The sequence below is a fragment of the Pinus tabuliformis genome, chromosome 3_1 (assembly GCF_031772625.1).
Source record: "Pinus tabuliformis cultivar Carrire ecotype Pingquan chromosome 3_1, CPIR1, whole genome shotgun sequence".
NCBI lineage: Eukaryota > Viridiplantae > Streptophyta > Pinopsida > Pinales > Pinaceae > Pinus > Pinus tabuliformis.
This window is the reverse complement of record NC_142301.1, coordinates 419116754-419260932: the sequence shown is the minus strand read 5'-3', so window position 1 is coordinate 419260932 and position 144179 is coordinate 419116754. Positions and strand designations below refer to the sequence as shown.

General features: G+C 36.8%; 1 protein-coding gene and 3 pseudogenes across 3 annotated transcripts; all 4 read left to right on the top strand.

The window, feature by feature from the left end:
- The first annotated feature begins 28591 nt into the window (after positions 1-28591).
- LOC149187529 (F-box/LRR-repeat protein 17 pseudogene) lies at positions 28592-29851 on the top strand (annotated as a pseudogene).
- Positions 29852-61848: 31997 nt separating this feature from the next.
- LOC149187526 (uncharacterized) lies at positions 61849-127965 on the top strand (annotated as a pseudogene). The gene is made up of 5 exons (XR_016255576.1): positions 61849-62055; positions 62694-62909; positions 120085-120574; positions 123249-124666; positions 127146-127965. The product of XR_016255576.1 is annotated as an uncharacterized LOC149187526 (transcript).
- On the top strand, positions 120919-122550 carry LOC149187528 (putative disease resistance protein At4g33300 pseudogene; annotated as a pseudogene). Its single transcript, XR_016256030.1, has 2 exons — positions 120919-122188; positions 122334-122550. The product of XR_016256030.1 is annotated as a putative disease resistance protein At4g33300 pseudogene (transcript).
- On the top strand, positions 127480-127857 carry LOC149187527 (uncharacterized). Its single transcript, XM_089409691.1, has one exon. It carries the CDS (start codon positions 127480-127482, stop codon positions 127855-127857), a length of 378 nt encoding a protein of 125 aa, XP_089265817.1.
- Positions 127966-144179: the final 16214 nt, after the last annotated feature.

Below are 144179 nucleotides of genomic sequence, written 5' to 3'. Positions count from 1 at the left end.
CTTAACATTGGCACATTGATTAAAGCCCAAATCCGCCTTTAAAAGCTGCATTTGAAGCCCTCCCACATGACCATATAAGGTGCTACTATGGGAGAAAACATGATGAAATGATGAAATGCCTCCTTTCGAAGTGTCAATTTTCCAAGAGTCATTAGGCATTCATTCAAGACCATTACTATATTCTTCTTCAAGAAAAGCTTCACTGATGTGCCACATTGTTTGGAGATTGCAATTATCTAGTTTTCTCATCCTTCATTGGGATTTGATAGTGCTTGAAAGTTTTTTCCTTATTCACCCTTTGGAATATTAGGTATAAGTATGTTTTTGAGCCATGTATTTGTTCATTTTTTGCACCATATGGGTTGATGAGGTACATCCCAAGTTGTTGGCCAAGGGTGCCTTGTTGATCAACGATGTTCAAGCTCTACATTATATATATTATTTTGACTTTACTCCAACTCTAGTAGCTCTATGGAAGATGAAATAAGTCCATTGTATATACCCCTCCACTTCTTGAGTCAATGTTTCTAAATATTAAATGTATTTTTCAAATATAAATATAGCCTGAAGGGATAAGTTAAATGGTTGAACCATATACCAAAAGAATGGTGTCAATGGCAAGGCCCTAGGTCATAAGTTCAAACCTGGTCAAATCCCTTGGGGCTACAATAGTTATTTTTGTTGGAAGTTGAGCCACTGTCCATCTAGATATTGTAAGGAATAGGGAGGGGTTCCACAAGGTTTTCCTTGGAAAAGAAATAAAAGGAAATGTGACATAATTAATGATATGAAACTAGTAGAAAATGAGAAATTAGCCACTATGTGACTAAAAACGTTAATCACCATAGCTTTTCCAAGTGAAATACTACCAAAGATGAGAAATATTAAGTGATCGAACTAAAAACTACTAACGTAAAGGACTAATTTAGTTGTAGGTTAAAATATGTGACTAGCTAATAAGTAATACAACTAAAAATGACTAACATGAATGACTAATTTAGTCTAAGAACAAAAATACAACTACCTAACAAGTAATACAATAATATGAATCATTTTTTTATGTTAGTCTTCTTAATTGTGTCAAGCAATCTAAACTTACAAGTGATAGGGGATTGAAAGGTTGTTAAAGATTGGTTGAAAGATTATCCTTCCTTAAACACTTCTTCATCCTCACATGGTGTATAGGTGAGCCAACTTTGCATTATTTATCTCTAATAATTTGTAATTTTAAAAATATCTTTTTAAATAAGAAATTTATTTTATCTATTTTTTAAAAATCTATTCATTGAATCTAATTTGATCTAGTTCCAATTTGAAATTAATTTTAAGAGAAATTTTATTTTTAATATTATAATATCAAATAAAAACAACTTTAATATCATATTAACCGACCTGGATCCATCTTAACCCTACATCTATCAAGCACCGAGAGGGATCTAATCTCTCGACGTGCAAACTTTTTTTTCTAGTGAAAAAATTGAGGAAATGTTTGCACCTATAGAGATTGGATCCCTCTCGACACTTGATAGTTATGGGGTTAATATGAATCTAGGTTGGTTATATAACACTATATAATATATATATTTGTATTTGTGTCTCTTTCTTATTCCCTCTCTCTATCTCACCACCCAAACATACACACACTCTCTCTCCCTCTCTTCCCCTTCTTTGTCTATCTCTCTGTTCCCCTTCTCTCCCTCTCTATCTACATCCGTCTCTCTATTCCCTCCCACTCTCCTCTCTCCCACACTCTCTCTCCATGACTCCCTTGTCACCCCCTCTCTCTCTCCACCTTTCTCCCTCTATGTTTTTCTTGTTCCATCCCTCTCCTGGCCCCTCCAATTCCATCTCTCTCTCGCCATCTCTATCTTCTTTCCTCTCTATCCCTTATCTCCCACCTCCCTCTATCTCTCCCCCCAAATCACTCTCCCTCTCTCTTATGTCCAACTCTATCACTATCTCCCCCCCTCCCTGTCCTTCTCCATCTCTCTCCCTTCCCCTTCTTTCCCTATCTCTATACTCTCCTCTTCTTTCTCTTCCCACCTCTCCTCTCTCCCTCAATCTCTCTCCATCTCTCTCTTCTCAATCATCTCTCTCTCCACCTCTATCTCTCTATGTATTTGTTCTTTCTTCCCTCTCTCTCTCTCTCTCTCTCTCTCTCTCTCTCTCTCTCTCTCTCTCTCTCTCTCTCTCTCTCTCTCTCCCCCCCCCACCACTCTCTCTTCCCCCTCTCTCTGACATCCAAATTTTTTGCTATCTCCCTCCCTCTCTCCACTCCCTCCCCAACTCTTTCTTAAATTTGGTCACATCTTATTTTTTTTAAGAAATTATCTAAATTAAAAAAACTTAATTGGTTGTAAAATATTAAACCTATATTTTGGATAAATCAAATAAAATAATGAAAATATTTAAAAATCATGCAGTATATTTAATCTATTATAATTAGTCAATTTGCTTGCTCTCATCCCTTGGATCCTTAGCTAAGATGGATCTATGTCAGTTCTTTATATATATATATATATATATATATATATATATATATATATATATATATATATATATATATATAGCACTGGCATAGATCCATATTAGCATAATTTTATTTAAACCTTAATTTAATTTCCGTGGGAATATTTTTAGTAGTCATGAGGATAGAGGGTTTAGATATATCTCAAATTGTAACATTTTCCCTTTTAAATTCAATAAAAAAATGTTTTAAAAATAAATTAAAAGAAAATATTTTTACTATGAAATAAGTTATAGTTTTTTGGCATGTCGTCCTGATATGTCACGGTATCGTAAGAAAACTAATTAATATCCATGGTAAATTGAGGGTGAATATCCATGTTTAACAATCTTGTCATATTGTTATAAAATATTTTGATTGTGAAATAATTTATGGTTTTTGGGCATGTGGTATTGATAATCCATGGTATTTCCAGATGGTATTGTAACAAAGACTATTTTTTACAAGTTAATAATATCTACCGTAATGTGGGGGTGAATATTCACGGTTAAGAATCTTGTCATATTGTTATAAAATATTTTGGTTGTGAAATAAGTTATGGTTTCTGTACTTGTCATATTGATAAGACATGGTATTCGCGCATGGTATTGTAACAAAGCCTCTTCACAAGTTAATAACAAAATCGAAATATAACAAATTCAATTTTATTATTTTTATTAATTTAACTTTTTATTATTAATTGGGGCCATATTTACATGTTTACACTCATTCCAATATCATTTTTAACTTCTTCTTATTCTTCTTTTTAATTTAACATCTTACCCAAAAATAACAAATTCCTATTAAAATTAAATCATTTAAGCCAATTGCAATTTATGTATTTTATTTTATATTATAAATATTTATTTTATTTTTTCCATTATGAATATTTCTTTTCTTTTTCATTTCTAGTTTAACGCTGATTACAACATGACATTGTAGCACTGCAATTTACTCAGCCTTGTTGATATATGCGTGGAAATTGTAGAAGAAGGAAGACCATCAACGTGATCTATGGATTTCTTTGGATTCAAACCCCAGATGGAGTTTGCATGGGAAACACCTTAGGAGAGCATCAACGATTAAATGGAGGGCGCGCAAGGTCATTGGGTGTGGAGATTTGGCCATTTGCACATGGGTATGAATTTGGACTCTGGAGAGTTCTTCCTTTTTACTAAAGATGATTTTTGTTCTTATGGGTAAATAGGTGAGGGTTTATATGATCAAAGCATAAATTTCATCTAGAGTTGAGGTTTTAATGATTATGATAGTGTAATATTTTGGCCATTTGCATATGGGTATGAATTTGGACTCTGGAGAGTTCTCCCTTTTTACTAAAGATGATTTTTGTTCTTATGGGTAAATAGGGTAAAAAATTTCAATGGTTTATATGATCAAAGCATAAATTTCATCTAGAGTTGAGGGTTTAATGACTATGATAATGTATATCTTGATTGCGGCCAACAATTCATCAAAAGGAAATGCACAAATAAGAATTTTTCATGTCCTTATTGTACAAAGGGTTTAATAATTAACAATGAAAAATTAAGCATTTTGCACGTCATTCTTAGACAAAGGGTTTAATGGTTATGATAATACAGATCTTAATTCCGGCCAACATTTCATCAAAAAACAATGGACAAGTATTTTGCATGTCCTTATTGTACAGATGAGTTAGCTCCTCTCTAACTTTTCTAGGGTCAGAATGCTTGAAATTTTATTTTTTCTTTTCACCTTTCTTTTTAATGGTTGATTGTTTGTGTAATGGACTCTACCATGCCCAAGTTCAAAGGGTTCAAGTGATGCAAGTAAATTTTCTGGTAGGATGAAAATAATAGACCTTCCTCAAACTTTGTTGCAAGAAATTAATTTTTTTGTAATCATGAACGTAAAATATTTTACATTTCATCCTTAGATTCTGATCTCAATTTTCTGGTAGGATGCAAATAGTAGACCTTCCTCAAACTTTGTTACACGAAATTAATTTTTTTTGTAATCATGAACATAAAATATTTTCTGTTTCAACCTTAGATTCTGATCTCAATGCCTATAGTTTTAAACCATGTTACTATATTTTAAGTAGAATATACTTAGATCCATTAAACCTTACAACTATCCAAAGATTTGGTTAATTTCAACTAAAAGGAAGGAACCTGAATGCCTTTTTCAATTTAGACTCAATGCTTACAAAGAATGATTAAAAATGGAAGAACCCAAATGGCCTAATAACTTTTTCCCACCCATCAATTTCCAATATGTTTGCTATTATTCTAAACCTAAACAGAGAGATTAAAAGAAGAAAAGGAGCTTGGATGAGGTGGACCCAGACCTACTTGATACTTTTCAAAAGATTTGCATGCCCTTGACTAGAAGAAGAGATTGACAAATGTTGTTGTAGATGTTGTTTCTAACAGTATTTTCATTTCTACCATGCATAGGTAGACTCTATAGGTAGTTGAGCTTATCTTTTGCTCGTTATAAGAGGTAATTTAGGAGTATATTGATCTAGTTAGGAAGTAGCTTGGCAGGGTTGTTCCTAATGCTGATATCTATTATGTTGCATTGTATTATTTCTTTTTAGTGATAACTCCTTCTATTAAATCCCAAATCACACTTTATCACCCATGGAAATATCCACTTATTTCAGGATGAATGAGATGGAGCTCAGGAAGTGTGAGAGGACTCTTATTGTTGTAGATGAGAGGATTTCTGTGACATATATTGAAGGATGCAATGCACCATTTTATGACACCAATCATCTTGTTAATTTTAGGAAACAATGGTATGTTCTATGCTTTAGAGAAATTTTACTTCAATTTCTTTATTAGCCCAGTATCAATATCCATATTAGCAATCACATCAACATGATAGTAAAATGCAGATAGAACATAAAGATAAATAGTAGAAGACAAGCCAAGACAAGAGGACACAAGATGTGGCACCAGCCAGGGACAAACACAATGTGGGGAAATGCTTGATCAATTCTTATTTTAGTCTTCAATAGTACAGCAAAGAGAGATAGTATAATTTACAGATATGATAATTTATAACAGCAGAAAAAGAGCCCTAACGAGAAAAGTCAACGTTGTTCGACATGGAAGATTTGACCCTCAGCAAATCAGTCAACTTCAGTAAACTTCAATCTCCAAACATCAAGATAAAATAGCCCTCAAAACAGTCAAATTCAGTCTAGTCAAAGTCTAGTCAAACAACCCAGTTGTGGTCAGCCCTAGCAGCAGTAAATGTTGTTCAATAGTCAACGTTTAGCCCTGATTTTTATGCCCAGAAATGTGGCCTTCCAAAATAGAGATAGCCCTCACAAAAACGTATTCAAAGGAGGTCAACGCATGCTGGTCAGCACTTGGTCAAACTATCTAGAAATTCAATTTCCTGAAATTTTGGTCAATTGAAATTTCAGACGTGTGGAGAGAGAGAGGGGCCTAGAAATCTGTACCCAATCAACGAGAAGAGAGAGATAAGTGTCAATATGAGTGTGTCCAAATGAGGCTAAGACACCTTCTATATATATGCAATGTTGAGGATGAATAGACGTGCTTGTTGGGCTTTTGAGCCTACATAAGTTTGTTGGTCGACCTTGACAATTTGACCATGATCAAAATAAATTCATAACTTCATTTGTACATGTTAGAATTGGGTGATATTTAGATCAATCCTACACCTCTAAGAGTGAGGAATCCAAAAAAATATCAGTTGTCATAAATAAAATGAACCATGTGTATTTTGGCCCTAGTTTCCAATTTTAACACTCCCTCTCAACTAGGGAGAACTCCATCTGCTAATCCATCTGCCAATCTGTAATATCTCTGCCATCAATGCACTGCTCTACTCTATTGAACTATGAAGAAGAAGAAGTGATTGATAATGTATCATACCATTCTCTACTAACCCGAAGTTAGTCCCAATCAAAGGAGAGTGTGTCATACAACTCTTACTGACTCGAAGTCAGTTCCAATCAAAAGAGAGTTCCTCATACCACTCTTACTAACCCGAAGTCAATTCCAATTGATCGTAGATCAATATCTGTCATCCTAGCATCGGGAGTATGGTAATACATGATGCATCCATCGATAGTACTATGGTCCCTATCCTCATTTCCCTACTCATTGGAAAGATGAGAGGTACTTCCCATGAGTCCCTAACTGCATGGGTAGGATGTCTCAGCAGGAGAAAGATGAACCACCCATCCTGCCTACATGTCGCTAAGGAGTATTGTAGGGGAAGGCTTAACCACTTACCCTGTACACATCAAACCACAATGGGAAGGCTGAACCACTCACCCTATGGTTGCTCATCACTCTAGGAAGTACCTTAAGCCCCCGGGAGCTCCCAGAGCTCAATGTCCATCTCATACAGGACCCTCATAAGAAGGTCTCTCCATGACTCCAAGTCATTCTTGGAATGGCAAAAACTTCACCTTCCCTAGGGGCTTTGTTAGAATACTAGAAACCTACTCATGAGTCCCAATGTGATGGAGCCTTATTGCTCCTTGTTGTACCATATCTCAAATAAAGTGGTACCTGATATCTATATTCTTGGAGCGACGATGAAACAAAAGATTCTCTTATAATCAGATGCCACTTTGGTTGTCACAAAGGATCATGGTGGTATCTAGCACATGTCCAAACATCTCACTCAAGAGCTTCCTCAACCAGGCAACTTCATAGGAGGCCATACTAACAGCAATGTATTCGGCCTCGACGGTGCTCAAGGCAACCAATTTATTCTTCCTGCTCATCCAAGATATCAAAGCAGACCCAAAGAAAAATAGCATCCAAAAGTGCTCTTACAATCCACCACACTTCTAGTCCAATCAACATCAGAATAACCATGCAACCTCACATCTCCAGTAGTGTATCTCAGTCCATGAGTGATTGTGCCCCAAAGATATCTCATAAGATTCTTGGCACCAATCAGATGTATATGATGAGGCTCAACCATATATTGGTTCAATTTTTTAACTGCAAAACATATGTCCGAATGAGAGTTCACCAAGAACACAGTGCTCCTATGAGTTGACGATACTCAAAAGCATTTCCCAATTCAGGTCTAGAAGCACTACCACATAACATCTTAAAGTTAAGTTCCATCGGAGTAGTCACAAGTTGCAGTGCACCATCCCAAATATTTCCAATATCTTCACAACATATTTTCTTTGAGAGAGGAAAATTTCACCTGCCTTTTGCCAAACCTCCAATCCTAGGAAATAGTGCATTGGTCCTAGGTCCTTCATCTCAAATTCAGAAGCCAACTCCCTCTTACATTTTTGAATGAGAGATTTTGCACCTGTCATAAATAGGTCATCCACATAAAGTACCAGAATGAGAAGTTTATCATTTTCAACCTTAAAGTAAAGGTTTAGATCAACTTCACTTCTATTCAATCCCAGCTTCATTAGATAGCTATCAATCCTCTCATGCCAAGCTGGAAGTGCTTGCTTCAATCCATAGAGAGGTTTCTTCAACTTGCATACATGAGATTCCCACTCATGAACCTCAAACCCCTTGGATTGTTACACACATACTTCCTCTTTGATTGAACCATGCAAGAAAGCAGTCTTGACATCCATCTGATGTAGGTTCCATCCTTGCGAGAGAGAAAGGGCTATGATCGATTGGATGGTGGTGTATCAGGAAACAAGTGCAAATATATCATCATAATCTACGCCTTCTTTTTAAGAGAAGCCTCGAGCAAGAAATCGACCCTTGAACTTTTCTGCACTTCCATCAACTCCATTCTTGATTTTGTAGAGCCACATAGAGGTGACAACCAATTTTTCCTAAGGCCTAGGGACCACATTCTAGACATCATTCTCCATAATTGACTCGTATTCTTCATTCATAGCATCCTTCCATACTTGATTATTCACGACTTCTTTGAATGATGAAGGCTCATTTTGAATGATAGTGCTCATGGCGATCAAATATCCTTGATACCTGTTTGGCTTCTTGCTTTCATGGAAAGTCCCCCTTGGTGCAATGTGTCTCTCAGAATCTTCGAGAGTCTCCCTAAGCCATGAGGGTCTCCTTTTGGAGGATGAGGGTTCATGAGGAGGAGGATCAATAGGATCCATAGGTTTATCAACATCATGCATTGTTTCGTCTTCTTTTACACCTTGATTTCCGGTGTTAGCTTCTTTGTCCTTCCTTAGGATAGGAAGGTTGTTGATCTTCCTGAGGGCCATATCTTCGTTGAAGGTGACATCATGACTTATCTCAAATTCCTTTTGACCAACCACATAAATTCTATATCCCTTAGGATTTTCACTATAGCCCACAAAGATTCCTTTCTTCCTAGATGGACCCAATTTTCTTATTTTCTCTTTCGGCACATGAAAATATATGGGACTTCCAAATATTCTAAAATGGGAGACATCGGGTTTCTTACTAGTGAACATTTCTTCGGGAACCTTGGAATCCAATGCATGATGAGGGCATCAGTTTTGAACATACACGGTGGTATTTGTAGCTTAACCCCTTAGGATCTTCGGAAGGCCTTGATCATTTTCCTCCTAATTAATTCCATTTCTACTATCCCAATGCTTTTAGAATTCCTTCTCCAAAGTGATCTCTTAACTATCTTGGAGGGAAATTGTTTACTTGATTAGAACCCATGGATTACAATTTGATTAGGAGAAAGGGATGAGAAAGCTTCATGTTCTTCAATATATTCTGCAAGTTAAAATCATATTGAACAATTGGCTTTTTGTTTAATTGATACGATAATCACTCAAGAATTTTCTAGGATTTTGAGAACTTTTTCAATGATTTTTTTTTTGGAAGTTATGTTCTCAATTAAAAAAATTAAATAAAAGGTGAAAGTGATGCAATGGAGGATTTTATCTTTTACTGCCTAAGAATGCCTTGCTAATGTGAAGGGCTAGGTATTTTATTGACTCAAGATTAGTCACATTTGACTTCCTAGCATTTCTTTTAATTTCATTTTTGTTGTGTTTATATTGTTATCCTTGAATTTGGTGATCTACTGTGTGTGTAATAGGAAGTATTAACTACTAAGCACTCTCAAAGGTGATATTAATGGATGACTAACTTTAACTGTCCCTACTTGACACTTAACGTGAAATGTTTCTTGGCTTGTCATATAATTCCTGCATTTTTGGCCCCCAATAATATATTTGAGGCTAATTTTTGGTTGTTACTTGTGGAGCTTCCCTTTGGCTCAAAAAACATCGAGGATAATTGTTCATTGCATTGGCAATAGACATCATCAAAGAGGAATTCACCAAAAGAAGTAGAGGACATGGGCGTAATTGGTACAATGAGCGAATAACCACTAGAGAAACACCGAGGCACCATAATTTCTTGTGTATTTAGATTCCCTTGAAATTAACTAGTCATAAAAAGTACCTTATTTTTTTCCAAATATTTTCATGTATACAGAAATACAAAAAACGCAATTTGAGACTAATTATTCAAACTAATAATTATCTAATAGTCATAATTTATAATTAAATAATATAATATGACTAATATTATAGGACTATAGGCCTAACTGTGAGGAGCATTGTGACAATATATGTACACTTCTCATTGTATTAAATAGTCATCTCTCAAAGTGTGATATCCATCCAACGAAATGTACTCACGGAGGCCATTGTGGGATTGAAATTTTTTCTTTAAGTGGACAAGTGGTGATATATTTTCTTATGCCATAGTGTTCTACTTCCCTAAGGTCTTGACACTACTCACATCTAGCACCTTCATTCAACCAAGTCAGGTACTTATCTTGGAAATTTGAATCATTTTTTTTCCACAATCTAATATGATGTTGGATTAATCTCATGATCCTAAAAACATAGGTCATAATAGCGAGGAAATTTTACTGTGGGCAAAAGAATATCCAAATTTAAGGAACATGACTCTTTGAGAACAAGAAATAAGGATATTTTTACACTGGTCTTCTTTTTTCCATTTGTTTTCACAAGTTACCTATTCGAATTCAAGCTTCTGTGATCCATATTTTGAATATTAGAAACCTTTTCGGAAGAAATAACATTGGAAGACTATTTCCTAATATTTTTAACATGTAACTTAGTTGGTATGATTGTGCCTAAGGTTTTGATGAAGGTTGAATACTAAGTTCCTAAGGTTTTATTTTCTATGGTGATGTTTTATTTGCTTTGTTTATACAGGTCATCTAGCCACATAATGGCCACTATCGAATGATGAGGTATATGTGGTATAAATCTTTTATAGTATACTTTATTTTATATTCAAGTATTCATCGTATTTCATGTCTTATATTTTGCATTGTATCTTGTTTCATTTTTCAAGAGAGGAACTCAATATTTATGGTAAGAAGCAACAATTGAAAAAAGAGGAGAACAATAACACTGGAGCGACAAATGCAAACTGAGAGAGAGAAGAGAATCTGTAGAGTGATGCCATTAGAGCATATATTTTGCATAAGACACACTCATAAAGACTGATGGTCAAGCCCTTAGAGTTGGTGAATTCATTTTCAATGCTTTAGCAACACAGTGATAATGCTTTTAAATGATGAAAAAATCTTTCATGTGTAAATTGTAGTCCAACCGATATTAAGTTGAAAACCAATATTGTAATACTTGATATTTTATATAATAAAATTTATATGGTTGAAATTATTTTTATTTGCACTTGATATTATTTAATATTGTAATTAACATATGTAATTTTGCGTTATCATATTAGATAAAAATGCACATTGTATGGCATTTTTTAAAAATTTAGTCACAAAATCATACTAATTAATTTACGTTGATTAATAATAAACACATAAAATCAATTTAAAACTACTATATTAGTAGTTTATATTAATTAATGATTAACACAAATAAGATGAATATACGACTAAATTAGCCGTTTATAATGATTATGAATGAAATTAAATGAAATGAATAAAAACTGCTAAAATAGTCATTTATATAATAAATATGAAAATACCAAAAAAAGATAAACAACTACTGCAAATGATAAAAATTTTATTAAAATGATGACTAAATTTTGCATATATATGACTATGAGTAGCTAATTTACAATATCTTATAACACGACTACAATTTATTCATATTTCTTTGGTCATTAATTGGTTTCAAATTACGACTAAAATTTTCATATATATGACTATTAGTAGCTAATTTACAGTATCTTATAACACGACCAACATTTTCGTCATTTTATTTGGTAATTAATTGGTTTTCTCGAGGATTCATATAGTAATATATTTCTTTTTACATTTGGTCATTAATTCCGACAATTAATGACTAAACCAATGAAAAATTAATGACTAAATATACTACTAGATGGTAAAATTGAGGAAACCAATTAATGACTAAGCTAAAAATGACTAAAAGTTGGTCGCGTTATAAGATACTGTAAATTAGCTACTATTGGTCATCGATTGAAAATTGATCATTTATATGCAAATTTAAGTTTTTTTTTTTAGTAACTAATTAGTCATTTTGTACTAGTGTGAACTATCAAACATTATCTCAAAAAGCTGGTGGCTAGAATCATATACAAGGAAAATTCATTTATCTCCATTAGGTAGTTAAACCATAGTGAACATTTTCCTTTCCTCATATGTAACACCTATGTTACACCTATGCAAGAATAGGTGACCAGAAGAAAGAAGCTACCCCCAAATTTGCAGGAAATAATGGGCTCGAAGCCGCAAGAAACATATATTAAAAAATTCCAAAGAATAGAGAAAATTTCAAGAAGACATCGGAAATTAAATTAACCTTACATTATACAATTACAAACAACGTAAACTTTAAAACATGAACTATAAAATCAAAACGAGAACTCTAGCCAAAAAACCCAAAAAAACATTAAAAACAACCTAAAAACGAAAAATGTTGATGATGGAACACTGAAATGTTGTAAAACCTTACAGTTTTGACAATTTTTCAATCACGACATTATGGAAAAAAATTATGACTAAAAAACTTTAAAAATGAACACCTTAATGAAAGAGTCATTATACCAAGAGTAGTTTCTTTTTCAAATGTTAAAAATATGACGACTTTAAAATTTGAGCCTAAGACAACTTAACACATTGCAAAAAAGGGTCTAAAAGTCAACCATCAAATTGACACAGTGTGCGTAAACTATATCCATTGTAATGAAATCTTAAATATCAACTATGAAATTGGCACATTGTGATGGCAGACTCGATCCTTTATTGCAAAAACTTTAAAAACAACAATCAAATTGACACAGAATGAGATCAGGTCGCTAATTGGGGATCGACATGGACCATGTAGGAAAAATAAAACAAAACAATATGATAAATAAATAAAAATGAAAACACAAAAGAAAACAAAAATTAAAACATTGAAAAAAATTAGAGAAAAAAATAGAAAGTTAAAAAAGTAATAATAAGTAAATAAAAATATATATCTTAAAACATGGAAAAAAGGAAAAAAATATGACAAAAAATAAGACATTGAGAAACATAAAAATAAAAACATCAAAAATGTCAAAAAATAATAATAGGCAACTAACAATATATATTAGAACAAAAGAAAATTAAAAAACATGGCCAAATCTCTCTCTCTCTCTCTCTCTCTCTCTCTCTCTCTCTCTCTCTATATATATATATATATATATATATAAGCATGCTCAAAAAAAAATTGAAAAAAAAAAACTATGAAAAAAATACAAAAAAATATTAAAAAAAAGAACCTACTTAAAAAAATTAGAAGATTAACAAAAAAAAATAAAAACAATTTTAAATAATTAAAAAACAAACAAACAAAAAAATAAAAAAACATTAAAATTCAAATATAAACATTAAAAAACAACATAAAAACATTGTATTAAAAAAAAAAAACATAATTAATTAAAAATTTGGATAACATTCAAATTAAAATCATACTTATAAAAACAAATTACTAACAAGACTTTATTAAAAGAAAAAAACTAAAAATCGGAGGCCCTCGGCAGGCTAATTCTGAGAATCGGCCAGGAAGGCCGAGGGAGGCTGGGTCGCTGGGCTGGTTGGTCATGGGCTTAGCAGGTCGATTCTGAGAACGATCTTCTAAGCCCAGGGTCTCCGATTTTTAAATTTTATTTATTTTTTCTAAAGTCTTTTTAATAATAAAAAAAATTAAGTATATTTTTAATTTTAATTTTTCAAAATTTTTTTATTAATTACGGTTTTTATTTAATTTGAATTTTTTTAATGTTTTTAGTCTTTTAATTTTTTTTAAATTATTTAAATTCGTCTCTTCTTCTCTTTTTTCTTTTTTTTAATCAAGTTTGTTTCTATTTTATTTTATTTTTTTAGTTTTCTAAAAAATTTGTATTTTTTTTATTTTTTGTTATAGTTCTTTTCTATTTTTGTTTTTTTTATTCAATTTTTTATCCTTTACAAGATAGTGTTTTTTTTTTTTTTTTTTTTTTAACATTTTTATGTTTTTTTTGTCTCTTTTTTATATATATTTTTATTTTTATGTAATCAACATTTAAAAAAAGAGAGATAAGACTTCTAGAAAATTTGTTAAGTAATCAACCTTTAAAAAACAATTGTGCATAATTACGACATAAAAAAATTTAAAGTGTCAAAAATTTCTTTAAAAAAAATGTTGATGCTTTTCAAAATCCGCATGAAAATTCCCAACATTTTAAAAAAATATCCACACTTCATACATTACAAAACTTAAAGTGTAAAAAATAAGGCCTCTAAAAAAAGGGGTTGATGTTGCATCAACATGTTTCAAAATCAGCATGAAAATCACTAACATTTAAAAAAATATATTTATATTTAATACATAAGAAAATTTGAAGTGTCAAAAATATGCTCCCAAAAAAAAATGTATTCTAAATCAGAGCTTTTCAAAATTGGATGATTTTTTTACTACCTCAAAAAAATAGGTAATTGTATCAATTCCCATTTCAAAGTTTACATTGTTTACATAGCACATACTACTAATTGTTGTTTTTTGGTAAAGATAGTTGGGTCATTGTTATGCAATCTTGTGTTTTTGTTGTGTCATCTATACGGTACCAAAGATTTGAATTTAAGTAATGAGCATAGAGTTGGCAGTGTTTACCTCGTATCAGAGTTCAAAAAGGAGCCTGATATGCGGCAATAAAAATATCTAACAAAACAATGGATCCTAAGAAGATTCAGAGGACAATGTGAAGATTGAATCATTAGAATTTGAATCTATCAACATAAAATTGTTAGTAGTTTGAGTTTCTTCCCGGTTCAGTCCAATGCAGCATATGGTTTACCTAGATATAATTAGACATGGTTGAAGAAAGTTTAACTATCTTTAAAAGATAATATGGGTGGATTGGCACAGCAGTGACACTCCAGTGGCACTCCAGTGTAAAAAATTCCTATAATTTTGTAATTTTTATTTTAATACAAGTTCTTTTAAAAAAGCATGGACATATATTGATTTGTGTGTAACATTAATCATCCCCCATATTGCATGCCCAAGTTTTGGGGATCCATATTGGGTACTCTATATCTATCTCCCCACATACACACCATATCCATGTACCCAAGATACCTTGATTATAGTTAATAGGTTATGAAACTCTGTACCTGAAGTCATGTCAATGAAAAGTTATGTTCACAAAACAAAGTCATAAGCAATCCTAAACTAAAAGAGTACAAAGTTTACTAATTACAAGACTATTCCCATCGATCGGTCCCTGTGAAGAAGTACTGATGAATTTAGGTAGAGACTAGAATCTGATCTTGGACATAAGGTGACAAACACTTCAGAGATTGTTTTACTGCCATTAAATCTATGCGTGAAATTACACTTTAGCAAGATAAGTGGAATGGAAGAAAAACATGCAAAAACAGTACAAAATCATTTACATTGCCCACAAACCAGCCATATGATATTACTTTCTGTTAACGAGAAAGGAAATACAAATGTGAGGCTCCCACTTCGTCAACATACTTTTACTCTTAGGGCCAAATCCTGTAGGGGATTTCTTTTTCTAACTGTAGAACTAGGAATTTGTGTAGTGGGACACAATGGGATGTTATCCCCTCCACCCGATTTCAAATCTCACATGGACATCTTTGGCCTATTGTGATAAGGCTCAAGGAGTAGACTCCCCCACCCTCGTGGAGTCTTGGCTCTTGCTAAGTCAAGAATTTATGGTATATCTAACTTACAGGCTGTTCGATATACTCTTGATGTTATAGTGGAAGCCACTGGATTTGATCCCTTCTATGGTCTTATCTATTTAGATCTTGATTCTTGACATGCATTGTTAAACATTGATAAAATCCACAACATTATAAATAATATCATTCCAGCTCAAGCATATCTCCAAGACTATCTGATACTACTAAAATATGGGTGCCTTTTTAGCTAAATCATAACTCCATGATTATTAGGCACCCACATTCTCCCTGTCACTTGGGCATTCCTCACCAGCAAATCTTGGGAGGTCTGCACCAGTCGCTTCTTATAATTATAGACTTTGACCCACCAATGGATTGTTTGAATTGACACCAAAGAGGATATCCTTAAATTTTAAATCACCTAGATGGCCCATTTAGTAGGACTCCAAATGTTTGAGACTGTTTCCCTCATTATGAGGTATGCTTGCACTATTTCAGCCATGTTTTATCATCAAGTCTGATTCTTTATAGAGACTAAAATCGTATTTTTGAAATCCTACAAGAAAGTATCTTAAACAAATTAATTATTCAAAAATATGATAAATATTAAATACTGGCATACAAACAATTTCATAACTGTCACTTGGACTTCTCTGATTTCATAATGTTTCTCCCTTCTCAAGACTTTGAAAGGTACAGTTTCAATATATCAAACTACACCAACCAAAATCTAGAATTTTTCACAAACCAAAAATGGCAAGATAACTCACTTGTTGATGTCCCTGGCCAACTATGAAATTAGGATAAATAGTCACCTAAAAACAAACTAGAAAAATATGATAATAAAGCTACAATGATGAGTTAAGTAGAGAAATGGTTCTTTATTTTTATGTTCTACCATATCTTTCTTCAAAAAATAATGAAAACAAGTTTGAGCGTACTAGCCATCAAAGCCTCTTCCAAACCCTTTGTCACAAGAAAAGTGTTCTAACTACAACACTCCTAAAGGAAGAGCATTGTGGCTAGAACACTATCCAAACCACACGAAAAAACAACACCTTGAAAAGCCATGAACTTTGCATAAGGAACAAGAATAACATGATTAACAATAATAATATCAATGGAAACTGTATTTTGTACGTTAAATAATGATAAGATATTCATAAAACTAGGCATACCGATAGGAATGGAACATTGACTAGATTCCACCTATACACAATAAATAGATGGGTTGTTTCAACATTGACGTAATTGTTAATTATTTTTAAGAACATTTCAGGATATTTCAAATGGTAGAAATTGGTGTGCACATTATCAAACTTGCATAGCCATTTCCCAGCACTAAGAAGAAATATTATTCTCTTGCAAGCCAAAATGCCAATGGTCTCTAGCCATTCCCACCACCCCATCCCATATATTCTTGGAAAGTTTATACCCAGTACTTATTCGACAAAAGAGTGGGTTTAGTTGTTATAACTCACCATCAAATGCAGAAAAATCCTATGGCAATGTCTTGACCTACAGTATATGGTCTTGCCATAAAAGGTAAAACCTAAAAGTGATTTGTGAAATTTAGAAAGAAAAATGATAAATGCATATAATCTGAAGAAACTTTCTGCCCGGACTTAAGAACCTTTGTTGGGATTATTTTCCATATATAAACTTAATATAACTCATGGAAACACTCAAGATGTTTCAAACAGTAGAAATTTTTGTGCACATTATCAAACTTGCATAGCCATTTCCCAACACTAAGTAGAAATATTTTGCTCTCGTAGGCCAAAATGCTAATGGTCTCTAACCATTCCCACCACCTCATCCCATATATTCGTGAAAATTTTATACCCAGTACTTATTCGATAGAAGAGTGGCTTTAACTATTATAACTCAACATCAAATGCAAAAAAATCCTATGGAACTGTCCTAACTTGCAGTATATGGCCTTGCCATAGAAGGTAAAATCTAAAAGTGATTTTTGAAATTTAGGAAGAAAAATGATAAATGCAGATAATCTGAAGAAACCTTCTTCCCATACTTGAGAGCCCCTGTTGGGATTATTTCCCATATATAAACTTCATAGAAATCATGGAAACACTCAACAAAGCCACAGGATATACCACCTCTTCTTTACACATGATCACTAAAGAGAGAGGAACACTACCACCCCAAGTAATGTGGCAATCTTCTTTGCCACCATTCCCAAATGCTGCTCTTTTAAGCGATCTACATTGTTGACAATTCACCATCCTCGCACCTCTTCCAAAGGGACCAGTGGTGGAAATGAGACCTTTTGGCGGTGAAAAATTTCAATTCTATTGACTCATTAAAGGAAACCACCTCAGATGTAACAAAGTGCATGGCTTATGCAACACTTTCAACCATCCATGAAATTCAGTAGAAAGCATAAAGTTTTGAAGCTACTATCACCATCTACGACAGATAAAATACTATATTTTTCCATTTGCATGTTTTAAAATGAGTCTAGTTTGGGAACAAAAATTAGGAAGGCTATGGCCTCATTAATGAAACACCTTTAGGTATAACAGAGTGCATGGCTTTAGGATTTAGCCATCAGAGACTAGAAATAGAGTAAAATTAAAAATATCTGTAGTAGATGAAGTATTCTTTATTTCACCATTCACATGTTTTCCAGAAATTTCATAACACGTTGGCATAGCAATGGGCTTTAGATTATAAATTTGAACGATCTATTAATGAATCAAAAGAAAAAGATCAACTCAAAAAGAAAATCTAATATTACTATCGGCAATGGCTAACCAGATAAATAGTTATCCCTTCCACTAGAACTACATTCTTTTTATGTAAATGATTCATAGACCCACTCGGCCACATGAAAACAAGATATGGGTAGGGGGCCTGCCCTCAATTTTGAGCACACGGAGGTGGAGTGAGCCCCCAGACAATACCCATGTGGGAATGGCATGACCTCTGTTTAGAGAAAATAGAGTCAAGCACACAAGTTCCACTACAAAATAAATCAAGAACATGTAAATTGCAAAGTAGGAAAATACATAAGCAGTGAAAACGTCCCAAGCCATAGTTCAAAACCTAACTTCCAACTGATAAGCATCAAGTTAACCCTTCCTCTTTACAATGGATTTCCCTGGAAATTTAAAGAGCTGAAAAATTAACAAGGAACCCACAAAACTTTATTAGACAATCAGCTACTGTTAATTACAATATGGTGGAAGGCATTCTCTTTTTAATTGAAAACCACCTAGTACAAATTTGCAACATGTTTTCTATAGTGTCTAATCTTATGAATAGAAGTTCCAACTATTTTCAAAATTCCAAACCAAAATAACCAAAGGAGAGATTAAAAAAAAAAGGTGTAACCATCAATCACATATCAATGCACCTCAAACAAGCATACAATATGATATACCCAAAGGAATTTGGCAAATATGTTCAACTGGGGAAGCGCCCACATCCAATATCATGTTACACAATTTTATCAGTTGTTTTTAAAAACCCTAGTGCACAATTTCCCTAGCCTATTACAGTATCTTGCCAGCCTGGGGGGTTCCAATCAGCTGTCATGGGAATTAGCTCACAGTGGAAAAAGTGAACGCCATAATGAAAAATGTGAACAGGAATTCTTGCAAAGTTTTGAAGACTATAATAGGAATATCACATAAGTAATAAATCAGATTGGAGCACTGGCACTCCAATTATCATCTGATTCCAACAAAAAGAAGAGTGATGGCAGTGCAGGAAATCATGAATACCTTAAAGAAGTGAAAGGAAAAGAAGATATCAGATCTAAAGATGTGGAAGAAAAATCTGGCGAGAAAGATTTGTGACAGGTTAGAGGCTTGTGGCTACACATGGCAACATAGCAGTGATGGAAACACTGTTTCAAAATTGTTAGAAGTACCATTAAAGGGAAATGTTGCAGAAAATGAAGTGGTTGAATCAGAGGCAGAGGTGTCCAATCTCCCTTTAGAACAATGTATGAGGATTTCTCCCCATGATCAAGATATAGGAGGCTTTTTATTTGTTGTTTTTCATAAGGTCTCTCATTTCTCTGTTGAACAACTTAAATCAAATGAAGCACAGAGGTAGCACATGAGACTTTTGACAACTATTGTTTTTAATCAGGGCAAGGGTAAAGATACATTTGGAATGGAAGCCTTCTAGATGGTAATGGAGGGTCATGCATGCCTCTCACATCAATATGCAGATCTGCAAGAGGAAACATGCTTAAGAATTACTTCTTTCGTGGTTGATGGCATTGTGGTAAATCCTGGTATTGTTTTACCTGATACTTCTGTGAATTCCCTTTACTTCAAGAAGTTTTACCTTACAATTCTAGTATATGCAGCAAAGCTAGATCAACACATTCCCAATATTGTTGATAATTGCTTCACAGGGGCAAGACTTCATGTTGAAAGATTGATTTTTACACAGTCTCCATCTATGTTATTTGAACTTCTCAAATATCCAGCTTGCTTTTCTTTATGGAAGGGCTGGCATGTTGATTCTAGTCAAAGAAAATGGTTTTTTCAGGAAACATGCATGAGTTTATCTCTAGAGATGGGAAGCTTAGATTATTTAGCTCAGAGAAAAAGCCCTGATTATTGGACAACAGGCTTCCATTGGTTACAGTACCACTTCTAGAGATATTGAGGGAATTTCTTTCACGCTTGATTGTGGTATTGTTGTTGAACATGAGCTTGTTGGGGCAAAGGATCACTCTATCCCTGGTGTATGATCTTGTTGGAGTTGTATCAGATGAAAAGTTTCTTGATCTATTGGATTTTCCTTGTTAGTTGACATAGCCCATACTATAAGAAAGGTTAGGGAGTTGATAGGTTCTGGCATTGAACCCATGGCTTTGATGTCACAATTGGTAACTCTGATTATGGGTATTCTAGCTGGTAGTTGTAAACCAGGAGATAATTTTCACACATCTGATCATGCTTATTGTTGTGAAGGTAAATCCTCTCTGCGGACAGAGACGATCCCTACTAGCCTAGACTGGGTCTAGCAACAATCAAACAATGCTATCACGCAAGTTCCTAATTGCAAATTAAAAGTGGATGATGAGAACCTACTTGGATTCCAACGCTAATGTTCGTAGAAGAGATGTCGCTCTCGTTCCTTTGCCTCGGCCGGTCACGATCCCCACGATCTCTGTGATTGGACACCTACACATGCAAATAATAACACGAATACAAGCATAAAATCCAATAGATGCAATTATATATCAGTCAGAAAAGATATAACTCAACATCAATCATAAGACAATGAAAGTGGAACCATAATGATAGTCATCTATTATTAATAAATAACAAAGAAGAATACAACCATTGTTCTGACGTCAAATCCTCCTTTGGCTGGGTAGTCAGCTACACAAGTCTTGCAAAGCTTGTTGGGATGAGGAACAAGCCTCTCTCTCTTTGGGTGACAAGAATCTCCTTACTTAGATTTGGCCTTATGGGTGCAAAGAAGGCTCTTGCAGCTTCAAACTCTCTATCACTATGCTGAAACTAGAACTATTGTAACTACTAACTAGCTTGCTCAAGGCATAGAGGCAAGCTTTTATAGATAGAGAGGAAAGAGATAGGATCAACCACATTATTCATGGGATTGGCTTTATCACTTGGAAACTTCCATGAAAGGTGGCAAACCACTTCCCTTCTATGGAGATTCGAAGCCAAACCATCCTAGCTCAACATAGATTCAGTTGGTGAATGGGTTGAAGAGAACCTTCAGGAGCTTGTTGGTTAAAAACTTTACTCAATTCGGTTGGCGCGAGTGCGACTCTGAGACAGAGTGCCAATAGCGTGCTCTCTTTAGAGGATTTCCCTCATTGGCGTGGGCAGTGAACTGTGTACCTGCGCTAATGCAAAAAGAGCTGTTTTTATGGGTATTTTGCAGGAGATGTCTTCAGGGCACATAAAGCTCATACTTAGAGGAATATGATGCAAGTGGTTTCAGGTCATGTCACTTCTCACAGGTCCCGGAATGAGTCCTCCAGTGTGCAGGAGAGGGGTAACAAGGACGGTGACAAACAGTGACAAATTGCTGTGTAACAGATGCCCCCTAAAGCATGAGGCCCGAGAGAGAGAGGGGTGAAATGCTTTACAAGAACATGCGTGACTGAAAACACGGCCGCTGGAGAACCCGCGTAAACAAGTACAACTGATATCTCAAGTACATGATATATGTGGTATGGGCGCAGCCATCCATAGCAGAGTACATAATAATCTAGATCCAAGGCGTGGACGCAACCATCCAGAGAGGATCGATAAATAGACTCAAGCATGGTCGCATCCATCCAGTGAATGAGTCATGTAATGATCATAATAATCCACAAATCGCAACCTGGATTCCAACAGACAAAATCCAGGGTCTTGCGCTCCATCTCAACCCGAACAGAGTACAAGTCCAAGCATGCAAATACAGGAGTTGAAGTTGAACATGCATGAACACCGTCTGATTACCAGTCAATGATGAAAATTGTTAACAGACGCGAGAGGTACCACCAATAATGACAATGGCCCTCAAGGTACTATAGGTACGATCTACGGTGTGCGAATAAGTGAGCTGGCGTCGAACACCGGTAGAACCATTGAGGCATGCAGGCTCCAAGGCACCAAAAGGGAGTCTCTAGATCAGCTTCCTGGATAATGAGCTGAAGTCGACAGGAAGTTACCTTGATCAAAGGTGGGCCATAGTGTTTCCCACATCAGTGACATGAGACAGAGGAAGGATGTTGTGGTGAATCAAAATTATGTGAGGTATCAAAGGAGGTTGTATTGCTGCAGAGGTCAACTTCTCTTGAACATATCGGCGGCACGATGGTGGACTTGGCAGTATTTGACATCAAATGAGCAGAGGTCATGGTGACAAGGCAATGAGCAGATGAGAGGTCAAATAGGATAACCCAAACCCACAGAGGCAAGTGTAAAACAGGATGAGATGTTCCCACCCAGACACGAACGCAGACTAGTGCCATGTTCAAGAGCGACATACTGCCGACACGACAACAATTATGGGTCCATTTTCCCCACCATTTCTGGCGAGTACCCCGATTATTTTTAACAAGCTTGACGGGGATAGCATATGCTTGTAAGGCGTCATTACGACAAAATCCGATGTCATTAAGTTTTAACGAGTCTGACAAAGGAAGAACTCGGCGTCTTTTCCTGTTTAGAGAGTCTCAAAAGACAGCAGAAAAGAAAACTCCAGGGGGGTCCTTTTTCATAAAGTTGTGTCTCCCGAGCCCGAAAAAGTATAAAACAATGCTCGAAAGAACCGCTCGACCATTACGATCGAGGAGTACTTTTCATTTATAGTGACATAAATCTGAAAAGGTAAAAAAGTGATCAATATCACGTCATTTTGTAACCATTAACGAACCTGAAACTACAAGGATCCGACGATCTCTTCGTTTTTACACGGTCAGAAAAGGGTTTAAAGACGACCGCCTCTTATTTATGTTTAACGAGTCAAGAGGGGTAACTCGGCAATCTTTTCATTTTTAGCGAGTCAGAAAAGAGCTGAAAGATGACTCCACAGTGACTTTTTCGTGTATTTACCGAGTCCGAAAAAGTATAAAATACAACTCATTTCACCATCGAAGTTGCAAAAAGGACCTGTCATAGCACCAAAAGCAAGCGTAAAATCCATTTTTGACCAAAAGTATATTAAAATATTCAAAAAACAGCTTTTTAAACCTAATTACAAGTCAAAAAGTCTATAAATATGGTGAAAATGTAAAAAATATAATTACTTTTACTTTTTACCTCTTGCATAGTAGTAGTGGTCCATTTGGGGAGCGAACTTCGAGCAGTGATTACCACTAATTCGTGCAACCATTTGAGATTCCGCCAGTTCCAGGTAAGAGGTGCTTCCCTTAGCTCCATTTTCATACTCTTTTTATGCATTTTGTTCCCTGATTGAGCCTCCGCAAGGGGGATTTTAAAATTTAGGGTTGCGCCCCATTGGCGCGGGTATCCGGCACGGGTCCGCGCCAATGGGGTGATTTTCCCAAAGGTGCCGCGCCATTGGCGCGACTGTTTTAGAAACAGTCGCCCCAACCGCGCGACCTAACGTTTTGCTTGAATTTTCTCATCATTTTTGAAATTTGTCCGGTTTGTAAGCTTACCAGTGTTCCAATAATGATTTATTCATCCTAGTGGGTGCAGGAAACAAGCAAAAATGGTGGTGGAATGGAAAGAACGGGAGCATGATGCCGTAGATGCCTTGGCCATAGCAGATGAGGGATGTATGAATGCTTTGAGAGACTGTGGTCTCAAGAAGTTCTTCCTCACCTCTTATCTGCGAGCTCAACTGGAGCTATTATAGTTCATAGTGGATTCTTGGGACGTTGATGACCAAGTATTTCGCTTACGGGATCAAACCTTAGAGCTGGATGTATCTGATGTGTACTTCATTACTGGGTTGTCACGGAGAGGGGCGAGCCACATTTTGACCGGAAGCAGGCCCTCCGGAGAGAAAATAGGTGAAGTGAAGGCCCGAGTGTGTCCAGAGGCACAATTTGGGAAAAATAGTGCCAAGGTGGATATCGCCACCATCCATGATTTGGTTCTTAAGGTGATATTGTTCACCATCATGCGTGCAGCTGGGGTACAGGCGCCCCATGAGGCGAGCAAGAATCATCTGTTACTAGCGATAGAATGCCTCAGCCCCACCATTTTTTACTGGGCTACAGCGATGACTACAAATATCAAAAGGAAGCTTACAAAGTGTAAGCGTGGGGGAGTGAAACAGTTCGGGTATGGCTCGATTGTGGTGTCGTTATTCTTGGAACGATTACCTCTCTTCCAATACCAGGGAGCTGTAGTGCCAGACCCATTACCACGAGAGCCTAGGATGGCTCGTTGGGCAACATTGATGCCCAAAGGAGGAGGGGGCCAGCAGATGTCTTGGCGGCCTGAGTTCTTCATATGGCTTCACCGTCAGCTGATCGTGGTAGAGGATTGGACATACGCGGGAACCAACTTCATGGGGGATCCAGACCTCCCACTGTCAGAGGGAGAGGAGTGGGAAGAGGATTTAGGTATGACCTCTTCTTTTTGATGTTTTTATGTATTTTCATCTTTTTTTTGTCAACACATGCATGTTTTGATAACAGTTGTATGCATATGTAGATGTGGGCCCAGAGCGACCAGCCGGCTTGTCTCCTATAGCGCGGAGGGGCCAACCTGCAGCTGATCCTCAGGCAAGGAGTGCCGTGGGGGAGGAGCTGGTGCAGAATCTCGAGGGACTTATCCAAGGGATTCCAGGCTATGCTAGATTGGTGGACGTGCCTTTTGTATACCAGAGGCACACAGTGGGGGTGTCGACCCGCATCCATCGTCTGTTGAGACGCTTGGTGTGCGCGGTGACATGTTATCATGAGCACCACCACGAATAGACTTCTAGGCTTATTTCATGCATATTGTTTGAGGGACATGTTGTCTGAGGATGTATCAGGATGAACATGTATTTATTTTTTGAACTATGGAATGCACGCGGTGCAAAACTTTGCGACACACATATATATACATATGCCTATGGTTTATTATTGTGCTTTTATGTGCTTGCTTGTATAATGTTTTGATTATAAATTACACAAATGTCTATCTAATACATGATTAGCCAATGCATCAGATAATGTGTTTAATAATCTTGGAATATGCTGATATGTGATAAAGTCAAAATTCCTTTATAACAATTTAACACGTAAGTACAACCTTAAAATGTGAAGGTCTCTGACGGAATATCGCCCATTGAGCTGATGGACGACAAGTTGAGATTCTAGGTTAACAAGCAATGTACGAATACCGAGATTAGTTGCCTCGGCTAATAATTCAATAACAACACTGTATTCAGCAACATTGTTTGTAGTACAGCCTAAACACACACCTTGAAGATCTATCAACTCACCGTGAGGATCATAGATCACCCACGCCGCAGAGGACAAATTACGAGTGCTACGGCAGGCACCATCAGCGAAACCAATGTAAGGTAAACTCGACATCTGCACAAGAAGCCAAAAGACACAATAAGGGGCAATCATGCTTTCACACCAAGCCGAAAACATGAAAACTCACACACACACACACACGCATGTACAAATCGAAGTGCATGAATCATGCATAGTACTTTTTCAAGTACATCCCATTGCGGGGCCTATCAAGAGGATTACCTTCGTAGTCAACTAGCTCATACACCCATTTTTGCAACACTCTCTTTACAATGTAAGGGCCTAGCCACATGGGCTCGAGTTTACCTGCCCCCAGCTTGTCATTTTCTTGGTCGTATAGCAGGACGAGATCTCCATCAACAAAGGAACGAGGCTGAATGGTATGGTCAAAATGAGTTTTGACTCTCTTTTTTTGAGCTTCGATGGCTAGAGAGGCTAAGTGACGGGTCTCGTCTAACCGTTCTAGATAAAGAAGCCGTTCCTCTACCGGAGTAGTGTTGGGAAGCAACTCGACGGCTATTTTCAACGAAGGAATTTCACATTCTATAGGAAGGGTAGCCTCCAGTCTGTAAACTAGTTGAAATGGAGTGAAACCGGTGGCATCCTTCATAGAGGTTCGGTAGGCCCACAAGGCGGGAAACAACATCAGATGCCAATTAGACTTATGCATGTCAACAGTACGTTGAAGCATCGTAACCAAAATCTTGTTAACGGCTTCAACTTGGCCATTAGACTGAGGATAGTACGGGGTTGAACTATTGTGCCGTAAGCCTAGTTGGGTTGTCAGCTCGGTCATCATGTGATTACGGAAATGCTTCCTGTGATCTGTGACGATGGCCTGTGGAACTCTGAACCGCGCAATAACATGATTGAACAAAAACTACACCGCTGTATGACCGTCTTCAGTTAATGTGGGCATCGCCTCAGCCCATTTTGTAAAGTAATCGACGGAAACGATAATAAACCCATGCCCCCCAGCCGAGCGAGGCTTACAGGTCATATAATCAATGCCCCATTTTTTCAAAAAGGGCCTACGGTCACTACAAGGTGCAGCGGGGCCGGTGGCGCACGCATCTTCCGTTGGTATATCTGGCATGGATGACATGAGCGGACGGCAAGAATGCAATCCTTAAAAATGGATGGCCAGAAATAACCAGCGCGAAGGATTTTTTGAGCTGTGGCATATCCGGACATGTGGCCACCACAGGCGCCAGAGTGGCAGTCATTCAGGACTCTCTCAGCTTCCTCGAGGGTAAGACATTGGTGGAGAACGGAGTCAACACCGAGATGGTACAGGGTGTCCCCTATGGTGACCTAGGCCCTTTTGGAAAATGGGGCATTGATTATACGACCTGTAAGCCTCGCTCGGCCGAGGTCATGGGTTTATTATCATTGCCGTCGATTACATTACAAAATGGGCCGAGGCGATGCCCACATTAACTGAAGACGGTCATACAGCGGTGAAGTTTTTGTTCAAACATGTTATTGCGTGGTTCGGAGTTCCACAGGCCATCATCACAGATCACGGAAAGCATTTCCGTAATCACATGATGACCGAGCTGACAACCCAACTAGGCTTACGGCACGATAGTTCAACCCCGTACTATCCTCAGTCTAACGGCCAAGTTGAAGTCGTTAACAAGATTTTGGTTACGATGCTTCAATGTACTGTTGACATGCATAAGTCTAATTGGCATCTAATGTTGTTTCCCGCCTTGTGGGCCTACCAAACCTCTGTGAAGGATGCCACCGGTTTCACTCCATTTCAACTAGTTTACGGACTGGAGGCTACCCTTCCTATAGAATGTGAAATTCCTTCGTTGAAAATAGCCGTCGAGTTGCTTCCCAACACTACTCCGGTAGAGGAACGGCTTCTTTATCTAGAATGGTTAGACGAGACCCGTCGCTTAGCCTCTCTAGCCATCGAAGCTCAAAAAAAGAGAGTCAAAACTCATTTTGACCATACCATTTAGCCTCGTTCCTTTGTTGAGGGAGATCTCGTCCTGCTATATGACCAAGCAAATGACAAGCTGGGGGCAGGCAAACTCGAGTCCATGTGGCTAGGCCCTTACATTGTAAAGAAAGTGTTGCAAAAAGGGGTGTATGAGCTAGTTGACTACGAAGGTAATCCTCTTGATAAGCCCCGCAATGGGTTGTACTTGAAAAAGTACTATGCATGATTCATGCACTTCGATTTGTACATGTGTGTGTGTGTGTGTGTGAGTTTTCATGTTTTCGGCTTGGTGTGAAAGCATGATTGCCCCTTATTGTGTCTTTTGGCTTCTTGTGCAGATGTCGGGTGTACCTTACATTGGTTTCGTTGATGGTGCCTGCCGCAGCACTCGTAATTTGTCCTCTGCAGCGTGGGTGATCTACGATCCTCACGGTGAGTTGATAGATCTTCAAGGTGTGTGTTTAGGCTGTACTACAAACAATGTTGCTGAATACAGCACTGTTATTGAATTATTAGCCGAGGCAATTAATCTCGTTATTTGTACATTTCTTGTTAACCTAGACTCTCAATTTGTCGTCCATCAGCTCAATGGGCAATATTTCGTCAGAGACCGTCACATTTTAAGGTTGTACTTACGTGTTAAATTGTTAGAAAGGAATTGTGAGATAGAGCGCCAATAGCGCGCTCTCTTTAGAGGATTTCCCTCATTGGCGTGGGCAGTGAATTGTGTACCCGCGCTAATGCAAAAAGAGCTGTTTTTATGGGTATTTTGCAGGAGATGTCTTCAGGGAACATAAAGCTCATACATAGAGGAATATGATGCAAGTGGTTTCAGGTCATGTCACTTCTCACAGGTCCCAGAATGAGTCCTCCAGTGTGCAAGTGAGGGGTAACAGGTACGGTGATAAACGGTGACAAATTGCTGTGTAACACTTATCATGGATAATTGGAGGAATTCCTCAGCATGCATTTGTTAGACAGAAGAGGAATGTGTGTTCTTACAAAAACATGTATGCTAAACATTTTGAAATGATTGGCAGAAACAAATATGTGTACCTTGTCGAAATCATATGCTCATTCATTCTGGTCTGTTGTTGAAGAGACTTGACTCTTGGTTTCCCATGAACAGAAAGGAAGTGTCTTTATCATTCTTCAAAAATGTCCAAAACATCTCACCCTAGATGTTAGGAGTGAAATTGATGATACCCTTCTAAGAACTATAGCCAATTTGACACCTTTCCTCACCTCTCTAGAAATCTAGATCAGCCAGGGTGGAATCAACAACATGACAGGGGATGGATTGAACTATTCAATTCAAACCTTCAAACTAGAAAATTGTAAAAGACATCAGAAATCTTAATATATGTTCTGCACATATGGGAACTTTTTGGCTAGTTGATTTATATTCATTGGATACCATGGCTATAGACTGTCCATCACTGACAGAGTTATCTCTTACTTTTTTGCATAAAGAAGATGATTCAACTGACCTCTATAATCTGATAGAGAACTTGGGCCAAGGCTGCCCAAGATTGTCCAAGTTACATGTTGCTTCTTCCTGTTTAAACCACTCTATAGTACTTGCACTTGCAAGTGCAAACTTTAGATTTTTACATATGTTGTCTCCTACATTTGGATTGGACATTACTGATGCATCTGTGGTTTCCCAAGCATCAAGTTTTAATTTTTTGCAGCTGCTAGACTTGAGTGGATCAAGCATCACTGATAGGGGACTTGGTATTATATGCAATACATTTTCAGGAACCCTCTCTAAGCTTCTTATAGCCCTCTCTCGTAACATATATGTTGTAGTTGCCATTCCTGCAACTTTAAGATTGTGGAATGACCATAGGTGATAAATGTTACACTCACGCCAATGAAGATATAAACCATGTTGAGGAACAAGAGAAATTTAGGGCCCAAGAATCTTTACAGAGGAAAAATCACCATTCTAAGGAACATACAGTAACTAATGAACTGGTCCTCAAGCATTTGAGACCGAAAAAACATACTCTTTGGGGTTTCTCTGGTATCCATGCCTTGTATCTGGACTGTCCAGAGCTTGTGGATCTAAATATAAAGGCCTGCAGCAACCTTAATCCTGAGAAAATGTTGTTGCAATTCCCTACCCTACAAGTGGTACATGCTGCATACTATGATGGTGTTAGTGAATTCAGTTCAAAGCAAGGTGGATTGTTCCTTCCAACGTGAGCTCCACCTCCTCTCAATTCTTTCATTCATATTCAACACAGAGTCAATATTAGCAATGAGGTGTGAGAAATTCAAAGTTAGAGGTTTTATACATTAAATGAGCTACCATAAACTTTGAATGGAATGAGGTGGAGCACTTGCAAGAATGAAAATATTTTTTTTTCTCTACAAATCTCACAGGGAAGAAGGCATCACAATACAAATGTTTTGTGAGTGAAACACTTTCTACCAGGAATCATCACATACAAGAATAAAAAACATGTATTTCACAAAGAAATACCAATATAATAGAATGTGCACCTCTGAAAGGAAGCATGAGAAGTTCCAATTCTGAGATTGAGAACCACGTCCAAGGAGTGATTGCTCAATTTCTCACTACAAGCAATCTCATTCGGCTAATCAAAAAATATGATCTATACTGCCTAATTTCTGCAACTATCAACTTCAAATCCATAAGAATGTGTTGGTGGTCATGCTAATGATTTTTCTTGATCTGATTCAGCGTTTTAGCTTTGCCATTAACGAATGAAACCTAGTTTAGGTTAAGAGTAACGATGTTCCATGAGGTCAGGTTACATCTATTTTAGAAATTTGGCATTACAATGACATGATGGAGCTTTCCATATCATTCTTCTTATATTATGCTCATAAACTCTTCTTTGTATCCCCTATATTTTCCTTTCAACCGACTAGAAAGGAAAATATAGGGAGAGAGCCCAAAGCAGGCCTTTTCCTTCCCTTAATTCGCAATAGACTTTATATATTTTTAATAATTTGTATTTAATTAATTTTAAAAAATGTATATTTTAATATATAACATATAAAAAATTCCTATTCCAATATAAAATTTTAATTTGTTAATATATTATATATTAAATATATTTTAAAATAATTTAATGATTAAGATAAGATATTATAATAATAATTTAACTTTATATTATTGTTAAAATTGATCATTTTATTTGGTCCTTTTTATTATAGTGATATTCTTACATTTATGTTTTGAAATTTTGATTTTTTTTAGGTTATATTTTTAGTGTTTTTAGTGTTTAAGTGATTGAGACAATACATCATATAATGGTAATTTAGGTTTAAATCTTTATATGAGATGTGATTTATATTTACCATCTTATTAGGTATATTAGTTTGAGGAGGAGAATCTTGACCTTATCATTTAAAGTTTTATGTGTATAGTGGATTGATTTGGTAGATGTTGATTGAGATTATAATATTAATATAGTGAATTTAAGATATTTATATTTTTTCATTATGTGTATATACAACTTAAGTGGGCTTAATGGTTAAGAGCATGTGTTTCCTCCTAAGAGGTCACAGGTTCAAATTCAGAGGGGGTGGAGTATGTATGCCTTCGTAGAATTTACAGTAAAATCACTACGGGGATGATCCCTTAGTTATTTATATTGTAAATCAACATAAGATTTTGGTGTTCTGATCCTAATAGGAAGTGATTGGGACACTCCAAAACTCTCTAAATAGCATGTTCCACAAACCATTAAACAAAACCATTAGACATGATTCTACGGGGATGATCCCTTAGTTATTTATATTGTAAATCAACATAGGATTTGGGTGTTCTGATCCTAATAGGAAGTGATTGGGACACTCCAAAACTCTCTAAATAGCCCATTCCACAAACCATTAAACAAAACCATTAGACATGATTATTTGACCAAGATAACAAGTTTCAAAGTTGAAAGGTGTCTATGGATGAATTACACACACACACACACATATATATCCTGCACATACACATGTCATTGAATTTGGGTAATCAAGATGAGTGAAGAGTATTGGGATTTGAATTTGTTCTACTATTTGGTATTTTGATTTTGTGATAAAGTTTCTATTTGTTGCTAAAGGTGAGTGAAATATTTGTGTGTGGTTATAATGTTTATATTTCTTTAGAATGTTCTCATTACTAAGGGAAATGTGTCCTCTACTAATTAACCAACACTTCTCCTTGTAGGTATTCTTCATATTGTATTTGACGCGTCTATAAGCCCACGTCTCCCATTTTGGATAATTTGTTAGCCTTTGAATTTAATTCCCTGTGAATGCAATCAAAGGATATAACCCTGAATATTCTAATCAACTCCATAACTCTAATAATCCACTAATCAATAAAGAAGTGTTTAAGGAAGTATAATCTTTCAATCAATCTATAACAACCTTTGAATCCACTATCACTTGTAAGTTTAAATTACTGACACAATTAAAATGACTAACATAAATGATTGATTCTTATTATTGTAGTATTTGTTAGGTAGTCATATTTTTGTTCTTAGACTAAATTAGTCATTCACGTTAGTAATTTTTAGTTGTATTACTTATTAACTATTCATATATTTTAATGTGGGGCTAAATTAGTCATTTATGTTAGTCGTTTTTAGTCAGCTCAGTTAAGATTCCTCATTTTTTGTAGTATTTCACCTAGAAAAGTTGCGGTTACTAACTTTTTTAGTCACCTAGTCACTAAGTTCATCATTTTCTACTAGTGTCCTAGCCTTCCATTTACAAGGAAATTTATCCATGGCTTGTGAATACAAGCTTTAATAAGATCTATAAAATAATTAGCAAAGCCAAAATTTTTTAGAAAAACAAAGAGGAAGGAGTGCCTTACTCTATCGAAAGTGTTTTCCATGTTGAGCTTGAGAATGAAGACTTTTTTTTCTCATGAGATACTTGAGTGAATTGCTTCTTGAACTATGAGAATGTTGTCCACGATCTATCTTTTCTGGATGAAGTCACCCTAGTTTTCAGAGATAAAATAAGGGAGATTATTCTTAATACGATTCACAAGAATTTTGATTAGGATTTTGTAAGAGGAGTTGCATGGGGATATGGGTTGAAATTTGTTGAAGTTGGAGGGTATGGTTCTTTGAGAATGAGAGAAAGAAATATTGAATTAGTGGTTCCCCCAATTTTGTGCTTCTATTGAGCTCAGTGGATCATCTTGAGACAGTATTTTTTTATTAATTCCCAGCAAGATCACTAGAAGGCAATGGTGAATCCATCCAAACCGAGCACTTTGTTAGGATGAAAACTCCATACTGTCTTCTCCAATTCTTCTTTAGCCACTTCCTTTATTAATGAATCTACATTTATTTCTTATGTTACCATTTTTGGAATTGGCCTAAGAATTTCCACAAAGGTGGTTGATTCAGGGTTTTCTATCAGAAGTCTATTAAAATGTAGGCATGCTTCCTCTTTAACCAGTCTAGACCCTTCTATGAGAAAATTCCCTTCTCCATAAATTGAATCTACTTGATTTTTGTTCCTTCTAGTGCTACTTGATAATGAAAAAAGGTAGTGTTCTTATCGCCTTCTTATATCCATAAACATCTCTATTATATTCTTCAATCCTCTTCTAATTTTTTGGTGATTTAGTATGGCTTCCAATATAATTCCTTTTCTTTTGCTTGGAGCTCTTCTATCTCATCTTCATTTTCCAATATTTTATGCACCTCTTCCAATTTCTTTTGTAATTTGATATTCTCCTAAGATGGCTCTCTATAGCTCATTTTTTCCAGAATTTTAAGGTTTCTTTAATGATCTTTAGCTTTTTATCCCAAACTTATCTAGGGGATCCATCTATTCTGGAGTGCTCGGTTTTCTTAATCAGTTGTTCGAATTTTGTATTGGTGGACCAAAGGGGGTTATATCAAAATGGAAGATTGAATGAATTGATGTTGTCATCGAGGATTAAGTTGACGGGTTTGTGATCAAATGTCACTTCTAAGAGGATTCTAGGAGATTTTGGTCCTACACCTGCAATGAGGCTCATGTGAATTAAAAATTGATCCAACCTTTCTTTTATATTGTTTGGTCCTTATATTCACCTATTGTTCCAGTTGTATTTTCTATTTTTTGCTTTTCTATCTAGAAGGTTGTGTTCAATGATGATTGCTTCTAGTTTGTCTCTACTCAGGTCTCATGAAAATGTTCAAGTCACCACCTAATATAAAATTATGATCGCCATCATTTTCTATCTTGGTTGCTAAATAATTCCAACATATCTCTTTGTCCCCATATTTCACAAGGGCATAGATGTTGTAAACTGAGAAGTTTTTCCTAATTACTTTGTTGTAAATATTAATATTTATCTAGTATTGTTCTTTGTGGACTCTTTGGATGTCTAGAATTGTTTAATCTCATATGGTGCATATTCATCCTGATGCCCCTCTTGTGTGTTGATTGTTGCCTCTCTAAAATCCTTGTCTCGAACTTGTTTGTTGATCCTTCTTCAAGTTTTCTTTTAAAAATATTATGGTGGAAATTATACTTATTTAGCTTTGGTTCTAGTCAGTATCCATGTGAAGGAAGGGAGAAAGGAGTTTAAGGAATCAAGGAGGGTTTTAAGGAGAGGGGAAGGGGATACAATGAGGTCTATATCACAATCAACAAGAGGATCAACTAAAGGGGAGGTGGAAATAAGGATGATCTTATTCAAATTAGCAAAACGAAGATGAGGCAGAGTTGATGAAGGAGCCTTTACATGTTCAAACCTGAGGTTGGATGTTGGAAGATCATCAAAGTCTAGATCATAGGGGAGGTTAGCTAAGGATCCAAAAGAATTAGGGTAAATAGGAAAATATTTTCTAGATTGAGGCAAAGGAATGGAAGTGCAGGAGGAGGGTACAGAGGAAGAGGGTCCAGAGTGAGAGCACTCAGGTTATTTAGTGGCTCTGTTGGGATTATTATTTTTTCACTTGACGGTTTCCCATAATTCATTTTGGGCATCTAGAGATTCATCTACTATTTTCTTTAGACATCTATTATCGAAATGGCCATATTCATGGCATTCCTTGCATTTGAAGGGAAGTTCTTCATAATCGAGATGTTGAATATGCGTCCAACTGTCTACTTTAATATTCACTTCTTTATGGATTCCTTTAGCTACATCAACTTCTATGCATATCATTATGCATGCATGCATATTCTCCTTTAGTTTTCTTTGATTATTATATTTTCCAATTGCATTCCCTATGTTTTTTACCAATTCATCTCCCCAGCAGTGGAGAATAAGATGTGGGATATGAAACTAGACAAAGATTGCTCTAGGGATATCAATCTTAGGGTCAAAGTATAGAGTCCATCTATTTAGATAGATTCCTCACGAGTCCATGAAATGTGGTCCATTTCTAAAGATTAGATCACGGTCTTCCTTGGATTTGAAATAGAAGATGTAGTATTCTCTTCCACAAAAGTGGGATGAGCTTTTCCCTTGGATTTTTGGAGACCAACTGCATTCAATCCATTTTTGGACCACTTTTGGACAAGGCCAGAGATCATTGAATTGTCCAACTAGTCCTCCCTCAGCAAGAGAGAGAATTTCTTTGCAAGGAATGGTTGGAGGAAGATCAATATCACGGATCAAATACACGTGCTTGAAAAATTTGGAAACTAATGGGAATTTTCATGGAGGCCCAAGAGAGGATATGAAAGTCATGAAGGCACGAGTTGCTGGATTTGGTAGAGGAGGAGGGGCTTTCCCCCACCTCCCTAAGGAGAGGTCTCTGGAGGGGCCATGGGGCCAATCAGAACCAGGATCAGGATCTAGATCCATGGAACAACAACTTCAACGGAGCACAATTGCAATCTTGGGAAAAGTTAGTGTTTATTTTTATTAATAAAATTACAATCAATTTTAAAATAAATTTAAATAAAATGGATTCATATCAATGATCATGATATTTTAAATATATAATTAATAAACATATAATTAGAAATAAAAATATTTTATCTATTAAAATATGAAATAAATACAAAATATAAAAATAATTATAAATTAAGATTCATTTAGCATACAAATTAAAATAATGATTCTTATTATATATATAAAATAAATTAAAAGTTATATCAAGCAGAGGATCAAATCTCTCAAGATGCAAACTTCTTTTTCAGGGCACTTGAGGAAAGTTTTGCACCTCAAGAAATTTGATTTCTCTCATAGCTTAGCAAATCCTTTGTTAAAATGAACCTATGTTGTTTCTTAATAGTATCATTTATGTTATATAAATTTTGTATCTTTATTTTAATTTTATTAAAATCATGATTTAGTCTATATGGAATATCCATAGAACAATTTTAGTGGTTGTAGGTTTTAACCCTGTACAGAAATTACCTGCATACGAATTCTAAAACACAGAAAATAAACAATGTGAGATCATAACACATAAAACACATATACGTAGATATTTTCCCCTGAATACCAAAACCGGGACTACCAGCTTGATTTTTCATTATTTCTTTCAATGTTAAAATACATATTTATACATGCCGAAGCATCCAATACCATGGACTGAAAACCATCACGTCCAATACCATGGACCAAAAAACCATCACGTCCAATACCATTAACCGACAACCATCACATCAAAAAAACATGTGCGAAAAACATGCACAAAACCATAGGTGGGTCTACACAACCTAACATAGGGTCCAAAACCGAACTTTTCAGAGGTGCTGCCCCGGACCCCATAAAGTGGGGTTACAAGGGCCCTTCAAACCCCCTATTAACTACGTGGAAAGAATATAACACAACCCAACATTCTCCCACTTGTTGTTTTCTTTCCACAGGGGGGCATAATAGAGCTTAGTCATTTTTCTAGCCCTAAAATTCCCATTGTCTCTCCACAACAAGAGAACTTCTCAAAGCTCACAGATTTTTTCAATGCATCTGCAATATTCTTCAAAGTGTCCACCTTTACTAGCAACACCTTTTTGTCTTCTATCATATCCCTCACAAAGTGATACTGAACACCAATGTGCTTTGTCTTTGAATGATATGCAGGGTTCTTTGCCAAGAAAATTTCACTTTGGCTGTCACAGTCTATCCTTATAGCTCCCTGTACTAACCCCATACTTGAACACAATCTCTGCAACCAAACTACTTCCTTGCTTGCATGAGTGGCTGCCATGTATTCTACCTCTATAGTTGATAGTGCCACTACAGATTGTTTCTTACTCATCCAACTGACTGCACCTCCAAATAGGTTAAACACATACCCACTTGTAGATCTTCTTTGATCCAGATCTCCAGCCCAATCTACATCAACAAAGCCATGAATATCCAACACCCTGTCCAATCTTGGTCTTCCTTGGTAGCACAAACCATAATCACTAGTGCCACGCAAATACCCTAAAACTCGCTTCACTGTTGTCTATTGCTCCTTTCCTGGTTTTGACATAAACCTCCTCAATACTCCCACTGCATGTGCAATGTCTGGGCTAGTACAGACCATTGCATACATCAGGCTACCGACTGCACTTGCATATGGAACACGGGACATGTCCTCTTCCTCTTCTTGTTTCTTGGGACACTGTTCAGCAGATAACCTCACACCTACAGGAATAGGAACCTTCATCAGTTTACTATCTTGCATATTAAACCTCTGCATTATTGTCTCGACATACTTCCTCTAGTTTAACCAGAGCTTCCTCTTTGCCCAATCTCTTTTAATTTCCATGCCCAAAATATAGTTTGCAGCACCAAGATCTTTCATGTTGAATTTGGAGGACAATTGGGTCTTCAAATCCTGGATAATTTCTTTGTCATTTCCAACTAGCAACATATCATCCACATACAAGACCAGATAAATAACACAGTCACAAATTAATTTAAAATACACACAGTGATTTACTTTGCTTCTAGTGAAGCCAAGTCCCCGTATAAACGTATCAAATTTTTGATACCACATCCTTGGTGACTGTTTTAACCCATACAGAGACTTCTTTAACTTGCATACCAGTTCTTTCTTACCCTTCGCTGCAAAGCCTTCAGGTTGCTTCATGTAGATTTCCTCTTCCAGATCCCCATGAAGAAATGTTGTCTTCACATTCAACTTTTCTACCTCAAAATCAAAAGCAGCGGCAACAGATAAAAGTAATCTAATAGAAGTTACCTTGGAAACAGGAGAAAAAATATCACCAAAATCAATTCTCGGCACCTGGGAATAACCTTTTACTACCAACTGAGCTTTGTATTCTCCACTTTTCCTTCTGGATTTGTCTTCTTTTGAACACCCATTTGTTTCCAATGGGTTTCCTTCCAGCCGGCAACTCCACCAGATCCCAAGCCTCATTTTTGTGCAAAGATGCCATTTCATCAACCATGGCCTCTTTCCAGAGTTTTTTGTCCTCTAAATCTGCTGCTTCCTTCACAGTTCTGGGATTATCGTCAGTAATAGATAAAGAAAAATTTGAACAGAAAGCAGATGGACTATACCTTTCAGGCTGCCTTCTTTCTCGAACTGATCTTCTCACAGCCGGAGTTTGTGGCTCTTCATCTTCTTAATCCTCCTCTGTTGTAGAGTCTGATTCTTCCTCCTTTAGCTAAAACTCTATCTTCTCAAGTTCCTTTCATTGGACTTCATGTTTAATAACATCTTTCACCTCTCTGAACACCACATCTCAGTTGTACACAACCTTTCGTGTGATTGGGTTCCAAAGCTTATTACCCTTTAAACCATCCTTGTACCCAATAAAGATTCACTTTTTAGATTTACTATCGAACTTGGTTCGTTTCTCCTTTGGAACATGTACATATGCATCACATCCAAATACCCTCAGATGCGAAAGAGAGGGTTTCTTACCAGTCCATACCTCTTGTGGAGTCTTATCCTCCAACGCTAATGAAGGTGACCTGTTGACCAGGTAACATGCAATATCCACCGCCTCTGCCTAGAATTCCTGTCATAACCCGACACCACTGAGCATGCTTCTTACCCTTTCCATCAATGTCTTGGTAATTCTTTCTATAACTCCATTTTGCTGAGGTGTATATGGAATAGTTTGCTACCGTGATATACCACACTTCTTACATAATTCTTCAAATTCCTTGCTGCAAAACTCTCCACCATTATCTATCCTCAACACCTTTATCTTCTTCTCTGTCTGATTTTCCACGAAAGCCTTAAATTCTTTAAACTTGTCAAAGACTTCGGATTTCTTCTTAAGGAAATATATCCATGTATTCCTTGAGAAGTCATCTATAAATGATACATAGTACATAGACTTACCTAGTGATGGAGCCTTCACAGGTCCCAACACATCACTATGCACAAGCTCTAATATCTGTTTCACCCTCTTACTACCAGAAGAGAAACTCACCCGACTCTGCTTCCCATATACACACTTTTCACAAAAATCAAAATCTAGAGAGCCATTACTCATACCTTCTACCATACCTTTACCATGAAGTATTCGAAGGCCCTTCTCTCCAATATGTCCAAGCCTTTGATGCCACAACATGGTCTTCTCTCTAGAGACCACTAGATTTTCTACTCCACTTTCAGGAACCAGAGAACTATTGCACCCATCAATAACAATGTTACCTTACATCTTACATAGAGTTCCAATCCAAACTCCCCGCATCAATACCAGTGCTCCCCGAACCATCTTGTAAGTATCCTTCTCGAACATTGTTTTTACACCTTCATCATCCAGCTTGCTAATAGAAAACAGATGTCTGGCTAATGTAGGAATATGTAGAACACCGGGAAGCATTCTAACCCTTCCACCTTGCAATTTCAACTTTACTTTTCCGCGACCAAGGATTCTAGCCTTCCTGTCATCCCCCAAAAAGACATCACCACCATCATATTTCTCATACTCACAGAACCACTCTCTATGGGGAGTGAAGTGAAAGGATGCACCTGAGTCAATCAACCATGCCTCGTGATCTACATGTGTACTTGAAGAAGCCAAGTACACATCCCCACCTTCATCTGAGGTGGTTTTTGCCTCTGCAGAAGGAGCCTCATCAAATCCATTTCCTTTGTCAGGAGCTTTAGATTTACAGTCCCTTTTGTAGTGTCCTTCCTTTCCACATTTCCAGCACACCACCTTTACAGGTTTTCCTAGAGATTTAAATCTCCCTTTAGATTTAGATCTCCCACTCGATGACTTATTTTTGTTTTTGTTCTGGGTCCGCCCTCATACAGACAAGGCATCACCATTTTGGCTCTCCATATTTTTCCGTCTCATCTCCTCCGTCAGCATGGATGAGACTATTTCATCAAAATGAAAGGCAGTTGCATTACTACCTATTGCAATAACAAGACTATCCCACGAATCTGGTAGAGAACACAACAAGCTGATGCACTTATCTTCATCTAAAATTTTAATATCAATAGATTCTAACTGACTTACCACAGTATTAAATGCATTCAGATGCTCTGTCACCGAGTCTCCATCTTTCATCCTTAGGTTATATAGCTTTCTCAGCAGGAATAGTTTATTCACTAGAGACTTAGATTGGTACAAAGTCCCTAACTTGTCCCACAAAGCCTTTGTTGTAGCTTCCCCTAATACATTCAGCAATACTGAATCTGAGACACATAATGGTATTGTGCTCTTTGCCTTCCGATCCAACTTCTTCCATTCTTCATCGGACACTCCTGTTGGTTTAGTACCCGGATCTACCGTGATCCACTGATCTTTATCCACCAACAGATCCTCCATCTTGAGTTTCCACAACTCAAAACTCTAACCATTAAATTTCTCGATCTCTATCTTTCCACTGCTTGCCATCTTCTTTCACCACCAGAATCTATCTCACAGATCTCCCACTGAACAAGGTCTACCATAGGCCCGAGCGAAACCCCTCAGCAACAAAGGCGTCCCTTGAAGCCAAAACAACTCTGATACCAAATGTAGGTTTCAACCCTGTACAGAAATTACCTGCATACGAATTCTAAAACACAGAAAATAAACAATGCGAGATCATAACACGTAAGACACATATACACAGATATTTTCCCCTAGATCCCAAAACCGAGACTACCAGCTTGATTTTTCACTATTTCTTTCAATGTTACAGTACATATTTATACATGCCGAAGCATCCAATACCATGGATCAAAAACCATCACGTCCAATACCATGGACTGAAAAACCATCGCGTCCAATACCATGGACCGAAAACCATCGCGTCCAAAAAAACATGTGTGAAAAACATGCACAAAACCATGGGTGGGTCCGCCCAACCTAACATAGGGTCTAAAACCAAACTTTTCTGGGGCGCTGCCCCGAAACCCATAAATTGGGGTTATAGACGCCATTCAAACCCCCTGTGAACTACGTGGAAAGAATATAACACAACCCAACAGTGGTAGTGTGGATAGAGGGTTTAGATATATCTAAAAAATAATTATAACCTTTCCTCTTTTAGATTTAATTAAAAAGTATTATAAACTTAAAAATAAAATAAAAAATAAATAAATAAAAATTATAAAATATTTTGATTGTGAAATGAGTTATAGTTTTTGGGGATGGAGTATTGATAAGCCATGGTATTGGGCCCATCGTATTGTAACAAAACCTATTTACAAGTTAATAATGTCCATGATGAAGTGTGACTAAATATCCTTGGTTAAGTCTTGTTATAGTGTAAGTCTATTGTAAGTATTAAGATTTTGTATGCTTATTAATTAAATTTAAATATGGTTACAAAATGGATCTCAATTTATAACTAATATTTATATGTTATATATTTTAATATGATATGTATATTATCATTGTACTAGGCTTTATAATACTTTTAGCCTTTTGTTATTTTTTAATTGAGACGACATGTAAATATTTACTAAAAAACAATGCAATAATGTTCTACATATCACATTAAAAAATGCTAGGCCACACACACACGTATATATATTTAAACATAAATAGTATTTTTAAAAATTATCATAGATTCATCTTAACTCCGTATCTATTCATATGTAAATTTTTTCTCTAAATTTGCACTCCAAACATTTACATCTTAAAAAATTTGATTGTGTCAAAATCTATCTATACTAATATCATTAAAAATAACCCTATAACAAATAAAATTCATTTTGAATCAAATTATTATTATTATTTGAATTAAAATAAACTCATGTACTATCATTTTTTTAATTTAACTTTTCATTTAACCCACCCTAACATCTCCCATATTAAATCATCTAATCCCCTTAACACAATAAATAAATAAATTTATGGTGTTTTTCAAACATATTTTATAGTTTAAACGCGAGGCTTTTATATATATATATATATACACGCGGTCAAACACCATAAATTTCTTATTTCCTATACATTACGGATATTTAAATTCCATCGTAACATATTTATGAACCATCAAAGATTTAATCTGAAAACTAACCAAAAAAAATTCATTAAATAAACTTGAAATTGGAAAAAAAAAAAAAACTTTTTTTTCTAAATAAATGGAATTTTGCAATATCGGATGAAAACTATTGATTGAATTGAACCATCAAAGATTTAATATAAAAAGTAACCAAAAAAAATCATTAAATAAACTTGAAATTCGAAAAAACCATTTTTCCTAAATAAATGATTTTAAGAATTTTAAAATATCCTTTGAAAACTATTGATTGAATTGGTCCATAGTAATTGGAGTTAATCAAATGATGAGCAATGATCCGGTTCTCACTTTCATTTTCAATGATGCAAGTGGAACCTTCAAATAGTTGCAGATTGCAATATTGCGTCCTTTCTATGTTATCTTAATATTTTCAAGTCTTCACACTGATTTATCATGTGATATTAAATAAAATAATGTTGTAGCTGAATAGATATTGACGTCTTCACAATGATTTATTAAGTGATGCAAGTGGAACCTTCAAATAGTTGCAGATTGCAATATTGCGTCCTTTCTTTGTTATCTTAATATTTTCAAGTCTTCACACTGATTTATCATGTGATATTAAATAAAATAATGGTGTAGCTGAATAGATATTGATGTCTTCACAATGATTTATTAAGTGATATTCAATAAAATAATAGTGTTGGTGAATGGATCTTGAAGTGTTCACAATGATTTATTAAGTGATATTTAATCAAATAATAGAGTAGGGGAATAGATCGATCACTGTTTGTCATTACATAAACATTTGCCTTTATGTATTTCTTCATTGGACTCAATGGGTTTATAATCCTGTTTTATGTTAACGTGAATGAAATAAATTCATTATTAAGTTATCATGATCATTACAAGGTTTATAATATATTAGTGTTAATATGGATTAAGTTTGGAATTAATATTGATTTAGGTTGGTTTTTTGTTTTTTTATAATAGATATTATGAGCAAAAGCAGGGATTTTCAAAATCTAGAACCCAAAAACCAGCAACAATAAATTACTAATTTTTCTATTGACTAAATCAAAATGTTTATGTTTATATTACAACATCTCTTCCGTACTAGATTAGAGAACATCTCTCAACATAAAAAATTATAGAAAGCTCAAAATATTCCTAATAAAAAATTAGTGATTTCATTGTTTTTATAAATAAGGAAGTGAAAAGTGATTAGTAACATATATAGTGAAAAGTTGGTTGAAATTAGAAATTTTGGTAATGAGAAGTATTATAAGGTGGGCGGAGAGAAGGATATTAATGCTTATTTTAAAATGCACCTATTAAATTTTTTTATTATAATTTGTTATAAATAAAGTATGTTTAGGTTATGGATTAAGTTTTTGTGATGGTTTTATTTGTGAATATTAATAGATTTCAGTTGATGGGTTCAATTGTGGCTACTTCACTAGTTATTAGGGACAAATAAAGATAAAATAATAATAAAAATAGGGCTTTGGATGGACATCTTACCCATCATCACGAACAAATAAAATTAAAATAATAATAAAAAGAGTGTTGGGATGGATATTTATAAGGTGAAAATTAACACTAACCATGGGAAGAAGAATTATAAATAATTTGTGAAAATTATTGAAATAGTAGAAGAATTGTGGGAAATAAATGTGCTTTAATGCTAATGTTAAAAGTGAATTCAAAAGAAAGGATTGGAGTAAAAGATGTTAAAGACATATTAATTATTGATTTTATATTTCAAAGAATAAAAAAACATGACTAAAAATGAGGGGAGGATAAATGTGATGAATTACTAAATATAAAGTATGTCACTATTTCCATGTGGACATTTTGCATCTACATTAATGTACAAAGATAATACCCCTTGAAGTATATTTTCCATGCACATGTATCTTCAACTCATTTTCATTGTGACATACAACCCACCTTGCTAATAGTTCTTGAGATCATTGTACTTGATAGATCATTTCAATGGTTGAAGCAAAATTTAAGTAATTTCAATGTTTCTTCTTTATCCTTGACAATAACCATTTTATTTGTTTACAACACATACTATTACACATAAACCATAGCTCATGGTATTTGTTTATATGGTTTCTTATATAACCCCAATTAGAAACTCAATACCATGATAGGGTTTACATAACATCATTAGTAAATGATGTGCAAAATAGACTCACATAGCCTACATCTATTAATGATCTTAAAACATGGTTTGCCAAAATTCAATAACATGCACTCAATTAGATTTTCCTCTAAGTTAAAACTTATGTAAGGATCATCACTATCTAAGCATAGATCTAACGATACATACACAATGATAATTTAATAATACGTTCATCAATTGTACAACCAACCTCCGTAGATATTGACTATCGATGCCCTAAAAACATATTATGTTTTATCGAATATCTCCCCTTACTCCTTACTGTCAAAACTATCTTTTATCCAATATTTTAACTAATATGTTTTATCCAATATTTCCTCTCAAACTTATCCCCACCTTCAAAAATATTTTTTATCCAATATTTCCCCTCACCTTCACTCTCAAAACATGTTATATTTTATCAAATATTTCTCTCTATTCTCATCCTCACCCTTATTATGCTTTATCCAATATTTCTTTTCAGTTCCTCCCTTACATTTTAAAATATTTTTTATCTAACATTCCCCCATCACCCATGTTTTATTTAGTATCCCCTCACCCTCACCCCACTCTTACTCATGTTTTATATCGTATGCCCCAAACCCCACCCCCACATGTTTGAGGCTAATGGTATGGGGGAAGGGTGAAATATTGGATAAAACATATAATATATTTTGAGAGTGAGAATATCCAATATCCCCCGCTCTCATGAGTGTATCCTATAATTTTCCTCGATCCCCACTCTCAAAACATATTATGTTTTATTATCCAATATAATCCCTAATACCACTCCCTCTTTACTCAAATCGTCGTATGTTTAACTAAATACATTTCATATCCCTTACTCATAATTCTCTGCCCAACTCTAAATCACTATCTAAATTATCCATTCACCACGATTTAAAAATGTTATCCCAAATCACTATCTAAATTATCAATTCACCCTGATTTAAAAAAATTTATTTCAAAGATGGAAGGAAAAGCTTAAGGAAAAACAAAGGTGGCAGAGCCCTCACCAATCGATTAGCCAACTAGGTTTGCTCTAATGTCGCTGGACTACATAGTATATAGGATGTTCTTGGATTAACTATATATAATCTTCATATTTTGTCGTGCCCTACTTTCGTTTTTAGCGCATTAGTTTCAGGTGTTTAGAGAAAAAATTTCCTTCTTTCCCTTACATATTTGCTGATAACCTTCATTTGTTTTTTTCCATAGCGGAACATATACAAATCCCTGTGATTTAATTATATACTGGCTTTAATTATATAAGATATGAAGCCAAAATAAAAAAATTATGGTATAGTGATATGGGGCATGGCATGGAGCCGTAATTTGTTGACCGGAGGATGTGAGTGTTCGATGATGATTGATTTTAATGATAAACAACATGTGAAATAACGTAGACAATGCAAAGACAATGCAAAGCTGGAGTAAGAATAATATTAATATGATTATATGGCATGTACGAGGTAATTCAGGTAGAAACCTAGGTTGGTGAACTGACCGTCTACTACATAGAAATCAACCGAAAAAAAATAATAATAAAAAGATACTCGCAAATGGACAGTACGACGACGATGATACGCTGTACACCGAAAAAAAATAATAATAAAAAGATAGTCGCAGATGGACAGTACGACGACGATGATACGCTGTACAGGGTCCATTCTCTTTTCTTTAGGTGTGGCTTAACACTCATGAGGGATACCTGTATCCACTTAGCTGCATGGGACGAAGCCTTTGTTGTTTGGAACAGTAGCAATTGATTGTTAGCTGCATGGCACGAGGAGACCTTTGTTGTTTGGAACGGTAGCAATTGATTGATAAAAAAGAGTTGACAATGCTCTTGCATTTTAATACGTTAACCAAGCGATTACGACATGATTAAAAATAATAAAAACAGAAATAGCTATTTACTCTGCTGAACTGCTATATGGAAAATTTGAAATGTAGAATCGTAGTATAAATGAGATATGAGGAATGGAATTCCATTCCGTTTGTTTTTTTTTTTTGGATTATCTGACCTTTATAAAAGAAGAAGGTACAGGTATGTAGTATTATGTTTCTTTACAAAACGTTCTGCTTTTTTATTTAATTCTTGGTATAAGTGTGCAAAAACACTTATGGCTTAAACTAAGCATAACAATCTTTTACAAAGAGATGAAACAAAATGAAGAATGAAGAAAATATTTTATTGCTGGAGGAAAATAACACCGATAATGCAAGAGATAAAGGATGCTATTTAAGCTTATGAGTTTAAGGTTTTCTATTTGAACTCTAACATTCCTATAAGCGAAACATAGGGAGTAAATAAGTAACCATGTACAACTGCTCATAAGTTGAAAAAGAAAGAAAAACCCATAAAGAAAAAAACTACTCAAAAAAGAGTATATAAAAAGAAGAAGGAAAGAGAAAAATGAAAAGGTGAAGGAAGAAGGACTTAGGATGACCCCAACGGACATCTTCCTTCACTCCAACCATTTGTCATAATTAAAGAAACCTTATAGATGCCAAGGAATTTGCGAAAATATCCGCTACATGTCCTTTAGTAGCTATATACTCCAAGTTAAGAATGCCACCTTGAATAAGTTGGAAAATAAAGTGCATATGGATGCCAATGTGTTTGGTCTATTGATGCTCCATATGGTTTCTAGAAATATGTATCACCATCTAACTATCACACCATAAAACAATAGGTTGATCCTATTGAATGTCAAACTCAAGTAATAACTATCATGGCCAAAGAACTTCATAACTTCCGCAAACTACAACTCAATACTCAGCTTTTGCCATAAATAATGTAATAGGTAATTGTTTCTTGCAAGAACAAGCAATAAGAGTAGAAAAAAGACAAAAATAAAAATAAAAAAAAATTATAAAAATCCAAAGATGGAGTTTCTATCATCCACTGATCCAACTTAGTCAGAATCTGTGAAACTCACAAGCTCAGGAGAACCAACAATATACTTAATGTCGAAATTGGAAGTGTTCTAAATATATCTTAGAATATGCTTTGTTGTTTTCCAATGATTTTCGTGAGGATTCTTAGAGAATATAAGCATTGTCGAGTCAGGTGTGTGTTCAATAGGGTAGATTGCTAACCAATTGGAGATACAATGTGTGATCCACCTGTGGTGAGATGGTAGAGTATAATACCAAACTAAAAAAGAGTAAGCGTAGGCTCACAATTTAGTAATATAATTTTGAGGTCTGAAATGAGTCTCCTGAGGAAAAGGAAAAATAAAGGAAACTAATTTTTTCTTTTTGTATTTTCGGCTTACCTCCTTATAGCTTTACCCAAATGTCAAGTGTAGACACCCATTGGACGCATAATTCAATTCCATATCTTACGAGTATGAACCTCCATAACTTTGAGCATACGCACATCGAAAAAAAAAAGTCAAAATACATTAAAAAAATGTATTTTCACATATTTTCATTTTTTTCAATGTAGGTCTACTCAAAAGTATGTTGAGTGGGTACTCGTTGGATGTGAAATTCAATTCTACATCCAATGAGTGTCTACAGTTGACATTGAGTAAATATATAAGGAGATAAGATAAAAATACATAACTTCATTTTTTTCCCTCCAAAATATTTTCTTTGGGGGATAACATCATCATATTGAATCTTGTTGGTTTTTTTAAAGTTAGTTTCATTAGTACATTTTTTTAGATCCATTTTTTACCTCAAAATTCCCCTAATGAGCCATGCCAAAACACTGAAGTAAATCAAGGGCATATTTTTGCTGAAAGATAGTGATCCCTTCTCAATACTGGTAAACATGTGGCCAAGAGAGTAATGTAGCAGACCAAGATTCAACATAGAAAATTTTCCCACTAGTTCTTCCTTAACATTCTAAAACATAAATGAAGAACTCCTTGTGCAGATGAAATCATGCATATACAAAACTAGAATCAATAAATCATAGCCCCATCTTTGAGTGTAAATTGTTGTACTAAAATGGCAATAGTTGAACTGAGAAGCAAGCAAAGTATTGTTCATTTTCTCATATCAAGCTCTAGGAGATTTTTTGAAACCATACAAGGACAATTGGATCATTCAAGCAAGGGAACAATCCTACACAAAACTAGGGGAATGCTCCATGTAAATCTCTTCATGTATATCTTCATCCAAAAAGGCACTCTTTTCATCCACCTGGTAAACCAACCAACCTTGGGAGGGAGATAAAGAATGTACAAGACATATAGAATCCATCTTAAGAACAAGAGAAAAAGTCTCAGAATAGTCAATTCCTTCAACCTATGAAAAAAATCTTTGCCACAAGGTGTTCCTTATGTTTGTCAACAGAGCCATATACTACATACTTGGTTATGTACACCCACTTGCAACAGACCAACTTTCATTCCATTGTAAGAGTAAAAATATCTCAAGTATGATTCTTCATCAAGGAAGAATACTTATCTATCATGGTAGTGTTGTGACAAAATCACACAACCACAAGGAGCTATTTCTTTGTAAGTCTTTCCCTAGGGCTTATGCAAGGGCAAAGAGATCAATTAAATCCCTTAACATCCATTACATTCATGCATAAAATATTAAACAAATGGTTCAAAGAGACACACCTAAAGCCTCACAGGTTGATGATGAGTATTGAATCTGATGTCGTTTATAGAGAACCTGATTCCACATGAAGAACCTACTCCTAGCAATCTTGATCCAATAAATCTACACACAAACATAACCATGTAAAGAAAAATTTCCTTCAGCAGAGGACAGATTAGGATGGAAAAAACATAAAGATACACATGATACACATGACATGTAGAGAAATGGAATCATAATCTTTCATTAATATATCAATGGAATATACGTCAAACAGTATAACTTCAAGCATCAAACACCTCTCCTTCAACTAGCAACCTAGTTTCCTCCTCCTATAAGGATGGCCTCTCAAATGAACATAACTCTCACACTATAATATGGATACTATATCTCCCTTTCCTCTTGATAGGGTGAGATTATATAAGTTCATCCTATCCTCCATGAGAATGTATCTAGACACCTACGAGCTTCAAAATTTAAGAAACTTATACAATAATGAACCCCTAGCCAACTCATACCCAAGTGGGTCAAGTTGATCCCCTTGGAATGACACATTCTACAACCCTTTTCTCAATTATCTCAATTATGAAATATATATTATCTCATAATTATGAAATTGTGACAAAATAATTATGAGAAATTACTCAATTTCGTAATTTCAACCTTTTAACTTGTAATAACTCCCTTTGTTAGACCAATACAAGTAAAAGAAAGGGTGAAAGGGGATTAATTTTGGACAACAACTAAGGTAAGTTGAACTTCGGTCTCTCCCACTCTAGTGGAATGGAAAACAGGGTTATAACAGGTAGCTTACCACTCAAGTATTCCAACAACACAATAAAATTATTGTGGATCTTCCAAAACTACATTACCCAAAAGGGAGTTCCTTTTGACTGTGGTTGATCTAAGCCTAGATAACTGAAATCATTTTCATCATATCCATTATATATTAAAATGATTTCTCGTATGAAGGCTCCTCCTCAAGAATTCGTATGGAATAGGCTAGTCCTAGTTTGACTTTTTAGGTTCTAATGGACTTATTGGTGGATTTTTCTTCTAGTTGAAGACAATCAATAGAAATTTATTATTTTGTCAAATCTACACAATAATCCCAATGATTATAAACATTATGAATAGTTAAAGATGAGGAAGGAGGGGAAGATGTTCCTAGATTTTTGTTTTTATAAAAATGAGCATCTCTTCGGAACAAAACATCCTCAAATTTTTTATCAAATAACTAATAAAAAATCATGTTCCCATAGTAAACAACAAATATCAGTTGTTGACTGTTGTTTTCCATGTTTTTATGCTTTTCATCTGGAATTGATTCCCAAGCGATATTTCCAAATAACCTCAAAGAAGAAACATGAGGCTTATCATGTGTCCAAGTTTCCATTGGATTCATATGTTGAACTTCCTTATGAGTAATCCTATTTTGAATATAATCGACACAATTAGCTACTTCATCCCAAAAGATATATGATAAGTTCTTGGACTGAATCATGCAATTATCCATCTCATTGAGTGTTTGGTTATTCTTTTTAGAAACACCATTATTTAGCAGTGTAGGGAACAAAGTGATGATGAAGAATGACATGTTCTTTACAAAAAATTTGAAATATTTTATTAACATATTCCTCCCATTATCAATCCATACTTTGATGGAGCATGGATATTATTTCTCAACAAAAGATTTAAAGGTCTCGAAATTTGTAAAGACTTCACTCTTGTACTTGAGAAGGTACACCCAAAAGTGCCATGAGAAATGACCAATAAATGTTAGTGCATATTTGGCCCCTACAAAAGGAGTTGAAAAATTCATTAAATCACTATGCACCAACTCAATAGGTGTCAGAACCCTTAAGGCTTACCCTTTAGGAAATGAATCTTGGTTTTGTTTTCTAGGAGCACAACTTGCACACTTTCCATCATTATAAGAAACTTTTGGAAGACCTGGAAACAAATTTTGAGTGAACATCTACTGTAAATATCTATAATTTAGATGGCCAAATATTTCATGACAAATCCTACTCAAGGAATCAACATGAGCTATAAAATAAGAAGTTGAATAAGGAAAAAAGTGGATAAAATTATATAATCTGGAGGCATGATCAGCCTCTCCAATAGCAATAACTACTACTAGATCATTTAGTTCTTTCGTAACCACCTGATTTGGAGGAAACTTCATAATTTTCCCATTGTTAGAATGACATATCTAATAGATGGAAAATAAATTTGCAAAAAACTCAAGTACTAAGATGAAATTGTTAATGCAACCATTGGTCAACTACATAATACTTGACCCCAAAACCTAAAGTTGAGTAGAGTCACAAACTGAAATATGTGAAATGTTGAAGGAAGAAAACCTTGACAAGGATTCATACGATATGATTCCCCTAAATTAAGTATCCAATAATCCATAAGTCTATCTAGGACTTGGTCTGATAAAGCATACCATTTTCCTATTGAGATATTGTGCTTCTTCATGGCATCATCTAAGACTTCCAACTTTTTCCAACATTTTGCTTCAGTATTCCCAAATTTTCCACAAAAGGTACATGTTTCATCTATTTTTATCTTTTTCTTTTCTTATTTCTTCTTTTTCTTAGAGGAGGATCCATTGTTCTTGGAAGCTAGAGGTGGATACTTAGTATTCTTCTTATGCTTGGAGGAAGACCCATGATCTTGAGAAAAAAATTTCTTTTGTTGAGACCAGAATTTATGTTTGCCTTTAGAGTTATGAGCCACCAGAGCTTGATTTGAAAAGCTAGAGATAATATCTAGCTACTTAACCTTAGATTTCCATGTGAAATGATCACAAAATGTCTCAAAGTTAGGAATTTTGAATGAGTCACCAAGGGTGTCCCTTGTTGCATAGAAGGTAGGTGTGAAAACCTAAAAGGCACCCTTTAATTATGAAAAATTTAAAAAGTTACAATCCACTTTATTTTTCTCCTTACCATGTGCTTTTACTTGGGACAATAATGATCTCAATTGAGGAAGATACTCCTAAATAAATGCATTCTCATTAGGTACCATGGATGATAGTATAGTTTCTAATTCTAAAGCATGTTATTAATTGACACATCCAAATACAAAGGTCATCTTATCCCATATTTTGTCGGGAGTGGTACATTATTCAAATGAAAAAGTAGGTTGTATGGAACATGAAACCGAATCAATCCCATCCCTTCATCTTGTCTTTTCCTATAGGAAAATCATTCAACTTATTTTATAAAAATACATTGTTTTTCTCTTAACATTTTCCATAGTCCCTTGGATTGTAATAGTTGTTGAATTTTACTTTTCCAAGGACACTAATTATAGGGAATAAGTAACTTTATCATCCTTAACTCTACCATAATATCAAAACATTTCTCTACAACAACTACAATTTAAAACTCAACACTAGATCTTATCTTTAAAGCTTCGGTTCAAGCATCATTGTGTATATTGTGTAGACTAGTTTGAAAAGGATCATGATCTAAAACACCAATATGTTTCACACTACCACAATCTAGAAATATGCCTGGGTGGGAGAGATAAGTCTAGTGTGAAAGAGAAACTCTACATGAAGACCTGTAACAAGAGAGAACATTTGCAAGGTCATCACCTCCACGACCTTCTTATAAGCCCCCAAGAAGCCATTGAAAATATATATTCCCATACAAGGAAGAGCCCAAACATGCCCCCCTTCCCTATGTACAATGTGATCATGAAATCAGAGGCCATTGAGAAATCCCCAATATCAAATGATTGATCGAAGCCCTCGATGATTTTTAAGAAAAACCTAGTGAATAACATGATGCATGAAGTCTACTCTTGTTGGTTGTTAGGACCCCATATTGTCTATTTTGGACCTTATATTTTATCATAATATTACCCTCTTCAACCCATAGTTGAAAGCCTTTGCTAGTGTTTTGAATTAATCATTCCAAAGGTATACAGTAACTCTCCTCATTGCTATATGTTTAATTATTCAACACATAATCATGCTATCTTTATAATTGATCCTTGAAGTTGACTAAGTTGTTGAACAATTATTGAAACTGCCTAAAGCTGGCAGGACCATATTTTGCAGTTGTTGAAACAGCAGAAACAGCACGAACCTCGAAGATGAAACAACAAGAACATCACGAACCTCGAAGCTGAAACAACAAGGACAACATGCGAACTTCGAGGAGATAGTTGAGATTTGCGTATCAGATCTGCAACAGCAAAGGAATCTGATCGATTATTACATTGGTCATAACGATCATGATCCAAATTACTGTAATAGCATTCTGTTAATGGGAACTGATTTCCCTATTTTTGGTACAAAGGGTCGAACTAGAATGTATAATGAAAATCTTTTGTAATAGATGTCTCCTCTATAAAGAGGAGACATCTACATTAGAGGTGATATATGTGAGGAGAGGATGAACAAGCTGTAACACAAGAATTGTAGTGGAAAGACGAGACTGAATCTTTCTTGTAAGATGGTATATTGACAAATGAATAAAGTTCTGTTCTGAGTATTTCATCTTAGTTTCCGTGTCCTGGGGAATCTTGTGAGAAGGACAGGGCCTACCTTCATCACAAGATTCACCCATCTTCTTTCTGTTGTGTTTTGCGTGTGATTTTTGTTTATACCTTATTCACGAGTACTGCTTCTAATGATATTTTACTTTTGCTGAGACATTGTTTTCCTTTTAATTAATTGATGTTGTATATGAGTGCCTCACCAGTGACTAGGATTTAAAGAGTGTATTGGCGAATTGGATAATAGAGGCAGCTGATGAATGTCCTTACTTTGGGGATAGGGTCCTGATCCTTTGTTATAGGATAGCCATCACTTCCCTTTTGCAGATTTATTCTCTTTAATTAATTATCTGTTTTTATTCCATTCCTGCAATAGACTATAACTGTTGTAACACAGAGTAAGGGTTTAACAGAGAATGAATTGTTTATACTACAGCTTTTAATGCTATTAAAATCGAGTACATATAGTACGTAGTCACCTTTGAAATAATCGGACTTTCCCGGGTTGACAATTTATGTGGCACTCGACTGTTTAATTAATAAACAATTAAAGTGACCAACATTTTGGCGCCGTTGCCGGGGAAGGCGACCGAAGATTTTAAAAGTATTAACGATTTTCTTTTAGAGATGCAGGATGCATGAGAGGACGCAGGAAGGCTAACCTTACAGGTGGCAAGGGCAAAGGAGGAGGAAGAAAAACTTTCATTGACGATATTATTTCAAAAGCTGAGACATCCCAGAGGTTAAGCTCTCGAAGGCCACAGACCCAACACTCTTTCCAAACAGACTATCAGACAGAGGAAGTAGTGGGACCGGAGAGGGTTATAGAACCATCAGAATATACTGAGGAACTGGTGGAAGAAGTCGAAGGACCAGTAGAAAATATCGAGGAGCCAATAGAGGAGACTAAAGTGGAGGAACCAATGCAGGACATTGAAAGTCCAACAAAAAACATCGAAGACCGGGCAAGCGCATCAGGAAAACAACCAATGGAGGATAACAATGAAGGACTTTTCGGTGGAGGTCGCAGAGTAGAAGGAAGGGGAGAGAATTCTCTCTCCACCCTGGAATTCCCTATTGGGGAACTCCCCAGAGGAGCAACTCCTATGAAGAATATCCCACTTTCAGCATTACCCAATTTCCATGGTTTATCCTCAGAAGATCCTGATGAGTTTCTTTTTGAATTTGATATATTGTGTAGAAGCTATGACTATGTTAATGCTGCTCAGAAATTGAAGTTGTTTCCATCTACATTAAAAGGGAATGCACTAAGATGGTTTATGAGCTTGGGAGCTCATGTGATTACGACATGGGACCAGATGAAGGAGAAATTCCTGGCCAAATACCAAGATTATTGCCGAACAAGAGAAAGGAAGGAAGACGAAAGTCTGGAGGACTTCGTGGAAAGACTACAATATAATTTGCAGTGATCTGATCATCCTGATATGAGTAAGGATATTCTTAAGTCAATACTGCTAAAAGGGGTACGAAATGATTGTTTAGATATGTTGAATATGCATGGAAAATGGGACATATCTAAGGAATCATATGATGAGATTGTCAACCTCTGTAAGAGATGTTCAAGAGGAGCAGCAAGAAGACCAAAAAGTAAGGATAGTACATACTCAAGAGTCCAGAAAGCAGCAAGTGGAGGAGCAACACGGGCTGAAATAGGTAACTTACTTGAAGAATTTAAAACTGAAATGTTAAGCTCTTTTTCTTCACAAATTGATACCTTGCAGGTTAAAAAGAAGCAGGCAGAAGCAGAAGCTGCTCTGGCTATTTTCTGCTCTAAATGCAGGGAAAAACACCCACTAAGGGAATGCCCACTGGAAAAGGTACCAAATTACACTATTTGTGAAAAGGACCATGAGACTCAACAATGCCCTTCTTTGCCAGGAATAAAAGCAGCACTGCAGCCAACTGAAGAAGAAGTTGAAGCAGTGTACCTGCTGACGCAGAGGAGGCAATGGCAACCACGAGGACAAGGTACGAATTCTAACATTCCATTAATTGTTGGAATAATCATCCTCCTTTTCAAGAAAGTTACCCGCCCTTCAATCAAATGTAGTACCCACCCTTTAATCAAATGAATTTCCCACCCATGCAGCAACCAAATCTTCCTTTTATTGATCCTACGATATGGAATCCCTGGGCTCTACAGCAATCCTATTTTAATCAATGGAACCCAAGTTGGACAGCTCAACAGATCCCATTTCCAAACCAATTTCCTCAGCATCAACAATCTCTCTCCTTACCATCAAATGCTCCACCGAATAATCAGACAATGAGACCCCAGCTGCCTGTACAACCTAACCCCAACGCAAATAACAATAAAGCTTTGCAGGTAATTGATATTCAAAACCAACCTGTTTCCCCTATGCAATGTAATGATATTCATTTACGCTCTGGGAGAATAGTTGAACCCATTATTGATGACCTTACTTCTTCCGATTCTGATAAAGAAGAAACTGGAAAAGAAAAGTCATCTAATAACAATGTTGAAACAGTTGAATCATCCTCTAATAAGAATGCTGAAATCGTTGAATCATCCTCTAATAAGACTGCTGAAGCAGTAGAGCCACCATTCCCTGAACATTTGGCTCTTACCAAAACACTTGAGCCACCTGCTTTTAATCTTTTAGGAGAACAACAGAATTTATATGTTAAAATTCCACTCTTACAAGCACTGAGAGATGTACCAATTTATGCTAGAACTGTTAGAGATATTTGTATTAAGAAACCTAGAAGAAAAGCTAAAGATCCCCTCACAGTTCATGTGATGGGTGATCTAGCTGCTCTAATGTCAGAAAAAAACCCCCCTGTGAAATATGGTGACCCTGGTCATCCTACGGTCACAGTGCAGGTTGGAAAGACTTTTGTTTCTAAAGTTCTAGTAGATCTCGATGCTGTAATAAACATCATGACACTTGAAACTGCACAGTTACTACAGTTAAAGAATGTAATTAGGGAAACCCCAACCATTCTAGAGCTAGCTGATCGCTCCACAATCAAACCTGAAGGAGTCATTGAAGACCTGATTATTTCAGTCGAATCTTGGAACTACCCAGCTGAATTTGTTGTATTACAGACCAAAACAAAGTTGGGAGGTCATCCATTGATTTTAGGGAGACCTTGGCTGGCTACAGCAGATGCCTTCATCAGCTATAGATCGGGTTCAATGACCATTTCTAATGGATGTGAAACAAAACAGCTTACTCTTTACCCTCATGCTACACCAATGATTAATAATGATAACTCTGTATGGTTAGATTATGAGGATGATGAAACCCAACCCATCTTGACTGTTGGACAAGCTTTAACTTTTAAAGATTCAACCGAAGATGAATTAATTAGCAACTTTATTTCTAGACCTTCTTCGGTTAACTCTGAAATACATGATCACTTGACTACAATCTTGGAATCTGAATCCTAGCAAAACCTTAAAACTGAAAATTTATCTCAGACATCAGCTAGTATCTCCTCCAAAAGTATAATAGTAGAAATCGAGCCTGGAAAAACATTAAATATAAACCCTAACCTAACAGATGTTGAAACACAACAGTTAATGAAGCTACTCCGTGAGAATAAAGAAGCATTCGCATGGGATTACACAGATATGAAGGGAATCTCTTCTGAATTATGTACTCATCGTATTTATATTAAAGAAGGATCTCGCCTAGTCTGTCAACCCCAATGACGAATGAATCCTAATTTAAGGGAGATTGTGAAGGAAGAACTTCAAAAATTGTTGAATGTAGGATTTATATATCCTATCTCTGATAGTGAATGGGTTTCTCCATTAGTAATTGTACCCAAGAAAAATGGGAAATGGAGAGTGTGTGGAGATTATAGAGCTCTAAATAAGGCCACTCAGAAAGACCATTTCCCCTTACCATTTATTGATCAGGTACTAGACAAATTGGCAAGTAAGAGATTCTTTTCCTTTTCGGATGGATTTAGCAGATACAATTAGATCAAGATTGCACCCCAAGATCAGGAAAACACCACTTTTACTAGTCCATGGGGGACTTTTTCCTATAGAGTTCTTCCATTTTGACTATGTAATGCCCCAGCAACATTTCAAAGAGCAGTGATAGGGATTTTTTCTGATATGCTTAATGATTCCTTAGAGATATTTATGGATGACTTTACTCCTTATGGTGTGACTTTTGAAGATGCATTACAGAACCTTGAAAAAGTACTTAAACGATGTATAGGAGCACATCGTGCCTTAAGTACTGAAAAATGCCATATGATGATGAATCAAGGTATTGTATTGGGACACTTCATCTCATTCCTAGGAATTCAAGTTGATCCGGCTAAAGTACAAGTAATTCAGACTCTTACTATCCCTAAAACACAAACTGATGTAAGAAATTTTTTAGGACATGTTGGATATTATAGAAGATTTATCAAAGACTTTTCTAAAATAGCTTCTCCTTTGTTTGTGTTACTTATGAAAAATGCTGAATTTAAGTGGACTGATGGTTGACAAAAAGCACTTAATTAACTTAAACATAAATTGTCTACAGCTCCCATTTTAAGAGGACCTGACTGGGCACTCCCCTTTCATATATCCTCTGATGCTTCAGATACTGCAATTGGAGCTGTCTTGGGTCAAGAAGAAAACAATCTTCCCTATGCTATCTATTTTATTAGTAAAAATATGACCCCTGCTAAACATAATTATACAGTCACCGAGAAAGAATTCTTAGCAGTAATTTATGCTATTAATAAGTTTCGACATTAATTACCCGTTACACTACTTTTGTTCATACTGATCACTCGGCCATTAAATATTTAATGAACAAATCAGTTACAAATGCTCGAGTTACTAGATGGTTATTATTATTACAAGAATTTGATATCACAATTGTAGATCGACAAAGTAAAGAAAATGTAGTTGCTGATTTCCTTTCTCGGCTAAAAACTGATTAAAATATTCCAGTAGATGATTCTTTTCCTGACGAATATTTATTTGCAGTATCTGCTCACTCACCTTGGTATGCAGACATTGCCAATTATTTAGTTGCAGGGAAACTACCATCACACCTATCACACAGAGAGAAAAGAAAGATCGTTCAGCAAAGTGCTAGGTACAGTTGGATAAGCGGGTGTCTTTTTCACATAGGACTCGATCAGGAAATTCGGAGATGCATCAGAGAAGATGAATTTTATGATATCTTGAATGCTTGTCACGATGGCCCTTGTGGAGGGCATTTTGCGGATAAAAGAGCAGCACACAAAGTTCTTAGAATGGGTTATTATTGGCCCTCACTTTTCAAGGACGCAAAGAAATATGTTAGGGCCTGTGATAGCTGTCAGAGAATGGGCCAGCCTAATCACAGGGATGAAATGCCACTCAACCCGCAGGTAATACTTGAACCTTTTGAAAGATGGGCGCTAGATTTTATAGGTCCCATCAATCCTCCATCCAATCAAAGAATTTATATACTGGTTTGCACAGATTATATGACTAAGTGGGTAGAAGCTAAGGCACTCCTCAAAGCTAATGAAGAATTAGTGTTAACCTTTTTATTTGAAGAAATCTTTGTTAGGTTTGGTTTGCCTAGAGAGCTAGTCACAGATGGAGGACCTCCTTTTAACTCTCATGGCTTCAAAGATACACTCCAGAAATATCACATTAAGCATAAAATAACTACACCTTATCACCCCCAGGAAAATGGGCAGGTGGAAAGTACGAATAAAGTCATAGAAGCCATTTTAACAAAAACAGTAAAGGAAAATAGAAGGGACTGGTTTCAAAGGTTGCCTGAAGCATTATGGGCTTACAAAACTAATTGGAGGAACACTACGAGTTTTTCACCTTATGAATTAGTTTATGGTAAAAATGTTGTTTTTCCTGTGGAATTTGAAATCAAAACCTTAAGGACCGCTTTAGCTGTTAACCTTGACTTGACTGATGCACATACAGCTAGGTTGCAACAACTCCAACAAAGAACCAGGTGGCATGACAAAACTATTAAGCATAAGCAGTTCCAAAAAGGTAATTGGGCTCTACTGTATGACTCCCGTTTTGAAAATTTTCAAGGTAAATTAAGAACAAGGTGGCTAGGACCTTATGAAGTAGATATTGTTTTTCCAAATGGAACAGTCAGACTCCTAATGATTGATGATTCTAGAACACCATTATTAGTGAATGGGTATCGACTCTGTTTGTATCAACAGCCTATTTCTAAAGAAGATTTCAAAGCTACTTGCATGACAGACATACACTATGTCTTCTTGGGGGAACCTGCTATCCCTCAATGCACTTAATTTTCTATTTATGTATTTATTTTTAAATTAGATTTCTTAACTAATAATCCCTGTCAAGGGTTACCATGTTACAATTAAATATTTTTGCAGATCTTAGCTTCGGAGGGTGGCTGAAAAGAAAAATTCCAATATAGGAAGAACTAATTTGCGGCTTGGGAAGCATTGCCATGTCACTTCAAATCATAATTCATTCCCTCTTACATTTTTCTCCACCATTTCCCGTTGCTGAAACACCAAATCCCAGTGCTTAAACACCAATCTTTTCCATTTTTCCTAAAAAGCACCAATTTCCCCATTTTTGTTCCCGAGAATGAACTATTACTCCGATAGAAACATATCATTCTTCATTAAAGGAATCAGCCATTCATCCTGATAATTATGTTCCTTCACTACTACTTCCTGTGAATAATGAAAACCTTGTGTATAAAAACCCTCATACTTTACAGACCCTTTCTATAATGATCATTGACCTATTAAGGATGAGATAATACTTTTCGACGCAACAACCAAAGGTAAATATAAAGGTATGTGTGTTTAAGTGTGAATATTAAATTGTAGTTAATGAGGAGATAACTGATACAACTGCCGAAAGCGTCTTACCACCAATCATATCATTCAGCCGCAGTTGGGGGAATTACCGAAATATTGTAATCATTACATGACACGCCAATCACTGCCATCTCTATTTCTCGCAGTAGTATCTAAGCCACCTCGTCTGTACCTTATCATGACATAATTTCATTTGTAGTGTTCTGCTATGTTTTGACCTCGGCAACTTGGCTCTGCACTTTGTATTTTGTCTAAACCAGTAACTATGGGAGGAGATGCTGTTAGACATGAACCTGGCTTGACGGCATTACTGGAACTCTACCAGGAGGCATACCAAATATTTCTACAAGCAGGATGGGTGGATTACTTCAGAAGACTTCCAGATTTTGATTCACAGCAGGTTCTAGAATTTGCATGCAATTTGAGGGAAGGATACTCCACTGTCCAAGGGGTGCGAATTCCAGCAACAGAGGAAGACATAGCGCAAGTTTCGGGACTTCCAACCAATGGTACTCACTGGTTCAGCAAGAAACACCTCATTCTCAATGCACAGCAAGATTTTCTCTTATCAAGGGAGCACGTTGAAACCAAAGGCAAGGGTGTTGCACTTCGATCACTACCACCACCATGGCCAAAGGTTGCAGAATTTGTTAAGCATTATTTCACCTGCGAGGGTTGATATCAGGTAGTCTACCAACACGACTCTGTTTTATTAAATCATTTGAGGCATGGTCGTCTAATAAATATGCTCTATTATCTGCTTGGTTGTCTAAAAAATATGGCACACTATATCGTGAACGCAAGGCACCAACTCCTTTGCCTCATGCACCATCATTTGGTCCAGCTCTTAATAAATAGAGGCTTTGCCCTGCATAATCCACCTCCCCTCAATAACTCCCCTCAGCAAGTTGAGGAAGATCCTCAACAAGACGAAGATAATTACCAGCAATCCGAGGAAAACTCCCAGCAAGTTGCCGAAAATCAGCAACCAGCAGCAGAAACACCCCAATTGAGCACTAAAAATATACAGCGGACCCCACCCCTTAATAAAGCCAAACCATCTACTCCCATAGTCCATATCCCCACCGATGATTCTGATGACAATACCCTCATCACTTTCCTTAAGAGGAAAAAGCAACAGAAAGCTGCAACCCCACTAAAAGGAAGAACCAGGGCCTCAATTAAGGAAGCCACCATTTCTGATAATTCCCCTACCCCGAGGAAAAGTGCTCGTAAGAGAAAAACTACTATTTTTCCTGATTCCCTACCACGGCAACGAACAAGGTCGTCTGCAGCAACTGAGGCCATTATCCCAAATTCCCCACCTATCATTCTAAATCCTCGTATCCCGCCTAGCCCTGAACCTTCACCTTCCTCACCCTTGGGTGCCGAAATGCAGAGCGTTCACGATTTTGTGACATCATTTTTTTCAACAGAGGCAGCTGCTCCACAAGAACCAGCTGCCGATATATCTAAAGTAGACACCCAAGATGATATAGGGTATGTGGCTGTTACACAAGAACCAGCCACTGACCCAACAGGTGCCACACAAGAACCACCTATTGGAGAACAAAAAAAAGATGACCTAGATGTGGCTGATACACAAGAACCAGCCACTAACCCAACAGGTGATACACAAGAACCACCTGTTGGATATCAAAAAGAAGATGCCCTAGATGTGGCTGATACACAAGAACCAGCCACTGACCCAACAGGTGATACACAAGAACCACCTGTTGTGGACGCAAATGATGAAGTTGATGCCGAACAACAATTCTCTCCTCCATTGGAACCTGCAACTACAGAAGCCCCGGTTACTTTAGCCTCCCTGCAGGAAGAAAATGAGTTTTTGAAATCGGAAATTAAGGCTTATCAGCAAGAGTTAACAATGGCTAGGGAAACCTATAAAAAGGAACTCAATCTATACATGTTAGCTCAGGTAGCATCTGCAGCTGAAAAGAGTGCAGAAAAGGATCAATGCAGTGAATACATGTGTAGTGAATGTGGTGATATCTATACTCGAGCAGGATATAAGATAGTTGAAGTTCCGTTGTCTGGAGCCAGTCCTGTTATAGCAAAAAAGGAACACCCTGCTGTTACACAAGAACGAGCAGGGTCTTCAAGAATTTTAGAGGAAGAAACAAAACCAACCCGACCTACCCAAGTTGTTACAGACAGAAACCAATACCAAAGTCTTTTACAACTATGTATACACAAACTGAACCTTCATGTGTTAGCAATGCTTATGCACAGACTTCCAGTTTTCAAAAACTAAGTGACACATGGAAGACAGAATATGAGCTCTTACAAGGAAAGGCATTTCAGCAACAGAAGTTATTATGGCTCAACTATGCATACAGAAATTGGGAAGTGCTTGAACAGTCTCGTGCACAACATAAGGAGAATAAGAAATTAAAATCCAGACTATCCCTCATCTTTGACTTGGTCCAGCAGTTACTCGCTACAAGGAAACCCTCTTTTAACTACTCTATATTTTTGAGAGAATGCTTAGCATTCCTCCAAATAAAAGCAATCAAGGATGGAAGACCCCACCAGGTCTCTACACCACAGCAATTTATTAAGACTTTTGCAGAATCACCAAATAGTGACCAGAACTTGTTGTATGAACTCTATCTTCACAATGAGGCTATGCCTGAAGATAGAAAGATTAGTTTACTTCCTCTTGTTAGTGATATCCAAATAAGAGCCTTTATTTCCTTCTTGGCCAATCAGCTTACTTGGCAGAATGATTTTATGTCTGCAGCACACAATGAGGAGAATTGTCTTCTCTGGATACGTTCTGAACCAGAGAATGCAGCTATCATCATTGCAGAACATCAACGAATCCTACGAGAACCAGGGATGACTGATCATATTAAGAAACTACAAGCAGCAGTCTTGGAAGACTGCCAATATTATGTGAAAACTAAAGGAGCTCTGGATATAAAAGTAAATAATCTATTCAGGAAACACTGTCCTAAAGAAAGACGGGAATATCATCCTTATAATCCTCTCAATCTTCAGGCGGCAATCTCATGCATACCTGATTATGTTAAATGCATTAGACAGTGTGCTGAACAATGGATTGGTTACCACTTTCATTTCCCTCTCTTATGGCTTCCTAGAGAAAAATATAAGGCTCAATTTAAATTGACCAAACAGGAGGAGTTGGCAGCATGACAGAAACTTCGGAGTGTCCATGGGTTTAGAAACATGGTTGACAGCACCTTCTACAGTTACTACATCAGCAATTTACACTGTTCATCCCAGTATTCCAACTCGGATTCAGAGTAGACGTTGCATGCGGACATGCAACCTTTTCAGTTGGGGGGATGTTAGGACCCCAGATTGTCTATTTTTGACCTTATATTTTGTCATAATATTACCCTCTTCAACCCATAGTTGAAAGCCTTTGCTAGTGTTTTGACTTAATCATTCCAAAGGTATACAGTAACTCTCCTCATTGCTATATGTTTAATTATTCAACACATAATCATGCTATGTTTATAATTGATCCTTGAAGTTGACTAAGTTGCTGAACAATTGTTGAAACTGCCTAAAGCTGGCAGGACCATATTTTGCAGTTGCTGAAACAGCGGAAAAAACACGAACCTTGAAGCTGAAACAGCAAGAACAGCACGAACCTCGAAGCTGAAATAGTAAAGACAGCATGCGAACTTCGAGGAGACAGTTGAGATTTGCGTATCAAATCTGAAACTGCAAAGGAATCTGATCGATTATTACATTGGTCGTAATGATCATGATCCACATTACTGTAATAGCATTCTGTTAACGGGAACTGATTTCCCTATTTTTGGTACAAAGGGTCGAACAAGAATGTATAATGAAAATATTTTGTAATAGATGTCTCCTCTATAAAGAGGAGACATCTACATTAGAGGGGATATATGTGAGGAGAGGATGAACAGCTGTAACACAGGAATTGTAGTGGAAAGACGAGACTAAATCTTTCTTGTAATATGGTATATTGACAGATGAATAAAGTTATGTTCTGAGTATTTCATATTAGTTTCTGTGTCCTGGGGAATCTTGTGAGAAGGACAGGGCCCACCTTCATCACAAGATTCACCCATCTTCTTTCTGTTGTGTGTTGTGTGTGATTTCTGTTTATACCTTATTCACGAGTACTGCTTCTAATGATATTTTACTTTTGCTGAGACTCTGTTTTCCTTTTAATTGATTGATGTTGTATATGAGTGCCTCACCGGTGACTAGGATTTACAGAGTGTATTGGCGAACTAGATAACAGAGGTAGGTGCTGAATGTCCTTACTCTGGGGATAGGGTCCTGATCCTTTGTTACAGGACAGTCATTAATTCCCTTTTGCAGATTTATTCTCTTTAATTAATTATCTGTTTTTATTCCATTCCTGCAATAGACTATAACTGCTGTAACACAGAGTAAGGATTTAACATAGAATGAATTGTTTATACTACAGCTTTTAATGCTATTAAAATCGAGTACATACAATACATAGTCACCTTTGAAATAATCAAACTTTCCCGGGTTGACAATTTATGTGGCACTCGACTGTTTAGTTAATAAACAATTAAAGTGACCAACATTGGTCTGTGTAGCTATGAAAATATACTTAAGTGTAGATTTGTTGCAAATACCATAGTTAGAAATTGAAATAATCTATTTGGCTGCTAAAATGAGGGAAATTATACTAAACTATTCTACCATTGTTTGGTTTAGTCTAACCTTAGAATTTATGACAATAAGGTTGTGTGTGCCACTGCGTATGCAATTCTAATGAAGCCTAACTCACCTAAAATCACTCAGGAGAGCCAACTATGGCTTAAAGGAAAGCCTAACTTCTAGCTACAATATTTTGTAATCTTTTGCAACCATTGATATAATCTAACTTGGCCCATGGAGTTACATTTTCTAATCACATCAAGGCATCCCTTACAGTCAATGTCATCATTTTATTCCTTCACCATATAACGTACACAAACATACACCTCTTCTGCACCTCGGTCCTCTACTTGAATGGACCAAACATGGACAATCAGGAAACACCCTTGCCTGGTTGATGGAGGACAAATCCGCACCACCACAAAATTGATTGACACATAATTCCCAAGTTGGCCCTAGAATGGAGGACTCTATTTTTGTGGAATTGAATATCAACGACCCAATACACACAACAATTGAGGTCACAATATGACAGGGAGGGACAACACTTGGAGAAAATTAGAACTAGATAAACCCATAAAAAAGGATTTAAAAAACATTAAACCTCAAACCCCGATCATAATTGATCTAATCAGTTTATAATATATATATTAAAAAATATGAAGTATCTTGCAATGATACAATGTAAGTGTGAAAAATCACCCATGGATTAGACTTTAAAGCCTAACAATTTTCTGGAAGAGATCAAACCAAATGAAGAATGAAGAAAATACTTCAATTCTTGAGGAAAATTTGTTGTACATCAACCTACTTTATACAATCAATGGAAGCTTCTAGTGATAATTATAAGGTAAGATTGATAATGCAATAGATAAGGATGTTATGAAAGATTATGAATTCCAGGACTTATTTATTGAATATCTAACATGCACATTATTAATTATGATTTTATTTAAATCGCATCCAATCGCAATTTTTGAATCACCTAGAACTTGAGCTTACATATTCCCTTTTTAACTACATATGAAAGAAGAGCCCAAAAATTAGTAAATTTTACTTCATATTAGTTCCTTTTTTGCGAGAGTACTAAACATGGAAGAAATTGTTTTGATCTAATTTAGGAATAACACCTACACAACAAATATTTGGATCACCTTGATTTGCATTGTACAAAAATCCCCACCGGATGTCATAGTCCAACTAAGGAAGGATTGGGCTCCTAGACATTTTTTTTTCTTTTGGTTCAACCTTGTATCCTCTCAAAATATTTAGTATCGAACTCATTGTCACTTCATATATTCTTACATTTCATGTCCATAATAAGCCATAAACCAAACCATAGTTCACAAAACCATAACGTTTAATTATTGCATTCTAAAAATACTCTTGAAAGCACTCCTTTAATCTCAATTTCCACCATGTTTCCTTAAGATTACTCGCAATGAAACCTAGGTTGCATTAATAATTAAAAAAGTTTGAGACCATTCCAACATCATTTTAAACCGTTACCCTATGTTAACATATTTTTTCATAAATCTAACCACAAGATAATATTACACTTGTGGGGAACAATAATTTTATAAAACAACTACCACAACCACTACTTTTCCCCAATAAATTGAGCCTCTATCTAAATAGTATAACCAATCTTGATTTTTTACTCTCTAGTGCATCTAAAAGCCTTATAAAACTAGAGCAAAGATTACACATAAAATTATGCCATCTGAAAGTTATATCTCCTTCTAATCCCAATTCTATTTCATATTCCCACTCACTTCCTCCACAAACTTAAGGATTATACATTTTAGGGTCAACTAGAGAAAATATTAAAAAATCATGAAGGTGCAATAAGAATATTTCTAAAATGAAAAAGAAATCCTCTATTCCCATTGAGGGATCCTCCCCTATCCTAACCTTGTGCCCATTCCCCACTTTCTATATTGTCCAATTTCCTAGAAGAGGAAGAGAACTTGCGAAGTTTTTTAGATAATAGAGCCCTTCTTTGATTTCCTAGGATTTCTATAGTATTCCTACATCAATTGTAACTATAGGTACTTGGATCTCATTACTCTAGCTCATAGTGAAGAATTATAAGTGAGCCTCCAAAGACTTATAGATACTAGGGACTGACTAAAAGTCTCCAACCCCAAAGTTTTCTAGGTGATGCTTCCTTTGGCCATTTAACTAGAGGGATGACTTCAAAAATTTGGTTACCTAACCATAAAAAATTAGAAACTAGTCTTTCTGATCCTCGAAAGAATACATCTTGGAACATTAGTAATTGAGGTCCAATATATAGAAATAATCTCTAAGAAAAATTCAAGTATAGCCACTTAATGACCTCAAGATAGAAATCTATTGACCGATACAAAGATATGAGCCCCAATTCTTTATATGACCAAATTTAGCATGTCGAGATATACTTATTTGGTTTCAAGAAAAATTCAAAAAAATTAAAGCCTAAATATATCTCCTAAGCAAGGTATGGCTTCAAGTAGAATGAATTGATGACCTCAAGATAGAAATCTATTGACCCATACAGATATATGAGCCCCAATTATTTATACGACCAAATTCAACATGTCAAGCTCTACGTATTTGTTTTCAAGAAAAACCCCAAATACTTAAAGCCTAAATATGTCTCCTAAGAAGGGTATGACAGAAAAAAATCCACCTGATTCAATAGTGTATCCAAGAAAGAGTTAATAAAAGATAGAACTTAGCTATATAATAACCATGCTTGTATCTTTACAATAAAGATCTAGAATATGATTAATGATCCTAATATCTTGGCATGTGCATGCTCCAAATATCAATTCATTATCCACGAATAGAATGTGATAAATAAATTACAATGATCAAACTTTGACTCCCTTTAAATCTACATTAGATATAGATTTAGCCATTAGCCCACTCATACCTTCAACAACCAACATGAACAAGAAAGGAGATAGAGTACACACATGTCTGAAACTCTAAGCGGCTTGGACAAACTTGGAAAGCACACAATTTATCACTATTGTAAAAGGCATTGAATGTGCACACCCATAATCTAGTTTACTGATTTGAGGTTCATTATCAGTTGAAGGAGACTTAGCCTTAGAAAACACTAATTAACTTTTTCATAAACCTTAGAAAGGTCAAGTTTGAGCACCACCCTTGGAATCTTAAACAACTCAATTGAGTGAATAGCTTCCTAATCTAAGGCTTCAACGTTGAGTATTTGACAATTCTAGAGAAATACAAATGTCACTTCTGAAATCAAATCACTGAGGATGAGATTTAGTCTCTAAGATATTCACTTAAGTATCACTTTATATATTAAATTGCAACATGCTATGGGGTGATAATCATAAAAAATAAATAAATCATATTTCTTCTTAGGGGTCAGAGTAATGAATGTGGAGTTGAGAGTGCCAAGCATTTTACTTGAGAATTGATAATTACACACCACCTTCAGCAAATCCTCCTTGATCTAATCAAATAATTTAGTGTAGAATTCAATTGTTATTCCATTTGGACCTACACTCTTCCCCTTCTTGAATGGATAAATAGTGAAAATAACTTCTCTCTCCATAGCCTAATTTTCCAAAAGTTGGTTCATTTCATCCATGATTTCTCAAGGAATTTAATTAAGGATATGGATAATATCTTGAATTGGGCATCCCAAGCATTCTTTGGATAGGGAGTTGAAATTATGAATCTCAACCTCCACCCTTTTTTTTAAATATATTACCGCTCCTCCCTCTAAATTGTTGATCTCCCATATGGTGTTAATTTTTTTGCAATATACAACGAATTGAAGGAAAATTTTGGTTTCTATCTCCTTCATCAACCCACATTGATCTACTCTTAAACCTCCACACGATTTCATTTTTATCTAGAAGTTCCCATCACTTGGATTCCAAGGACCCCAATATTGAATTATCATCCATTCAAAATATACCAAAATAGTTTCCTTCATAGATGATTTTAATTTTGAAGAGTCAGTGTCCTTTGGATCAAGAGATTGAGACTTATCTTTGAAATAAGCATACTATTTTTTTGGTGACACTTTTAACCCCTCACTATATTTTTGCAAATGGCATCATATAGGAAGAAGAGGAAATTGAACAAAGAGGAAACCATTCTACTTCTATCAATATTTGATAGTCATCCTCCAAGAGCCATGCATGGATTTATTTTGAAGGAAGTGTTGGTTTATGATCTTCAATATCCATTCTGAGTAAAATAGGAAGGTGATTGGAGAGGCCCCCATTGCCAACAATAATTTAAAGATAAGCGGACCACTAAACAAGGCTTCATATAAAATCAATTTATCGATCCTTTTGGAAATGGTATCATAATTTCTCCTAAATTTTCACCATCTATGAACTAATTTGTTTCACATTGATTAATTTATAAGATTCAAAAAATGTGATAATGTAGAAACACGTTCTATCTATCCCTGGATGATATCGTCATACCTCACTCAATGATAAAGTAAGGTTGCAGTGTCAACCAAAGACAATATGAGGACTACTAAACATATCGTAGGTTACTATATTCTCCTATAAAAACCTTACTTCTAGATATGGACCATATACATTTATCACCTTCAAACAAGAACTAAATTCCTTCACTACCAAATCCACTTAAATTACTATATGAATGTTAAACAAAAAGATATCCTAAAGAGAAATAATCCATGCTCTAACTAGCCATTCAAATATACCCTCTACATCCAACATGCAAATTGACAAAACCTTTAACCATGGTTCAAATGAAGTATGAGTTTTTGACCTTACAACCATAGTCTCTTGAATTAGGATGATGTTAGCATTATGAGCTGTGAATATAATTTTGAGAGAAAAAATATTTTGGGTTCCCACATCCTTGTGGACATGAAAATATAGGCATATAATGTGGAAGCCTTCTTCAAGGATTTCACTATTGTAAGGTCCCTTGTAATCGTGGATTTTTTATATTTTTTTTAATATCGAGGAAAACCTTTTGCGATTATTTTACTAAGTTTTATTTCCATTTCAAGAAGGGAGTTGGAGTATTTTCCATCGCAATGAGTCCCCCCATTAGGGTGTTTCTTTTATGAATTTTGACCTAAGATCGTAACCTTTTTGTGACAATAATTTCCATAATAGAGAGTTCAAACAACTTCTAATAGTGTCTAATTCTGAACCTGAAAGGTTCAATGAGAATTAAACATTTTCTATAATAATAGGATGTGGGGGAAGTGAAAAGTTATAGAGGATATATTAGGATGGCTTCCCTACCTTAAGGGGATAAGGAGGGAAAGGAGGGATAGTGTCTGGAATAACACAGCTGACAAACTGAAGAAGAACTCTTTATTCCTATACAATTCTCCTTATCAACTTTTGATGGTAATGGAATGAAAACAATAATATGGACGGTCCCACTTCTAACTATAATGCATCCCAGACTTTATTACCTCTCGATCCTTTATGGATTAATAGAAATTCTAAACTTTTCTCCTCTTCTTCTTGTATCTGCACGAGATGTTGAATTTTCTCTTTTTTGACCCATACTTTCTTCAAGCACTTACTGGCAACGAAGACTCTAGAACATTAAGCATGCATGTGCCCAACCTCATGACAAGCATAATAATGAAATGACAATTTCCAATAATTGATTTTCTATTTCCATGATCTTTCCTTCAAAACCAATTATATTTCTTTGAAAATACATTTATGGAGATCCAGTTCTAATTGAATCAAGGCCTATCATATACTATTCTTTTTATTCTCACTTGGCTCTACACCCACAAAATTTCCAATTTTGTTTCCTATGAAGGCCATCAAGTCTCCTTGCTCAAAATCAAATGGAAGCCCTAGGAGAATACCCTATAATTTTAACATTGAAATTGGCTCCCTATTTAAGTCGAAATCCACACTCCATTTATAAAGCATAATACTAGAGGTTGTTATCCTCCACAATGTCCCAGGCTGAAGAGGAGATCGACAAAGGTAACCTCAAACCACTTGCAGTTAAGCAGCTAGCCCTGCTAAACTAGAGAGGGATCTCTATATGAATTCACAGCCAATGAATGACTAGAATGGGAAAGTATTTTAGGCTAGATATGTTTAGGCTCAAGTATGGTTTTGAAATTTTTAGGTTTTTATGTTGGACAAGGGATGAAAACCAGGTAGCTAGGTCAAAAGCCTCAAAGGGTTACAACAACAAAGATATAGAGCAACAAGGTAGCAATAATTTTGTGATGGATTTAGGGTTGTCAGTGTAGTGTACTGTTTGGAAGAATAGAAAGGTATTAATGAGAATGAGCACATGAATTCATTAACAAAAGAAGAAAATTACACATAATGATATTCCCATAAAAATAGAGCTTTATGCAAAGAATTTTGTTTGTGAACTTTCAGGAAAACCACTGAAGAAACAAGATATGACAAGAAGAGATGTATATCATTCAAATAAAACTAAAACATAGAAAATACATCATCACAAACTCACTACACATGAATTCCTAGATAATAGTTGCAACTGCTCCTTTGATTTCCTGAATAAAATGTCCAAGTACAAGCTACAAGTCTTCTCTCCTCTAATGTCCAACCTGTTCTATGATTGAGAAAATGATACATATAGACCAAAACAACACCTCCCTTCTCTCAGGGGTTGAATCCATGAGTCTAGGAACTAATACATGAGGTGTTTCAACCAAAACCCTAAATACTAGGGAGGTTAAAACAACTCCTTCATTTAAACTTTGACTCAAACTACTCTCATTAATGAAGCCTAAATTTACATTAAAAACATCTTAACAAGCATTTTACCCATAATTACATGATAGTAACATCAAAATCAAATAATTACATCATCAAAAGTCGAATCCACCTGAAAAAACTGAAGAAAAGTTGTCACAGGCAAAAATGCAGCGAAATCAGCCAAAAACGCAGTGAGCCTAGAGAAAACACAACGAATTTGGGAGAACTAGTTTTTGAAGAACTTCCTAAAGTCTAAATTCTAGTCTTGATGGCTCATTGGAAAGCTCAAGATGTCTGCTACATGATGGATTCTTCAAGAGATAAAAAAGGTCAATTCTAGCCCCTCAAAATTGCATTCTCCCACAAGTACTCTGGGAAACTCAACGTGTTCTTTAATAAGGTGGCAGAAAGGTCATTTTTAGGTGTTTTTTGGGCATTTTCACCTATCAAATCCTGCTAAAAGTATGCTTCCCTCAGGCCCAATGTCATGTATGAACCATGCCAAATCCAGATATGTAAGAAAAAAGTGATTTGGAGCTCCCTAACAAAAGCGGAGTGTGAAGCACGTGCGTTTTTATCTCCATGACTGTGTTAAAATGTGAAAAAAATCATAAAAAAAACCAAAATTTCTCCAAAACTTCCTGAAATTGGTTTATGAAGTTCTTAGGTACCATACTATGCTATGAGGGAGGAATTAGCAAGCAAATCCAACTTTACCTTCCCTTTTTTCTTGATTAGGGTTTCATTGAGTTTCTCTTTCAACTACTTGACCTTAACAGTAGAAACTTGATTCCTTGTGTAATAAAGCATGGCCATCTATCATTGTAGCCTGCTATCTCTGTTAGCCTTCTTGAGAAGCTTCTCCAAATGAAAATTCACCTTGTCAAGCCAAAATTCTCTATTCTCATTGATTTCTATTGCAATTAGGTCAACTGAAGTCATCTGCTCTCTTTGTTGCTGAAGTTCTCTTTTGAGGCCTCTAGTCCTTGGCCTTTTCCTTGTCACCTACTCCTGATGTTCATCTGAATCCTCTGCATCCATCACTGCTTTTCCCTTTATATCCTCTTTGCCAACATCAACCTCATACTTTTCCAAAAGTAGTTGCTTTACCTTCAATTGTTGATTCTCTTGCTCTAGGAATGGAATCATCATCTTTCTCCATGATGACCTGCTCCATCATCTTATACTCCCCATTAACCTTCAAGTCAACCATGGAAGTGTCAAGATGAAATGTTTCCTCATCTTGCAATCGTGCTTCATGTTGTGATTGTGATCCCTACTTTGCTGATGCTTCTGACGTAAGCTTCGCGCCTTCCACACAATGTGGAGTAAAAAAAAAGCCTCCTCCCTTTCTTATATGTCTCAGTCACTTCAGGCCTAGGTATCCTCACAACTACACATCTGCTAGATGAGGCACTCTTCACATGCTTAAGCGATGTTGATGATGTACATGGGCTTATGGATTGACTAACAAAAGACAACAAGGCATCTGACTAAATAAATGTTTCCCAAGTGATGTTATTTTGTGAAATCTAATGAAATACAACAATCTTGATGAGGGTATGGTGAAAAAGGATTTTTTCATGGTCACTCTATCTATGTTGCAACTTCTATTCCAACTTAGCTAAACTTTTATAGAGGTAGTAAGCTAGGTTTAGTGGCTTTACGCCTGCGAAATGCATGAGCAATCTGACATGGTATTTGCACAATCTTGAGAATATGCCTTCACATGTAAATTATTTCATTATAACCCTCATCAATGGACAAAATTTCTCAAGGAGTTGTGCAAAAGGAACAACCTTCTTAATGTTGTGTCTATAGTGACCTTTGATGAAAGGTTGATAGTTTTGCAGGTCCAAGTCCTCACTCTTAATCATTTTTTTCCTTTTTTTGGTATCCCTATGGCTGCTGCAATTATTTCAGTTGAAATAGTGAATGCAACACCTGCAATAGTGACCTTATCTCTCCTCAAATGAGTGGCAAACAAACTTGTCAATTTTTCATGGTATTTTACCCTTTGAACTAACTCACAAAACCCTAAACACTCTACATTCTAAAATCACTACTTGGACAGTGGGGAAGCCATCATCTCCTTAGGGTTCAGTGGTTCATATCTCAAGATTTAACCTCCTTTGTTATAGGATTTCTTCTCCTCCTCCATTTTGACTGTGTGCAAGTAAAACCCTAATTAGGAAAACAAGGGATTTGGATGAGGGGATAGGATGGAGGGTTTAGGGAAAGGGAAAGAGGGTAAGAAACTTTAGGGAGATGGGTACGGGTGTTAGGGACCTTTAGGAAGTGGAATGGGGGAAAATGAGTACAAGGTTTGGTCTAGAGAATTAAACCATAGTCCAACTAGGGAAACAGTGGAAATGAAGCATAGGGAGTGATAGAGGTTTGCAACATGAAAACAAAGGAAATAGACTTATTGGAGAGGTGGAGAAACTAGAAATTACTTGTAGAAAGCATTGGAAGCCTTTAATTGTTGTTGAAAACCATTCAAAATAGGTGTTAGGGCCCGTAGAGAGAAAACGTAACGAAATCTTGAGAAAACGCAACGAAATTTGGAAAGCGCAGTGAAATCCTGAGAAAATGCAGTAAAATTGTTTGGATGGCCCTTAGGAGTGTTTCTGCCTCTGCAAATGCTAACGAAATGACTTTTTTGGTGAATGATAGCTCTTTAGCAATCAATATGAGAGAGACAATTGAAATAAGATGATCTTTATAGCTTATTAAAGTCAATTTCATAATGGTAGGGTGGCCCACCATATATTTTTACTTTTCCTTTGGAGACTTTGTCACTTGGAAATTTTCATATGCAGCTTTAGAAAATTGAAATTATTACATCATTTTGAATAAATTACACTTGGAATAGAACCTTTTGAGAACAACCCTATCACTACTCCTTCATTTACCGGTTTTATGAATGACATGACAGTTTTGATGAATCTAACCCTAATGACCTAATGGTGACACTGAGCTCAATGAAGACCATGGTGATATGAAAGAGAAGATGATGATGGCTTTTCAATGATGGAACAACCAACTGAGTGATGGCAATGACCGGAACATGAAAATTTTTGGAGGAGCAACAATAGACCTAGACACACTAGCCAATGACCAAATTTTATTCTGAAAACCTAGTGAAATGATAGAATTTGACTTGAGACCCCTAACAAAACCTTGTAAGAGCATATTTGATCACTAGTGATAGGAAGAACTCATTGACACTAACATTGGCTCCAATTGGGGATGGCATCTCCATGGAGGTTTCAAGAACACCGTAGACCAGGTATCCTTATTCATTGGGCATGGAGCCAAAATACAAAGACCAAACTCAAACTAAAAACTGACTAACGTCAGATCATCTGCCTAATGAATGGCCCAAACTGACTAGAAATTACTAGACTTTTACAATGCAATTTTACATCTATTTTTAGCTTTAGGGGCGCTACCCTCGATCCCTTGCCGGGGGACCGCTGGCCCCCGGACCCCTGCGGGGGGGACAAGTCCCCCCCCGCACCCCCCCGCATGGAGGAGCGTACAGTATTCCTAGGGTATACATCTGACTGAAACCTTTGAATACAGAAGATAATCAAGGTACACACCCAACAATCTCTCACTTGGAGACTAATTATAGCAACTCCACCGCTGCTTCATTTGCTAGACAATGACTCCACTTTGGACCTGGTTGTTTCTCATCTTCTTCATCATACTTGAAGACGAATTGAAACTGAGCAGATTCTCAGTTTCTCCCTGGTTACAACTTTTGTTAATATATCTGCAGGATTCTGGCTAGTGTGTATCTTTTCCAATTTCAATTGTCCATCTTCCAATGCTGACTGTATGAAATGGTACTTGAGCTGTATATGTTTACTCTTGGAATGAAATGCAGAGTTCTTTGTAAGATGTATGGCACTCTGGCTGTCACTGTATAACCTGCCCAACTCCTGCTTCTTGCCCAATTCATCCAGAAACCTTTGTAACCAAATCATTTCTTTACTAGCCTCTATAGCAACAACATACTCTGCTTCTGTTGTTGAGAGTGCAACAACACTTTGTAGTTTTGAGACCCAACTAACAGCTATTCCACCTACAATAAACATATACCCTGTTGTGCTCCTCCTGTTATCTATATTACCTGCCATATCTATATCAACATATCCCTGTAGAGCAATGTTTGAACCACCAAAGCATAATGCTTGATTTGTGGTACCTCTCAAATACTTGCAAATCCACTTCACCACCATCCAATGTTCTTTTCCTGGATTGTTCATGTACCTGCTTACAACTCCCACTGCATGTGCAATATCAGGCCTTATGCAGACCATTGCATACATTAAGCTTCCAACTCCTGATGCATATGGAATTTTAGATATATGAGCCATTTCTTCCCGAGTCTTGGGACACGCCTCCTTACTTAATTTGAAATGGCTAGCCAAAGGTATACTAACAGGTTTTTCATTCTACATATTAAACCTTTTCAACACCTTTTCCATGTACTCACTTTGAGAAAATGTTAATTTGCGATTTTGCCTATCTCTAGTTATTCTCATACCAAGGATTTGTTTTTCAGCACCCAAATCCTTCATTGCAAATGAGTTTGCCAATTCCCTTTTGAGCACATTTATTTCCTGCATGTTAGAACCTACAACAAGCATATCATCTACATACAATAACAATATAATATAGCTACCATCATTTTTCCTTTTGAGATAAACACAATGATCAGAGTGACATTTGGTATAACCTTGTTCAGACATAAACTTGTCAAATTTTAGATACCACTGCCTTGGAGCCTGTTTCAAGCCATACAAGCTCTTCTTCAGCCTGCACACTAGTTTCTCCTTCCCTTTTACCTCATATCCTTGTGGCTGCTGCATATATCTCTTCCTCCAAATCCCCATGGAGAAAGGTTGTCTTTACATCTAACTACTCAAGATGCAAATATTCAATTGCTACTAGACTTAAAATAGTTCTGATTTAAGTCATTTTAACAACAGGAGAAAATATTTCATCAAAATCAATACCTTTCTTCTGTGCAAACCCCTTCACTACAAGTCTAGCTTTGTACCTCTATTTTCCTCCATCTTCTTCCTTCAGCCTGTAAACCCATTTATTCTGCAATGTTGTTTTACCTGCAAGCAACCTAACTAAGTCCCGAGTCTGGTTATGTGCTAAGGAGTCCATCTCTTCTTTCATGGCTTGCTCCAACCTCTTCCTGGTTTCTACCTGCACTGCTTCTTCATAACATTCTGGTTCACCAGAATCAGTCAACAATACATAATATAATGAAGGAGAGTATCGTTAAGGGGGTCTACCTTTCCTGGTAGATCTTCTAACACCACTTTCAAGTGTTTGAAGTGCTTGTTGTTGTTGTGGTTGTTTTTCTGGCTGTTGATCATTATGATTTTCAAGCACCATCACTTTTCCTGTGATATTGTCAAGCACTGTGTATTCTCTTTTTTATTTTTCCTGTTTCTTTTCCTGCAACTGATTCTTATACAAGACCTTTTGATTGAATATTACATCTCTGCTCCTAATGATTTTGTTTTTTTCATAATCATATAAGCCATAACCAAAATCATTAACACCATATCCAATAAAGGTACATTTCTTTTATTTTGCCTCAAGCTTTGTTCTATTCTCTTTGTTAATGTGGACAAAGGCTTCACAACCAAAAGTCTTCAAAAAGGAGTAGTTTACCTTTTTACCTGTCCATGCCTCCTTTGGAATACCACCATCCAAGGAACTTGAAGGCCCTCTGTTTATTAGATAAACAGCAATATCTACAACATCTGCCCAAAATTGTAAAGGCAATCCTTCATGCAATCTCATGCACCTTGCATGTTCCATGATTGTCATGTTCATCCTTTCTCACACACCATTTTCTTGTGGTGTTCCTGGAACTGTCTTCTCTCTGCGAATTTGATTCTCTGAACAGTACCTATCAAACTCTTTTTTGCAATATTCATCTCCATTATCTGATCTAAGACACTTCAACCTTTTTCCTGTCTCATTTTCAACCAAAGCTTTCCATTTCTTGAAAGTATCAAATACATCAAATTTATTTCGAATACAATATATCCAGGTTTTTCTAGTTGCATCATCAATGAAAGTAACATAATAACGAGAGCCACCAAGAGATGATACCTGAGCAGGTCCCCATACATCTCTATGCACAAGCTCTAATTTTTCGTTGTTCTTTTCTTTCCCAACTCTAAGGAATCTGACTCTCTTATGTTTTCCATAAACACAATTCTCACAGAATTTTAAGTCAACATGCTTCAAACCTGGCAAAAAATTTCTTGAGTGAAGAATCTGCATCCCTTTCTCACTCATGTGCTCGAGCCTATGACACCACAATGCCGTATCTTCTCCTGTAGAGGTTAAAGCATTAACAGAATTAGAAATACCATTACATACATACAATTTACCAACCTTGTCGCCTTTTGCTATTACCAGGGCTCCTTTGGTGACCTTCCAAGCTTTATCTGTGACAGTTGTCACACAACCTTCACCACCTAACTACCCTGTTGAAATCAGATTTTTCTTCATATTTGGAACATGCCTTACCTCCTTTAGTAGCCATTGGTTTCCATTCTGCTATTTTACAATAACCTTACCCATTCCAACAATTTTACAGGGTTTATCATCACCCAAATGGACTTGTCCAAAATCTCCTTGAACATAGTCATGAAAATATTTCTTATCAGGTGTGGCATGGAATGAGGCCCTTGAATCTACCACCCAGGCATCAATAATATTTTCTAATGAAAGAATCAAAGCATCTTGTAACACATCACATGTTACATTTGCTTCATGATTAGTTTCTTGCTGCATGTCTCCTTCTTTTGCCTTCTAAGATCTACAGTCTTTCTTTAGGTGTCCTTTCTTTCTGCATTTCCAGCACACTATCCCCGATTTGGACTTCGATCTGCCTTTCCTTGATTTAATGTGATATCTTGAGCTCTTTCCTCTTTCCATTTTTCTTCCCCTGGACTTTGCACTCAAAAAATTACCTGATGTCTCACCGGAGCTTTTCCGTCGCATTTCCTCGCTAAGGATAGCACCGACAACATCATCAAACTTTAAAGTACTAGATCCAGAGACAGAGTTACTAATGGCCATAACTAAACCATTCCAACATTCTGGCAATGAGCACTTCAAAAGAAATACCTTATTTGAGGCTGAGGGTTTTTCATATATTTTGGCCAATGTCGACATTAAACCCTGTGTTGTCATTTCCTTTGAAATATTAAATGCTACCGATGCCACTAGGCACAACCATATTGTTCCAAGTGCCTTTCTGTTGAGAATATCCCATTCTGTGTCTATCATACTCATTGGTTTCTTTGTCTTTCCAATTAATGGTAGGTATAGATCTCCCTGATACAGATAATCTTCCATCTGCATCTTCCACAACTAGTAGTTTTGGCTGTTGAATTTTCCAACCCTAAACCTACCATCTTCCGCCATTGCTCCCACTTGAACCAGGAACCCTTCTCTCCTGCGAGTTTATCAGCCAAATAGACCTTCGGCTCTGATACCAGTTGTTAGAAAATTATATATTACACAACAATGGAACACATAAAATATTGTAGAAATATAAACACAGAAAATGCATAAAACAAGAGAGACACAGATATACGTGGTTCACCCAGTTTGGGCTACGTCCATGGAGAAATAACCAGTCCTTCCTTTTATATTATCTATCAAACTGAAGAGATACAACCTATAGCATATCCGCTGTAACACCCTCTTTGCTCTCAATCTCCTCTCTCTTCCTCACTCAAGATCCAGATATATATAGACACAATATAATTCCCTCATATATAGTGAGGGGTTGCCTTCTAGGACAAAAACCCTAAATTAAACATAAATTCTACCGTCAGATCATCCACCTAATGAACGGCCCAGATTGACTAGAAATTACTAGACTTTTACAAGGCAATTTTACATATATTTTTAGCTTCGGGGGCGCTGCCCCCAATCCCTGCTAGGGGACCACTGGCCCCCGGACCCTCGTGAGGGGACAAGTCCCCCCCGCGTGGAGGGGTGTACAGTCTTCCTGGGGTATACATCTGGCTGAAACCTTTGAATAAAAAAGATAATTAGGCTCCACACCCAACAATAGTTTTTAAGAATAGGTGGCCACCACAATCTCCCTTGTGGAAGTCACGCATCACATCCTTTGCTTCAATTTTGATAAGACAATTTAGCAACACACCACTCAGATCTTTCGAAAAAAAACACCATCAAGAATACAACATTTTGAAGCTTTCAATTTTAATGATATACTATTACTTCTTGGCATTTCCGACAGAGGATTTAATGCTGCAATACATAGACAATGTCAGCATACCAAGGAGATGAAGTAAAAATTTCTGACACTTGTACCTATGATTCTTCCCCTTCTTCTTCAAAAATGGCAACAATCATATTGATATCTAATCCATGCAAATTAGATTTGGCCATGAGCTTTGCAAAACCCTATCCCTTGATCAGCTTTGTTGGTTTTATCTCCAAATCATATTCTAGCATTCTTGTGATCCATTTCCCCACCTACCTTCCAGATTTGTCTACATGAGAACTTCTTTCACTGTTGTTATTGGAACATAAGATAAAATATGTGAATGCAGAATGTAAACTTGAAAGTCCTTAAGAGATTTCACCAAGGCTAAATCTTGATTCTCAATGATGCTATACTTCAGTGCTACATATCTTATAGTTCGACTGAAAAAATCTATGGGTTGCACATTTTTCTGTTCTCCCTTTTGCATTAGGATAGCTTATAAAGTATGCTCTGGGGTGAAAGAAAATATGATTAAATATGAAGTATAATCGGGACTGATCAAAGTGGGAGCAGTAGAAAATTAAAATTTAACTGCATTGAATGATTTCTTAGCATCTTCCGACCACCTTACCTTGTTGTCTTTCTTCGGCATATTGGTCATCTCCCTTAAATTTTGAGTAAGGTTGGGGATGAACCCCCTCAAAAAGTTGATTTTACCATTGAAATATTGAATCTCTTTTTCGTTTCTTGGAAAATCTAACTATTGGATTGCTTCAACTCGTGTAGGGTCAATGTGAATACCATATTTGGAAATGATATGCCCCATCAGCTTGCCCTCGTCCATGGCGAATAATCTCTTCTTTGGATCGAGAGAAATATCAAATTTTCTGCACCTCTGAAAAACAATTCTAAGATGATGCAAGTTCTCATCACCAGATTTGGAAAAAATTGTGAGCTCATCCAAATAAATAACTAGAAATACATCCTTTTCATTAGCGAAAGCAATGTCCATTGCTCACTAAGAAGTGGCCCCTGCAGTCTTCAATCCAAGCATCATCTTGGTGTACATAAATGTACCCCATGGTATTGTAAAGGTTGTTTTCAACTGATCATCTTCATGCAACAAAATTTGATTGTAGCCCGAGTATCCATCAAGAAGTGACATCCTGCAAGACCCAACTACCCTCTGCAAAATGTGGTCCATCTTCAGAAGAGGATACTTTTCCTTTAAGGACACTTTGTTCAAGTTCTTGAAATCAATACAAAGACAAATCTCCCCCATCTTCTTCCTCACCAGCCCAAGGTTTGACATCCATTCAAAAAAATGAATAGGAACTATAATACCATATTTGTAAAGTCTATTTACCTCTTTCTCAATGGACGGTAGCAATTTTGGATTAATCCTCCTCAGCTTCTGGTAGATTTGCTTCTGATCAGGCTTGAATGTTATAGTATAATGGATGATGTTCTTGTCATACACCTTTAAATATGAATGGTCCCAAGAAAATACATCTGAAAATTCTATCATCAATGCAATGTACTTACTTTTCACCTCAGGGGATAAAGACTTTGACAATTTGACCATCTTGGGCTTGTCAGCTGTACCAATGTTTATATCTTCAACAACTTTTTAGTGGGGAACATGGTGGGATTGTTGGTAACATCATCATGATCAAATAACTCTTCCAGAGGCACAAGACCTCGAGGAATTTTATTGTCTTTCAACTACAACATTTCAACTTTAGTAGCCTCAATTTCTGGATCATTCTCATTAGATGCATCATCAATATGGGAATTTAGGAATTCATCTTCCATTTGTAGAAAATTGTTAATCTGTTTGTCATCCCAAAACACCTACCAATATATCAAATTTTCTGGAAGAGCTAGGCGGAGCTTAACATGAATTGAATACTTCTTATTTGATTGGATAGGAATCTTGAACATACTTGCTGCAATAGCAAGGGAATCAGCCATAAAATTATCACTTATAGGAATCGAAAACAAAGTCTATTCTGAAAAAAAGTCTTAAGATGATAAAGACATCATTTCAATAAGATCACATCCTTGGATGCTTGGCGTGGTACTCCCCTTTTACCTATTTAATCACCAACTCAGAGTCGCCATAAACTAAAATTTTCTTTGCTCCCATCTTTTTGAGAATTTTAAGGCCAACAATCAATGCTTCATATTCTTCCTCGTTATTTGAGCAATCAAAAGCCAACTTATACAAACTCAATATTACGTTGCGAGGATTTTTACATGACTGATGCAAAGGACCACGAATCTACATGCCAATCCCATCTCCTTCCTTTCCCAATGGACCATCAAACTCCATGTTCCAAAGACCATCTTCTTCATTTGGAAATAGAACTCTGGAGGGTTGATCTGTCTGAATTTTTGGAGGATGACTTTCTATCTCAATAATCTATGTTTCTGGCACTGATTCAACAATCCTTTTAGGTGAGTTTTCTGATTGCAAACAGTCTGCATTTCAAATCTTCCTGTACACTAATTATGACATCCAAAACTTCTGAAATTTCTAAAATTTGACTATCATCATCAACTGGACTCATATCACTATACAAAATGAAAGACTCTAGGTCGGTATGTACAACATGGATGGGGTGATTATTGGGTTTCTCTTTGCTACTAATCATGAATTTCATCTTCTTCTCCCAGTATAGTTTCCTAAGCTTCCCAAATACCGGTATAGTAGCATATGAGAAATCAAGTTGCAAGGTTCCTTTCAACTTTTCTCCCCAAGACCATGAGAGAAACATGCCAAACTGTGGAGGTATATCAGCGACAACCACATCCATCAACACATTTTTGGCTAGAATTTGGTCAAGGGACACTACTAAGTCTTTGATAAGACCAAGGCATTTCACTCTTCCTGAATCAAATGAATAGAGGTCATGGTATGGTCGGGTGATATATAATCCCAGTTTGTCCATAATGGCTTTTGGCATAAGGTTATGTGAGGCCCCAGAATCTAACATGGAATTATGGAGGATAAACTCATGGAGTTTCAAACTAAGATAGAAAGGTGGGACTTCATTATCTTCAAGACTTCCCTCTATAGTTGGACCAAACAGAATTGCAGGCTCATCATCGGCAACATTTACTGTGTCTGACATCTAATCTACTTTCAACATTTTAGAAATTTGGGATTTTTTTTTTGTCATTCTTAACTCGTTTAGTTAGAGTAATCAAAACTTTAAACTTTGATATTTCATTCTCTAAACTAAACATATTGGATTGCTTGTCTACCTCTTTCGCAATGATGTCCTTCTTTTCAGGCTGCCCTTTTGGATGAGACTCCTTTCTCTAACCTTCAATTTGAGCCTCCTTGTCCTTCCTTACATTGCTAGTGGAAGCTTCATTATTTTTGTCCCAACTTAGAATGATGATCTCCTTTTCTCTATTTTGATTTGCAGAAGCTACTTCTTTGTCTTGTGCATAGCTCTAAGCATTTTTCATTTTCTGATGCAATGTAACAAGGCACATTCCTACTCCTCAAATTTTACTGCTTCTACAAATGGCTGAGAGAATTATGATATCCCCGTTGGTACTCTTCAGTCTGCACTACCCATGAATCATCATTTGCAAGGACAAGTTGTTGATCACTTGGTGCAAGAGATTCCTGAGAAAATTGATCTTCCTCAGTCAGAAAAGTAGGTAGTTCATCTTCCTCAAAGAAATGATTAGCTTCAGCAATGTCTTCTTCATCTTCTTCCGAACCTTGAGTTTAGTTTTTCTGAAAATCTATTTTGACTTGTCCCTCAGGTCCCTGAGTTTTCTACTCTCTCTGCTTATTTCTGAATTTATCCCTGTAATTTGGATTCCTTATTGAAGGCTCTGCTTGTCAATCAACGATGGTGATTTTTTCCATCATTCTTTCCATGGTCCAGTTTACCATCAATAGAAGAGGAGGACTCCTCCTTAATGGTAACTTTCTTCTCTGGTTTCTCAGGTTTTAATTTGGACTTCTTGATCAATAAATTAGCCTCCACACTCACTGCGTTCTTTTACATTTCTTCCAAAGTTTCAGGATCTCTCTCCATAAGCTAATAAGCCATATCCGGATCAAATGCATCATGATAATGAAGGAGTGCTAAACCAGGGGGGTTTTCATGTCATTAGGGATGGAATTATACGCAAGATTTAACCTTGTTGTGAACTCCTGCACTGTTTGATTTGGATTTATTTTCATAGAATTGTACTCAACCAAAATTTGTAATGGATTCTTATTCTCTTTCCACTGAGCTAAGAACAACTCTATAAGATGTTGAGAGCTATTGATGGAATTAGCTTCCAAACTATGAAACCACATTTTCACATCCCTAGAAAAGCTATGTTTTATTATTCTCATTTTGGCATATTCATCATCAACCTCTTCTAGATCAATGAAATCCACCAATTTGTCAACATGTTGTTGCGATGTTATTTCAGGAATGCCATCAAACATAGGAAGTCTTTGGCCATAGTTTTTAGGTAGAGTTGTAAGTTGACCAAGCAATACTAAAGAAGCAAAATTTTCCATGACTGTTGGAGGAATTTGTACGAGAACTACAATGGGTTGTGTTTATTGATATGATGATGTCAAAGGAGGTAGTGGTGGATTAACAATAACAGATGTGGTGGCTAATGTATTTGGAGGTATGGAAGAGGATGTAGCAGCAGACAAAATTTCAAGATGATATTGGATGTAGGTCTTTTTTATGGTGATTTGAAGTTGTTCAGCTACGATTTGGAGCTTATAAAATTTGGACCAAACCCCGTGATCAAGTTTAGAAAACAGAGATTCAGTAGAAGGTCTATAAAACAAATATTTAGAAGTAGGAAAGTAGGAGTCAAACTTTATAGGGTCAAAAACTACTTCTGAATGAAACGACTCAAACTTTGATCAAAAAGGGATAGGTCAAATTTAATATCAAAAGAAAGGTATTCAGTAGTAAATAGTTGATTATGCAAAGAGGTGGTTCTTACCAATTTTTGAATTCCACTTTCAGGAAGAGGGGTTTTGAGTTTTCTCAGCAGTCTCCCTTGATCATCAACAACAGGAGGTGGATTTGGTTCAGGATTTGACCTCGTGTGTCTTTTAGGAGCCAAATTTTTTCCACCTCGAACTTGATGTGTTTCTTAAATCAACCTTCATTGAATACTAGAATATGTCACCCATAGAACTAGTCTTGAATGCACTCTTAGAACTACTCCTAGGAACAATATATCAGTCATTTCCCCAGGAATGACACAAAAATGTTGGCCACCACAATGTCCCAGGCTGAAGAGGAGATCGATGGAGATCACCTCAAACCACTTGCAGTTTAGTAGCTAGCCCTACTAAACCAGAGAGGGATCTCTCTATGAATTAATAGCCAATAAATGATTGGAATGGGAAAGGATTTTAGGCTAGATATCTTTAGGCCCATGTAGGGTTTTGAAGGTTTTAGGTTTTGATGTTGGACGAGGGATGAAAACCACGTAGCTAGGTCAAAAGGCTCAAAGGTTTACAACAGCAAAGATATAGAGCAACATGGTAGCAATAATTTTGTGATGGGTTTAGGGTTTATTGATGTAGTGTAGTGTTTTGAAGAAGAAAAAGGTCTTAATGAGCATGAGAACATGAATTCATTAAGAAAGGAAGAAAATTACACATAATGATATTGTCATAAAAACAGAGCTTTACGCAAAGAATTTTGTTTATGAACTTTAAACAAAACCAATGAAGAAACAAGATATTACAAGAATAGGTGTCTATCATTCAAAATCTAAAATAGAGAAAATACATAATCACAAACTCACTACACATGAATTCCTAGATAATAGCTACAATTGCTCCTTTGATTTCCTTAATAAAATGTCCAAGTACAAGCGACAAGTCTTCTCTCCTCTGATGTCCAACCTATTCTATGACTGAGAAAATGATACATATAGACCAAAGAAACATCTCCTTTCTCTCAGGGGTTGAATCCATGAGTCTAGGAACTAATACATGAGGTGTTTCAACCAAAACCCTAAACACTAGGGACGTTAAAACAACTCCTTCATTGAAACTTTGACTTAAACTACTCTCATTAATGAAGCCTAAATTTACATTAAAATCATCTTAACAAGCATTTTACCCATAATTACATGATAGTAACATCAAAATCAAATAATTACATCATCAAAAGTCGAATCCACCTGACAAAACTGAAGAAAAGCTATCACAGGAAAAAATGCAGCGAAATTAGCCAAAAACGTAGCGAGCCTGGAGAAAACACAACAAATTTGGGAGAAATGGTTTTTGAAGGTCTTCCTGAAGTCTCAATTATGATCTTGATGGCTCGTTGGAAAGCTAAGGATGTCTTCTACTTGATGAACTCTTCAAGAGATGAAAAATGTCCCTTCTAGCCCCTCAAAATTTCATTTTCCCACAGGTACTTTAGAAAATGCAATGTGGTCTTCAACAAGGTGGTAGAAAGGTGGCTTTATGTGGTTTTTGGGCATTTTCACCTATCAAAACCAGCTAAAAGTGTGCTTCCCTTAGGCCAAATGTGATGTATGAACCATGACAAACCCATATATGTAAAAAAAAAAAAAAAAAGTGATTTGGAGCTCCCTAACAAAAGCGCAACGTGGAGCACGATGCATTTTTGTCTCCATGACTGTGTCAAAATGTGCAAAAATTCATAAAAACCAAAATTTCTCCAAAACTTCTCAAAATTGGTTTATGGAGTCCTCAAGTACCATACTATCCTATGAGGGTGGCAGCAGCAAGAAAATCCAACTTTGCCTTCCCTTTTTTCTTGATTAGGGTTTCAATGAGTTTCTCTTTGAACTGCTTGACCTTAACCCTATCAACCTGATTCCTTGTGTAATAATGCATGGCCATGTGTCTTTGCATAATGTTGTCTCTGTTAACCTTCCGGAGAAGCTTATCTAAGACAATTCACCTTTTCAATCCAAAATTCTCTATTCTCATTGATTTTTGCTACAATTAGGTCAACTGAAGTCATCTTCTCTCTTTGTTGCTAAAGTGCTCTTTTGAGGCCTCTAGTCCTTGGCCTTTTCCTTTTCGCCGGCTCTGAATTTTCATCTGAATGCTCTGAATCCATCACTACTTTTCCCTTTATATCCTCTTTCCTAACACCAACCTCATACTTTTCCAAAGGTAGTTGCTTTAGCTTCAATTGCTAATTCTCCTGCTCTAGGAATGAAATCGTGAAGTTTGCCTTTGATAAAGTTTCCTTGAGTTTTTCTATCTCAACATCTTTCTCCATGATGAACTCCTACATTGTCATATACTACTCATTAACCTTCAATTCAACCATGACAGTGTCAATATGAAATGGTTCCTCATCTTGCAATGGTGCTTCATGTTGTGATTGTGATCCCTACTTTGTTGATGTTGCTGATATAAGCTTGGCCCCTTACACACAATGTGGAGTAAAAACAAGCCTCCTCCCTTTCTGAAATGTCCGAGTCACTTCAGGCCTAGGTATCCTCTCAATTGTAGGTCTTCTAGATGAGCCACTCTTCACATGCTTAGGTGGTGTTGATGATGTACTTGGGCTTGTGGATTGAGTAACAAAAGACAACAAGACATCTGACTGAACAAATGTTTCCCAAGTGATGTTCTTTTGATCAAATTGATGCAATACAAAAATCTTGATGAGGGCATGTTGAAAAGGGATTTTTTTCATGGTCACTCTGTCTATGTTGCACCTTCTCTACCATCTTAGCCAAAATTTTGTAGAGGTAGTAGGCTAGGTTTAGTGGCTTTACCCTTGTGAAATGCATGAGCAATCTGACATGGTATTTGTACAATCTTGAGAATATTCCTTGAAATGTAAATAATTTCATTATAACCCTCATCAATGGAGAAAAATTCTAAAGGACCTGTGCACAAGGAAAAACTTTCTTAATGTTGTGTCTGTAGCGGCCTTTGATGAAAGGTTGATAGTTTTGCAGGTCTAAGTCCTGACTCTTAAACCATTTTTCTCCTTTGTTGGGTATCCATGTGGTTTCTTCTATGATTTTAGTAGAAATAGTGAAAGAAACTCCTGTAATAGTGACCTTATCTCTCCTTAAATGAGTGGGGAAAAAACTGGTCAATTTGTCATGGTATTTTACCCTTTGCACTAACTCACAAAACCCTAAACACCCTACATTCTCAAAGAACTGCTTGGACAGTGGGGAAGCCATAAGATCCTCAGTGTTTAGTGGTTCATATCTCAATATTTGACCTCCTTTTTTATAGGATTTCTTCTCCTCTCCAGTTTTACAGTGTGCAAGTAAAACCCTAATTAGGAAAACGGGGGATTTGGATGAGGGGATAGGATGGAGGGTTTAGGGAAAGGGAAAGAGGGTAGGAAAATTTAGGGAGATGGGAAGGGGTGTTAGGGACCTTTAGGAAGTGGAATGGGGGAAAATGAGTACATGGTTTGGTCTGGAGAATTAAAACACGGTCTAACTAGGGAAATAGTGAAAATGCAACGTAGGGAGTGATAAAGGTTTGCAACATGAAAAAAAGGAAATAGACTTATTGGAGAGGTGGAGAGACTAGAAATTAATTGAAGAAAGAATTGGAAGACTTTACTGCTATTGAAAATTGTTCAAAACAGGTGTTAGGGCCTGTAGAGAGGAAAAGCAGTGAAATCTTGAGAAAACCCAGCGAAATCTGGAAAGCACGACAAAATCCTAATAAAACGGAGTGAAACTGTTTGGATGGCCCTTGGGAGTGTTTCTGCGTGCGAAAATGATGAGGAAATGATTTTTTTGGTGAATGAGAGCTCTTTAGCAATGAATATGAGAGAGAGAATTGAAATAAGATGATCTTTATAGCTTGTTAAAGTCAATTTCATAATGGTAGGGTGGCCCACCATATATTTTCACTTTTCCTTTGGAGACTTTGTAACTTGGAAATTTTCATATGCAGCTTTAGAACATTGAACATATTACATCATTTTGAGTAAATTACACTTGGAATAGAACCTTTTGAGCAAAACCCTATCACTACTCCTTCATTGGTTGGTTTTATGAATGACATTAAAGTTTTGATGACTCTAACCCTAATGACCTAATGGTGATATTGAGCTGAATGAAGACCATGATGATATGAAAGAGAAGATGATGATGAATTTTCAGTGATGGCACATCCAACTGAGTGATGGCAGTGACTGGAGCATGACAATTTTGAAGGAGCATCAATAGTCCCAGACACACTAGCCAATGACCAAATTTCATTCTAAAAACCTAGTGAAATGGTAAAATTTGACTTGAGACCCCTAACAAAACCTTGTAAGAGCATATTTGATCACTGGTGATAGGTAGAACTCACTAGCACTAATAGAGGGAATCCAATTCCAATTCTTATTTAACACCTTTCTTACATATATGTAGGAATTTAAAAGGAAACAGAGCCATCCAATTGAAATGTTGTGGAAATCTAGAAAATATCCCAAGAAAGAGAGTTTATTATCTTCTAGCCATCCCTTTAGTAAATCTAGATGCACATATTTCCCTTATAATTGTTCCACCATGGTCTTATCAATAAATTTTGGAAAGTATAATAAGGAAATGTTCACACCTACCACCAGTTTAACCTTTTCCTTTCTATTATGAATACACCATTTTTTTGTCCAGAACGGAGAATTATGCCATTGTCCCCTCCTTATTCCTTAACACTTCTTTAGAAGAACTTGGGGAACCTTCTGGAGGTTGAGATATGGATTGAAAGAACTTAAGACAACTAAGAATTTGTTTCCACAGAATGGTTGATTAGATTCACCTTCTCTCCAAACCTTCCAAAAACCCCTACTTCACCACCTTGATAAGAGAGCACATCTAGATTCAACATCCCTTACAAATTTGACGTAGGGGATCCAAGCGGCATGTTTATATTAATTGGTATTTATATGGAGACAATTGTAGAATTCTAGATGGAGTATTCAAATTGAGGACTAAACATCTGGACCAATCTTGGACTTTCCTCTCCATAATATATTAGCTTCCTTTCCATAAATAACACAATGTCTATCTCTTTGACCACCTAACAAACTTAGGTTAAAATGCTAGCAAAGGGGCCATGAAGAACAACCAAAATTAGGTAGAAAGGAACCCTACTTCAAAAATTTTTATCTTGAAAAGTTGAAAGGAGACACACAAAAATAGAACTCAAAAACACCTAGGCTAAGGCTATCCTATGAAAACCCTTGACTTGATAGAATAAGATCCCAAAAACCATATGACCTGTAGCAAAAATTACCCATGCCAAAGAGCACTCCCTCTAGGAGAACAAATTTATTTATTATTATTATTCTTTATATTAAATAATTGGTTTGTATTTAGTAATCAAAATACCTATTTATAAATTATTTTTATAAAATATTCTTGGATGAAAGATTCAGTCACCTTTGTAATATTAATAGGGTTGAAAATGAAAATCAATCTCTTAATTTGTCCATTATATACTCAAATTAGATCTAAAATTAAAAAAAAAAAAATCATACTACCAAAGCTTTCTACCTTTTAGGTGAAACAAATCTATGGTGATAATGGAAGGCTTCTCTTTATGCTTTTCCAACCCAAAAATAAAATCTTAAACATTCCAAGCAATGTTTTATGTTCTTGAGATGCAAAAGTCAATTTTTTATCTCAATGGACGTTAATCATCATCATCAAATGTTATTTTTTTGGTGAAATCCAAATGTATATGGTCCTATGTGCAAATTTATAAAGCATCATTAATACCATGTCTTTATTACTGAATAATCAAATGAAACTAGTGTAACTCAATAAGAAAGATGCCTTTGATTCGAATTGATCATTAGCATATAATGTCACTCTACATGATTTATTTAATGGTTGTAATTTTTAAACCAACTTATTCTACCAACCAATTCAATAAATAACATCATATATAAATATTATATCCCCAGTATGTTCGCCAATTTGTGGTGAAGTAAAATTATAAGTGCAAACATGAACAAATTCCTCTAGCCCGATGATGGGTCTAGCCACAATAGATACAATCTATGGAAGATTTCCTTAGATTAGAACCAATTAAGAGGGCCTACCTCTTAGTCTGCTTAACCTGTTTGATGATGTCCTTGCTTTCTCGCTCCATCTATCTCTTGCTTCCTTCTTCAAGCACCTAAAACAAGTAAACAACAGCAAACAACAAACATGATAATAGACAAATTGTAATTCGCCTACTTAACAAGTCAAGAAACATTAAACCATGAATATGTAAGATGAAAAATCATGTAGGAAATCGATAGATAGTTGCATATATTAATATCAAAGAGAGATTACAACCATTTGTCTTGACGATGCAGTGCTCCTCTGAGAAGACCAGGTTCCCACACACTTATGTTAGCATTCCATGATGGCCTCAATCAACAATAGTTTTAAGTCTCTTCCATTTAGGCTTCACTCCAAACCAATTCACACTTCTCCCTCACACAACTAGATAGCTACAACTAGTAATAGCTTGATGTTTACTCCAAACCAAAATAGCATTAGCACACCAATCTCAACACTTCAACACTAGTTTGTGCTTAGGAAAAAGGGAGGTTTATATAGGATTAATGGATATGAGATGGATCCTCTTCTCATGGGAGAAGGTCTTATCCCTTGAGGTAGTTCCATCATTATAGGGGAAAGGAACCCAAACTGACATCCTCAACCCCATCTGGCCAAACCATTTACCAGAATTCTGTTACGAAGCTTATAGAGCTGGAAGCTTCGGCTCCTAATTTAAAAAAATTTACATAACAAGATCGGCGCGACAGGAACACAGCTTAGTCGCCCCAGTCAGCAAGAGGGATAGTTCTAATCTCTGCACATCGGCGCGGGGGAGACAAAGGTCATTAGTGCCGGTCTTGTAAACTAGGCAAAACAACAGTTTCAGGCGAAATGGTGCAAAAGGGAATTGATCTTCTCATGAAGAGGGACACAATGGGAGTTTCTTCATGAAGGAAAAGCATGCAAGGTTCACTGTAGAGGTCCTCCAGGATCAAGGAACAGGGATTATAGGGACAGTGACAAAATGTTGTGTAACAATATGGTCCTGTGTGAAAATTCATAAATCATCATTAATGCCATGTCTTTATTACTGAATAATCAAATGAAACTAGTGTAACTCAATAAGAAAGATGCCTTTGATTCGAATTGATCATTAGCATATAATGTCACTCTACATGATTTAATGGTTGTAATTTTTAGACCAATTTATTGTACCAACCAATTCAATAAATAACATCATATATAAAAAAACAATGTAAGAAGTTTATGATATATCTTCAATAAATTGGTGATTATAATCGTTTTTTTCCATTTTCTTTAAATTTAAACAAAAAATGATAATACTTCTTTTAAAAATAAAAAATAAAAAATAAAGTTTTTTATTTTTTTCTAAAATAAAAAAAAATAAGTTTCAAAAGTGATTATATCTTCTTTTTTTTTGTCAGGTAAATTCTATTAACTAGAAAATAAGAAATTAAATTGACAGTTATCAAAAGTCATATCAGTCTCTCATAGGGGAGACTAAAACATAACCAAAAATGCATGCTTTGAATGGACATAAGAGACAACTAAAAATTGAAAGGATTGACATCAAACCAGTCTATGCTAGGAAATTTTGCTATCTAGTTGTATACATAATCATCTACAAAAACAAATCCATAAATGGTTTCATCCCACTGTCAGAGTAGTGGTTCAAAGTCTAAGCCCATAACTAGAGTAGGGTCCACTGGGATAGTTAAGGATCTAGCAGTTGCTAGAGGGATGTCGAGGTGTTGTTTGATCCTTTCGATACTGATCTATCTTTTCCAACCTAAAATCATAATGTCTCATGTGGCCATGCATATGATCTAGGGATTTTAGGAGGTCCCTTCTAAACTCCTCATTGTCCAATAGCACGCATCCTAACAAGAATTTAATTTTATAGTACAAATCTACTGCATGTAGATATTGATTGGATCTATCTCGTGTATGTCCTATGTTTGGGATCCATCCTTTCCACTCTTCCATCACTTCAAAATATGAAAGGGATGTTCTTTGAGAGGAATTTTCCCTTTCATACCTCATCAATTATTCCTGCACATGCACAGGAATTTGTTCCCTATTCCTTGTTGAAAATCCTACTACTCTATTTTGTAACCTCAACTTTCCTCTTTGATTTCTCTCCTCATAGTATGCAGACCCTCTCCTCTCCTTGCCTCTCTCGCTTAAAATGATAAAGACAACCCCAGTAACATGAAATAGACAATGTAATTTGTTCTAAAAAGGGAGAGATCCTCTCCCCCTAGTCCACTGTGCATGTGACCGATCACATAATACATGACACTTGGTGCTTACTCTGGCCAGTAGGGGAACCTATCCACAGGGGTGAACACCAATTGACTTCAGTCTCAAGCTCTGGGCTCCGCCAGATTCCAAGCCCCAGTTCCCCCTAATTATATTCAGCCAACAACTGTACCAAATTTCCTTCAGAACCCAACCTAAAGAATTATAATAGAGGCACCCCTAACCCTACACAGCTACATGATTACATGGCCACAATCACCTTCTAACCCACATCAACACGTGAAAATCACTATATCACAAAATATCATGGGTCATCCATCATAGTAAATTTCCCCTTTCTCTTAGCCAAGTAACAGGCCAGACCTAGTTTCCCGAGTAACTGAAGGGTGTGAACACACCAAGAGAATTGCACCAGTATCTAGAAGAAATAGACACCCAATAAACTAAAAAGAATGAATAGTGGCAACCCACTCTAGAGCATACACTTCTCACCACATAAATTATAGGTCAAATTCTCACTAGAAGAAAATACTCTACTCTCGTTATGACTCAATAAAGGAGAAACAATAATATTAAAATTACCAACTCCCCCCAAATAAATATCAATTAAAGAAGTAAGGTATCCACTCAAAACACTGGAGAAAGAGTGAACAACAAGTCAACAAAGAAGAAATATTCCAAACATCAAAATGGAAGTTACTTGGAGAGAAGGAATTTTTAATTAATTTCCTATATTTCCTATCCCTTTTCTCACATGCTCACTATAAGGATGAATTATCATATTATATACCCCCCAACTACAAAAAACTCAATTCATCATTCAACTAGGGTTCATGGACAACGAATGTCACTTCTCTCTATAAAATTCCTCAATTCTATTCTCCACTCTTCCCCATAATTATTTTTTGATGGCCTCAACCTTGTCTTCAATACAACTTAATTCCAATCCATTATGGGTTATACACTCCTTGTTCTACGTTAACTTAGCCGTGCCTAGTTTTGAAATCAACCTCCTCACACACTGGAAGCCACCCTCCTCTTCCACCCAATGTCCCTTCAACTACCATAGAGCTACCAAATTTCAAGGTTAATTGTATGTTATGCCATTTGTAGGGGGAATGTTGCCATTCCCCCCAGCCTATTTGTCAACCAAGTTGGTGGAAACCTGCCCCCCCGTATTACTATTAGTCACACTATCCAGTTATGGATATTCATCCTGAACCATCCTCTAGAAAATTTTATTCAATTCAAAGGCTGGTAAACAATTCCAAATCGATGCCATAGATTGGGAGGATTCCACCAATTCATAATTGGCCAACAAGTTTGCTACTTCTTTCCCTTTTCTCCTTACATTTAGTGGGATAAGAGACATATTTTTTGAGTGGAGTATTACTTCTTATGAAAATGCTTCGACTCTCCAACTCTTGTACACCTTTCAAATATGTGATCCAACATGTAACTTCTGCACCACATTGATAATGAGATGGGAATCCCCTTCCACAAATAGATGATTACAACCTGAGCATACTCCAAACTCATCCTCAAACATGTTAGCTCAGCAGAATTGTTGGTGTTAACTCCTATTTTCCAAGAATATATGAAGAACAAAATTATTTTGTAATCTATGATGATGCCTCCATATCATGTGGGAACTAGATTTCCTTTATTAACCCCACCAAAATTCAGTTTCATGAAAGGTGCTTAAGGGAGATGGAAACTAGAGGGGCTAATGGCCTTGGTGGGAGGGGGATTGACTATGGCTTAGATCCCAGGTAGGGAGAGGAACCAATACTTTAGGATGTGAGATTCCAAAACTATCACCTTCAAATCATGGGTGACAAATATAGTGCGATAATCATTTCGTTGACATTCTTGACAAATGTATTCCACATGGCTTCCATTAGCGGTGATTTTTATTTAAAATCCCTATGGTTTATTTCTTTTTTGACAATCCACATGAGAAGTCCAAGGGAGATATTCTAAATGAAATTCATGATGGGATTATTGAAGGATTTCATCGTCAACTTATGATCTTGTCCCAAATTCTATAAGGTATCTAGTATGATATGGAGAAGCATTCGTTGAGTTTATTCCATAGACTTATAATAAAATTGGAAAGAGGAAATAAGCTTTTTAATAACTCTTCCACAATATATTGTTGAGGCAATATTGTAAGAAAATAAGTCCAATGAGTATGGGATAATGTATGTTTTGAAAGCCCATGAACAATTTTTTTCATCTACACAAAAGAGAAGAAGAGATCAAAGATTTTTTTTGGAAGTCAATAAAAAGATGGAAGATGCAATTGAATATTCAATTGGAATATTTCAGAACCTCAAGAATAGAATTCTGCAAGCAAGAGATGACATGGAGGAAAACATAATCTTATAAGTATTAATTATTGGTTGTATGTCCTCATACCAAGTGAGCAATTAATTTATTTTGGAGTTGAGAAATTCCACTCAAAATAGTGGAAAAATTGACAATGCATACAAAAAATATATGTTATATTTTCTCGAGATTAGCAAGTTAAGGGATTGTGCATTGATGTACAAGCTGAACCAAAGGAAACATATTGGATGTAACATATGATGCTAATGACAGAAGAAAGCATAAAAATGTACATTGTAGTGCAAGACAAAGGAATCGGTAAAGAATGTATGCAGAAAAGTTTTGAATATTTTGAAACATTGAAAGACACCTATGTGATTGCACAAAGTATTGTGGGATAACAATGCTAGTAAAAGATTCAGATAATGAATATATAATAACATCCATGCAAAGGACTGATACATAATTAAAGTACCAAATGTAAAAGAGAAGTAGCAACATACACCAAAAACGAGTATAAGTGACAGAAAGAAAGTTAGTAAGGAAGAATTCCAAGTTGAAGTTCAACATCAGAACATAATTTGTTGAAAATGGACAACAAAAAAGCATAGTTTGGAATCCAGGAGGAGGAGAAGGTGTAGTAGATGCACCTCAAATTAAAAAAATGTCAGGCAATATAATGGAAGCTACAACTAGATAAAAGTATAGTAGAAGTAGTTGGAAGACTCATGAAAAAGAGTCCATGAATGGTTTTTAGCTTGGGAGATAGACGTAGGAGCATCTCTTCAAATTCAACAAGACCTAGAAGGTCTAATCATTTACTAAAGGTACTGGGTTCCCATAATTTAATTCAAGTTATGAAGATAGGATTTAGGGATTTTATTTTCCAAATGTAGCAAGAATTGATTAGAGAAATGAGGGATTATATCCTCATTGACATGTAATGCACTATTTGAAGTGATATATTAAGGGTGTTAGGGATTTTAGGCTTATATTTGATCTCTTTTATGTAGAGATGATTTGGTCCATCTTTAGTGGATCTCAACAAATCATCATTTTGTATATAGACATATTATGTAAAGAGTATATTAGAGGGGATATGTGTGAGAAAGTGAGTGAATGTTAAGGAAGACATAAAAATAGGTTTGAGAAGACCTCGAAGGAGGATCGCATATACAATATGCATAATTTGTAATCACTCCTCTCATATTAAATGAATTGCTACAATATTGTGTTTGTGGGAAATACTGAGAGGGGGGGTCAATAAGTATTTCTCTTAAGTTTAATTAATTTTGCACTTTTAGAGCATTAAATATTGTTAGAATAAATCATATTAGATAAAAAACATCACATGAACAATACACAACAAAATTTACATGGAAACCAAATGCAGGAGAAAAACACAGAATCATTTCTAATATATTTTATGAGTAAAATAATATATTAACTCCAACTGAAGGGAAGCACCAACTCCCTAGTGCTCAATTAGAAAATCATTCATTTTTATCAAGTAGTTCCAACTCCCTGAAAGGATGTGCCAACACCTTGGTTCTACCAACTCCAACTGAAAGGATGCTCCAACACCCTGGTAGCATCAATCTCCTACCCTAGCACTACCCTACCACCGTGAAGTGTTCTTAAGCTCCAACTTGAAGGAGACTTCAATCTCCACCTTGCACTACTCCACCACCCTAAGAATAAAAGATATAATAAATGGTGTCTCCCATACTAGGGATATTGACCCACTTACAATGACATACACATAATATCTCTCTTTTGTCTCAGTTGATACATGCCCAGAACACTGCCTTCAAGTCTATTTATTGACTACTGTAGATATGTATTTATTTCAATAATCCTTCACCTCAATTATTTGAAAAACCATAATCAACTATTTAATAAAATGATCATACCTAAAATTAATTTGGAGGAAATCTAGTCGTGCTTGATTTTGATCATAAATTTTCATACTTGCTCCCACATTAGCATGCCTCCTTGACTCCTCAATTTTTTTGTGACTTATGTTCTTATACAGGCCACAAAACATTTCTTAACATTCCTAAAAAGACATTATTTAAGCTTCTCAGGAAACAAGTCTTCTCCTTGACTTGTGGCCTAGATAGGACCCCCTCCTATAGCTTGAAATCATACTCAACCAACCCTTATACCCAAACCTAAATTAGTCCTTCAAGAGCCCGTAAACTACATCACAACAGGTCCTTTATCTACATCAAGATTAAGTCTTGGAGCTCGACCTTCTCACAAGAATATTCACTTAACAGAGCCTTATAAAGTTAGTCTAAGTGGGCCCTCAAAGTTGGCCTAAGATTCTTGCTCTACAACCCTATCCATGCCCAAAATGTGACCTCCTTTGGTAATCGAGACTATCTAAAATTTTCTCTCTACTTGTGGCCATGACAGGCCTAAACTTGGATCTATCTATGGGATAATTTCCTCTTTCACTGCAGTTGTTACATGGATGATTTGAATGCTTATATCTAGACTAAAAAGACCACAATATGTGTGGCTTCCATAGGGCTACTACGGCCCTACAAATAGACTTATTATCATGGTCATAACATCGTAACACATGTTCATACTTTCCCTCAAACAACTCGACCTTTCTACCTTAGATGTGGCCTCGAACTAGCCTCCAAACTGTTAGTGTCAGTGTCTTCACACTTCCGTCAGTGATCAAATTTCTCTTTTTCATTCATGTTAGGTGTCTCATTCGATCAAATGCATTCCATTAGGTCATGGATCAACTAGTGGTAGTGGTTTCATTTCAGTTTCCCTCATGTCATATACTTGCTGACTTATTCAAACATCTTTTTAGTTGTTTATAATCAGTTCCATTTCATTTTTAACTAGTCCAAGGGTTTAGTTTCATTAGGTCTTAGGGTTTGTCATCATGGTCATTCAGAATAAATAAAGGGGTCAGCAGACACATGAGGAGGTTAATAACGATCAGAAAAGTAAAAAATTGTTAATTTGTAAACTTAATGAAGTTCTAACCTCAAAACTTGTTTTGAGGTAAAACAAAGCATTGGTATTTTTAATGTAATTTGATGTAATTTTATAGTTTCTATATGTAATAAATGATTGCATGCTTCTCCTGGTCACTTGAGGACATTGCCAAGAACCTGCCACTGCAAAAATGAAGTCATCTTGAGCACCAATCCGGCTGCAAAAGAAAAAGAGAACAAACCCTAATTTCCTCTCCCACTGAGCTAGGGTTGGCTATGGGATTAGAGATATTTAAGAAAAGGAGGCATAAGCGATATCAGAAGGTATGAGGCCATTTCATATCATCGAACATCAGATCTCCACCATTTGTCGAGAAGTCATTCCAAGGAACAAGCCATTCATCACACATAAGGGATGGTTTTTATTCAAATTGTGTTTTTGAGAAAGAAAAGATGAATTTGGAAAAAGTGAGATAATTTTTTGTACCTTAGTAACCCAAGAAGAAAAGCCTCTTTCAGTTCTTACACAGCTATCATGGTTTTAGAGAAATGTCAAAAATAATGTTGCCTCAGGAGATACTGCACCTCTGGAGTGGCCTTTGTAAAATCAAGATTTCTCCTAGCCTGGTTAACTAAATGACTTGCCTGATAGTATAAATGATATCTAGATAGAGAGAGTTTTCCAATGAGCTATCATGAACTCAATTTGGAGTTGAGGAAGACCTTCAAAAGTTGACTGCAACAACACTCTCCAGTTAGGCAGCCTCATTTTCCACATTTTGACCAGTCTTGGGAGATTGGACTTTTGACAGAGAAAATGACCTCCAAATTGGAAAATTCAAGATGTTCTGGAAATTAGATTCGATATGCTTTCCAATGAGCCATCACACGCACAATTTGGGCTCCGGGAAGGCCTACAAAACAGGTCTGCAAAAAGGCAATGTGCATTAAATTGGCGCTACGCACCTATGGCAAGTTTCTAGTGTAAATTACACTGGCACTGTGCATTAAATTGGTGTTGCACACCTGTTGAAAACACCTAAAAATTGCTATCAAAACACCTCCAAAGCCATTTAATGTTGGTTCCAAGTAATTTTACCCTTCCTCCTTTGTAAGAAAGAAGTGTGCGTGATTTGTTGAGTGTGTTTGGCATCATTTCATAGCAAACCCTATTGGCATTGAGATTTCTCTCATAAACCCTAAATAAGCTAACCTACCTCTCAGAAGCCACTAAGGGTCATTGGCTGCCTTTATCCTCCATTTACACTTGGTTTATCAACTCTTCCTCACTATCCATCACTCATCAAGCTTCATTCCATTAAACCCTAATTTCTACATCAAACCCTAGCCCTAATTCCCTATTCCCAAACCCTAACTCCCAAATCCTACATATTCATTACACCTACTTCATTAACAAACCATAATCTCACATTTTAAAACCCTACTCCCTCCCTCATTTCCCCCATTCCTTCATAAATCCTTTACCCTAATTCCTTCAAACATTCACCCTCACCTTACATTTCACTTACTTTATATTTCAAAATCTCTTCATACTCATCTGTTTTCACTACAAACTTCATCACCCGTCATATTACCAAAAGCATGGAGAGAGATTCAGATTATGAGAGGGAAGAGAAAACTCTCAGTGATTCTTCTAAGAAGCTCCTGTGTCAAGAAAGCCACACAAAGGGGAAAGATCATCCGGGAGGAACCCACCACTCTTACAGAATTGCTTGCTTGCTCTCTTGCTGTAGCTAGCTTTAAACACCAGTCTTGTTATCAGTTTTGTGAAATGGTAGAGAGGGTAAAGTTTCATCATGAACTTGCCCAGTTGTTTGTCACTCATATACATAATGGCCAAGTGAACCTTGTTGGTGTCTCCTTCACCTTGTCACCTACTACCATCTCAGAAGCAACAGGCATTCCAAATGTTGATGAACAACGGAACAAAGGACAGTATGTTGACAGTGATGAAGAGGCTTAAGGCTAAGTTGGAAAAGGCCTTAAGAAGAAAAAAAGAGCATGATAAACTCAAAATCTTGGCTGAAGCATCATTGGCTCATCAAAGCACTTAACAAGGGTCAATCATGCCAAATTTGGAGAATTTTTTGTCAATTTTGAAATTTTTTATGTAAAAAACATGCTTTTTCAATCAGTGGCGTTGCGCTTTTGTTGGAGACACTTTCATGAAAAAAAGTTTATATTTTTGGAATCAGCATGGAAAAATATGAAAGCTCAGAAATGGCTAGGAATTTTGGACAAGTTCTAGGTCTCCAAAAGGGCAAAAAAGCCCCAAAAAGTGCCCTCTCTACCACTTTTTTTCCACACTGGAAGTAGTCTTGGGCGAATCAATTTTTGGAGGGGCAAATGGACTCCAAATTCAGAAATTCAAGCTGTTCCGAAAAGTAGACTCGCCAATATTTCCAATGAACTATCCTGCACCTGATTTGGACTTCGGGAAGTCTTCCAAAATTGGCCTAGAAAAAGCATTGCGCATTAAAATATTGGCATTGTGCATTAAATGAATTTTGCGAGTTTTGCCTAATTTTCCAGATTTTTCCTAGTTTTCTTGGGAGATCACTTTTTCCCCATTTATTGGTAAATGTAAGCATGGTAAATGATGAAATCGATGTAATATGGTTGAAAATCACTTCATAGGGTAGATACATCGAGTTCCAAGTGGTTTTGAGTTGTAATGAATTGGTTTCCTTGGTTTTAGAGGTAAGTTGTTCCATTGCCTATATTCCTATTCTTAGTTTCGATATGGTTGAAACCACCTCTTTTCTCATGGATTCGACCCTGATAGCTAGCTTGAGTAGTTTCCTTGCCTATATCATGTACTTTTTGATTCATTTGTAAAGGTTGGACTTTGGCAGAAGTGTTGGACTCATTGAACATTTGTATCAGCAGTTTGGCAAGGAATAAAACCAGGTTTCATAGCTATTTTTGTGGGATTCTTGTGACAGTGAGTTTATGTATTGTTTCTTCTTTGTAATGAGTTTTTTTTATGTTTTATATGTATCCACATCTCTCTCTCTCTTCTAAACTAAATGAATCAAGGTGAATAGACAAAATACACTAGATTTACAGTGCTTTGTCTTGGGAATGCATTTAGTTTTCAATGTTTTCCCTGTTTGAAGAGGATTCATAGTTTCTTGTGCCCAACTCAACTCCTCAGCAGTTTTAATCTACCATCTCAATTCTTTGCTAGTACATAAGCTCTTGTCTACCCTGCCCCACAGGACATGACAGTATCCCTGAGTTGATTTCCCAGATCCAATTTGCCCTCTCCAATTGATCCAACAACTGAAACCTAAAATCAAACCAGAAACCCTAACCTATACCTAGCCTAAAATCAACATTCATTTTAGTCATCTCAAGCCCTAGTTGCCACTATTCCAACTGAGATTGACAAGGAGAGAGCCCTCTCCCGACCTCGTAGGGCTAGCTACCAGGTTAAGTGTGGTTTGATGTTACCTTAGACTTGCCTTCTTTCAGCCTAAGGTAGATATAGGCACTATCACAAACAAATCTTCAATTTCCTCATGAATATCCTTAAGGGTTACCAAAATGATGCTCATGAGTACTAAAATTTGGCTCATTAAATGCCTCAGATCAAGCATTAGAAACTTAGATGTAACATAATTAAAACACCATGCAAAAGGATAAAATAGCAAAGCCCAAACACCCTTAGAAACTTTCTCCTACTCCAGATGTTCAACACTGCCCATGACCTCAAAGAATTTCAGAGTGATTTACATAAGATAATGTAAGAAACTTGATAAATTTGGACGGAAACCAAATTCCCTATTTACACTTGAAGGGGAGCATCAAATAAGAGCCGATATACCCTAAAAAATTCAAATTTAAATTAAAAAAATCCCCCATAATGAGGTTGACTTGAAACAACTTGTTTTAAAATTTATTTCAAAAATAAAACCTCCTTTGGGGGCCAACTTTATCATAGATAAGGGGTGATATATAGACCCTTTTTAAATTAGCTAAGACACATGATACATTACCAAAATTCAACATAAGCATTATTAATTTTATGAATTTTTTGGCATTGCCAAATTTTAGATCAATCATAGAGTTGCCTTTGTCATTCATTTAGCGCACCTTGACTAGACTTCAGGACTTCAACTTTGAGAGGAAATATATCTTCAACCATGAGGAGTTACATGACGTACCACATATGGATGGAAATGACTCGAAAAGATCTATCTAACCAACATACCATTATACACCACAACCTAATCTAGTACGTCCATAAACCTTGTTCAATGTCGGATATTGATGGTGGTCTCCACCAAACCTTCCATCAATCGATTCTTCCTTTTTCCAATTTGGAGTATACTTGAGAAAGCCTTCACACTCTTGACATCGATGAAAACTCTCCTTTGACATCAGTGACAACCTGACCAACTGTTGGGAACAAGATCCCCCAAGGATAGTTTTGGGGCTAAAAGCCCATGTTTTGGGTCGAACTTTGTAGTAAAGTTGTAAAGTCTCCACATTTTGTGGTTGCGGAGCGCGAAGGTATCATGACTCATAAAGGGTTGTCCACCCTTATTTTTTAAAGTAAAGTTGGCTGTAAAGATCTACCCATGGTCCACAGACCATGGGATTGTATAAAAAGAACTAAGTAAGTAAGTTGTAAGTAGTTTTGAAGTGATAAGAAGTTTTGTGAAAGTAAGAAGTCTTGAGAGATAAGGAGAGAAGTCTAAACTTTGGGTCTTAGTGTAGGTAGAGGCTCTACATCTGAGTGCGTAGAGGCCTAGGGTAGAAGCCCACAGCTAAGTGTGCAGACCCCTGCAATTGTGTGTGGAGGGTGGATGGGGTCTGTAATCATCTGAATATATCAATAAAGAGAAGTATTCTACAAATTTTGTGTCTTTGTTTCATGTTAATGCATCTTGTCCTACTGTGTGTGAATTTCATTTATAATTCTTATATGGTGTGCGAATGTATGTAATTACATTGGCTAATCGAACGTAAGTAAGGATATTTGTTTACGCGGAACTAACTGTGATTGATTAATGAGATAAGTAAGACACTTAAGCTAGTTTGGGAATCTGCATGATACGTTGCACTAGCAGAGCGAAAGTACTTGAGCCATAGGTTAGGGTTGCGCGAAGGCCAATCATACCCCTTCGCAGAGGTATTGAAGGGTGGAATAAATGGCTAAATTGACACAACCCTAGAACTTACAACCTGCATGAGAGCAGGAATAGAAGGAACAAACCGACATCACGACCATCTCAAGGTGTGGAAACTTCGTTCCAACATCCCCCCATACTTCTTCGGGTGAGACTTCGGTTTGAGTTCCGCAAGCTGATGCCAAAAGGGCCAATAGTGTAGGGATTTGTTTGGCTAAATAACGCTAAACCAGGGTCGGGCCCCACGCAGCTAATAAATGGTTTCGTTTCCTGGGACCCAAAATCTGCATAAGATATGTGGGATGTCATATCACTGGAATCCAACTAAGAAAGAGATCGAAGACTAGTTGGATAGGTAGATCCACGAATTCACAGTGTAGGAGAATAGAAATCCACGACTAACAAAGGAACAGTGGCTGGACATGTACCTATACATAGAGATCCATGAGATCTTTTTCTGTTGCTTTCCAGTTGAGCTACACAAGTGGATCGTGAAGCTAGCAGATAGCCAAGGAAGGTGGAGACTTGACGGTCCTATTGTTTGGACCCCAGAGTTCATACAGAGATTGGAAGCCTCTAAGGATAAGATCACCCACGCTATCGATCATTGGCTCGACTGCATCATAGGAGGATTTGTGACTGAATTCGTGGATACCATAGTCAGCTACAGCAAGGTGGAATGATGCTTTTCAAAGGTGCACAAGGTAAGTACTTAAAGTATTTAAATACCTGGATTAAGAAGCTATTGTCCAAAAAACGGGTTAGGCAGCTACCTTGATGTTCGGAGCTACACGAAGCAGAAAAATTTACAGGAACGAAGGAAGAAAGGGTCCTGAATATAGTCCATTTATTTCACCTCCATTGGGTGATGAAGAGCTAGTAGCGCAAGCGTCTCTGTGAAGTGTTATTTAGTTAATAAGACAAGGATTGTCGCGACTGCCACCTCCATCCACACCACTTCCAACTTCACCACCATCACCTGCGACTTTGCCCATACCACCCCCACCTCCACCGCAGTTCAGCATGGCAAATTCAGTGAAGCTACCTTTCTTTAAAGGATTGGGAAATGAGGACCTAGACCAATTCTGGTTTGTCGTGAAAGATGTATGGGAAGCTCAAGGCGTTACAGATGATCACATGAAGAAGGAAACATTGGTTAGTGCTCTGTAAGATCGTGCGCTAACCTAATACATTAAATACTCTAATGATAACCCAAACGCTAGAGTGGCAGATATCTAGATTGCGCTGAATAAATAATTCAGTAGGCCTATATCCGAGGCATAGTCGATTGTGGGGCTCAAGGAAATAGCGATGAAACTAGGTGAGAAACCTTGGGAATTAGATCAGACATTGAAGTGTAAAATCCGTGAAGCTAATATGAACTTAACAGATGGACAGCACCACGAATGGTTCATGGCTTCACTCTTGCCACACCTAAGGGTTGCATTGTCACAACAGAAGATAACAACTCAGGCAGAGGCCTTGGAAATTTCAATGAGACTGCATGAAACACTGATGCAGGATCTGAATCTGGGGGTTCAACAGATCCATGCTCACTTGAAAAACCTTTTCATTGAAATGAAAAGCTTGAAGCATGATAGAACCGTTTGACAGGAGGTGTGCGAAGAGGTATGGTGGCTGAAATGCAAGGGTCAGGGACATGACAAAGACCATTTCCTGGTCTTTGCAAACTACAATACAGGAGGGGGACCGATGCCTTTGAGGCCAGAAGCTCAAGCAAGACCAAGTGTAGGGCATGCATTATGGTGTGCTATATGTCAGGTAGCAGGAAAACATACGATGGATAATTTTCATTTGTTGCATAAGTTTGTACAAACACCGCAACAACTGTTCTGCAACTTTTGTAGGTCGGTGGGGCATGATGAGTGCAACTGCAGAAGTTTTGAATTGATGATGGATAGAACACCCTCCTATAGGGTTCAGGAAAAATCACAGCACCCTGACCAAAGCGCAGGGATGGCATGAACAGGCTTTCAGGGGCACAAGCGAGGACAAGGCGGAGGAGGACCTGGCAAAGGTCAGGAACAACTAATATGTTATAATTGCGGAGGACCAGGACACTATGCCTATGATTTCACTAACCCAACGTGTCCATCATGCAAATATTACACTCTATTTGATCATGAAACGAATGATTGTCCTACACTAATAGCAAGGATATGTGACAAAGGGGCGCTACCCCCTCAGCCGACTCAAAACTTGCAGATGATGAGGTCTGAAACTCACGAGGAGGATGTGAATATGAATATAATGCTCCAAAGTGGAGTTGAAATAGGGGATGATAAGAGGAAACAGCCTGAAGACAGTGCATGGGTTCGCAAAGCTCCGGTGAAGGAGGTTGAAATTTGATTTGGAGCGTGCACATGAAACATTCATGGAAGCAAAGAAGAGTTTCGCTGAGGCCTCTACCTGAGGGAGAAAGGATAAGATTGATCAGGAAATGGACCCTTATACGCTTATAACCTTTCTAGAGACCTACATGAAGTTGTTGCGCAACAGCAAGGCTATGAAGGGATTACACGAGCTTATAAATAGATGTGCCAGAAACACTCTAGGAAAACGCGTGTGGTATGAAAGATGGTAAGAATAAAACAAGGACAGGACGAGAGATGAGGCTGGCTGCGCAGATAGGAGAATACCAAATGGATATGGTTCTTTTGGATCTGGGGTCAGATGCAAACGTCCTACTGAAGAAGACTTGGGAACAGATGGGAAGATCCACACTGCAATGGTCTTCGATTCAGTTAAGGATGGAAAATCAATAGAAGATCATCCCCATGGGGCGGCTGTAAAGGGTGACTGTAGATATTGAAAGCGTGAGCGCATTGGCTGACTTTCAAGTAATAGAAATTGTAGATGACATCAACCCCTACCATGTGCTCCTTGGCATTAATTGGGCTACTGATATGAATGGGGTAATCAAACTAAAGAAGCAAAAGATGATATTTGAGAAGAAATCGCTTCGCGTAATAGTACCCCTAGATCCTGCTGAAGGATCGCAGTATATTGAAATAGTCTGCAATTATGAGAGCGATGACGGTTTGAACTGTATATATAAGGTAACAGCGTGAGACCAAGATTAGTTGAATCCAATAGTAGATGGATGAATTACATGGGATCGCAAGAGTTCTTGTACCTCGAACTCTGATGAAGAATTAGAGCGATGGCAGAATAGGTTACATGAAGTAACCATGCTAAGCTGTAACATGATGACCTAGTCGATGCACTCTATGTCATCAAAGGTAAGAAATCTACCCACTTATGATGGCCTGAATGATATAGATATCTTTTTGGATGCATTTAAGAGGGAGGTACCAGAAAAGCAGCGCTTCCAGGCTTTGGACTGGGCACTGCGCGCTACGTTCGCAAGATGGTGGGGTATGCACAAGGGTATCTTTGATGATTGGCGCAAATGTAGGACGATGATGAGAACATGCTTTGGGAAGCCGAAGGTGTGAATGATAGACAAATATGATGGGAAGGACAATCCATACGCACACTTAGCCAAATGGGCCAAGGTTTATGGAGTGAAGCCCCAACTTGAATGGGTGCACTTGTTTTGTCACACCTTGGATGTCATCTCGATGAACTGGTACTTAGAAATAGAGCTCTGCCATGGTACAGGTGAATGCGATATTCTACGTGAAGGATTCATAATGACATTCAGCTGTGAGGACGGTTTGACTATATTGACAAGGCGCTACAAGAAGTGAAAGTGGCAATCTTTAGGATACCGCATGATTCTTTGGACCTGATTCAACCTGATTGGACTACTTAGCTAAGTCACGTGTTGGAATGATATAATGTAACCGCTAAGGAAGAAGATGAGGATCTGCAAAAGATTAACATCCCTGAAATAGAAGGTCACCGTGATGTTGAAGGACCGCAAATTGATAATCCTGATATAATCGCGACACTAAAAACGAAATAGGTAAATATTGGTATGAAGGCAGAGCCCAAATTCACGAAGATTGGAGATTACTGGGATGACACGACAATGGATAAAGTCACTAAATTGATCCACGAATACCAGGATTTGTTCCCTACCAAGTTTATGGATTTAAAAGGGATAATAGGAGACGTGGGTATTATGAAGATCACATTGAAGCCCGACACGAAGCTAGTCAAGCAAAGACCTTACCGTCTCAATCCGAAGTATAAGGAGAAGTTCCACTTAGAGCTAGTCAAGATGCTTGCAGCAAGCATCATTGAGCCCGTAGAAGAATCTAATTGGGTAAGGCCAATGGTGGTACAGGAAAAGAAGCAGAAGGATGAAATAAGGATATATGTAGATCTCAGGAAGTTGAATGACGCCTGTGTACATGATCCTTTCCTGACTCTGTTCACTGATGAAGTGTTGGAAAATGTCAGTGGCTAGGAAGCATATTCCTTCACTGATGGGTTCTCTGGGTACCATCAGATAAAAATCGCACCAAAGGATAGGAGCAAGATGACCTTCGAGATTGAGTGGGGGTGTTTTTAGTACACTGTAATGCCTTTTGGATTGAAGAATGTGCCTGCTATTCTTTTGCGCGTAGTCGTTGCGGAATTCAAGGAATTTATTCATAAGTTTCTGGAAGTGTACTTTGATGACTGGACTATGTTTGGGCTGGTGAAATGCCATGTCACAATATTGCGCCTGATGCTAGATACCTATCGAAGATAATAGATCACACTCAATCTGAAGAAATGCATGTTTTGTGTTCCTTTTGGGACCCTATTGGGTCATGTGGTTTGTAGACAGGGACTGATGGTAGATCCTGTGAAGATTGCGGTGATACTTAAATTAGAAGCACCGAGGAGTGTGAAACAGCTGCGCGCTAGCCTAGGGCATACTGGATATTACAAAAAGTTTATCAATGGATATGGCCAGATCACTGCACCTATGGAGAAGTTGTTGAAAAAGGATGTCACATTTTGCTGGAACGAGGACTATAAGAAAAGCTTGGATGTACTGAAGGAAAAGATGGTCATCGCGTTGATTTTAGTCTTTCCAGATTGGAAGAAGGAGTTTCATGTCTGTTATCACCTAGAACTGTAGTCACATGTACATAAATTTTGTCCAAAAATTTCATTGTCAAAAATGGGTGTCAAATGGTTGTTGTCCTATGTTTACTACTTAGGGGTCATGTTTCTAAAGGATATTGATGTGAATCATTTTCAAATACCGTTAGTCATCCTCCATCATGATTGTATAAGACATGTCTTATCTTGTATACGTCACTGGTCCTTTCCGCATTTTTGCAGCGCAGTTTTATTGGTTGATTTTGCAGCGCAATGATGTTTTAGCCTTTTCGCAGCGCGTCAGTATCCAGCCATTTCGCAGCGCATTTTGCTAATTTATAACTATCTGCGCTATGAAATCGCGGATTCAGGGATTTTGCAAAGCAGATTCTTAAAGTGTCATGTCTGGGGATGAGTCATTGTGTCCGTCCGGTTATTGTCAGTTGGCATTCTTTCCAAGCAATTATGAGCCATCACTCTACCAATAGGTTCATAGCCACGCACATAAAAATCATTCAAACGGTTTTGTCATGCATGGTTGTGTTATGATGTTTGTTAATGATGCATAAACTGACCCGCTTGGATGATAAGACAATTGAATTGCAAATGAGCCCGAGTTTCTTCTTCAAGAGAGCCTGATTGCAAGCGAGCCTGCGTTCTAAAATTTGAATTTTCCATTTGAGTTGAGGCTGGTGGTGTTTCTCTGTGCGAAAGATTTCAAAAGCGGAATGGAGAAGAAGGAGCATCGGTCTGGAAGATGTCAGAGGGCAGAGCCTGAAGGATTGGACCTTGCATTGAGAGATGAAGGTGTAAGAAAAGCTTTCAAAGATGCTGGTTGCTGGAGTTTCTGTGAAAAACTGAAGGGTGGCCACACTCAGGTAACAAAAGAGTTTGCCTTGAACTTTACAGGTTTAAATTCTAAAGTGTCTATGTTAGAATTCCAAGTATCTCCAGAGGCTATTGCTAATGTAACTGAGATTCCGAGAGGAGGGCAGGAGTGGTTTAAAAACTTCAAATTTGATATGAACCCCTGCAAAGAGTTCTTGAAAGAAGCCTATGTGAATGAAGATCTAACCAAGGTTGTGCCTAGAAGTTATGTTAAGGAGCACTATGCCATGCTTCTTAACTGTATTCAAAAGTATTTAAACTGTGAGGGCAGATATAATAAGGTTTATTCTATCATTTAAGTTGTTGCTGCATTTTACGGGTAAAGCATCTATAGATATCCCATTTTACTTGTTTCGTAGCCTCAGCAAGATGTGTGACAAAGTCCAATTGAGGAAGGATGATTGTGAGACATCATTATTTCACCATGGTCTAGTCAAACTGTTAGTGCTGGATGGTCTTCAAAAAATTGGTAGGGATTGGAATTCTTTCATCTATATGGCTGGTTTTCAGAGTAAGACAGGCCTCACCCCACAGCCGGTTAGAGAAAGAGAAGAATCAGTGGAGGAACCTACAATAGCTGAGCTTAGAAAGGAGGCTAAGGATAAAAAGAAAACCAGGTCTCAGTTGAAAAAACCAGTAAAGCCCTTGGTTATTAAAGAGACATCTCAGCCATCATTAAAAGAAAGGGTTAAGCACAAGAAAGATGCACCTGGATCAAGTGGGTCTGAAAAGGTATCAAGAGTAAAGACCAGGAGTCAATTAAGCAAAGAGAAGGGCAAATCAGTAGCTATTGAGGAAAGTCCAATATCAAAGGCCAGCTTAAGTGATTTGCTTGAGGCCATTGAGTTTGAGCAGATAGAACCGGTGCATATTGAACCTATGCATATTGATTTGACTCAATCATCACCTGAGAGCACTAAGAAATCAAAAGCTTCGAAGAGACTAAGGTTTGATGAACCTAGTGAGGAGTTTATGTTCAAACCACGAAGGCCGGTTACAAGGAAACAAGTTAGAGAAGCTGAGAAAGTGCATAAAGGAGAGATAGCTGTAAAGATGCCCAGAACAGAGGTAATTGAAGTATTGACCAAAACAGTGGAGGCAGTCAAGCATAAAGACAAGAACAGAAAGGTTATTATTACCCAAGGAGGAAATGTTATAGCCATAAAGAACCAAGTGGGAGAAGCAAAAGATGAAGTTGCCCGGGTGAAGAATGTTACTAAGGAGCTTGCAGTTAGATATGCCAACTATCGAAGAGCTGTGTTAAAAGGTAGCAAAAACCTAGTGGGTCAGGTAGATTCAGTGGCTGATGTGTATACATGGACGGTCCCAGCCCTCAAGCAAGCTAAACTCATTAGAAAAATGAACATGAGCCTAAGAGTTGAAAACAAAGCCTTAAAGAAGGAGGTTGCAAATTTGAAGATACAGCTAGGTCAACTAGCTCACTGATTTGAAGAAAAAGGTGCCATTCTTAGTTTTGGTCAATTTTGTTTAAGCTCCATTATTTTGAAGTCATCTAAGTCTCTGACACCTGTAGAAGAAGTCTTAAGAGTCATAAGTTCAAGAAAAAGACGCCTTAATGCAAATATACTCTGTTTTAGCAAAAACAGCAGTTTCGTAGCGCGCTACGAAACTGCTGTAGGTGCTGTTTTATGATGAAAACAAACAGTTTAATGATGAGATCAGCAAATTTTTGAAGGAAACGCCTAAGGAACATAAGGAAGACCACATGAGGCTATCCTAGCTATTCAGAGAATGACAAGTGTGCCTTTTTGAAAAGGTGAAATATTTTGTCTTTAGTGAAAGCTTTGATAAAGGTACTTTATTACCGGTTATTAGGGTTCTGATAGGAAATGCATACGGAGATTTTGGTTTATACACCTGTTCAATCAACAAGGCTTCCAGCACATTGGGGAATATGGTGATGCTCATAGTTTTTGAGGAATTAAAGAGCTGGGAACATGTTATTTAATTTGTGAAGAATGATTGGAGACAAGGACCGGGAAAACAGGGGACTTATCTTGATGATTAATGAACCATCAACGCATCTAGTATCCAAAGCCAGTTTGTTCATTGCATTCTCCTCTAAGCTATCTCGGCCAAAACAGAAAGAAGACAGGTGTCAAGAATCAAGAAGGAATTATGCTACGAGGAGGACAGAATTTGAGTTTTGATTAAATTAGGACTCTTTGTAATTACAGTTCAGCACTTAATGTATTTAATGAATTAGTTAAACAGTAGATAGGAGTAGTTAATAGCATTCTTCGAGCTCCCCTCATGCTGGAGGAGGAAGCTCAAGGTGGTTAAGAATGTATCCCTATATATAGATCAGACTTGGATGTAATAGGGGTTGGATGTTTTTGGAGAAGACTGTTTTGGTTTATGTATAGCAGATTTCAGTAATGCAAATGACTGTTGTTTCTTCTCAGGATTCACAATAGATCTTATTGTTCAAATGTATGATGGTTTATTCTCTTTAATGTTCTTTTACAGTTTGGTTAATGCATAATCACTCAGAACTCATGAATCATGCTCTGACTTCCTGTATGCCTAGGCAAACTGTGTTTCATGTAAGTTATGTTTGAACATTAGATGTAAAGTGCCCTGATTTCTATGAAAGGATTGTGTTATTGTTTACTGAGATATTAGTGACTCCATAAGCCCAATGGGAAGCAATTCTGTCCAGCCAGTACATTTTTCATGTGTCTTGTAAGAGTTAGCCATCTTTTTCAATATCAATAACCTATGAGAGAGCCCTCTCAGACTAAGGAGGCTAAGCCTTAGTTAAAAGCCTGGTTTGAAACAGTTACACAGAGTCTTGCTGATTAGCAGCCTTCAGTACCTGATTTTGTGATAACATTTTGGTGCGTCTGCCGGGAGCCTGAAGATTACTCATTCCCGTAGTTATAAGATTGAATTTCTGAAGGTAGCAGGAGTTCAAAAAGGTTTTCGAGGCTGCATTCTACCTTGGTGACTCCATGAATAGAAAAGTTTGAAAGGTGGCTTCGAAAGGAAGGTATACAAGGAGTAATCCTGACCCAAACCCACCTAGTCCTGTGGAAAATCCTAATATCATCTCAAGGAGTAAACAAAGATTTTCTGATATACCAGGTACTTCAAATATTTCAAAGTCTTTGTTTCCTGAGTTTTCTAGAAGTCCTGAAGATAAAATTGTTGATGATAAAATCCAAGAAGTGTTGTTGAGGTCTGAAAACGAAGAAGAGCTTATTGGTATCATATTAGATTTACAAAAGAAAGGCATTGATACTTCATCTTTAGTGTCACAGAAAGATCAAGAAGAGTTTTGGGAAATTGTTACTTCTGAATTGTTATTAGAGGAAGAGGATTTGAAACAGCTCAAGGAGCTTGACCCTTTTGAAGTTTTGCTTAAATCAAAAACTGGTTTACCTCTCCCAAATTGGAGTTCTTTTGTCAGTGGCTTACAAAGTCCCAATAGCCCTTTTCGTACTCATACTTCATCTTCTGCCTCTGCTAGTCCAAATACTCCTCAGTCAACATCTCATACTAGTTCTAGTCCTCCTAGTCACACAGTACCTGTTATCCCTGCTCCTCCTTTCATTATGGCTGTACCTGCTAGGTATGCTCCCCTAGCTCTCCCTGCTGTTTTGCATGATCTCCCTAGTAAATATGCTGCTAGGATTCCAACATGGGGAGGAGATGAGGACATTACAGCTGAGGAACATGTGGATAGATTCAATGACTTTGTTGATAGGGAAGAAGTGGATGATGAAGATGTAAAGTTAAGACTATTTGCTCAAACCTTTATTGGGGAAGTTTGGAAATAGTTTAAAGCCCTTGGAGCTGGTAGCATTCATAGTTGGCTTGAGTTTGAAGATATTTTTCTGAGGAAATGGGGAAATAGGACCAATCCTGTTCAAGCCCTCACTGAATATAATAGTTTAAGAAGAGCTCCAGATGAAACTGTCCAAAATTTTTCTAAGAGGTTTAATAAAGTATATAATTCCATTCCAGCACATTTAAAGCCTCCTGGAGCTTTGGCACAGTTAAGGTATGCTGAGTCATTTGATTCAGATTTCTCTCTTTTACTCAGAGAAAGAGAGTCTGCTACTCTTGCTGATATGCAGAATGATGCAGTTAAGGTTGAGGTAAATATGCTAGCTGCTAAGAAGTCAAAGATGGCAAAGGCTAAGATAAAGGAAGAGGAGAAACCTTCTACCTCTGCTCAAGAAGAAAAGTTTGAAACCATGATGAAAACCATGGAGAAATTGATGGACCAATTAGCACTTGGGAATACTGATGCTCCCCAAGCACAACAAGAGCCTAGGTTTAGGAATCCTCAATTTAGAAGGCCTCAAAATCAGCAAAGACCAAGGGACAATAGAAATCAGCAAGCAGATCCTCCAGTGAGACCTCCTTTCCAGCAAAACATGGTGGATGAAGAAGAAGAACCTGAGGTACCTGAGGAGTCTATTCATTGCTTGGGTGAAGAAGACTCAGAAATTTTCTTAACAAAAGAAGAGCATGATGAGTCTAGTTTGGTAAAGGCAGAAGAGAAGCCTTCAGATTTCTTGAAGGGTTATCAGCATGCCATATTTGAAATTCAGAAACAGTACAACCTTAGAAACCGAGATGTCCCTATTACAGCAAATAAAGCACAGCCCAAGAAGAATGTTTCAAAGGCAGTTGAAGATAAGAAGGAAAATACAAAGCAGACTGATGGTAAAGGTGATTCCTCTGGTGAGAGAAAGGATATTCAAAGCCCTACACCCCCTAAGGAACTTGAAAAGTCTACTTCTGTTTTTAACATAGAAAATGAGATTGCCAAGATTACACTACAACAAAACCAGCGATTAGCGTCCCTTTTTACTTCTTTTTTTGCATCTAGAGCCCATTTTTGGTGCTATTTGCATCCATTTATCAAATATGGTGCAAAACTTGACACAAAATTTGCATCAAGTTTTGCACCAAATCTTACACCAAGTTTAGCACCAGGTATTGCAATAGGTTTTGCACCACGTTTTGCACCAAATTTTATGCCAAGTTTTGTGTCATCCTTTACACCAGGTTTTGTTCCAGGTTTTGCATCAAGTTTGGCACCTAATTTTGTTTGACATACTTTTGCATCCTCATTTGCATCCACTTTTTGCACCTACACTTGCATCAACTTTTGCATCGACTTTTGCATCCTTTTTTGCATCCTTTTTTAAATCATTTTTTGCATCCATTTTTTCATCCATTTGTGCATCCCTTTTGCGCCAAGTTTTACATCGTGTTTTGTGTCTAGTTTTGCATAAAATTTTGCATCTACTTTTGTTGCATCCACTTTTCCCTCTTGTTTGGCATCCATATTTACATCCTCTTTTGCATCTATTATTGTACCCACTATTGCATCTAATATTTTTGTGCCATAATTAGCGCCTAGTTTGGCACCTCCTTTTGCACCCACTTTTGATTATAATTTTGCATCCACGTTTGCATCCTCATTTGCGTCTAGGTTTTCATCAACTACTACATCTATTTTTGCATCCCTTTTTGTATCCAATTTTGGACCGGGATTTGCATCGGGTTTTGTGTCTCGTTTTGCATCTACTTTTGCATCGACTTCTATTGCATCCACTTTTGCACACAATTTTGCATCCACTGTTGCACCCATTTTAAATTTCACTTTTTGCATCCCTTTTTACATCTTCATTTGCATCATACTTTGATTCTTTTTTTGCATCTATCATTACATCCACTTTTGTTATGCCACAATTTGCACCATGTTTTGCACTCACTGTTGTATCCACGTTTGCTTCCAATTTTGCATCCATGTTCACATCCTCTTTTGCATCAAATATTGCATCTATTTTTGCATCCACTTTTATGTCAGGTTTATGCATTGGGTTTTGCATCTCGTTTTGTATCTACTTTTGCATGACCTACTTACATTATATCCATTTTTTGCATCCAATTTTGTTTTGCCTGTTGCATCAATGTTTGCTTCCACTTTTACATCCATTTTTGCATCTTATTTTTCATATTTTTTGTCTATTGTTACATCCACTTTTGTTGCACCATATCTTGCACCTACCATTGCAACCACATTTGCTTCCACGTTTGCATCCCCTATTGCATCCACTTTTGTTTCATCCATTTTTGCATATACTTTTGTTTCCGTTGTTGCATCCACATTTGTTTCACCACAATTTGTGCCAAGTTTTACACCTACCATTGGACCCATGTTTGCTTCCACTTTTGCCTTCATGTTTGCATCCAAGTTTGCATTGACAACTGCATCTACTTTTGCATCCACTTTTGTGTCAGGTTTTTCATGTTGTTGTGCATCTACTTATGTTGTATCCACTTTTCATCCAATTTTACTTCTATTGTTGCCCCCATTTCTATGTTCACTTTTGCATCCCTTTTCCAACACTCATCATATTTTCTGCATTGATGATATTCCTTATGGCATTGACAATTATGAACAATTGATGACAATGTCAATAATATTGACAATGATGAAAATGAAGATGATGGCGATGACATGAATTGTGATTATGATGATAAAGACGATAGTGGTTACAATGAAAATGATGATGATGGCAATGATTATGATGATGACGATGCTAATGACGTTGGCGAATCTTCCCAATTTTAGATGTTGTCATTGTCATAATCATAAGCATTATCTTTGGTGTCATCATCATCATTTTCATCTAGGTCATCATCAAAAACTATAATGGCATGAATGATGATGATGATTACAACAATGTCGATAGAAATTACATTAATGATGATGATGGGGATGATAAAAATGACAATGACGATGATAATGGTGGTGATGATGATCATCATCGATCATCTCTCAAAAATAGAGTTGTTATTTCTCTTACGTATATCAATGTGTCCTAAACAACCCTTTTCTAGCACTGATCACATTTTTTGGGTTGATGATATTTCTTACAACATCTACAATTATGAACAATTGCAAACAATGTCCATAATGATGATGATGATGGCATGAATGGTGATTATGATGATAATGTAATGATGGCAATAACAATGACAAGGATGTGATGATGATGACAATGATTATGATAATGAGAATGACCTTACAATCTTATGGATTCGTGAACAATTACTAGTTTCAATACCATCTTCTGGATACGTATTACTATCATACTTTTTAGATTTTCTGTCTCTCTTGAGGTATCTTACTATAATGGTGTTGTCAACACTAGAAAGATATCTTGTTGTAATGGTGGTTCTAATGTTAGCACTAGCAAAGTTTTTGTTAAATTTTGGTTAAAAAAAACCGATTTATGCAATTATTTTGACAATCTATGTAAAAAAGTAAATAACATCCAATTATTTTGACTGTAGTCCCATTGATTATCATGAATTCACCAGTCTGAAGACCATCTTCTACATACATATTATTATTAAACTTTTTGCATTATATCCCTCTTATATCTTGTTGTAATGGCAGTATTAGCACTAGAAAAATATCTTGTTGTAATGGTGATGTTAGTATTAGCACCAAAAAAATCACTAAATTTTGGTAAAAAAAAGTTTATCATTTATTTATTTTTAATTTGGGAAATTTTTGTTTTTAATTCTATTTTTATGCAGTAATATTTTTTTTGGTTGAATTTTGGTAGTAACTAGTTTTTGGTCTAATCATATGTATTAACCATGTTCTTTATGCTACAAGTCTAATTGTTGGGACAAAATTGCTCTTTCAAATAAGTTGCAAAAAGCATATAAATGGAAGAATAGCGATGACAACTATTTTCATTGTCCAATTGTTCAGTATATCATGTATGAAAATATTCAACATTTTTATAAACAATGGATTATAGGTGAGTCTGTAATTGTACATAATGTTTGGATGATACATAAAAACAAAGTTTGTTTCATTGATGTGGTTAGGATCTACTTTGGATACGAAACCCTGGGTTTGGAAGTATGCAAATAATGAATTTGGTTTACCTTTGATAACAAATGAAATTTTATTTCTTTTTCCTCGTAAAACCAAGGAAGATATGGCAATAATTCTCATTAGAAAACTACTTCTTGTTGAAGGTTTATAATTGGTTGCAAAAGTTCAACAACTGGGTATAGAAGTTTTTAGTTGCTATTAGGGAAACAATGTGATTATAGGTTTTAGCAGACATTCATTCTTGGTATTTGATTCACTTTGAGAATATAAGTACACCAAAGTGGATTAGGTTATGAGTGGATTGGCAAAGCAACCCTTATTTGTTCCTTTTAGTTTTTGAGATATCTCAAGTTCAACTAGTGCTAGTAAATGGTTTCAAAGATGTTTGCTAGGGTTTTTCAACAAGGTCACTAGGTCCCAATGTAACATAGATACTTCATATTTGTTGAAAAGTAAAACCCCCACATAGCACTGAATAGATCATTAATGACTACCTAGAGAACTTAGACTAAATTAATCGTGGAAGTAAAAATTACAACCAAATTAATCATGAAAGTAAGAACTACAATTGAAAAAAACACACTTGGTAATATACTAGAATTCATCCTCGCCAAATCCAAAGTTGATGAATAATATGTTAAATCTTTAATGAAACTCATGAAAAATAATAAGCATGTTATCGATATAAGAGTGCATGAAATTTCTTAATGTATATTTGTTAATTGGAGATGATGAATATCTAAATAAAGTTGATGAATAATATGTTAAATATTTGATGAAACTCATGAAAGATAATAAGCATGTTTATCCATATAGGAGTGCACAAACTTTCTTAATGTGTAGTTTACGAGAAATTTTTCCAGTGTAAATCACAAGATATATCATTTGTTTAGGCGTTTCGAACCAACCAGTGTGGTTCATCGTCAAGACAAGTTGAAGAATCAGATCCAACTTTGCATGTTAAATAGTTTGAGCAGAGGGGATATTTGCACCTTAGCCTTAACAAACCTTGCCCAAGATGAATCTATTTAATGGACTAGCTTGGATATGTTAGGTCTTGGATTTCCAGAGTACCCAATCAATGCTTAACTCCCTAGTCCTAGCCAAAATTCACTCCTATTGAAGAGACAACTTGAACAATCTTGCTAATAAGAATAACAAGTTCGTTCCTTTTGATTGATTTACAACAAACCTTAATGCCTCTCTTTTCTTATCCTCCTCTTCCATTCTCCAACAAAAACTTATTAATCTTATATCATAAACACTTTATATAGGTAAGCATTGTAATCATTTTCTTCAACTCACACGGTACCTTTACACCTCAACCCATATAAGTGGACCTAAGTCCATGGCACAACCCATCACACTCTAAGATGGTTCTAATTGTCTCCTCAAAACTAGGACATAACACACCTTAAATGCCAAATGGTTAAGTCATCCCAAATTTGTGGGATTTTTTCCTTCATGGAACACATTCTAGCTAGTGTTGATCAAACACAATGCACTAACACCACTAACACACACTAAAAGTCCTAGATACCCTTACGCTGTGGCATGCACCCAAGCACTTCGACTACACCTCCATAAAATGCACCTTCAACTTTGGATGTCCCAAAATAGTAATATCCTAACCCAATATGGCCTACTTGTTAGATTTGTGTAGTTCCCTCCTTATCAGATCCTTGCACCTCCTTGCACTCCATGGTAAATCTACTCTAATGGTCACCTTCCAAGTTCCAACACTTCCTTTCACATCATGACATAACCACCGATATACATTACAACAACCTTCAACTTCTATAGTGGGTTGCACATCTATTTCACATTTCTTCTCCATCTTACAAAGTGGTAGTGCCAAGGAGAGAGTATCAAGTTGAATCAAGGATTGCTCACTTAGTACCACTACTAAGTTGCCTTCATGCAACTTGTCAAATCCCTTAATTTTGTTTCACAACTTCTCATAGGGCTTAACTTGCTTGTATACACTTCTAAGTGAGACTACAATCCCCCAACCTCTCCTCTGCAACCCTTGTTAGAGTCTTCTTAGACGTGCAATCATGCCTCAAGCTGAATATAACACTAGCATCCCAAATGTGCATTCTCATTCCATCTTTTAATGCTTCGATGAAACCACATTATGACACTGCTTAAAATGAAATGTTTACATCTTAAGATAATGTACCTACTTTGCTTATGACAATCTAAACTATGCAAGTGGCTAAGAGAGGACTATATTTTCCCAGGATGAAAATATAGGGTCTTACAACCCCATTCACACAATAATTTTAATATATTTCACCCGAAAAAAGATACATACCCTACTCCTTTCAAATTTATCATATAATTTTAAGAAATTAACACTTGTTATTAACTATTAAATAGACTTACTATATATTCTCCTTTGTTTGCACCCACCTTATATGTAAAAACATATAAATATTTTCAATACAACCAAATTAAAATCATATTTTTCCATTTAAAAATTATTAAATTGAAATTAAAAAAAATTACACCTAATAAACTTAAACAACAACCATAAAATTATATTATTATTATTATTATAAATATTCTCTAACCTAACCAATAACCAAAAACATTATATAGTTACTTCTTTAGTGATGTGAAAAAAAAAAAAAAAATGTATTTATTGTTTTAATAACACCTAATAAACTTAAACAACAACCATAAAATTATATTATTATAAATATTTTCCAACCTAACCAAGAACCAAAAACATTATATAGCCACTTAACTAGTGATGTGAAAATAAAAAAATGTATTTACTGTTTTTCACTATGAAATTAGCATTTTTGAAAAAAGGTAAAGCTTGAAACAAGAAGCCTGGCGTTGAGCTGGTAAAACAGTGTGAGAAAACCAGCCATTTTATTACTTTTCACAACCTTAGATATACTTCTCGAATTCAGCAGCTGGAGAAGGAGATTTGTGGCTTCGTTCAGTGCCAAATGCCTCCCCATATATTGCTTGATTTGAAGAATCTCATAACAGAGCTCAAGAGTTTTCACCATTTGTACGAGGTGGGGTCAGTGGATGAGAGCGAGATGACTGAAAGAATGTGCAAATATGTGGCCAAGGTCAGCAATGATCCCCATGAGAATATCATGATGCTTCAACAAATGGGAGTAGAAGACCTGTTTGATGGAGCTGTTGATGAGGCTCCCTGTAGTTATAAATTATCAATAAAGTCTGATTTTGTACTGGGGTTGGAGAAAAGCATTTCGAATTTGAAGAGAATACTGCTCCAGCAAGAGGTGTCAGTTGTTGGGGTGCAAGGTATGGGAGGGCTTGGCAAAACAACTCTGGCGTTAGCTCTCTTCAATGATCAAGAAATTAAAGGTAACTAGGGTTTCCATCTTTTGAAACCATTTTTCTCTCCTAAAAGGTACTTCGTTTTTCCTTTGGTTCCAGGGTAGCTGCTGCAAAAGCCAATATCTTGTTTATATTTTCTTTTACTCTCATTTTTGCTAAAATCTGATACTTATATTACTAATAGAAGCAGATCCAACCAGGTCTGAGATGCACCTAGAGGTTGTGAAGTCGGAAGTTGCATGTCTCTACGTTGAGAAATGCATCCTTCACAACCTCAGACCTGTGTTTAGATAGGTTTGTGTTAGTGTCCATGTTCAATACAACCAATGCTCTGTCTAAATTCATTATAATATCACACAGACACATGCAAAAGTTGATGGATCACCCTTACCCCTACCCAAACTGTAGAATGCACCTCTCTTTTGTCCCTGCAACTAAAAGGGATATGATTGCTATCCCTGTAAGAGTACATAATTAGTTATCTTCACATCAAATAAGCCTTCCTCCTACCCATCAATGCAAGTAGAGCAAGTCCATGAGATCTCGCTATTGATTCTAGTAGAGCAAATCCTTGAGATCTTGCTCCTTAATGTGGCTTTTCACAGTAATTTCTTATGGCAATAAGATGCGTTGAACATTGAATCACTTTTGAGTTCAAAATGAAGAATTTACGAATTTTAGTTATTCTATCTTTGACGAATCTTCAAACGTTTTGACACACATTTTACGCCATAGGTAGTAGAGAGTGAACATCCTTACCTGTGAAGCACTCCAGACAGGGTTGTGGTAACATCCAGGATCTCCGGAAGAACGCTCTACCAGTAAAATTGTGGCATAATATACATGTAAAAACTCTTTCTAACCAAGACCAGACCTTCTTAACAAATTGGAACGTACAAGAAACATAGCCAACATCTTCCGAATCCCCATAATAGATGCAACTTCTGTAAAGCCTCTTTTATGAAGCCTTTCTTCAGTTGAGACTACGGAAACCTGGGTATCCCAAATGGCTTGCAGTTTGTTGTGGTATTTATATTTGTTGTTACCAAGAGTCCATATAGATACAAAACTCCACTGAGTCTTCCAAACTCTCCTAAGTTTGACTTCTCTTGACCAAAAAAGAGCCAAGTCAAACTAGCCACTGAAAGAATCAGTCAGATTGGTCAAAATTGGTATAACTCGACAAGTTTATATGCAACTTGGTCGAGTCCTGTAAGACAATGTCGTACTTGGTAAGGTCCATCTATAGAATTTCCACTTATAGTTGTTAATGTATGAACCACAGGTGCAAGCAGAATGTAAAGGCCTTCCACTTGCTTTGAAGGTAATCGGAAGCTCTTTTCATGGTCAGCCTCTCCCGGCATGGGAGAGAGCCAAGAACAAGCTCTTAAATGGGGAACCAATCTCAGATTATCACAAACAAGGGCTTCTTAGAGTCTTGGAAACTAGTATTGATGTCCTCGATGAGGAAACAAGGGTTTGCTTCTTAGACTTGGGATCATTTCCAGAGGATAGAAAAATTTGTGTTGAATCATTATTGGACATTTGGGTTTATGTGCGAAAAATGGACTGGCAAGATGCTTTCGTCATCTTGTTAGAACTTGCAAGTAGAAATCTGTTGAATTTGACAAGCAATCTCAGGTAAGTGCCTTTACAAGTAGAAATCTGTTGAATTTGATAAGCAATCTCGGGTAAGTTCCTTCTCGACTATTTGTTGTGCTAGGCTCTTTGATCATGGCTTCCTTTATCTTATACATTGTGTTTTCTTCTTAATTGGATGTAATAGCAGACCAGCCATCAATTATGGAAGTGCCTCTGAGCTGTACTTTTCTCAGCACAATGTAATGCGACATTTGGCCATATATTTGGCTTCCCGAGACAGTATAGTTCATAGGAAGAGGTTGCTTATGCCTAGTCAGGGGCACAATTTGCCAAGAAAATGTAAGCTGCCTGAGGATCAAGCATTTGATGCTCAAATAGTTTCCGTTTCCACAGGTGGGTGATTCTAGCAGCCTGCTTAAAGTGTATGTATTTATTTGTTTGAAGCATTTGGAGCCAAAAGCACTGCATTCGGAATTTCTGTTTCTTTTCCCTAGCCCTTGTGTTTCCTGCTAAGCAAGAAGTTGAACCAACAAAGGATGCAGGCAGGCTGTCATGGGCCAGGCCTAGAAACCAGAGAACCTTGTGAATAAAATATTTTGGGGCTGTTTATAATGAAGTTTTTATTTTCTAAGCATTTCCTACCAAACTGCACTATCCAATCACCAAATTCTCTAAAAGCTTCTGCTAATATTTTTACGTTTAATAACAGTTTTTTATGTTTTCGAAAAAATATATATGAACCAATTAATAATGTACCTTGGATACTTGTATTATCTGCTTTCCTTTTACGCAAAACACTACCTAGCAGTGTCAAGCAATTAAATTCAGGGTAAAACATTTATTGCTGTTGATCTACCAGCATATAAACGACCTGCATTCACATACAATATTTAGTTTGTGCTCAAGATTACATGTCCATGTCACTTGCGAATCTTACCTTATAATCAATAGCTGATCACTGCGTGATCTACATCTAGTGATCACAAACAAATTTCTAGGTGTTGGCCATTATGTCAAAAATCTTAGAAAGTGATTTCATAGTATGTTCAATAACCCATATGTTCTAATTGAACTTTGCATGTGTGGTTTATCTATGTAGGTGCCATGGAAGAGACTCAGTGGTGCAATATGAATTTCTCTGAGGAAAAGGCTTAAATTTTACACTTTTCTGCAAGCGAATACTTTCTTCCACTGTTTTTCAGTTCTATGAGAAAACTGAAGCTTCTCATAGTATTAAATTATGGGTCCAAGAGAGCCATAGTGAATGGTATACCAGCATTATCTTCTCTCACTCAGCTTAAGACTATCCACTTAGAGAGGTTAATTGTTGCACCACTTCAAGAGCACAGTCAAGCCTTACTGAACTTAGAGAAACTATCTTTGAGCTTATGTGAAGGGCTTGGAAATATGTCCAGGTTCAACAGTGCCCAGTCAAGCCTAGAGCTTCCCCTGATACTAGATTTTAACTTGGACCATTGCTGTGATTTGGAGGAGTTTCCTGCTGGAATTTGTGACATGACTTCACTTCAAAAATTTTCTATCACTAACTGTCACCTCCTTGAAAAGTTACTTGATGACTTGGGAAAGCTCATATATTTAAGAATGTTAAGGTTATTGGCTTGTCTAGGTTTGAAAGAGCTTCCAACATCTATTGGAAAACTTGGGAAGCTGGAATATCTCGACATTTCGCTATGTGAGTGCTTAGAAGAACTTCCAGAGGAAATAGGGCAACTAAAGAAACTCAAGGAGCTTGACATGAGAGAATGTTCTCACTTGAGGAAGCTGCCTGAGTCAGTTGGAGGACTGAAATCTCTAAAGCATGTTCTCTGTGACGAGCAGATTGGGCAGCAATGGATGCAGGTCAAGAGCTCTGCTCTCATGGAGCTGAGAGTTGAAGTTGTAGAAGCACACTTCAGCTTGGATTGGCTGGATGGTTGACATCCTACCTAGACAGAATGCAGATGTAAGGAGTTTCAGCTTATACTGATAAGAGATCAAGACAAGCTTGTATTTTCCTATTATGAAAACTTCGTTCTCAGATGATGTTCAAACTGTAGGTAGTTTCATTCTAATTATCCTTTGATGTGCTGTGTATGCCAAATATAAGATAACCGATAGCAACCCTCTTCAATAACTATTGATAGTGACAAATTCAATTGCCTGGGGAAGTAAATAACAGAAACCTTGATTCTCGTACTGTCAGAATGTTGTAATTTTGCTAGTTATTAGCGCCAAGGCATCCAGCCAGACATACTTACACGGTCAACCCAATGGGTTTGAGGGTTAAAAAATTTATAGGTTTTCCGAAAGCGGGTGTCTATTGGGAAAAAGCTCAGCCGGAGATTCGAAAGCGGGACCTCAGCTTCACTTGAACGTCCGGGCAGAACCTGAGCCAAGGTTTGTTTTCCAGTTTGACGGCGAGCCCGAGTGCAGTCCGCAGGTCTTGCAGATTCAGGGCAATATTCGGCAACCAATTTTCAGCTACAAGTTTAGCCGCGACAGGAATTCTAGATCACGGTTGGTGCTCTGATTCTTAGCTACGCATTATTTACTCTCAACTACATTGTGCAGAATCTCTAGAGCTTGGTATACAGGATTTTCTTTTGAATTGAATGAAAAAGGACGCTACCGTGAAATTTAAATCCCTTACTTGTTTTCACAATATGCTTTCTATTATCAACCATTAATGTGTGGCAACCGTGCCTTTACCAGTTTGGCAATATTACAAATGACTTTCTATTGTTATCATTGTGTCATTATGTGGCAAGTGTGCATTTTCCCAATTCTGGCAATATTTCAATTGAATATAGATGGCTTAGAAATTCTTCACCTAGGTGGGTATCTTATTCTGCCAAAGTCACCCAAACATGCAACTGGTCTTAACCACTTGAAGCAGCTTGCTTACTTGAGCAAGACAGCCCATGAGGGATGACATTGAGTCAGATGACAGGGATATGAAGCATTCCCACTTCAACATCTCTAACCAAGCCCTTATATTAGACACACAAATGTCCCCATTTCCAGTGAATTTTCTGATCTATAAATTCGGTGGTCCTCTCCCAGTCAACCCATAACTTTAAAATTTGAATAAACTACTGGATCAGGTTGAATGTTGGCTATCTTCTGGCATAGATTGCGGGTAATGGGGTGTTTAGAGTGCCCATTATCAAACTTCATGCAAAATTGGTATATATTCTATCATATTTAATGTCAGACTATCATGCAGTTTAGATTATATTTTAAGAGCTAAGCACCATAACAAACCCGGTGGTGTCTTTTTTCTGTTTGTTATTTTGCTATATTTTTTTTTAATGTAAAATTTGTGTATGCTATTGTAGGTTGTTTGTTTGAACTTAGAAATTTGAATTTCTTTAGCAGATTTTAAAGAAATGGGGTGTTTAGAGTGCCCATTATCAAACCCCATGCGAAATTTCTATATATGCTATCATATTTAATGTCAACCTGTCCTGCAGTTAAGATTAAATTCTAAAAGCTAACCACCATACAAACCCCGGTGATGTCTTATATATTATTTATGTAAAATCTGTGAAGGCTATTGTAGGTGGTTTGTTTGAAATTTGAACTGCTTTACATAAAAATTTGTGGAGGCTATTGTGCGTGGTTTGTTTGAAATTTGAGTTTGTTTGAAATTTGAAGTTTGAACTGCTTTAGCAGATTTTAAGGATTTGTATCATTAGAGTGTGTTTCTGTTGTCGAAATAGTTTGTCATGTTTTGGATCGTATGAAGGGATTGTTGTTTGTTTTTTGTTTTTCCTTTGTATGTAGCTAGAGATTGGTATACAGGATTTCCTTTTGAATTGAATGAAAAAGAACGCTAGTGTGAAATTTAAATCCCTTATTTGTTATCACAATATGCTTTCTATTATTGTTGCCATCAATATGTGGCAAGAGCACCTTTCCCAGTTTGGCAATATTACAATTGACTTTCTATTATTATTGGTATCAATGTGTGGCAAGTGTGCATTTTCCCAATCTGACAATATTCCAATTGAATGTAGATGGCTTAGAAATTCTTCACCTAGGTGGGTACCTTATTCTGCCAAAGTCATCCATACATGCAACTGGTCTTAACCACTCGAAGCAGCCTGCTTTCTTGAGCAAGACAACGCATGAGGGATGACATTGACTCGGATGTGAACCTTGACAGGGATATGAAGCACTCCCACTTCACCATCTAACCGAGCCCTTATACTAGACACTCAAATGCCCCCATTTCCAGTGACTTTTCTGATCTATAAATCCAGTGGTCCACTCCCAATCAAACCATAAATTTAAAATTTGAATAAATGAGTGGATCAGGTGGAATGTTGGCTGTCTTCTGGCGTAGATTGTGAGTTATGGGGTGTTTAGAGTACCCATTATCAAAACCCATGCAAAAATTTGTATATATGCTATCAAAATTAATGTCAGACTGTCCTACAGTTTAGATTGAATTCTAAGAGCTAACCACCATAGCAAAGCCCGGTGATGTCGTCCTTTTTTTTTTAAATTTATGTAGGCTATTGTAGGTGGTTTGTTTGAAATTTGAAATTTTAGTTGCTTTAGAAGATTTTAAGGAAATGGGTTGTTGAGAGTGCCCATTATGATATTTAATGTCAGACTGTCCTGCAGTTTAGATTAAATTCTAAGAGCTAACCACCGTAGCAAACCTGGTGATGTCTTATATGTTTTTTTTATGTAAAATTTGTGGAGGATATTGGAGGTGGTTTGTTTGAAATTTGAAATTTTAAAGTTGAACTGATTTAGCAAATTTTAAGGTTTTGTACCATGGGAGTGCGTTTCTGTTGTGGAAAGAGATTGTCATGTTTTGGATTGTATGAAGGGATTGTTGTCTGTTTTTTGTTTTTCCTTTGTATGTAGATGTTTCTGTGGATGGTTGCATGTTATTGTTCTGTTTTATTAGCAGGGGTTTAGAGACTGTTTTTGTATTTGTGGATTTCTTTTGATTCTGATTACAGCTTTTTATCTGTCACAGATCGATCCAATGTGACTCAAGTAATAGGGGCTGGTTAAGCTCCTGCAGTAGTAGTCGGGAGAGAGATATAAGGGTACAGAAAGGATGGTTGGTTATGATACATGATCTTTCTGGGTCTCCAGTTGCAGCTGCATCAATGGTAACTCCTTTTGTTCCTTCAGTTGGTACAGATAGGGTTAGCCGCTCTAACCCTGGAGCTTGGCTTATTCTTAGACATATGGGAGAAGGCAGTTGGACGCCATAGGGTTGACTGGAAGCTTGGAAAGAACGTGGCGGTAGTGACGGTTTGGGCTGCAGATTTGAGCTTGTGGCAGAGGGCTGTGGATTGGTTGGCATGAATAATGGGATATTGCTTGCAGAATCAATGATCAGTTCCCAGAAGGGAGGGAAGTTTCTGATTGACATGGGTAATGGACGGTCAGGATGTTCATCCCTCAATTCTCCTGTTGCAAGTCCTCACAGCAGTGGAGATTTTTCTTTCAGCCAGTTCCCCTATCCTGTTTATAAAGGCTTTGTGATGAGTTCTACTGTTCAGGGAGAACGTCAATGCAGCAAGCCCGTTGTACAAATAGCCATGAGACATGTTAATTGTATGGAAGATGCTGCAGTCTTTGTGGCCTTGGCAGCAGCAGTAGATCTGAGTATGGATGCTTGCCAGCTAGTCTCACGGACGCTGAGAAAGGAACTGTGTCAGGAAGATGGGATTTTTTAGTTGTGTCAGACGTTGTATAAACAAGTTTTGATCCTTATTTTGATTTTGTCATGGGATAGCACCATGTTTTCTGCATTTGGGCTTTGAGATTTTTCCACAAACACAAAAGCATATTGTTTGTTTGTTTGCTGCTGTTCAGTTTACTGCATGTTATTGTGAATTGTACGTGGTGCTGCTGCCAGTTATAAGCATTTATCTGTGATCATTACTCGAGATCATCGATATACTTTTCTTTGCGGGCTCGTTCTTGGAGCTCTATGGAAGATTCGAAGAAGGGCAGCAAATCCCACTCTGCATATAGTTAATCTGATAATTGTGACAGGGAGAGAGGGGGCTTTTCTGTATTTAATATAATTTTAGGCTCTTCTCCTCCTATTTCACAGATGATGAAGTTGGTTTAGTTAACAACCAAAATTAAATGGAGGTTGAAATGAAAAAAATCATCATACAATCTTCACCGGTGTTGCAACGAGTGTTCTTTGGTTTGTGGTGACCTTTTTTTTAAATCACCAAAAATCACGTTTAACCAGTGTAACAATTCAGAATATTTTATTTTTAGTTAAAGTGAGGCTCACAGAAAGCTAACCTATCTAACCCATAAGTTATGAGAGGTTAAACATGACCCAAATTTGGTTTTGTGGTTACTTCCGTTCGATGCACAAAATGTGCATTTCTTCGAGGGAATTTAAAGTTTTTTTTACTTCTAAAAGGATCTGTACAAAGTTTTAAAGGAAATTCCGAAAACTTTTATATTAAAAAGCTTTGCTGGGTAACGATTTTTAATGAAAATTTCCAAGATTTTTTTGATGGGTAAAAAATACCCAACTTTTTGTATTTAAAGTGTGTTTTATCGTTTTTTTTTTACCAGCAAGAAAAGGTTCATGTGTTTTATTTATTTTAATACCATAAATAACAGTGCTTGTTTAATTTAAAAATTTATTTTTTCCATAAATTTAAAATTATTCACCATACTAAACAATGATATAATTGATCATTTGACTTAGTATATATGAAAGTTCACTATGCTAAATAATGATATAATTAGTCATTGAATCTAGTAATGATATAATTGATCAATGGAGTAGTCTACTTAGGCGGTAGAATGGCCCGTTTTCCGTCACCAGCCGGAAAATCGTCCGGCTCCGGCCACCAGGAATGTCTCCGTCCTCCGCCACCCTCCTTCTCCGCTTCTCCACCACCCTCCCCTGGGAAAACGGGCCATTCTACCGCCTAGGTAAACTACTCCTGCAAATAATGGTGTAAATTTGGGATGCAAACTTGGGTGCAAAAAAAGAAAAAAAAAATGTAAGAAAAGACAAAAAACAAGATGCAAAATGGGGCTGAAAAAAGGTGAAACCAAGGATGCCATATTGGATGTAAAAAATGATTCCTAATCACATGCAAATTTAGGCTCGAACTCAGACACAAAATTATATGCAAATGTGGACACAAAATGAGGCAAAAAAAGATGCAAATTTGGATGGTGAAAACGATGTAAAACTAGACACCAAAAAAATGCAAAATTGGATGAAAAAGTCGGTGTGCAACATTGGACACAAGTAGACATAAAAAAATGGTGCAAAAAGGGGCATAAAATAGCTTAAAATTGGATGCAAAACTTGGTGCAAAAACAAATACAAAAGTAGACGTAAAAAATGGCTCTAAATTGAATGTACCATTAGACACAAAATAAGATGCAAAGGTGGACACAACACATGACTCAACATAAGATGCAAATATAAATGCAAATTTGGATGCTCAAAATGATGTAACATTAGATGCAAGAGATGGTGTTAAAAATGATGCAAAATTGGATGAAACAAATGACGCAAAATATGGTGCAAAATGAGATGGGAAAAATGGAGACAAATCAAACATAAATGTGGATGTAAAAAATGGTCCAAAAAAAGATGCAAAAATGGGCACAAAAATGGATGTAAAATTTGGTGCTAAATCAAATTCAACACATGGTGCAAATATAGGCACCAAAGCTGGTGCAAAAATAGAAGCAAAAACTAGTGTAAGACTAGATACAAAACCTGGCGTAAGACTAGATGCAAAAACTGACACAAAATAGATGCATAAAAAGACGTTAAATTGGATTCAAAATATAGTGTAAACTTGATGCAAATGATGGTGCAAAAATGGAAGCAAAGAATGACACAAAATAGGAAGCAAAAGAGAATGAAAAATAGATGCAAAAAATGACACAAAACTAGAAGTAAAACCTTTCATAAAATAAGATGCAAATTTTGGTTCAAAATTTGACGCAAAAAATGATGCATAGTTTGGTGTAAAAAATGATGCAAAATCTAGCGTGAAAAAGGATGCAAAATCAGGTGCAAAAAAGGACGCTTTAAAAATTGTACAATAGAGCCAGATTTAGCGCCAGGTTGCTCATCACAATTACAAAAAAAATGCACTAAAATCTGGCGCTAAATCTGGCGCAAATCGCTGGTTTTGTTGTAGTGTTAAAATATCAGTCCCATTTAATGAAATTCTGAAAGTAGACAAATATAGAAGCAAGATTGTGGAAATGCTTAATTCTCCACCAGGAGGGGCTGATATTCTAAGTGTGCAAGAGGATAATCCTATTATCTGTTTAGGACCAAGACTTGAAGATGAACAAAGTGATGAGTTTCCTCCTTTTTATATAAGCATCAATATCCATGATATGACTCTACATAATGCTATGCTGGATTCAGGGGCGTCACATAATCTCATGCCTAAGGTAATTATGGAAAGAATGGGATTAGAAGTAACTAGACCATACAAAGACTTATTTTCTTTTGATTCAAAGAGAGTTCATTGCATTGGGTTGATAAAAGACGTTGTTGTGGCTCTAACACAAATCCCAGCAAAAACAACTGTCATGGACATTGTTGTTGCAGACATTCCACCTAAGTTTGGGATGCTTCTTTCAAGGTCGTGGGCTGCAAAGATCAAGGGTACCATGCAAATGGATCTGACATATGCTACTATCCCAGTGTTTGGCGAACAAAGGAGGTTGTATCGTGAAACAAGGATGGCATACATGGTAAGCAGCAAGGACAAGCCTCAGAATTTTCCTATTTACTCATGTGATACAGGTCTGGGGTCAGCTATCTTGTTTCATGAATCAGTTGGTAAAGAATCACAAGATGAGCATGCAGAAAATCAGTGTCAGGAGGAACAGCAAAGAAATGAAAGAGATATCAATGGTTGTTGGTCCTTATACTTTGATGGAGCAGCAGGAAAAGATGGCGCAGGAGCTGGAATTTGGATTACTAGTCCAACAGAAGAAAGTAAGTTTCTATCATACAAACTTAACTTTGATTGTACCAATAACATGGCTGAGTACGAGTCTCTGGTGTTAGGCTTAGAAACCTTGATAGAGTTGAAGGCAAAGAACATTGTTGTTTGTGGAGATTCTGAATTAATTATTAAGCAAGTACAGGGTACATATCAAACAAAGGATGTCAGGATGAGAGCCTACAGAAACTTAGTGTTGGAGCTGTTGGAAAAGTTTCAATCCTATTCCTTCAGCATTAAAAATAGAGATCAAAATTCTATTGCAGATTCTCTCGCTGTAGCAGCCAGTGTTTTTGTTATTCCCAAACATTCTTCTGATAGCTATGAAGTGAAAGTTCGCCATAGACCAGTCATCCCAGATAATATCATAAATTGGCAAGTATTTGAAGATGATCAGCAGGTAAGAAATTTTCTTGAGTTGAAAGAGGAGTTTGAAAATAATCAAATAGATCAGCAGAATATGTTAGCTGAGACAAAGGAAAAGTCTGAAGTGTTGCAGTTGCAAAATAACTTAATCCCTAAAGGCCTCATTCCTCTTGAAAAGTTATTTGATCAGAATGATGTGTTTAAAGCACCAAGGTTGCAAGCTAATGAAGAGGAAATAGAAAGCTGTAATTTAGGTGACTTAGTTGTGCCTAAATTAGTCAAGATTTCAAAGTTCTTATCAGCTGATATGAAGGTCAAATATGTTGAAATGATGAAGAAGTTTATTGATGTTTTTGCATGGAGCTATGCTGATTTAAAGCAGTATGATTCTTCAATCATACAACACACCATCCCAATTAAGCCAAATGAGAAGCCTTTTAAGCAGAAATTAAGGAGAATTAATCCCCTTCTGATGCCACTGATTGAAAAGGAGGTGAAAAAGCTTTTTGATGCAAAGATTATTGTTCCAATCAGATTCTCAAATTGGCTTGCTAACTTGGTACCTGTCAGGAAAAAGAATGGGGAGATTAGAATTTGCATAGATTTCAGGAACTTAAACAAGGCTTCACTGAAAGATAATTACCCTCTTCCTAAAATCGATCTTATTTTGCAAAATATTGTTGGTTCCCACAGAATGTCTATGCTGGATGGTTTCTCAGGGTATAATCAGATCCTTGTTCATCCAGAGGATCAGGAGAAGACAGCTTTCACTACACCATGGGGCACATTTATGTATGCAAAGATGCCCTTTGGTCTCATGAATGCAGGGGCGACCTTCCAGAGGGCTATGGACATTGCTTTTGCTGAAGAAAAGGATAAATCAGTGGTGGTATATCTTGATGATATCACAGTATTTTCAAAGAGGGAAGAAGACCACTTAAAGCACCTATAAAGGATCTTGTTAAAGTGTAGGAGGTTTGGTATTTCCTTAAACCCAACCAAAAGTATCTTTGCTTTAACCTCTAGTAAGTTACTTGGGCATATCATTTCTGAAGAGGGTATTAAGATTGATCCTAATAGAGTCAGTGCTATTCAAAGGCTGGATTTGCCAAGAAGCAAGAAAGAAGTTCAATCTTTTCTTGGAAAGGTTAATTTTGTTAGAAGATTCATTCCTAACTTTGCTGAAGTGGTCAAACATATAACCAAGATGTTAAGGAAAGGAACAGATTTCAAGTGGACAGCTGAAGCAAAGAAATCATTTGAAGAAATTAAAAAGGCCCTCACTCAAGCACCAGTCCTCATCAACCCGGATTTTACCAAGGAGTTCCTGATATTCACATTTGCTTCTGAAGATACAATTGCTGGAGTTTTGCTGCAGAAAGGAAGTCAAGGTACTGAACAGCCAATTTCTTTCTTTAGCAAGACATTGGCTAATGCTGAGTTGAAATACAATATTTTAGAGAAGCAAGCATATGCATTGGTGAAGGAAATTAAGGATTTCAGAATTTATGTGTTGCACTCTCATATTGTTGCATACGTGCCAAGTGCTGTTATAAAAGATATTCTTACACAAGCAGACCCGGATGGAAAAAAAGGAAATTGGATAGCCAAGCTGTTAGAATATGACATTGAGATCAGGCCCACCAAGTTGGTGAAGGGTCAAGGCTTGGAAAAGTTGCTAACTCAGTCAAATCTGGACTGCATTGGTATCAATTTTAGCACAGAAATATCAGAAATTTCTGAGAATGAAGAAGAGTTGGTCCAAATCAATGAAAAGTTTTTGACATCAGAATGGTATAGGGACGTGGCATTTGTATTGCAGCACAATAGAGCCCCTGATAACCTTTCCAAATCTAAAGCTCGGTTCACCAAGCTAAAATCTCTTAGATATTTTGTGTATGAGCAGAATTTATTTTGGAAGGATGCAGGAGGGATTTTATTAAATTGTCTCATTGAAGAAGAGGCTGATAAGGTAATTGATGAATTTCATAAGGGAGATTGTGGAGGCCATCACTATTGGAAAGCCACTGCAAATAAAGTTTTGAGAGCTGGATATTTTTGGCCGACTATGTTCAGAGACATTTATAAAAAGATAGCAGCATGCCATGAATGTCAAGTATTTGAAGGAAGGAGAAAGCTCATGCCTTTGCCATTGGTTCCTATTTATGTTGAAGCACCCTTCCAGCAGTGGGGATTAGATTTTATAGGGGAAATCCATCCTCCTTCGTCAGGACAGCATCGCTGGATCCTCATAGCCACTGATTATTTTACAAAGTGGATAGAGGCAATACCTACCAGGCAGGCCAATGACTCAGTGATAATATCCTTTCTGGAAAATAACATTTTATCAAGGTTTGGTTGTCCAATCAAGATTATCACAGACAATGCCCAGGCTTTTAAGTCTAAAAGAATGATAAATTTTTGTCATCAATACCACATTTCCCTGGGTCATTCCACTGCTTATTATCCATAGGGGAATGGCTTGGCTGAAAGTTCAAACAAGAGTCTTGTGAGGATTATTAAGAAGCTGTTGCAGGATAATAAAAAGGCTTGGCATTTGAAACTGAAGTATGCCTTGTGGGCTGACCGAATTTGCACAAAGAGGTCCATTGGAACATCTCCTTATGAACTTGTGTATGGAGCAGAGGCAATTTTCCCAACATCTCTTGGGGTACCAGTTATGAAGCTAATTCAGGGATTAGAAGAGGAACCAAATGCCATACAGCGAAGAATTAATCAGTTGATAGCTTTGCAGGAGAAAAGGAATGAGGTGTTTGAAGATCATCAACAAAATCAGAATAGAGTCAAGAGAGCATTTGACAAGAAGATCAAAGAGGTCACATTTCAAATTAATGATAAAGTCCTAAAATGGGAAGCCAGAATTGAAGAGAAAGGTAAACATGGCAAATTTGAAAATTTGTGGAAAGGGCCATATCAGATTTCTGCTTTCCATGGAACCAACACTTACATTCTGCAGGAAGTTGATGGAACACCATATGCTGGAGGACCTGTAAATGGAAGGTTCTTAAAGCATTACAATCAGTAAAAGTCTGCTAAGAATCTCATGAGCATTGTACATAACCGTTTTTGAATGTTTCTGGTTGACAATAAATGACAAGCTGAACAGAAAAGCTTTAGCCCGAGGAGAAGGCCCACAAAGCTCGAAAGGAATGCTTGTCAGTTGTGTGTATGTTTTTTTTTTAAATGGACAAGGCACTGGTTCTACGAGTTCTTAGTGTACTACAGGAGCACACTATCCCAAGTGGAGCTACTGTTATCACCTAGAACTGCAGTCACATGTACATAAATTTTGTCCAAAAATTTCATTGTCAAAAATGGGTGTCAAATGGTTGTTGTCCTATGTTTACTACTTAGGGGTCATGTTTCTAAAGGATATTGATGTGAATCATTTTCAAATATCGTTAGTCATCCTCCATCATGATTGTATAAGACATGTCTTATCTTGTATACGTCACTGGTCCTTTCCGCATTTTCGCAGCGCAGTTTTATTGGTTGATTTTGCAGCACAATGATGTTTTAGCCTTTTCGCAGCACGTCAGTATCCAGCCATTTCGCAGCGCATTTTGCTAATTTATAACTATCTGCGCTACGAAATCGCGGATTCGGGGATTTTGCAGCGCAGATTCTTAAAGTGTCATGTCTGGGGATGAGTCATTGTGTCCGTCCGGTTATTGTCAGTTGGCGTTCTTTCCAAGCAATTATGAGCCATCACTCTACCAATAGGTTCATAGCCACGCACATAAAAATCATTCAAACGGTTTTGTCATGCATGGTTGTGTTATGATGTTTGTTAATGATGCATAAACTGACCCGCTTGGTGATAAGACAATTGAATTGCAAATGAGCCCGAGTTTCTTCTTCAAGAGAGCCTGATTGCAAGCGAGCCTGCATTCTAAAATTTGAATTTTCCATTTGAGTTGAGGCTGGTGGTGTTTCTCTGTGCGAAAGATTTCAAAAGCGGAATGGAGAAGAAGGAGCATCGGTCTGGAAGATGTCAGAGGGCAGAGCCTGAAGGATTGGACCTTGCATTGAGAGATGAAGGTGTAAGAAAAGCTTTCAAAGATGCTAGTTGCTAGAGTTTCTGTGAAAAACTGAAGGGTGGCCACACTCAGGTAACAAAAGAGTTTGCCTTGAACTTTACAGGTTTAAATTCTAAAGTGTCTATGTTAGAATTCCAAGTATCTCCAGAGGTTATTGCTAATGTAACTGAGATTCCGAGAGGAGGGCAGGAGTGGTTTAAAAACTTCAAATTTGATATGAACCCCTGCAAAGAGTTCTTGAAAGAAGCCTATGTGAATGAAGATCTAACCAAGGCTGTGCCTAGAATTTATGTTAAGGAGCACTATGCCATGCTTCTTAACTGTATTCAAAAGTATTTAACCTGTGAGGGCAGATATAATAAGGTTTATTCCTATCATTTTAAGTTGTTGCTGCATTTTACGGGTAAAGCATCTATAGATATCCCATTTTACTTGTTTCGTAGCCTCAGCAAGATGTGTGACAAAGTCCAATTGAGGAAGGATGATTGTGAGACATCATTATTTCACCATGGTCTAGTCAAACTGTTAGTGCTGGATGGTCTTCAGAAAATTGGTAGGGATTGGAATTCTTTCATCTATATGGCTGGTTTTCAGAGTAAGACAGGCCTCACCCCACAGCCGGTTAGAGAAAGAGAAGAATCAGTGGAGGAACCTACAATAGCTGAGCTTAGAAAGGAGGCTAAGGATAAAAAGAAAACCAGGTCTCAGTTGAAAAAACCAGTAAAGCCCTTGGTTATTAAAGAGACATCTCAGCCATCATTAAAAGAAAGGGTTAAGCACAAGAAAGATGCACCTGGATCAAGTGGGTCTGAAAAGGTATCAAGAGTAAAGACCAGGAGTCAATTAAGCAAAGAGAAGGGCAAATCAGTAGCTGTTGAGGAAAGTCCAATATCAAAGGCCAGCTTAAGTGATTTGCTTGAGGCCATTGAGTTTGAGTAGATAGAACCGGTGCATATTGAACCTATGCATATTGATTTGACTCAATCATCACCTAAGAGCACTAAGAAATCAAAAGCTTCGAAGAGACTAAGGTTTGATGAACCTAGTGAGGAGTTTATGTAAGGCCAGTTACAAGGAAACAAGTTAGAGAAGCTGAGAAAGTGCATAAAGGAGAGATAGCTGTAAAGATGCCCAGAACAGAGGTAATTGAAGTATTGACCAAAACAGTGGAGGCAGTCAAGCATAAAGACAAGAACAGAAAGGTTATTATTACCCAAGGAGGAAATGTTATAGCCATAAAGAACCAAGCGGGAGCAGCAAAAGATGAAGTTGCCCAGGTGAAGAATGTTACTAAGGAGCTTGCAGTTAGATATGCCAACTATCGAAGAGTTGTGTTAAAAGGTAGCAAAAACCTAGTGGGTCAGGTAGATTCAGTGGCTGATGTGTATACATGGACGGTCCCAGCCCTCAAGCAAGCTAAACTCATCAGAAAAATGAACATGAGCCTGAGAGCTGAAAACAAAGCCTTAAAGAAGGAGGTTGCAAATTTGAAGATACAGCTAGGTCAACTAGCTCACTGATTTGAAGAAAAAGGTGCCATTCTTAGTTTTGGTCAATTTTGTTTAAGCTCCATTATTTTGAAGTCATCTAAGTCTCTGACACCTGTAGAAGAAGTCTTAAGAGTCATAAGTTCAAGCAAAAGACGCCTTAATGCAAATATACTTTGTTTTAGCAAAAACAGCAGTTTCGTAGCGCGCTACGAAACTGCTGTAGGTGTTGTTTTATGATGAAAACAAACAGTTTAATGATGAGATCAGCAAATTTTTGAAGGAAACGCCTAAGGAACATAAGGAAGACCACATGAGGCTATCCTAGCTATTCAGAGAATGACAAGTGTGCCTTTTTGAAAAGGTGAAATATTTTGTCTTTAGTGAAAGCTTTGATAAAGGTACTTTATTACCGGTTGTTAGGGTTCTGATAGGAAATGCATACGGAGATTTTGGTTTATACACCTGTTCAATCAACAAGGCTTCCAGCACATTGGGGAATATGGTGATGCTCGTAGTTTTTGAGGAATTAAAGAGCTGGGAACATGTTACTTAATTTGTGAAGAATGATGGGAGACAAGGACCGGGAAAACAGGGGACTTATCTTGATGATTAATGAACCATCAACGCATCCAGTATCCAAAGCCAGTTTGTTCATTGCATTCTCCTCTAAGCTATCTCGGCCAAAACAGAAAGAAGACAGGTGTCAAGAATCAAGAAGGAATCATGCTACGAGGAGGACAGAATTTGAGTTTTGATTAAATTAGGACTCTTTGTAATTACAGTTCAGCACTTAATGTATTTAATGAATTAGTTAAACAGTAGATAGGAGTAGTTAATAGCATTCTTCGAGCTCCCCTCATGCTGGAGGAGGAAGCTCAAGGTGGTTAAGAATGTATCCCTATATATAGATCAGACTTGGATGTAATAGGGGTTGGATGTTTTTGGAGAAGACTGTTTTGGTTTATGTATAGCAGATTTCAGTAATGCAAATGACTGTTGTTTCTTCTCAGGATTCACAATAGATCTTATTGTTCAAATGCATGATGGTTTATTCTCTTTAATGTTCTTTTACAGTTTGGTTAATGCATAATCACTCAAAACTCATGAATCATGCTCTGACTTCCTGTATGCCTAGGCAAACTGTGTTTCATGTAAGTTATGTTTGAACATTAGATGTAAAGTGCCCTGATTTCTATGAAAGGATAGTGTTATTGTTTACTGAGATATTAGTGACTCCATAAGCCCAATGGGAAGCAATTCTGTCCAGCCAGTACATTTTTCATGTGTCTTGTAAGAGTTAGCCATCTTGTTCAATATCAATAACCTATGAGAGAGCCCTCTCAGACTAAGGAGGCTAAGCCTTAGTTAAAAGCCTGGTTTGAAACAGTTACACAGAGTCTTGCTGATTAGCAGCCTTCAGTACATGATTTTGTGATAACAATGTCCATGTTGACACGTCATGTATAGCGCTCGGAGCAGTACTGACACAGGTTGGAGAAGGAGACTTGGACCATCGTATAGCGTTTGCAAGCAGAAGGTTATCAAGGCAGAGAAGAACTATTCCACTACCGAGCGCGAAGGGTTAGCTATGGTATACGTGCTCCAGAAGTTCAAACACTATTTGTTGGGTGGCCATTTAAGACATATACAGATCATTTTGCATTGAAATACCTGGTCCATAAGCCTGTGTTGCAGGGGAGAATCTGTTGGTGGTTGTTATTGTTCCAAGAGTATGATTTTGAAGTTATTGTAAAGCCTAGATGACTGAACGTGGGACCAAACCATCTGTCACACATCAAAATAGCGGAAGAGCTTACTAATTCGGTGGAGGGATTGTCTGACACGTAGCTATTTGTGTTGCATGTCACGGATGGTCATTTTGAAGATATCATACAATTCCTAACAATAGGAACTGCCCCGGAGGGATACACTCTCCAGCAAAAGAAGGAGTTAGTGGTCCACGCGGTAGAATTTTCTGTCATTGTTGGGCATCTTTACAAAATGGGGTCTGATGAGATATTGCGACGATATGTCTCGGAGTTTGAAAGGAGTAGTATCCTCGCATACGCCCATGGGGGCACCACGGGAGGGCATTATGTAGGGAGAGTGACTGCGTAGAAGATTCTACCTGCATGGTTGTGAGGGACAACCCTCCATCAGGATTCAAAAGCCTACTACAAAGCGTGTGATGTATGTCAAAGGACTGGTAGGCCATCGCGGAGGAATGATCTACCTCTGAATCCATAGATGACATTACAACCCTTTGAAAAATGGGCGATAGATTTTGTGGGACCCATTCAGCACCAAGGGAAGAAGACAAGAGCAAGGTACATCATCACCATGACGGAGTATTTAACTTGATGGGCAAAGGCACAGCCTGTAAAGGATTGTGTTAGCACTTGAAATTTCACCTTAGGCTGAGAAAGGTAAACTCCAAGGCAACATCAAACCACTTAGCCTCGTAGCTAGCCCTACGGGGCAGGAGAGGGCTCTCTCCAGTCTATCTCGGTAGGGATCTTCAACGGGCGAGATGACCAATGAGGAAACACTGATTTTAGGCTAGTAAACTGATAAAAGGTTTGATTTGGGATTTTTAGGGTTTTGGTGGAAAGTTGGGGAAAGGCAATTTTGGGTGCGGGGATTGGACACAGTTTTTGCAGGGGGTTCTTTGGGGCAAGGTAGGAGACTGTACTGATGCCTTTGAATTAAGTGAATGAATAGGAATGACCGGTGAGGAGCTAAAGAGAGCAAGAAACCTTCAAGAGTTCTCTTTAGACAGATGAAAACATAAATATTAAGCAAACTTAAAAGCAGAGCATGGCAATCATGAATTCTACTTTAACACTTCATTTGCCTAATTTGCAGAAGGAAAAGTAAGAAGATGTTTCACATAACAAACTTACAAGTACAAAGAGAAACACACCATCAATACATGTAACCAGAGGAATCCCAAAAAGGACTGCAAAACCCTGGTCTTCCTTTGCCAAAAATTGCAGAGATACAATGAGTAATACAATAGAAGCTTCTCCCTCAAGAGTCCAACCTCTCCAACCTCTGAAAATGACTAAGAAAATACATAATATAGGCAAGCTAACACCTTTCCTTACCTCTAGGGGTCGAGCTCATCCTTCTAGGAGCTGTTTCAACCAATTCTAAACTGAGCACTAAAAACTAGGCAGTCAAAACAACTTGCCTCTATAAGCTAGGAAACCAATTCATTCATTAAATGTTTGCTATTTCATGAATGAATCTTCTAGAATAATTAAATAAGTGTCATGTCAACATGAAAATAAATTAATTACATCAAATAGGGTGAAAAATCCCATCACAAGTCAAAACTGGTCAAAGCTGGGTGAATTCCTGAGCTGTAGATGAAAAATTGGCAAACTTTCCCAACGGGTCGCGCCCTCTTTCTTAACGGGTCGCGCTACGTTGGAGCTGCTTTTGAGGTACTTCCAGGTGTCAAAATGAGGCAAAAGTGGGCTTGTTGGAAAGGTCTAGATGTATACTTTCCAACCCAAGTGGAATTTTGGAATGTGGTGGTCATTTGCCCCTCCAAAATTGCAATCTCCCAAGACTGCTTCTTGTGTGTCAAAAATGTGGCAGAAAGTCATTTTTTGCTTGTTTTTTGACTTTCTGGAGGCCCAAAACTTGGTGAAATTTCTTGGCAATGGCTGAGAAAGTGTAAAATTCCATGAGAAATCCAGAAATGCTGAGTTTTCCCAAAATGGAGTTGCCCAACGAAAGGGTCGCGCACGGCGCGCGACCCGTTGGTGGAGAAAACCTGTGTTTGGCACAAAAAATTCACAATTGACAAAATTTTCTCCAAATTTCTTGAAATTTCGGCTGGGAGTCCCCAATAAAGTACCATGCTCAGTAAAAGAGGCTTTGGCCAAAATTTGGAGTGGATCGGGCCTTTTCCGTCGTTTTAGTGCCTTGGCCAACCTCCTTGGATCTAGCGATTGCAATTTTGACATTTCTCTAAAACCATGACACTTGTGCAAAAAGTGAAGGATTTTTTTCTTCTTTGGCATGTTATGGACAAAAACCTCTCTCCGTTTTCCAAAATTCATCTTTGATTGCTCTGAAACGGCTTTTGAGTGAAACTTATCCCAATGTGTGGAACAAGGGATTTTGTCGAAATGAAGCGAAATGAAGGGGATAAGAGGCTTCTAAATTCTTGGGAAAATATTTGGAAGTAGGGAGGGATGTTAGGAAGCAGGGGAAAATGGAATCTCAGAGATTGAGTGAGGGGAAGGGGTCCAAAAGGGAAAAACACAGGCCCAACCTAGAAAATTGCCAGGTTGTAGCTAGAAACTAGGGTTTGTGCAAAAATGAGGATTTTGGGGGATCTCAGTGATGGGAAGCATTTGATAAGGTATATGAAGGATAGGGGAAGGTGCATGAACATCTGGATACAAGTTTTGCCGATGATTTGACCGTCCAAGAGAAATTGGCTTCAAAACCCTAGGAGAGGGAAATGACCTTACCTAGGCGCAACTGAAGCATGAACAAGGTGTAAAATGACTCATTAGACACTGACATGATAATGACAACCCTATGAATGATGATAAACTCGGCTGAATGATGACATGGACTGACATTTGGACAACTTTAGAAGGAGTGAAAGCAAACCCTAGACCTAATGCCTAGTGACCAAATTTTTCTTGAAAACTCTTTAAAATGACAAAATTTGACCTTAACACTCTGAGACTACTTTGTAAGAGCATATTTGATCACTGGAGGAAGGCTGAAAAGACTGACACTAACATTGGCTCCAATAGGGGATGGTAGCTCCTTGGAGGTGCCAAGAACGGCAGATCTTTGGGAGAGCAGACAGTGCCTTCATCCATTGGGCAATGGAGTCAAAAACTCAAACTAAAATGCATGACTGAAAACTGATGACTTGACAACACAAATTGACTCTCACTCAACTAAAAACTGACTCAATACTTAAACACAACTGACAAACTAGAAATGATGCTCAAAGTGGAGCTTATTCTTCAAAACCTACTCTAACAGTTTCATTCATCACCTAGTCAAGTGAAATGAAACAACCAATGCAACCAAGTAAGTATTCCATCTGCTGTTCGAATTCTCCGCAAGTTCTTGCTTATGAATAACAAGAGAGAACTACTGAAAGGAAACTCCCACGACAACTTAGAAACAGATCCGCTGAAAGATATGAATTCTCTATCCGCCTCCAAAAAAACTGCATAAGGATCTTGAAATTCAAGCACACTGGAACTTAGCTCATCCAATGGATTACTTCTCGTTTCCTCATACCATAAATGCAAACTTTGATCTGAGCCTTGTGATGAGACCTCTGCTGAAAATGATAAAGAAACTGGCTGCCGGATCAAATTCATATCAGCACATGTTTCAAGCTCACATGTAGTCAATGGAGAAAGACATTGACTGCAAACCTCATCCAAAACATCAGCTATTGGATCATGAAAAACTTGAAAAGACTATTGTAATGTATCCATTGAAAATGTATGACATCCTTCTAGCTGTTCATCTTTTTCTTGAGAGATTTTACAAAGATTCTGCCTTATAAACTGAAATGCTTCGAAACAAAAGGGTATAGAATCTTCCTGCATCATCAAATCATGTATTTTGTCTGCCACAGCTTCATCTATAATCTTCCCTTCAATTTCATTTGGTGGCTGCAAATCTGATGCTACAGGCTGCTCAAGAATTTTGTTATCTGTCTCATCCTCAACATTAACACTAAGAGATTGCTGATTTGTTATAGGCTGTTCATTTGAAGATTTACTATGCAATCTACCCTTCAAAAACTGAAATGATTCAAAACAGAATGGTACGGAGTCACCTTGAATCATTAAATCATGTGTGTCCACTTCCAAGTCTTCAGCTGCAACTTGACAATCAATGGCTTTCGGGGGCTGGATATCTGAATATGAGAAGTCTTGAACAAAATTTTCATTGCTCTCAAGATGATTCAAATCAAGACTTGTTGACATTTGATTTCTGATTGCATGGTAGTTATCTCTAATGAACTGAAACGAATCAAAACAAAAAGGCAAAGATCCTTCAGTTACTTCAAACTTTGATGCACTTTCCTCATCATTGTCATAGCTGATATGTGATGGCCGAACATTGTATTCGAGCTGCTGAAAATGAACTTCCTCCTCCCACAAACTAGCTGCTGAATTGTCTGCAAGATTAGCTTTTGTTTGGAGAACATAATCATCATCATACTCATCAAAATGAGGAAAATCATCACTATAAAACACATCATCAATCATGCAGGTCATATCAACACTTCTTTCTTCGCCAAGGTGATCTACAAAACAATCATTATCAGATCTATGGCAACTAAGATAAGAAACAAAATGTTTTGGATCAGCAACTTGTTCTTCTTCAATCAACGAGCCATGAGCTTGAACATCATAATCATTCCTTGTGGTGATCCTGTCCATCATCTTTTCCACTGCACTTACCAAAATGTCAAGCTTCACCTCTAGAGATGTTGATTCGGCCGGATCTATGTTTGTCATCTCTTCTTCTTTCAACCTTGCCCTTCGGATCAGCAGATGAGCCTCTACATTTACTGCACTGTTCTGCATCTCGTGAAGTGTTGCAATATTCCTTTCTCTCAGCTGAAACTCCATCTCCGGATCAAAGGCACCCGGATAGTGCAAGAGAGCAGATCTAGGAGTAGGCCTTATATCAATTGGGATCGAATAATAAACTTGGCTAAATCTGGCTGAAAACTATTGTACTGTCTCCCCTGGCAATCTTTTCAGCTGGTTATACTCTTCTATAATCAAGAAAAGGTTCTGCCCGATCATCCACCTGTCGAGAAAAACTTTGACAAACTACTGGAAATCTGAAATGCTTGCATCAGGCAGGGCATTGAACCAACTCTTCACTTTGGCTTGCAAAGAAAGAGAAAAAAGCCTAATACTAACATCTTCATCATCAACTTCAAAAAGATCTAGAAAAGTCTCAACATTCTGCACATGTTGCTCAGCATTGACATTCTTACATTCACCATCAAACCTCGGCAAGTATAGATCATAGTTTTTGGGGAAAGCATGAAGAAAAGAAGGTAAAACAAGAGGTTTATACCGATCTGGAATTTTAC

Excerpts from the sequence above, each read along its gene's own strand:
- LOC149187527 (XM_089409691.1), top strand. The coding sequence starts at position 127,480 with ATGAATAATGGGATATTGCTTGCAGAATCAATGATCAGTTCCCAGAAG.